General features: G+C 37.6%; 1 protein-coding gene across 1 annotated transcript; it reads left to right on the top strand.

Annotated features, from left to right (window-relative positions):
* Window positions 1–22,811: 22,811 nt before the first annotated feature.
* Window positions 22,812–114,213, top strand: LOC126375091 (uncharacterized). Its single transcript, XM_050021934.1, has 5 exons — window positions 22,812–23,596; window positions 23,696–24,038; window positions 26,392–26,585; window positions 26,724–26,842; window positions 114,181–114,213. Exons 1-5 carry the CDS (start codon window positions 22,906–22,908, stop codon window positions 114,211–114,213), a joined length of 1,380 nt encoding a protein of 459 aa, XP_049877891.1. The 5' UTR covers window positions 22,812–22,905.
* The last annotated feature ends 29,966 nt before the right edge of the window (window positions 114,214–144,179 follow it).

Here is a 144,179-nt window from a genome sequence, read left to right on the forward strand (position 1 = left end):
ATCTAAAAAGCAATAATGGAATTTGGCATAGGTAAGTAAGTACGCCATGTCAACAAATGCCAAATAGCAATATTACTTTTTTAGATGAATTGCTTTGATGCGGCTTTTTTAGACACCCGAGTCCCATTGCTTTCTTGGACAAATTGCTTCAGTGGCATTTTTTACCCTCCAGATTTATGAAGTACCTTAACAACTCGCACATCTAGTTCTTAAAAGTCATAAATGTCAAAAAATCTGAAATTTATTTAACTTAGTAATTAACGTAGATATGGCAAAACAAAAATCGTTAAAGCGCTCTACTGTAAAATTTAAAAAAATACATTTATGACCTTAAAGAACTAGATGTGCGAACTGTAGATTAGTTTCTTAAGTGTCCGCTAGAGGCGCTTGGGGCATACCTCTATGGTCTAGACACACACACACACACACTCCGTTGAAATCGCTTTGTGAGACTGTCCTTTCTTTAGCTAGGCTTTCAGACATTTAATCACTTGATTGTCCGAAAAAGCCCGAACCGAAACCCGAAATCCGTCGTAAAGAAAACTAATAATGTAGTATTTTCATTAATTATTTCTTTTTCTTAACATCAGTTAAAAAAATATTAAATGGATGACATATTAATAAAAAAACAATCAAACTCTGTAAAAAAACTGTCCGCGGCACATCTTGTCACAAGCGACGACGTGTAACGACACTGTACAACCGATATTGCACTTTATTTGAATAGTCATAACGTCTTAATTTGAGGGAACGAACTTATACTATTTACATAACTTAATGTACATACGTATTTACAACACGAAACAGGAGTTTTTTTTAGAAAAACTACTTAGCGAGTGTGAATCTATTTATTTATTTATTTATTCATATTTACATTACACAATAAATGTCAATAATTTGTCAGTGGATACAGCCCTAGAGTGTGGCGGTGCTCTATCGCGTGCCTTTCCCGCCATTCCGCCATGCCGCCAGGCGCCGTCCGCGCTATTCGCGTTTCAGCCACCTTACATCTCATCATCCACAGGCTTCCCCTTACACATCGACACCCTCACTCATCATTGCAACACTAATTTAATAATTGCTCTGAAAGACGAAGGCCTAGGCGTACATATCGCGATCAGGGAGATCAAAATGGCCACATCGGAACAATTCATCTAAGAAAGCACTATTGCAATTTGATATTTGCGCATATAAATGTAAGTGCGCAATGCAAACAAATGTCAAATAGCAATATTGCTTTCTTAGATGAATTGCTTCGACGTGGCCAGTTTAACCCCCCAGACCTAGGATGTTTCAGAGAAACACCCGGTCAAGAGTACACTAAACTGGCGAGCATGCGTGAAGTCTTTGATGAGAGTGGAAGAAGGGTAAGTGGTGTGTCGCGATCGTAGTAAGTGGACTTCCGTGGTCTCTGCCTACCCCGACGGGAAATAGGCGTGATCTTATGTATATAACTTCAGATTCTGACAAGTATTAGGAAATTCAAAGAGAAATGACGGGTATAACTTAAAATAAAATTAGGAGCTGTCTAATTTCAGGCAGGAATCGGAACCATTATGGGTAAATAATTTAATTTATCTATCAGTCAATAATGCAACGACTTAACTAGTTGTAAAAATAGTCGTTTAAAATCATAAATAAAAATAGGTATCAACTTTTTTTTCGATATTCCTGCGTTTCATCAATGAAGAAGGTAAGTACTTACATAATTTAAAAGGCGTTTGATTTAAAAAAAAACTCGAAGAATTGAATTATTTTGTTATTATGGTCATCTTCTTGAATATTAAACGCTTTACGTTGAAACTATTTGACAAAGTCAATTAAGCAAATAGCAAAACATGGTGAAACAAAAACTAATTCTTGTTAGTTCGAAGCTCTCTCCAGCGTAGTTACAATATATCTGACTTGCGGTATTCATTAGCTGACTAATACGTGTTGCCTCGTTCTAATCTTCTAACAAAGGATTCCATCGCCACACAGAAAACATCCCAAAAACCCGAAGATAAAGCTGAAATTCCAACAAGAAGATATTATTATAAGTCGATTGGACATTTTAGGACTAAATATTTCGGCGCATTGTTTCGCATTCAGCATTATAAAGGGGAATTCGTTAATTTTCAAAATGGCTGCCGAATAGTAGTCAAGTTTTCGAACGTGCTTTGGGAATTCTCTTTAGATCTCCTTTTGAAGACTTAAATTAAGGTTTTCGGGTAGAAGATTTAATTAATACATTGTTACGTATCTTATTGTGTAAGTAAGTAGATTATTATTATACTTACATATAATATTAGGTATATAATATTAGAATATTACATTGTATTACATAAACTCTCAATCAACCGGAGAGGGTATGGAGCATACTCCACCACGCTGCTCCACTGCGGGTTGGTGGAGGTGTTTTTACGGCTAATAGCCGGGACCAACGGCTTAACGTGCCCTCCGAAGCACGGAATCAACTTACTTTTTCGGACAATCAGATGATTCAAGCCTGAAAAGTCCTTACTAAACAAAGGACAGTCTCTCAAAGTGATTTCGACAATGTCCCCATCGGGAATCGAACCCGAACCTCCAGATCGTGAGCCTAACGCTCTTACCACTAGACCACGGAGGCTGTTACATTGTATTACAATGTTTGAAATTCAACATCTGACAAAACCTATATATAATGAAAATTATATCACCTGTACACGTAAGAATATCCTTATTTATGCAACAATCTTACAGTTAGCAACATATTTCTTTGTAATTGAATGTCAAAAACAATAACAATAAATGTGAACTAAAACTAATTTAAACAGGGCGCCATTTTCGGCCGCTTTTACATAGGTCCGGAACGAATAGTAAAATGTCCGTGCAAGCGTAAATTAGGGTCCCCTAGGGTCTCGCAAAACGTAATGTAAATCAATAGAACCACTACTCCCACACTGCGTCGCTTAAGATCCAAATTACGTAAATTAAACAAACAAACACACATACACACATACATAGAAGATAAACTTTGGCTTAAATTGTACATGGAAATAAAATATTCTGGATGTGTCTAATTGTTATTTCATGTTTTGGGAATTATTTTTTAACGTGTTGCGCATTATTTTCAGGTGGTCCTCAGTAACATCGCGATAAACGCGTCGAAACACGTCATCTTCAACGCGACAGGGTGTTACCGCAAAATCACTGATAACCCCGTTATTCTTAGGTTCGTACATGAATTATTATTTTCTGTATTAATATTTTTTTATATAACCTGTAGAATGTGCCTTAGACTATGTTGACATAGCGACTATTCAACCAACAATGTCTTGATCACGGTTCTTTCCGCATTGACCTGGTAATAACTTTTTATATTGCCACTGCTATATTCGATACAAAAACGTGTATACGTCATATGGAAATTATAATGCTGTGTAAACGTAGCCTAACTACGATACATATCCAAAAAAATCGTGTATGATTGGCTAGAAATAATAATAATAATAAAACACTTTCATCATCACCAGCCCATTAACGTCCCCACTGCTGGGGCACGGGCCTTCCTTATGGATGGATAGGGAGATCGGGCCTTAAACCACCACGCGGGCCCAGTGCGGATTGATGGTTATTAACGACTGCTAATGCAGTCGGGACCAACGGCTTAACGTACCTTCCGAAGCGCGAAGGAGCTCGAGATGATTTTTTTGGTCCTATGACCGGCCTTTGCAAAAGTTGCTTCACTTCAACAATCGCAGACCGAGCGCGTTTAGCGCTGCGCCACCGAGCTCCTCGAATAAAACACTTTATTGCACACAAATTCACAAAACATTTACAGGATAAACTTATTCTATGGTGGGCAAAGGCGGCGTTATCGCTAAGAGCGATCTCTTCCAGGCAACCTTCGGCAAAGGATATGGTACATTTGTACAGCTGCAGTGTAAAAATCCAATCAGTGTTGTGTGTAGAAATCCTACATAATGAGATCTTTATTTTTAGAATACCTTTCATCTACGGACAACTAGATGTCAGCGGGCTTTTCATCCTTATGTTGTGGATATACCACCAATCTGCACTAAACGTTTTGCCTCTTCCTTTTTGATGTGAACGGTAAAGGACTGGAACTGTCTGCCGTCGTCTGTTTTTCCAACTCGTTATAATCTGGGAGTCTTCACGGCTAGAGTGAATAGGCATTTGCTAGGTAAGGATGATCCACTCTCGATTGTGGTGAAACGCGAGCCTATTGTAATAAAAAAAATCTGAAACTTTTTCAAATACACAATATATATTTTTTTTATTTATAAGAAACAAAGTTGTACAAATTAATTGTTGAACTCTGATAAACCAAACTAAGCACACAGGCCTGTGACTTGGTAATCAGGGTTCGGCCACATAAGTTGAGCTATAAGAGTAAACTTATATAATGTAAATTAAGAACCAATACAGTAAAATTACAAAAGTAGTGGAAAACAAAAATGAGCGATTACATTAGAGACAGCATGCAGTAGTATCTTATGTGTGAAGTTAACAATAAAAAGATAAAAATAATTAAAATGAAACAAGTAATTAAGTAAGAATATAAAAATAGATTCGGAAACGGTTGCAGTGTGTGTGTGTGTGTGTGAGTGTAAGTGTGAGTGTGTGTGTGTTTGTATGTGTGAGTGAGTGTGTGCGTGTGTGTGTGCGTGCGTGAGTGAGTGTGATATTGTTATTCCTAAACCTCTACCAGCATACACTATCGCTTCCAGCAAAAGTTAAGGGCTCACGCACACACAGACGATCTAAAGATAAGCGGGCAACGGGTCGCAAAAGGATACAGCAATAATGAGCCAGGGAGTCACAATTAAAGAGGGGAAGTCCGACCGAATGATCTTGGAGTAATCTAGAGGTAGGGAGGGACAGAGGGCTCTATGTAGATTTAGGGTGCGGGTGGAAAGATATAGAAAGGGGGCAATTTGTGACAGGGCGATTATTCTTGGGAGTAATAAGTAAGGGTGAAGGGGTGACAGTTGGTATTAGATTAAAGACAACCGTTATGTGAATATATGGAAAGATAGACTGGTTAAGTTGGTGGTTGGTGATTTTAGTTCTGTGCAATAAAGTATATTTGATTTGATTTGATTTAAGTTTAGCTCGGAAGATGGCTCTCTTCTACCATCATCCCCCCAATATTATCCTGTTTTTCACAGGGTTCGCTTACCTAACTTGAAGATTTGACAGATTCGGTTTTTTACAGAAGCGACTGTTTAACTGACCTTCCAACCCGCGAAGGGAAAACCAGCCCAATACAGGTTAGGTCACATACCTCCGAAAATGCATTTCTCGGGAATATAGGTTTCCTCGCAATATTTTCCTTCACCACTGAGCATGTCATAATCATTTATGATCCAAACATGAGGACAATCATCGGTTTAGGCCTGTGCTGGATTCGATCCTGCCACCTCAATGTGAGAGCACTATTATTATATTATACTATGTGCTTAATTTACTCATTGTATTTCCATCGCATGAATCATACATCCTTCTAGTTAATAACCACCTCGGTGGCATGTTGAAGTATGGGGCTGTAATCCCTACGATATGTGAAGGATTCCTTCAATAGCCAGGGATTTTCTGGACCCCAAGCAGGAGGTCCTTTATTTCAAACGCTTTGACGCGGTTTTATTCCAATGTTCGTGACAGATTTTGGGCGGTTCAAAGATGTCTGATTGGTTTCGAGAGTGGACGAGTGGTTTTGGTAAATCTGGGAGGTTAAAAAGGCAATATTGTAACAATAAAATATGAAATATGTCGGATATGGTAGTTTATCATTTAATGATAATTATCCAATAGCTTTTTTATTATTAAGATCATTTTAAAATATTTTATCTTTACAAAATAAGAATGCGATTTGATTGAGCTTCGTGTGACGTCACATTTCACAAAATAAACAAAAAACTATCTGTCAGGTTTGAAGTTATACTGTTCGACAGTATCTTTGCTTGTTTAAATGTGACGTCACTGGACGAAATGTCACGTGACCAACCGGTTTCGCGCGAAATTTGAAATTAAGGAAGAAAAATAATATGTTTCTTTTTCTATTACAAAATATAAATTGTAAGATCATTGTTATGTTACACATGTTTCACAAATAACTGATTATGAATTATGAATTACACAAAGCTTTTTCGAGAAAATAAAAATATTTTAAGAGGTATAAAATAGGCGTCTGTATTTTTTAAAACACTTATCCAAAAACTGTCAAGTAGCCATTTCAGAAAAGCAATATTGCTATTGGACATTTGTTGATATCGCGCACTTACTTTCAATTAAATTATATTCTTGATTAATAATGGCTTTTTAGTCGGTGTTATATAAATATCAAATTGCAATATTTCTCTTTAGATGAACTGCTTCAATGCGACCTTTTTAGACCACTTAGGAAATAATTATGTTTACAGTGTTCAAAATAAAATTTACATTGACTAACCTTTCAGTTACGTACACGTGCATCCGAGACAGTTACTCTACAATTAGTCGCAGTACAAAAAAAAAACATCTACACTTGTTTCCCATAATGGTAGAGACCACAGGATTACAATTTATTTTAATATCATAATGCGAAAGTATTTCTGCCTGTCACCTCTTCAGTCCTAAACCGCTCGACCGAATTGGATGAAAGTTGGCGCACACATATGAATGGATGACTGAAACAATATCCCGGACAAATCAAATAGAATTCTCACCGGTATGCAACCCGTTCAACTTAATTCTGTCGGGTTAAACGCCAACGTAAAAATGTAAAAATTTTGAAAGAGTTCTTTCTGATCTCGTATGACGCAATTGACGCACGTGTCATAATTATTTAGTCTGTCGATTACTCGTCTCTTTCCTTTTTGGCGGACAAGAAAGTGACGGGTATAACTTTAAATATAAAGGTATCTGTTAAAACCATTGATGTATGTAATATGTTACTCGGATGACCTCATTGGTTAAAACCATCATCTGTCCAACCAAACAAACATACAGATGATTTATTAGTTATTACTTACGAATGTACTTGAATCATCGAAGTAGAAGTGAGATGTCTGTGCAGTCGGCTGGAAGAACCATTCAGCTGCATACTGTCCTGAGATCAAAAGATGTGGACATAGGATTTTGCCGCCTCTAGTGTTGCCGTGTGAAGTGGTGCCATACTCGTGTTCACAGCTCTGTTTGTAGATGTTTGTAGGTAGATAACGAAACGAAAACGTCATAACCACCTTTTTTTATTATTTTTTTTACGTTGGGAAATGCGTTACGTATACCACGCCGCCCGGGGGGACGACGTGGTTATGTGGGACTCCCATAACACCCGGTTTACCCACTAAAACCCAACGGTGGTCATCCTTGCCGCCGTGTAGCGGGGATACGGGAACGCAACCTAACCTTCTTCGTATCAATGCCAATAATAATAATCTCAATTACTGTATAATTAGTAGTATTGTCTAATGTTGATGTCAATATAACTTGTAATTAGTTCTGAAACATACCACCATAGCATTAATACGCACATTACTTCATTAAATTATTGCTACATACTTATCTCATAAAAACATAACCATCGAAGTAAAGTCCCTGCAAATTCAGCTGGCATTCAGTGAGAACCATCATAATCACAAGTGCATTCTCCAATTGTTGTGACAATGAAGATAAATATTCTTTTTCTATCGTGTGGAATACCAGAGTATAGAGATGGAATACCAACCTCATCAACCCTGGTGTCAGAGTTATTACTGAGCCGCCAAAGGCCCCTGATATGACTCATGTAACGACTAAATACTTACATCAGTAAGTAGTAACCGGGACCAACGGCTTAACGTGCCTTCTGAAGCACGTTTTACTTTTGGACAATCAGGTGATCAGCCTGTAATGTCCTAACCAAACTAGGGATCACAGTGTGATTTTTGTGATTTATCCCCACCGGGGTTCGAACCCGGTACCTCCAGATCACAGCGCTAAACCACTGGAGCTCGGAGGCCGTTATAAGTAATAAGTAGTTAGTATAAAGGAAAACGAAGACACACGGCTCTGCGCCAGTGAATCGTACAAATTGATACATCGCCGACGTTTTACATCATTTCCTCTCCGCTGAGATTCAATCAGTTCTATCTAAAATCTACAACCAGTCCTATTGCTGTATATGTTTGTCTTCAGACTGGTTTTGATTTGAACGAAATGAAGTGACTTGACGCTAGATATCGAATCTGTTTCGTAAGATATTGGTAAGGAGACAAATACTGAGAATTATTGAGGACAGAAGAGGCAAGATGATTGGACAACTAATAAGACACGACGAATTTATTAAAAACATTATAGAAGGAAAGCTAGAAGGAAAGAGAGGAAAGGGAAGACCATGAAAAGCTTACATGGAATTGATTAAAGAAAAAGTCAACGTCGTGTCTTATAAGGGAAGTCAAGGAATTGGCCTTTGATAGACTGGAATGGAAAATGCTACACCGACAAGAGCGTGGCTCTTAAATTGATGATGATGAAGATATTGGTGCTGAATCCAGTACACGCCATCCATTTTCATTTTAAGTTACACCTGTCAGTTTCTTATCCGCCGAAAAGGAAAGGGACGGGTAATCGACAGGCGTAAAAATTAAGGGAAACACGTTGCTCAGAACTCGAAAGAATCAAGTTGACAGCACACGTCAAACGGTTTGCGTATCAGCGAGATGCCTGTTTGATTTGCCCGGGTTATTCGTTCGTACACTTATTCATTTTAATTATTTTTTTTCGGTGGATAAGAAAATGACAGGTAGGTATAACATACATACATACATAAACTCACGCCTATTTCCCACCGGGGTAAGCAGAGACTATAGAATTCCATTTGCTTCGATCCTGACACACTTCTCTTGCTTCCTCCACATTCATCAATCACTTCATACATGCACGCCGGTTCAGAGTAGATCGTATTATACCGATCCGAACGATCGTGTTTTTTTATTGGAGATGTTAGAAAAGGTTTAATACAGATATAAAATGCTTAAAATGAAATAGGAATATGTCTGCATAATCAGGGCTATAATCATAATCAGGAATAATCAGGGCCATTATAGTAAGTAGGTACCTACTTATTGTTTATTTTATTCCTGTTCTGGACTTTTGGAGGTCTGGTGTGTCCCCCCCCCACCTAAAATTTAGTCAAAGAACCAGCGCTAGAAACTAAAGAATATAATAAATTTTTTAATCCCAAATCTATTCATACATTGGCTAAGCTACCGGATCAATACATACATGTCGCAAAACTTAAATTCACCCCCGAGAAGAAGGTTGGCGCGGACGGGTCCGAATTCGTATGTTAATACCCCCTGGCCACCCTCCTTCGCCCCCCAGCACCCTCGGGGGAGAGAGAACTATTATAAAGGGTAGCTCGAAAGTTAGATTAATGATGTTAGGAGCTGACCAGAGTACAGGCGAATGGAAGTTTGGATCTAAATTTGGGTTGGACTATTTTTTTTTTATATAGATATCGTAACGAATACTGAGGGGGATGATTCAGACCGTGATTCTGAAAAAAAAAGAATCAAGTGGAATTTTCCGCCGCAAAATTCATATTTAGTTTTTAGTTTTTTTACGTTATTTAATTTCCATACTCTTGCGATGGAAAATTCCATTTGATATTAACTCAGAATTATGACCTGAATCATCCCCCTTAGTTTTCGTTACGACGATGTCACTTACACGCTGTATTTTTGGACTTCGTTTTCATGTCATTATGAATCTTTGTAGATCTGTGTTTTATTCAGAACTTCCTCAGTAATTACCCGAGTACAAGATTTGATTGTTGTTTCTATGGTAAACAACAATCACATGGTATGGTGGTGGACTGGTGGTGGTTTGTTTTTCAAAGGTACTTAATTAAATTTTAGTTTGACAACTCTTAAAGTAGGGCCGTCCTTCACATACAATAAATGCAAGAAAAAGATAGAGCTTCGTTTGAGTCCTGTCAAAGTAAGTAAAAAATAAGTTGGTGTTTTTCCCTTTATAATTGGTCGGCTAACATAACAATGGTGTAACTAAATATATTAAGATTTTTAATCATGTCTAATTCCCGTTGGGTGGGAAGATACCAGGGTCACAGGAACTGTAACCTGGAACCTGACAGAGGGCATCATTAACTGTCAGTACTATTCAGAGGCGGAGGACAGGACTCCTAGTACGGCTTTGTAATAGACTACTCTGGGCGCCATCCCACTTGCGTCAGACAGAGTACTGCGGGGCGGAAGGCAAGAGGGAAACTACTGCCCTATTTTTCCCTAAAAAGTAGCATAGAAAATGCTGCACTAACAAGAGCGTGGCTCTTAAATTGATGATGATGAGGCAGAGACGACGGAATACCACTAAACACTAAATACTATTCGTGTGTAATGTAGCAATAAAATTTAAAAAAAAAACCAAATATCCTAAATCTCGAATCCAAAAACGCCTGTGTCGGTACATCTCCTATCGAGGCCCGCGGTAAAGTGTGGACGATCTAACTTCTCCTTACACACACACATACAACCTTGAGCCACACACTCACGCGCATATAATATATGTGCTGCGCCGTGCCGCGGGGCTCGGATTATACCAGTTTCTAATTCTAAGCCAAATTTGAGCTGCACAAAGGAGAAAACCACATTTTAGACGTACCATGTTGGATTAGATGTAACTTGAATGTCTATCCGGTTTCTAGACTTCTGAAAAAGGTTATTTCATTCGCTATGAGTACTTCATTAAGGTTTAATTTAGGAAGATTTTTAGATCGCTATTTATATTTTTTTACATACTTAATAGCAAAGTTCTCTTGTCTTCAAATTCTACCAACCTAAATAAGTATATTCAATTACAATCGTGGTTTTATATAGGTATTTGTTAGTAAGCATTATAGCTTTATTTATGAAGATTACCATTAATTTGATAACAGGTATTTATTTTTATTCCGGAAAATCGGAAAGCCAGTTAAGTGCGCATAAAACAAGTGAAATACCTTCTTAATATTATTATTTTATTTTTATGTATTATAGGGACTTCTCAATCTATTACAAATAGTTTTATATCACAAATCTTATGATCACCGTTGCGTTAGATTAGATATCCTAAAATAATCTCGAAACGAACATGAAAATATTTTCCAAATAGGTACATATTAAATATCAAAAGATTATTAGAAACTGTTAAAGCCAATGGAAATAATAAACAGTCATGTATGTGTGTGTGTGTGTGTGTGTGTGTGGGCGCAACACATTCACAGCACGTTCTCAAGTGATCCGCCTTCACCACCCGACGTGTGGATTCAAGCAGACCAACCGAGTATATGTTAATATATCAGATAAAATGTTATTTAAAGAACATCTAGACATATTTTTATTAAAAAAAAAATGTACTATAATTATTATCCTTAAAAATTGTTGTCAAACGATTTACAACTATAAATAATCTTTAAAACTTTATTTACTATTAGTTCAATTTACTTTTTTCGGTTAGGTTCAAACTATGAGAGCTCTCAGTCCCCATTTTCTTAGATAGACGTCTTACTTTCAAGGCCCATATCAAACGTGCGCGATCGCGCCGCGTTTGTAATGGGCCGTCTTCACTGTCTCCTTAACAAGCGAAGTAAATTGTCCCTTAGGAATAAGGTCAAAATCTACACGACTTGCATCCGTCCGATCATGACCTATGCAGGGGTAGTTTTCGCTCATGCGAGTCCCTCTCAAATCCACCGTCTACAGGTAATGCAAAATCGTTTCATGCGGAAAGCCACGGGAGCTCCGTGGTTCCTTCGCAATGAAAATCTGCACATTGACCTAGGTCTGCCAACCATTGCCCAATGGCTCAAATTAGCTTCCAAACGTTTTTTCGATTCTGCTCCGCACCACCCAAATCCCCTGGCAGTTGCGGCTTCCGATTACATCCCGCTTAGGGACGGTACTGAAAAGTATCGGCGTCCGAAGGACGTAATATACGATCCCGACGACCCGATTACTCTAGCCATAGAGGCAGCCAATCAGCTCGCGACACCAAACACTTCAGGACCCCGATACCGACCCCGCCGGCGTGGTCGACGATTTCCCTCATTCAGCGCTTATCGCTATCGACCCACTAGGGTCGATTAATTCTTTCAAATATTTTTCCTCTCAGACGACGCCCTGAGCCGAGGTTCGCGCCCAACTGGGCACCCTCAGGCCTGTTGTCTTAAACGTTGTACCGGGTGACAGCCTTCAGCGCTCCCCATTTGTCCGGCCAAGTAGTTAATGCCATCTGCGGCAAATCTACAATAACATAAACATAAACATAAACTGCCTATTACGTCCCACTGCTGGGCACAGGCCTCCCCTCAATCAACCGGAGGGGGTATGGAGCATACTCCACCACGCTGCTCCACTGCGGGAAATCTACAATAAGTCACGTCAAAAAAAAAAAAAAAAAATCAGTCCCCATTTGACCGGCTAGTAGTCATACGTGCTGGTAGTATCTAGTAGAAAAGATCCGAAGCAATCTACAAATAGTTCACGTTTTGCTAAAATAACCTCATATTCTCATAAAAATTAGAATCTTAAATTTTCTTTAAACTCGCGGATCACATCTAATAAAATTCAAATCACTCGCGTCTTCAAAACACCCTTTGGAAATGCAGTTTCTGAGAAATGTATTAAAAGATCAAAGGGTCAGTTCAACGGTCAAGCCATAGGCCAAACCGACGCGCAGATAACTATGGGACTATACCATACAAGGTCGAACACGTGGGAACCCTATTAGAATATCAATTGATCTCTGACCCTAGGAATAAAACTAGTTTCAACCAGTTATCACCGGAGTGACCGTAGTCCGTCTCCCTAAAAACGTCTAATTTATTAATTTATTCAATTCTTTTAGATATTTATAAAATGTAGATTTAACGGCACTCTTTGTTAAAGTTCGATTCACGGATTTTTCGGAGATTTCTTCTCACGGGAATGGACTTTTTGGAGGAAATTGATATTATTTGGTCATGGTAATACATTTTAATGGTCAAAAATGTCATACTTTAATGCAAGATTGTTTAAAATGCACATCTTTTTAGCTTTTGGTAGAGTGTTTAAGAAAAAGCTAATTTGAATCGCTGATTTATCTTTCTCGATTCAGTAACTATTGCAAAACAGAGGTGAATAAGAGTACTTTATTTTTTTATTTACACATACATACATAAACTCACGCCCGTAATCCCAAATGGGGTGGGCAGAGCCACAAGTAATCAAAGACAACTTGCAGCCACTGTTGATACGAAGTCCTAAGATGGATATGATGAACCTTATGGTGATAAGGGATCAGCCTATCGCCCATAACATTAGTCCATCATGTTAGAGGACGCAATCCCTCTGTCGGTTTTTACGACATGCCCGGGAAGACAAGCAGCTGAACGTGTTCTATTATTTGTGTTGTGTTTTTATTTATTTAATCATTTATTTTATTAATTGAACTACACATTCTATAAAGACAAGCAGTTGTAGTATCAAATTTAGAGTTGCTCTGTACAGATATTTCTGACCAATTAGCAAAACTAGAGTTTTATATTATTTTTTTGATAAAAGATTTTTATACAAACAGCAAACATTGGCATATTATTCCAATTAGTAATAATTTACACTTACGTTTTTAAGATAGATAGCAGTAAGTATAACTAAAATCTCTTGTGCGTGGCTCGCTGTTAAGCAGTTTAAATTGTAATTTGTCTGAATAATTATTATTTGTATTTCGTTTCCCAGTGGACTTTTGGGAGGCTCATTATGGGAAAAAAGGAAAATGGGTCATTGGGTAGGCGGTTAGTTGATCGGCGGATATTGCGGTTATGGGGGACTATGCCTGCTCGACCGATGTTAATAAACAAGTACTATTATTAAAATAATGGCCTTTTTATAGAGGTGTATATATAATATTAAAGTCCGGGACTCGATACGCACGAGATATGGAAATGACATACTAATAATATAAATAAGATTACGTTCCCAAAAAAAAAATAGATGGCGCCCTCCCTAGGTATATAGTTACATTGAGGATGCTAGGTACAAATTAATTGTATGTGAGGAACTGCTGTCTGTACTTTGGTACCCTGTGTTTCAGATTACCAGGCCCCCGCCTCTCGACAAGTGGTACAGACAACAGACGTATATTCTCTACAATTTTCACATATACTACACGAAAGTTCGCTCCCGCCCACATTCGCTCGCGAGTTGGGCCAAAACTACCTCCACATATTTACGCTTTATCTAGAACTTGTCACCCTGTACAACGACACACCTAGCTATGGGTATCTACCCATCTGAGTATTTGGGCATCATATTGTTTCACGATTTATTAGGTAGGTACATTAATACATGTACTTACTTTTTAAATCGGTCATGAGAATAGAAATTGAATTTTAAATCGGTAGGTATGATGGAAAGTTAATATTACACTGCTAAAGACGATAAGAAGATAATACTCTTTACCAGGGTAATTTTAGAGCCCCTTACCATTAACTGAGCACAAATCCTTGAAACTACGTGATATCAATTATAAATGATCCAAATATGAATTCAAACTCATAAATTCGAATTCAGTGGTACAAAGACAGTTGATAACAATTTAGGGTTGCTACTTAGCGATAATGTCGCCTATTGTACTTTCTATTTCTCTTTTGTTATGTATTTCCTGTTTATCTAATAAGGTATTTGTTATGTTATGTAAGTACATAACAATCGAACAGGAGAATGAAACGCCATCAGACCGACAACAATCCTCCAGTTGGAGACTTCTCCTGCAGAGTGTGTGGTAGAGTTTGCCGCTCTAGGACTGGCTTGCACAGCCATGAAAGAAAGTGCATTTCTTTCAGGCAATGACGTCATAAATCGTCTGAAACAGACGTATAAGGCCAATGATGACATAACAATATAGTTATTTTGCTGCACCGTTGATGTGGGTAGAAAATCAGTGGTCGCCGCACTAAACACAGCTTTCAGTATGTAAACAAGTGTCTTCCGTTCATTACTATCAATTCTCTGGTCCATTTTCAAGGACTTTCAGTAGGTCTTCTCGAAAGTATATATCAAAAAGTAATAATTGTCTCCTATAATTCACTTGTTTTGTAAATATTTTATGCTTCGTAAGTCTGTATTCGATTTTCAGCAGATAATTATTTTTCAAAATACTTACCTATTTTAAAAATAAATTAAAATGAAATCGATTAAAAACATGTAAAAAGGTAGTAAAAGGGTACTTACTTAGAAACTCATAACTTAAAACATCCCCTAAAACTTATGAATATGTATTAATATTAAAACGCGTTAGATCCAACCATCTTGTATGATACAAAATAACATCCACATTAAACAATACGCCTTAAAACCTTAACCTAAAGTCGACTTTTTCATTATTTCCTATTTGGCCCAAGATAATCGAATTGGAATAGGGTACGTTCCGGATTTTTCCGGATTTGATCGGTAATTAACGTCAATTACCGTAAGGGATGTGGTAATGTCGTTTTCGGTAAAACCGGTTTTCGGAAATCGTATTAGGATAACGGTCTTGTTAACGATTAACATTTCAGGTACATTTTATCTTTTTTTCGTTTGTTACGTTTTTATTTTTGGTTATTAGGGCTGGCAAAGGGGATATTTAGTTGACATTTTTAGTCTTACAACTTCTTCTTCTTTAGGTGCCTCTCCAACTAGTGGAGATTGGCCATCAGCTCTGAAAATTTCTCCTTATCTCCCGCGAGGCGGAACATTTCGACCGTACTCGTGATCCTGGTCCACTCCCTGATATTACTCAACCAGCACTCAACAATATACGCATCCAGGACTTCTTCCTCCGACCCACTTCTCTTTTTCCAGCGACTTTGCCCATCATTATGAGTTGCAGCAGCTCGTACCTTTCGTGTCTTAGCACTTGCCCTAAATATGCAACTTTTCTCTTTTTGACGGTCTGCAAAAGTCTTACAACTGACAGGGTTTTATGACAGATGAAATACTGGTGTAACAACCTAGTGTGACCACGAGTCCGGAGGGAACGTGTTATGTCTTCGAGCGAATGAGATTCTTTCTCGCACTCGTGTTCTAGAAGCATAGTCGCGTACCAGTATGGCTACGCCCTGAAATTGAAATATCGTTTACTAGCGGTCCCTTATCGGCTTCGCACTGCGGGCATTTATTTGTCAAGAATAAATTTTGATGGGGATCCTTATTTTTTTCCAGTATTAATAATTATAGCCTGTTATTTAGGGATAACTAGCATTCTAATGGTGAAAGATTTTTTGAAATCGGTACAGTAACATACATACATACATAAACTCACGCCTATTTCCCACCGGGGTAAGCAGAGACTATAGAATTCCATTTGCTTCGATACTGACACACTTCTCTTGCTTCCTCCACATCCATACACACATTCATTTCGGTCCAGTAAATATTGAGTTTATTTAATACAAACAAAAATACAAAAATGTGAAGTGTTTTCTACATATTTATCTTTATATATAAAGAAGACCTTTCAAAAGATATAAATGTATAACTCTGTGTCTGCTGGAGCTAGCTCCAAAATGAAGTCGTGGCCTAAAGGTCTTTGTATCCAGGCCAAAATTTCTAAAAAAAATAATACAAATCTTTACTTTTTATTTAGTAGATAGTACTTATAGAAGATTTCACACTATAACTCTTTACTTACAATGACCTTTATGTTACTACTTAGGATTTCTCTGTTCGTGGGTAATTAAAACTTGTTCATTCGAGCGTGCCCAGATTGGGGACGAAATGCCGTCGACCAAACGTCACAGGGCGAAAATCGCTTTAAGGGAAACATATTTTACACTTCATTGGGTTTTTGTCTCACTTCACATAACATAAAATAATAGATACTTTATTGCACAAAAAGGAAAATACAAAAAAAAAGAGAAATAGAAAGAATACATTAGGCGGCGGAAGTTATAAAATGTCCAGTGGTTGAGCGTTGGGCTCAAAATACGGAGATTCCGGGTTCGAATCCCGGTGGGGAAATATCACAAAAATCACTTTGTGATCCCTAGTTTGGTTAGGACATTACAATCTGATCACCTGGCTGTCCAAAAAGTAAGATGATCCATCCTTCAGAAGGCACGTTAAGCCGTTGGTCCCGGTGACTACTTACTGATGTAAGTAAGTAGTCGTTATATGAGCCGTATCAGGGGCCTTTTGCGGATCAATAATAACCCTGACACCAGGGTTGATGAGACAGAAGAAGACTGGGCCGCTGCACCTTTACTCCTTCTCCTTATCGATTCCTAATTTAAATTGTGACAACTTAAAGTAATGCTACATAAATGAATATGTCGTGTATCTAAATAAAAAACTACTTATCCGAAAATGCACTTTGGGCGATCATTAATTAGCATCAGAAACCACCATTCGTATGCATTTTCGTCATTTAGTTCAGTAATTTGACATTAGTTCGGTAGCACCGAATACACTGCGGGGCCATTTGCTATTTACAACGTACTGACAAAGTTATCTCCGGAGTTACTCTTAACTATAGTTATTGTTCATTATTGCGGTTAAAATATGATAATTACTCTCAAATTAACTGCAGTTTCAAGTTGGTAGTTTAACTTTTGGGCGAGGTTTGAGAGCTGTTATATGGAATATTTTATACACTTTATAATATTTATAATATATTTTATAACATTGGATACAATGTATAATTATGACGTTCATAGATACTTATATACTGCAATCCAACGATCCCTAACAGGATACACTCACATCGGTGGAGTAAGTTTAAAATAGAGTTTGTTTTTTGGAGTATGGTTCATATTTCTTTTTCCGATTGACTGATTGCAGAACAGATTGAAGCAAAACATCTAAAAAGCACAAATGCAATTTGACATTTGCGCATAGTAAATGCCCAGAAGAGGCAAGATGATTGGACACCTAATAAGACACGACGAAATTATTAAAAACAACATAGAAGGAAAGCTAGAAGGAAAGAGAGGAAGGGGAAGACCAAGAAGAGCTTACATGGAACAGATTAAAGAAAAGGTTAACGTCGTGTCTTATAGGGAAGTAAAGGAATTGGCCTTTGATAGACTGGAATGGAAAATGCTACACCGACAAGAGCGTGGCTCTTAAATTGATGATGATGAAATGCGCAATGATTGAATGACTGCTTTCTTCTTTACTCCCCCCCCCCTCACGTCCCTTCAAGTTCTATGTCTCAAGGGATACAATTTAAACGAATAATCATTTTAAGAGTGCATTTCTTACTTTTTCAGAAAAACTGCGGTGACCATCATCCATGCGGTGCGGTGGTTTACAGCTGCTGAATTGAAGTTAGAGAGCTTCTCATCATCGATCGAACTTGGTGCTGTGAGTATTTTTTTTTTTATCTATCCTACCGGGCCTGTGGGTAGCCGGGCCTCCTTAGTATTGGTCTGCAACCCTAGGATAAGGGGAAATCTCTAACCCAAATTTAGTTAGGACATTACAGGCTAATCACCTGATTGTCCGAAAGTAAGATGATCCGTGCTTCGGAAGGCACGTTAAGCCGTTGGTCCCGGTTATTACTTCGTTACTGAGTCATGTCATGGGCCTTTGGCGGCTAAATTAATCCTGACACCAGGATTGATGAGGTTGCTAATCCACCTCACAATCCACAAGATAGAAGAAGAGAACATAAAATGGAATGAGAAGTATTTTATTAATTTAATAATTGAGAAACAAAACACAAATTCATTATTTATTTATTTTATTATTAAAAATAAGTACAGTACTTAATACATTTTTTTACAATTGACGGTGCAAAGAAAACCAACTTTGGTTTGTCCGTACACCATCATAACAACTTCTTGAGACACAATTCACAAGTTATTCCTAAAAGAAATTTCTTCCCGTAGACCAGTAATAAGAGAGGGATAGATAGATTAACGAGGAGAGGACAGATAGCTTGTACAAACATACATAATTATTCATTTTATTTCTTTGTTTTCTTTTTTCAGGTGAAAATACAAGAAACGCTGGAGTAATATAGTGACTGTTAAGAAACCTCAAGCAGCTTCTTAATCAGTTTCAATTCCTTTAAAAGGTAACTCAATTCTTTTGACTTTACCAATTTACCCTGTAGGTATTATTAATAAATATATAGCTGAACACACTCTATATATTAAATTTAAAAGTAAGTCTAGTGGTTAGGGAGAGGATGAGGCTCACAATCTGGGTTCGATTCCCGACGAGGACACTGTCGAAATCACTTTGTGAGACTGTCCTTTGTTTGGTAAGGACTTTTCAGGCTTGAATCACCTGATTATCCGAAAAAATAAAATGATTCCGTGCTTCGGAGGGCACGAGCCGTTGGTCCCGGTTATTAGCCGTAAAAACAACTCCACCAACCCGCATGGGAGCAGCGTGGTGGAGTATGCTCCATACCGCCTCCGGTTGATTGAGGGGAGGCCTGTGCCCAGCAGTGGGACGTATATAGGCAGTTTATGTATTTATTAATGACGTAATTTGGATGTTTTTCCTTTGATTCCAGGCTGGTGGTCTACACGGTCGTGTCTTCGGCTGCACTACTTCCAGTGAGCATCAGTCCTTACGCTTAGCTTAACAGTTGAGCGCTACGCCTGCTACTGCTTACGCTTAGAAGCACATACATAGTTGTTGATTCCAGTACAGTCATGAGCCATTTAATGTACTCACTTTAGGACTATGTCGCACTTACATATTTGACATTTAGTGAGACTTACAGTTCAATTTGTCACAAAAGTTAATGTGACATGGTACCAAAGTGTATACTATACATATATTAATGCTCGTGACTGTACACACCATCTAATTTTATTTAAAGTTACAACTGTCATTTTCTTATCCACCGAATAGGAAAGGGACGGGTAATAGACAAGCATAAAAGTATAATGGGTACGTTTGGGCGGGACTCGCTTGAGGGCTTTTTGACGTCTGATATGTTTCTTTTTATATATTTGTGTATTTTGACGTATTTTAGTGTAGGTTTTTAATTTGACTATGTTATATATTTTATTAGCATAAAAGTTATCAGAAATCTTAAACAACCCTCTTAAAATTTTACATTGCCCAATAACCCGACAGAATTAATTTGACAGCAAACGTCAAACGGCTAAAATCAAATTAGGTGGTGTGTGATGGCGGTTAAAATGGCCACAGTAAAGCAATTCACCTAAAAAAGCAATATTGCAATTTGACATTAGAGCATAGATATAAAAGTAAGTGCGCAATATCAACAAATGTCAAATAGCAATATTGCTTTTTCAGATGATTTGATTCAATGTGGCCGTTTAGCCCTCCAGGAATCAGCAGCATTAATTTTAAAAAAATAATTAAACGATGAGGTATAACGATCATAATCATATAATTACATTACTTTTTAAATAAGGTAAATAAAGAAATTAATGTTTATAAAGTCGGAAAAGTAATTAATAAATCAATTTAATTTTTTATCTCATTAGAATAGCAAAGACACGGCTAACAATTTACTATGTTTAACGAGTGTGAACAAACCGTATTATAGCTAAATAAATACTTAAATATGTAGGTGCGTAGTAAAGTTATGCTTCAATATATAGCATCTTCATCATTAAAGAGCCACGCTCTTGTCGGTGTAGCATTTTCTATGTTACTTTTTTAGGGGAAAATAGAGCAGTGGTTTCCCTCTTGCCTTCCGCCCCGCAGTACTCTGTCTGGCGCGAAGGGCTTGAAAATAATATATTTTTTTAAATATTATTCTTTAGACAAACGAAACTTAAGATGACTCACAATATATTCGGAAGAAATAAATTAATTATAAAACTACTATTTGTTGTTTCATTTACCTAGTCAAGTGTGGCTGCCGCATACTGGCTTTGCTTAGCGCAGCTTATAATAATGCAAATATACATTTTTGAATAACAAAATAACACATAACATAACGTAAGTTCACAACTGTATCCAAATTGTGGGAGTTTGAAGTACATCCATCGCAATATGAACTAAGTACCCACATCTCACCGAGCTTTCTATTAGACCAACGTGATAGGTGGTGAACAGTATCGCCGTCTATAATGATCGAGCCAACTGTGTTAGGGAAAAATCGTTTTTTTTTATATCGATTCGTAATTTAAATTACGACCATAATGTGAAGTATATAATATTAAGCTTCAAATTATATACAATACCTTAGATAAAGCACAATGTGAAGCTAAATAAACAACAGTAGGTACTTAGTTAAGCGTCCAGACTGCCTGGAGAATGCGCCACGTTGCACATTCACCAAGATAAGCTCATGAAGCGTCTAGACTGCCTAGAGAATGCGCTACGTTGCATAAGATAAGCCGTGATGAGATCAGACGCTTGGTCCCTTCCCATTAGTTTTTAAAGTAGTCTTAAGCTGAACTTCTTTTAGACAATACGTGTGTCTTATTCTAAATAAATAGTTTTAAATTCAATTAAATTGTCTTTTTTAAAACAGTCCTCTCACCCCGGGTGATTTATCTGGCGCAGCCGGTAGGATATTTGCATTAAGGCTGCACCTGAGGACTAGAAAATCGGTCGTCGGGTCAAAAAGTCGCAGATATCCACGAACCAAATAAATAAGTTAAACACAAGTGAGTGAGCGGACAGAGTGAAAATCGTTTTCACATAATACGAGAGACACATAATTCTACGAAGTTCAGTGCAGCTTTATCGTGGAGGATATGGCAGTGAGCAGATTGTGAGTGACTAATTCGCATTCCACTTCTTATGCTTATCTATTCCTGTTAGTTGCGGGCTCAATTATTAATAAGTGAACTCTATAGCTCTATATAGTTTGTTTCGGTTAACTTCACTGAGATAAAGAATATCTGATTTTCACATATCGCACTAAAATAGGTGATAAGTGAACTTTTAAGTATTTTTATTACTTTTGTTTGTTACATTTATTTTATTTTGTGTGTGTTTCGTTATAAAACTAAATATGGCTCAAGTAACGTTAGTTCCCAAAGAAATGCTGTGTTTGATACCGAAGTTTAGTGGTCAACCTGAACAGCTTAATTTATTCTTATCTAAAGCTCAATATGTACTAGATAGTTACACGATACAGGGTAACCTTGCTCAGAGCACATACCTTTTCCATTGTATAAGTAGTAGGCTTGTAGATAGAGCAGCTACCCTTATCAGTGAGAGACAAGACATAACGTCCTGGGATGCATTGAAATCTGTGTTACTTCAGCATTTCGGTGACCCACGCTCAGAGGAGTGCATTAGTATTGAACTCGAGAGCATGAAAATAAAGTCGGGGGAGTCCTACAATGAGTTCTGTAACCGCATTCAACATGTTCGCAGCGCCTTATTTGCTAAAGTAAACCGGTTGACCGACGAAGGCGTAAAAGCAGCCAAAATGATCATTTACAATAACAGCGCGCTCAATGTTTTTCTATATAACCTTCCGGAAAACCTAATACGTATTGTTCGCCTAAAAGGTTGCTCCACTCTCGAAAATGCGTTAGGCATCGTAACTGAAGAGGTGAATTTCCAGCACCAATATAACTCTAAACACAAACAGTTAACTTCAACACATAATGTACAACCACAAAATTCTCAAAATGTTCAACCCCAGAATTTTAAATTTAATATTCCACAAAATACACCTGTCTTTCGACCAAGTGCTTTACAACAGTTCCGGATGCCATTACCTGGAAATCCTCAATTTAAATTTGGGATTCCACAGCAGATGGGCTATAAGCCAAACCTGACCCAAAACCAAAATAATTTTAAACCAAACCCTCAATTTAAATTCGGTATTCCCCAACCTCAAGGTTTGAGACCCAACTTCAATCAAAACACACAGGGTTTCAAATTCGGGATTCCCAATCAGTATCGGTTCGGGATTCCACCCCAGCCTCAGGGATACAGACCCCCTGTAAACAACTCCAAACCATTGGACACTGATGTCTCTATGCGAACAGCAACAAGACAGTACATGTTAAATGAACCTGAAGGTAATAATAACCTTTTCTATAACTATGAACTTGCGGAAACTTACTGTCATCCAAATGAAGGAGATTATGAAGCATATTACGATCTGTATGAAGAGCCGACCAGCTCGGAAACAACCAAAAACTACCCCGGATTTTCACGAGCCGGCCGCACCCAACAACCCGAGATAGTAAATCTTAATTGTGATAGCTTATTAAAATTACCACACATCAACTTACCTGAGATAAATGCTCGTTTTATGATAGACACGGGAAGCACTCGATCGTTTATCAGCCCAAGGAAAGTTGACGAGTTCTTCGCCAACTATAAGTTCTTCGAACCCTTCGAGGTTGTAAGCACTCACGCTCGTAGCAGACACGACGAAGTCATCGTCATACCCCTTCTGAAAACTTTTAAGAGCATGTTACAACATAAGTTTTATGTTTATGACGTCGATAATCGCTACGATGGCTTGATCGGTTCCGACCTTCTAAAACAACTAGGCGCCACAATCGATATGCAGAATCAAGTTCTCCGAACGAAAAATGTAGAAATACCAATAATATATAACCCACCATATGAAGTGCAGCTTCAACCACGTACTGAAACACGCGTGACGATTCCTGCGGACCTGAAAGATGGAGAAGCGATTATTAATTTCGTAGATTTCGGTAAAGACGTGCGTATGCCGAGCGCAATAGTGACATACAAGAATGGCAAGCAAAATATCAACGCGGACGCGTTATCCCATATAAGGCTAAATGCTTTAGGTAAAGACGATACTGAATCCATGCAGGTGAATGTAGACGAATCTGAAAGACGATTACATTCTTACTTGGATGATGTGGTCTCTGAAATTGAAAGGTTAAGTAACGCGCAACCAAATCGGAAAGACGAAGTAATATCAATAAGCAGTGGAGAGAAAGAAGAAACAACAAAGCATGAGTTAGAAACTGAGTACCCTATATTATCGCCTTCTGAAAGCACCATTACAATACCAGAAGGAACGATGAGTAACATGTCTCTATCACAAACTGTTCATTCGGCACCAGACATGGACACAAATGGCATACCTATTCTAAACGAAGCCATAGACTCTAAACCTAATCAGATGTTAATTTATACATGGAACAGAAACGAAACGGCTGTAAAGAATATCTCTAGTAACAATCAAAAGATATTAGAAGCACATTTACCAACAAATAGGCCAGATTTGGTCACTCAATTCCTAAAAGAATATGTAAAACCGAAAACTAAGCATTTCATATATTTTGAAAATGAAATTCACCGTAAACAGTTTACACAAGCGGCTATAAAACTTTTTAGAAAAGGGACAGTCAAACTATTTGAATGCACTAAAAGAGTTATACATGTAGAGGACGAAGAAGAGCAACGACAAATTGTTTTAAAATACCACGAGAGTAAGACATGTCATCGAGGAATCAACGAAACTCTCATGAAGCTGAAACGCGTATACTACTGGAACAATATGAACATAACAGTCAGTAGCGTGATAAACGCGTGTGAAATTTGTAAAGCAATGAAGTACGACCGCAAACCATACAAACCTGAATTGCAGTTGACACAGACGCAGACAAAACCTTTCCAAGAATTGTTTATGGATTTGTTCTCAATAGAAGGGAAATACTTCCTGACCATCATTGATGCGTTTAGTAAACTAGGACAGGCTTTCGAAATTCCTAATCGCTCTACACCGGAAGTAGTAAGAGCTCTGATAAAATACTTTTCATTCTACGGTGTCCCTGAGAAGATAAGCGCTGATCCCGGATCAGAGTTCAATAATACATTAATGAAAGAAACGTTAAAATTTTATAAAATAAACTTACACATAGGGACACCTCATAACCCGAATTCTATGGGCATGATCGAAAGATTTCACTCTACCATCCTAGAAATTTATCGCCTTGCGAAATATGAGCAGAAAATTACGGACGCAACTTCGATCATGACATACGCAATAATGGCGTACAATCACACCATACATTCGACAACAGGACTTACACCTTTTGAAGTCGTATTTGGACATACCGACTGTACTAATGCTTTTAACGTCGAGTTTGACAAATATTACACGCAAAAACTGGTAGCCGAACACGCGAGACGAACCAAATATCTGTATAAATATATGACGGAGGAAATGCTAAAAAAAAAGGAAAAGGTTAAAGAAAGACGGGGAGGAGAGACAGGGTTTAATCTAGCAGAAGGAGACACGATATTTATAAAAGGGGTAAACACAAGACGCGGTAAAGATAAGCCCCGGTTTCAAAAAGCAGAAGTGGTTGGAGAGATAAGTAGGAATGTAGTACCTGTCGATGTTAGGAACCGTAATACCAATGTACCTATTAAGGACATTCGTCGTCCTCCACAGGGTCGTGCTCCTGCTGGTGGTCCAGTTGAGCCAGAGCCAGGAGGAGGCCAAGCTACAACGGATTGAACACAATCCCGGGATACTTCCTGTAAAAGAGGGAACTGCTATTATAAGTTACGATAAGTGGATAATAATTAAGAATCTAGATTTAAGTTTAGTATACGATGATATAGAGTTTAATTTCAACCGCTATGCGAACCTCAACAAACACGTCCTAAACCATTTTGGCAAGAATGTTTTTAATTTCGAACTCGCGAATGTCAAAAGTCAAACTGATCACCTAAAACACATAACTTTCACTAAACTCAGACAATTAAATCCATCAAAAAGAATAAAACGTGGACTACTAAACCCTTTAGGGTCACTTATAAAAGTAATAACTGGCAACTTGGACAATGAGGATGCTGTGAAGTATGATAAAATGTTAAATGAACTCAAAACTCGACAAATTTCAGAATTAAAGAAAATGAGTCTGGTCACTGAAATGTTGGGGACATTTACGAATAACAGCAATGTAACAAAAAATAATTTCATCCAATTGGATAGGGAAATTTGGGACATTAGAAAAATACTGAATGAGTCAATGACAAATTTTACAAACAATAGATTAATTCATATTTACAATTTATTTTTACATAACTTCCAAATGTTGTATATCAGATTGGATGAAATAGAAACAGCAATAGCATTTAGCAAAATGGGAACTCTCCACCAGTCAATATTAGACACTGACGAATTTGTAACTGTTTTAGGAAAAATTGAACGTAAAGAGAGCCTTGCATATCCCGTAAATTATGTAAATTTAATTAAAATAGAGCAGTGTGTAGAGATTAAGGCATATATCAAAGAAAATCAGATAGTCTTTATCATCGAAGTTCCCTTGGTCAAAAAGGGAATATACGATTATTATCACGTCTTTCCTCTACCTATTACGAACAACCTAAATCAATCCGTCCTAATTATCCCAAAACAACCTTACCTTATTGCGAATGGTTCGAACACATTCTCACTCACCAAACGCTGCAAAGAGTTGGAGAGAGGCTTCTTTATTTGCTACGAAGAACACATTCCCCCAAGATCCATGGAGGATACCTGTGTGGCGGACTTAATGAAGTTTACTATGAATATTACCACCTGTTATCCTATCCTGGTGGAAGTGAAGACAATTAAAGTAGAGCCCATACAACCTAATCGATGGATTCTCTACTCTAAAGCCAACATCCTTTTGGAGACACGCTGTGGAAGTGAGATGAGCAGAATCTACATCAGAGGTACTTACCTGGCTGTGATCGATGATAACTGCGAACTAAAAATCGATGACGTCACACTGAGGCATCATAGTTCCGAAGCATCTCCAATACTATATCCCAAGTTACCTCTTATAAATTTTCCGGAAATCCCAACTTCAGCAGCAGCATCGCCCTGGAAGCCTATCAACTTGGATGAGGTCGACCTGCGACATCTCCAAGTGTTGTCGTACGCCTTAAAAAAAGCTGACAGTGTTGTGCTAAGTGAAAGTGATAAAAGTGTAAGTGCGGTAAATATAAATAGCATTAGTATAGGAACTCTATTTTTATATATAATCTTAGTTTTAACAATTTTTATCGGTATCTTCATAACTTTAAGAAGACGTCGAAATTCTCAGTCTCAAAAATCATCCCCTGAGAATTTCGAAGTTATGGAGGGAGGAGTTAAGCGTCCAGACTGCCTGGAGAATGCGCCACGTTGCACATTCACCAAGATAAGCTCATGAAGCGTCTAGACTGCCTAGAGAATGCGCTACGTTGCATAAGATAAGCCGTGATGAGATCAGACGCTTGGTCCCTTCCCATTAGTTTTTAAAGTAGTCTTAAGCTGAACTTCTTTTAGACAATACGTGTGTCTTATTCTAAATAAATAGTTTTAAATTCAATTAAATTGTCTTTTTTAAAACAGTCCTCTCACCCCGGGTGATTTATCTACTTACCTACTCATATACAGGGTGTTAGTGACAACGTAACGAAAACTTTGAGTGATGATTCAGACCATGATTCTGAGTTGATATCAAGTGGATTTTTTCCGTCGCAAAAGTATGGAACTGAAAAGAATTGAAAAAACATAAGTTTTCACGAATACTGAGAGTGATGATTCAGCTCATTATTCTCAGTCAATATCAAGTGGAATTTTCCAGCGCAAAAGTATAAAATTGAAAATAATTAAAAAAAAACGAATATAAAATCATGAATTTTGCGACGGAAATTCCACTTGATATTAACTCAGAATCATGGTCTGAATCAACCCCCTCAATATTCGTTACGATGTCACTAACACCCTGTATTATTGAGCTTTGATAAAATTGTATTGTTGGTAAGTGTTCAGGATATTATTTCTTGTCAAAGAGTTTCTAAGCAGGTACCAATAAGTATTTATTTAAACGAAATCAGCTTCGAAAACAGAATTAAGGGATTCGGTAAAAGAAAAACAATTAAGTATGTTTTCGAAGCTGATTTCGAACTTACAGTTTCGAGAGTGGCCCAAAGGCTTCAGTAATTTCGTTCTCAAAACGACGTAAGTACCTATAAAAATACAGAAAAATATTTTTTATCTAAACTCTTGCTAATTGGAGTATTTGGCGTACTTCTTTAAAGCCATTGTAGCCGAATCGTAAGAGCGCTCGACTCACTGTGAAGGCGCAGGTACGAATTCCAAAACGGACCTACGCCAATGATTTTAGAATTTGTTCCAAATTCACGTTTGGATCTTATATGATTATCACGTGCTCAACGGTGAAGGATAACATTATGAGGAAACCCACATCCAAAGAGATTAGTTTCGGAGGTATGTTATGTGACCTAACCAGTATTGCGCTAGTTTTCCCTTCGCCGGTTGGAAGGTCAGACCAGACGGTTGCTTCTGTTAAAACCTGACTTGTCAAATCTTCGGGATAGGTAAGCGGACCCTGTGACAAACGTGATAACTCTAGGGGTGAGTAATTCTTTAAACAATTACAATTCTAGGCCTACATAGGCCCGTGCCCTACAGTGGAACGTATTCCTTTTTAAAAAATACATAAGAATGTAATATGCATACGGGTAAAATTATTGTCGTGCCTAGAGATAATTAACGATAATTAATCATTTATACATCTTAAGCAATAAGATTATATAAAAATCATTCTTCTATCATGATAATAAAGGTACTTAGGTTTCTTTATGTAACACAGAGACAGGTTGTCTGTTGTAGAAACAGTATTAGAGACTTTGAGGAGCGAAAAATATCTGTCCAAATACCAAATACTTCATACATCTTCAACATTACATATGCAGGAATATAGGACATAAGTTGTAAGGCTCATACCAACTTTGGTCGCTAGAATAACTCCGCGACGAAAGCGCCACCGCGTAATTTTTTTCGCAACTAAAAACTCGAGAAAAATGCCGATAGCAACGGCATCTCTCCGTCGACGGCAGAACGCGGCCCCGGTCATAACACCCGACCACGTGCATTTGTTTTGGTTGGTTTTTTTCTCAAAAAAGACGGCATACATAACCTCGCCTCGCCGTACCTCGCCAAGCAAAATGGTCGTCATTTTTTTCTTCTCTTTTCAGCCATCTGTCTGTCCTTTTCGGTCAAAAATGCGATCGTTATTTCTGTTCCGGCGCGAGTGTGTGCGTTCGGCGCCCGACGCGGACGATAACCGCCGCAGTTCCGGACTGCGAAACTAGGCCTTAGTGGAGTTTAGTTGCGGGTGAATATCGCGTGGGATGAAAACCGTCTTAAGCCTAATGGTGGACGGAGAAAAAATAGAAATATAGGAGGCCCGGCGTATACGATAAAGAGAGCGGGTGTCGTTAACGATTCTGCGCCGTATAGTTGCGCAGATTGCGTTTTTGGTGCTTTTTTTGGGGGCAGCACCTCACACCAGCGGGTGTTTTTTATGCCTGTCTTGTTCTCGCACGCGTCTCGCTCCTTGGTCGTGCGTGTGTGCGTGTGTGTGGCTGTGTGCGTGGCGCGGGACATGCACCTAGTGCTAGATTTTTGCGTGCTAAAGTCCTAGATAGCGGGATTATGTACTAGCGGTACATAATGAGATGTCACCGCTATATGCTGAACAAATGGAGCTGTGGGACAAAGGGAGGTTGTACATAAAATTGACGTTGACTAATCATGGATGCAGTTTTGCGTGTGCTAGTAAACAGGCCGTTTGAGATATGAATTTGGGTGCAAAAATTTGAACTCCACCTTTTTTGTTAGATAATTTTTCGTGAATATTTTTTTCTGATTAATTCAGTTTGCGAAGCGTTTCGGTGATGATGAGTTGAGAATCCTAATGCTGTGTCACTTTTTGTATAAGTAACTAAGTATGGATGCGTTACGAGTACCTATATAGCATCGGTTACACACACTCATACGCTATGATGAATAAAACGCTCTCAGATTTTTTTCCTAGACATGTCGTAGAAACCGACTTAGGAGTTGTGTCCTGGTATGTTGGACCATTACATGGCTAATATTTAACTTTGTATCTAAGGGTTCCTGAGACTCTGCCCACCCCATTAGGGATTACGGGCGGGAGTTTATGTACGTACAGTTACAAGATACTAAACTTGTACAAATATTCCAACTTTGCAATGAAATTGTGGTCCCGACTGTATTTTTTTTTTATAATAGGTACTGAGAAACAGTATTTTTTTCAATCAATATTAAAACTATAATATGTATAATTGGCTTTCTAAGGACATACATTGAAAGTCAGATAATCATAGTTTTATTAGGACTGACTACGGATTAGTCTGCCCACACCGTATGAGATTAAAAGCGTGAAGTTAGCATCTACTAACATAATACATATCTACGTATTAACAAGGAGCGTGCCAGAATTGTTTGCATAAAAAAGGTATTATTTCCAATTTATTCAATCATTATTTATTTCTTCTGTAAAATATTAGTGGAGAGACATCTCCAATTAACAAGGACACGTTAATAAAATATTAATTGCTACAGCCCAGGAGAAAAAAAATGTGACAGTACGTATAGATTACATTTCTACCTTCATTTTGTTTCATTTTCAACTGAAATGTAAAAAATAATAATGCTCTAAGTAATAAATAAAATATCACATCACTAATTTAAGAGCTATGCTCTTGTCGGTGTAGCATTCTCCATTCGTGACTATCAAAGGCCAATTCCTTCACTTTCTTATAAGATACGACGAAAAAAATATATAATTATCAAAAAAATACATTATCCTTTACAAGCAATTATGGTGTCTATTCCTACAATAAATATAAAACATTTTCCGAAAAACACACGAAATTGCTACGAATCTCGTAGCAGGTCTACTGCTACGATACATGGCGCCATCTGTTCAAACTTTAGGGAACTAAAAAAATGTTGTCTATTTAAAACATTAACAGCATTACACGTAAGTATTAATTGCTTTCTCATTTTTGTAATTTTTTCTCATTTTTATAAAATGGATATAGCTTGAACTGTAAATCAAAGTTTTAGTTTCTAAATGGATACAGCGCCATCTAGTGTCGAGTAGCGTGATATTTCTAAGCAAGTTGTTTTCTAATCTCGATATAAATTTAATTTCATTGTGCAATGGTTTATAATAGTGTTTGTGTTGTTAAGTTCATATGCCTTACTGCGGTAGACTGGCAATATAGAGTCAAGAATGCAATCACGCGATAAATGTACTTACCTTTGTTAGGCGTTTCACGTGTCTGTTGTAAATCTGTAGAGACAATAATTTTACTGTTTTTGGATTTTGTGAAAAATAATACATTTGTATTTTATGCCACTTTTTTTTAAAACATCTTTAAGTGTACCGATGTATTTTTTTTACAGTTATTGACAAGTTATTTAAATTTATTATCGCCATCTATACTTATTCTATTGAAGTACCACGGTCACCTCTTGCTCATGCGCACCCCATGAATGTATAATTAATTAGTATTGGTCCGTGTGCTGCAGCTAGATTGAAGATTGAGTCACTTTCCAAACTGGCTAAATAGATGAAAAAATAATATATATAATAATTTGTACAAAAAGGGGATAACCCTAGGAGATGGCGTTACCATCAGTTAAATGATACTTTATAAACAATTTTATTTTAGTATAATATTTTAATAAATTTATAAATATTATAATATTTTAAATTTTTAAAATACGAATATATTTAAATTAAATTAAAATTAAAAAAGAATATACATATATATCTTTACCATTTATTTATTTCACATTCTTTGGCTTTTAATGTAATTACAAATTTAAATTAACTTAACAAATACTTCACAATTATGTCATTGTACACCTACAAATATTTTACCACACAGAAACAAATTATCAATAAATTAAAGCACTAAAAGTAAATAAAATAATATTTAGGTTAATTGTAGATGCACCAAAGTAGCTAAAATTATAATTAACAAAATATATACATTATTAAGTATACGAATACAAACCACTCCGATCACCCTTATCAACCATGTTTCCCATATCACCCATATCTTTATTTTCTACTTATTACAAACACATAAAATAGTACACCGCCATTTACATAGCTACCTATTTACATAACCACAACCAACCCCAGATCAGATATCGGAATAATAAACATTGAATTAATACATTATTTATATCTGATTCCCCTTTTTATCGTTAGGTAAATGGACAAAGGCAACCCTATTTTACTATTATTATAATATTTTATTATATCGTAGACAAATAGACGAGGGTGTCTCTATGTATGTATTTCGGTCTAGCCAGTTATGTGGGGTGTAGTGTCTATGCATTAAGGTTGATCTTTACATATCTAAAATACATAATAATATTTTACATTTATGTTTCAGTTTTATTTTTTGATATGAACTCCCAAGACGATAAGGAAAAGGTAACGGACGGGTGGTCCAGTGGTTGAGCGTTGGGCTTAGCATCCAGAGGTCCCGGGTTTGAATCTCACACAACCACAAAAATCAATTTGTGATCCCTAGTTTGGTTAGGACATTACAGGCTGATCCGAAAGTAAGATGATCCGTGTTTCGGAAGGTACATTAAACCGTTGGTCCCGGTTATTACTTACTGATGTAAGTACGTAGTCGTGACATGAGTCATGTCAGGGGCCTATGGCGGGTCAGTAATAACCCTGACACCAGGGTTGATGGGGTTGGTAATCTACCTCACAATCCACACGATAGAAGAAGAAGAGCATAGTCATGTATCAGTCGATATTAGGTGGAACCACTCTTTTCTATCTAACATACCCTATTCTTTTTTCGCCGTGTACTTATTACAAGGGAAGTAAAAATATGCTAGAGGACTATAAAACAAAACACGAAAGAGTGTCGTATCGAATGTCCAAGCTTTATCCCCGGTGAATACTTCACATTTACACGAGACAGAAAAAGGGGAATACCTTTTCTTATAAGTACAACCATTTTAACAAGGACGAGTATAGCATCAACACGATCGATTTTTCTTTAAAACACACAGTTTTAAAGCCCGTAGCTGTATGAGACAAGCCATGATAAGTGATCAAACAGCCTATCGCCCAATAAACTCACCCCCGATATCATTAATGGGGTGGACAGAGCCTCAAGTAAAAAAGAAGAAAGTAAAGTGAAGATACAAAGTCAATGGATGGATATGACGAATATGACGAACCGTTTGAGGATAGTTCGCCATGAGAATAAATATCTACTTACTAAAATGCGTCGAATATGACTTGTCTCAAATCTATTGGTCGAAAAAGTGATACAGGTAACCTAAAACATACTTAAAACATTCGAATTCCGGTCGCCATAAAACAAAAATATCAACTTGTTAAGACTCTCGGAATGATAATGTCTGAAACCTATTGGTGGAGGGGGACGCTTTGAATCCTTGTTATTTGAATTTGGAACATAAATATTAAAATTTAAAAACCTCATAATTACGATTATACCTCTACAATGATTTTTATTTTCGATTCCAAATACTCGTAAGTATTATGAATATTTTTCTGTCAATCCTTAAAAACACGTGAACTTGTGAGTTGTTTTGATTTTCGAATTTTTAATACTTACTAATAATTGTGGACTTAGTTTTCAACTCAATGTGAAAAATATCTTATAATGCAAATTACAACTAAGTACATTTAAATATACCCACGAATACAATTGGAATGTCGCAATACAGAACATAAAGTGATTCAGACAGCAAGCGGATAACTTGTCAATAAATTGGTTTAGTTCAGAGCACAATTTGCGTCAGTAATTTTTAGTTCGTAATATCACAGACTCCGTGGTGTAGTGGTTGGGCTGACTGGAGGTCCGGGTTCGATTTCCGATGGGGACATTATCGAAATTTCAGAAAGGAGACTGTCCTTTGTGTGGTAAAGATATTGCAGGTTTGAATCATCTGATTGTCGGAAAAAGTAAGAAGACACGTTACTCTGTTGGTCCTGGGCTACTAGGCCAAACACTTCCACCGAACCGCAGTGGAGCAGCATGATGCGGCATGCTCTATTCCCACTCCAGTTAATTAAGGTGAGGGCTGTGGTCGGCAGTGAGACGTATATAGGCTGTTTATGTTCGAAAAATGTGTTATAAATGGTAACAATAGGTACTACTATAGCGACTAGTGATGTGCCGGATCGTTAAAAATGTATATCCGCGGATGCGGATCTGAATACGGATATTTAGTGTAAAGATCCGCGGATACGGATACGGATCTTTATTATCTTAAAAAAAATGATTAAAGTTTTAGTTATTTCATTGTTATAAAAGTGATATTTTATCTTGCTTTCATTATAAAGATCTATCTATCTAAATGTTTGCAATATAAAGGTTTTAAGAAATAAAAACAATCTGAATGGAATTTTATAGTTTTTTATTTAATAATTCTACTTAATCACTTGAAAAAGATCCGCGTGAAAAGTAACGGACACGGATACGGATACGGATTTTTCTTTTATCTCGGATATCCGCGGATACAGATACGGATACGGATATTCGGAACATCACAGCGACTTCGCCGTTTGCCTTGATTTAGCCTAGATAGAGTTCACTAACGATCGTTTACATCCAAATGCAGTTGGTCTTATAGACTCGCATAGCTGGAATATGGTATGTTATTTAGTCAATCGCATTGGATAAGACAATTTTCTCTAAGTTTATGCAGCTAGAGGTTCGGTTCGGAGACGGAAAGCGGGAGTTTGAATAAAAACGCGCCTCGCGTAACGATTCCAGTTTTTATAACAAAATCATTACAACATTCATTCATCCATTTTCATTGAGTTGGAAGGTCAGACAGGCAGTCGCTTCTGTATTCCGTACCTGCCCAATCTTCAGGTTAGGTAAGCGAACACCGTGAAAACGGGATAATGGTGATGATGATAACAAAATCATTACAAAAATTGAATAGGCACCGTCTCTGTAAACATTGAAGTGATGGCAACAGCGTTAAAAAGTAATTTTGTTCACCTACCAAAGCCCTACGAGGAAATAAATACAACAACGAGGAAACAAATGTATAGCATAAACAAAGAGATAATATAAAACACCTACCTACCTAAGCCCGTGTAGATAAAGGGTCGCATTATAATCCAAGCCATTTGGCACACCGGGCTCACAATAACGCACGACCCTACAACAGGCCATTTTTCTCCACCCAGAGATATTAATAATATATCACCATGTAAGAAATCCCTGTATGTGGGAGGGTAACCCGAAAAAAACATCTCGTTTTAAAATCCACCCTCGTTTCCGCACCCTAAGGTAGAGTTTTGCAAGCGGACATTCTATGCTTAATCACTTTGGGTATAATAGATGTAGGTATAGTCTCGCACTTACGTCTTTTTTTCGCAAAAAGGTCGCTTGTGACGCCTAGCGGAGGCAAGATGGCGGATGTTTTTCCCGCGTATAATTTTAGACGTATTTATTTTCGAGTTTTCGTACCGTTCTTTAGGTGTTATTTGTTGTAATTATAAGTCGAGTTCGGCTGTTTTATGATGCATGTGGAAATAATGGTGGATAAAGTGGTATAAGTTTAATAATTATAATGGAGAAATGTAATGTGAGGCTTACAATTTGTTCAATTATATTAAGGTTCGTCTGAGGATATCTACGTAAATTAAAAAATATAGGACCCACGCTTTTTTATAATAATATTTAAAAAAGGAAGTAAAACAACCTAAGCATAACCTAAGTAACGCCTAAAGGACATTAGCGCATCACACCCGCGTTTTTGGGTCAAAGTTTTAAATCAATTGACATGTTAACTTATATAACTAAACATAGGATTATTCATATTCATATTCATTTATTGCATGTTACTTACATACATTTTTGTATATTTTGTTTTACAGTAATCGCTGAATGTTTTAATTGCATATTTTTATCTAACATGTGCATAATTAATATAACATAAAAATATGGACAATTATGATACAAATTACCAAGAAAATGAAAGTGCTGCTTGCACTAATTAAACATTTTAATCAATTATACTTTGTAATATCAGCTGCTTGTGGCAATACTATTTACTTACACATTAAACAACATCTGCCCAAAACCAAACAAGACATCAGTAGCGATTGATTTCCTATTGATTATTTTATGAAATCGATATACATATTTATCTAGAACCTTCTGAGCAAACAAGGGTCTACTACAGTTTAAATCAACAAAACGATAATTATGTCAACAGTATAATATCGCTTTATGTTTTGTCAGTTTAAAATACCTGTTATATTAATACAACTTAAGATGACTTTGTCTTTATGTTGTGTTTACGTTTATGTTTGTAATGTGGCGTACAACATAGAAATCATTTTTTTCTTTTTGTCTTTCTTTCTTACTTTAGACTTACCTTATACTCTAATGTGATAGGTAAGTCAACTTGCAGTCACTACTATGTGTTTCAAGGTAGATATTATTATTATGATAAACCAGCGCGTGTGGTGCTACAGTGATAGGTTATCAGCCCATTGCCCAAATTAATTCATCATTTTTTGAATGAATACAACCAACATAAACGTGTAACAATTAATCGTTCAAAAACCAAAACTCTGTTAACAAAACAGTCTCATTCGTTACCGAATTCGAAAATTAAAAACGGATAAAATCGATTCTCATGTCAAGCAGCCGACGAAAGAATGCCGTCGATACGTGTCGAATGGCGATCGTCAGTAAATATTGGCGTTCTCGTCTTTTTAGCGCGCCCGTGGCCGAGTTAGCTGTTATTGTTCCATTTTTGAAATTCGCGTCAGAATGGAGTTTTCGCGCCGCCATCACGAAGTGAACACTGGGAAAGAGGTCAATTAGAATTTAAAACTGTTGGTTAGGTGATTTGAAGAATACATGTTGTGCCGACCCCGTAATACTTATAGAGTGGGATAAGGGCAGATGGGATGATGATGGTTAAGTGATTTGAAGTGAAGTCGAGATTTGTAGAGAAATTAGACTAGAAATGGTCATAGTTTAGAATCTATTTGATCAATGTTGGACGATTTTCGAATACGTACTTACAGATGGTGTTCGTTCGTGTTCCTTTTTTGTTTTCAACGACTAATGTAATGACTGAAGACAGCGCCAATTATTAATAGGTAAGTATGTCACTTTGCCACAATCTTTAAGTAAATATAAGCAGCTTAAAATATTTTTTTATATTTATTTTAGAAATTGTCGACCTAAATCATAATTCTTAATTCAAATTATAGAGGTAAATATGATGAAAATAGAACTTATTTATTTAAGGTACTTTTTTATTTTATTATTTTGAGTACCTACTTAAGTATATTTTTATTTCAAGATTAGTACTGTATAATTTATATTGGACCCGGTGATCCACCCATTTATATAGGTACTTACCTACTTATCTTTCTTTGATTCAGACTTGTTCAACCAGAAATAAGTAGGTATTTAAAGCGTTCTGAGTTCTGACGACAAAGCTGATTCCGTCCGGCGTAGCCAATGCCCTTGAATAATTTAAAAGTAATCTAGCGCATACTGGCGCGAAACAGAGGCGCACGACTGAAAAAGAAAGTAAAAACAAAAGAATATAGCGTCTGCTTGAGTACACAACAACAATTGTCTATCGAATGTCGTCATTTTGCGTGGCGCACTGGCCAGATGCCGTGCGTCTGCCCTGTTAACAAATAAATAAAAAACAAATAAACAAATATTTTTACGCTGTGGTTTGCTTGTTTCCGGTCTCTGTATCTGCTTTGAGTTTCGCGCGCACTCGGAAAGCGTACAAGATTTTTCCCGCGTTTTTTATCGCGTAAAAAGTAAAAGACTGGGGTTACGCGTTGTTTCGATGTTACTTTTATTTTATAGAGTAGTTTAGGGAACACTAGAATATTTCAAATGTTTTGTGCCAATTTAAGTGTAATGTAAAGCAAGCATTCATAGTTTAGTCCACTTATATTATGTACTTAAATAGATATTTGTACTTGATTATACATAACACATTACAAAAACTTTTTATTACTTTTTATTTTTTTACTTACGCATAGAACTCAATAAAAAGACCAATTACCTACTAATGGACGTGCTCGAAGGTATAGAACACTCTCGAACTGGCTCTTTAAAAGACCCTAGATTTTACGCCTACACTCTTCCAACTCAACCACTTCAATTCATTCTCTCTACGTGTGGGAATCATCTAAGCATCCCTCTTTCTACTGTCGTAACTGTATTTTTTCTTTTTCTTAAATGCACAGTTTTTAATATTTACGCAGAACAACACTTTTATCAAAACACTGCTTGAAAAAAAAAACTACCTAATCAACATCTTAATCACTACCAAAATATCGACTAACTCGACCTCTTATCGACCACACTTATAAAATTATCCCCACTGCTATATTTTCATTGATGTTTTACATAACCCACAACAATTTTACAGCATTGAACTGTATACTAAAGTCAATAGAGTTAATAATACATCGTAAGTTGGCAAGGACCCTCATTACACAACAGAAACATAATAGGTGACGAAAAATAATGTTACTTGTGGACTGCAATACTATTATGTCAAAATGAAGCAAATTTTGTCACCATATTTTTAATTTAAACTTACTTGTCACTTTTTACAAAACATACACAAAAATGTTGTTATTATAACGTGAAGTCATGTTTGTAATGCCAAGGTGAACAAGGCAACACAATGAGACAACAAATAGCCACTCTTGATATTTTATTTCCATTTCCAAAATTATGATCATGAAGCCCATGTTGTTGTTTAAATTCACCTTATAAAAGGCAGGCAAAGATCTCAGGACCATACAGCCTTTACAATACAATACAATACAAAAACTCTTTATTGCACTTGAATCACATTAAAAATACATTAGTATTATAATTAAATTGGTAGTACAACAGGCGGCCTTATTGCTAAGGTAGCAATCTCTTCCAGGCAACCTTTAGTGACTTTAGTGATTTAATATTCGAAATTAACATGATCCTGAAGCGCATAGTGACAGGTTTATCAACTCATCAATAATTTATTCTTCATAAACACCGCCTTACCAATAAAAAGTAAACAAGTGGTAACTTACATATACAATCTTTTTTCGGGAATACTTTTTACTGGGAATTTCTGGGCACAGGCTTCTCCTCAACCAACCGGAAAGCGTATGGAGCATACTCCACCACATACAAACAGCAACATTCAACAACGACAGGCCACGACAAAAATACTAATTTGAAGAAATTCCGTACAAAGCTGGTACAGTTCTACAGTATGCTTTGTCCAAATTCGTCAATTATCTAGCTCCACATTTGCAACATGCATATCTTTGTGTGCACCAATGGAACCGGTTTCCCCAAAATGTGAAGCGGAAAGCTTCCATTATGTACAGATTACGTGTACCTAGGTGAAGTTTGCAATGGTCGCTTGCAGAAGTGAGCTCGCGGCAAAGGGTTCCACCCCTTGTAATACTTACTAACTGTTTTCGGAGGTAAAAAGTTTAAGGAATTTGCCTTTAACTTCACAATTTTACCTTATTTTTTATATGAAAAGTATGATGAACATCGAAGTTAGGTACTTTTGTATATGCAATTCAATTCAAATTCAAAAATATCTTTATTCAGCATGTCACATACACACGCATAACATACAACACTACACTATATTTACAATCTTCTTATCGTGTGGGTTATGAGGTGGATTACCAACCTCATCAACCCTAGTGCCAAGGTTATCAGTGAGCTGCCAAAGGCACCTGACATTACTCATGTAACGATTACGTACTTACATCAGTAAGTAGTAACCGGGACCAAAGTCTTAATGTGCCTTTCGAAGCACGAAACACACACTTCACTTTGAATCATATTTTTTTTAAATAAAGATAATGTGTATGATTGTGGAACTTTCCAGGCTAGATTCGCCAAAAACAATATGGCGTAGTACAGCTTTAACGTGTTAATCACCTATTTTCTCACTACTCGGGTACATAATTCGTCCCTGACGTCGCAAACAGACGTAACTGCAATTTTCTGCTAAAATAAATTGTGTCTTATTGACAATAACATAAGGTGCAAATCAGATCCGCCGAAAAATTGAGATACGTCACTTTGCGACGTCAGGGACGAATTATTCCAAAATACAATGTAACGGCAGAATCATATATAAAAATAATTGCTGCTTGATATTTGGATCATATTATGTATAGAATTATGTTGCTATCTATATTGTTTCTCTTTATTTTAATCAGAATAATAATGGGTAGACCGTGTAATTCTGCCTTGGTGTGATCAAAAGGGTCATCATTTATACCCAAAAACAAAGATAAAAGATGCATATCTCTGTTAGCCATGAAATTAGAAGGTCTTCTTCTTCTTATCGTGTGGGTTGTGAAGTTGGCCAGCCTCATCAACCCTGGTGTCAGGGTTATTATTGAGCCGCCAAAGACCCCTGACATGGCTCATGTAACGATTACTCACTTACAGTAAGTGGTAACCGGGACCAACGGCTTAACGTGCCTTCCGAAGCACGGATCATCTTACTTTCGGACAATCAGGTGATCAGCCTGTAATGTCCTAACCAAACTGGGGATCACAAAGTGGTTTTTGTGATATGTCCCCACCAGGATTCGAACCCGGGGTTTCCGGATCGTGAGCCCATCGCTCAACCACTGGACCACAGATGCCGTACGTATAAAGGTATATGTATAGGTTATTAGAAAGAATTACGTATTTCGATTATTACGTAGCGACTAGTGCATCTGTCTATAATAATACTAACATGTATTATAAATGGTTCTTTATGTAGATATTGCAAGTAGGTAATGTTTGCAATGGCGGTGTGCAGAATCGAGCTCGAAGCAAGGGGTTGGACCCTTTTTGCGTAAATTGGTAAAGAATTTAAACCTATGCGCAGCGATTTTGCGGCTATTCGGGTTTTTAGAGAGAAGTTGATTGTTTTTTTCGATAAAAAGCTTACAAATGTTAAGTGAATATAACTCCCTGTCTATCTCTCTCTCTCTCCTTGGCATTTATTATTGCCATATGATGGTGGGGTCTGCCTTCTTCGTATTTCTCTTCCACTTCGCACTATCGGACGTGTCGTTTTCGGAGACACTGCACAAGCACAGTCCTCTTTGATTACATCCGCCCAAATTGTATTTGGTCGTCCTCTTGGTCTAAGCCCTGGTGTATTTAGATTGAAGATAACTATATTCAACATATTTATCAAGTTTTCCTCGCTAATGGAACAGTTTTTTCAATCATTGTCTTTGTAAAAACATTACTTGGTACTTACGGTAAATTGAGAATAGAAGAATAAAATACGGTAAAGAAATATTAGAATGCTCTATGTTGTTCTTTTAAAATATTATTGCATGATTGTCGTCTACTTAGCATGGCGATATAATGGGTTGGGTTTCAGATTCAAATATTTATAATTATATATCTATGTAATTAAATTTAAGTCTAGTGGTTAAAGCGTTAGGCTCACGATCTCGAGGTCCGGGTTCGATTCCCGATGGGGACATTGTCGAAATCACTTTGTGAGACTGTCCTTTGTTTGGTAAGGACTTTTCAGGCTTGAATCACCTGATTGTCCGAAAAAGTAAGATGATTCCGTGTTTCGGAGGGCACGTTAAGCCGTTGGTCCCGGCTATTAGCCGTAAAAACACCTCCACCAACCCGCAGTGGAGCAGCGTGGTGGAGTATGCTCCATACCCCCTCCGGTTGATTGAGGGGCGGCCTGTGCCCAGCAGTGGGACGGGTATAGGCTGTTTATGTATGTTGTAATAGTTACTATGGTCCTGTGGTACACTGGCTCGCTTCTCAAACGGGGATCGCCGGTTCGAACCCCGGTACCGGACTACTTGCATCAGTGAGTTATCAATTTATCTTTAGTACAGTTTTCACTAACACACTTGACTCTTATTTCCCTCAATCAGCGCTTATCGCTATCGACTCACTTGGGTCCATTAATTCTTTCAAATATTTTTCCTCTCAGACGACGCCCTGAGCCGAGGTTCGCGCCCAACTAGGCACCCTCAGGCCTGTTGTCTTATACGTTGTACCGGGTGAGAGCCTTCAGCGCTCCCGTAGTTAATGCCATCTGCGGCAAATCTACAATAAGTCACGTAAAAAAAAAAAACTTGACTTTCCTATTATAGACGGCGATTCGGCTCACCACTTATCACGTTGATCTAACAGAAAGCTCGGTGACGTGTGGGTACTTATTTCATTTTGCGATGGATATACTTCTGACTACCTTCATTGGGATATAATCGTGAGCAGTTCTGGGGGGTTAAAATGGCCACATCGAAGCAATTCATCTAAGAAAGCAATATTGCTATTTGACATTTGTTTGCTTTGCGCACTTAATTTTGTAAGCGCAAATGTCAAACTGCAACATTGCCTTCTTAGATGAATTTCTTTGATGTGGCCATTTTAACCCCCCCCCCCCCCCCTATTGTATGTTTTGCGAAAAAAACGTAAGCATATATCAACCGTAGGAAGTGTAAAGGTATATACCACGTGCAGTTATCTCGTTGCAACGCCGCCGACGCGCGAGGGTGCAACCCTCAACCCTTTTTCTGTTGTCTATGTGGATATGGGGGTCGGGGAAAGAGGTAGACAGTGTCGTAAAGTGTACACTTATGTATGGAGGACTTAAGTATTTTATTCCCCTATATTATCATGGTAGAATTCACCATCGAAACTCAACTACGGAATGTAGTAATAGTGACGACCTACGTGGTCCAGTGGTTGCGAGTTGGGCTCACGATCCGGAGGTCCTAGGTTCGATTCCCGGTGGGTACACATCACAAAAATTACTTTGTGGCTTTGTGGTATAAAAATTAATTAGTTTAAATTAAAAAATAAAAAATCAAAAAAAGCTGTTGGTCCCAGTTACTATTTACTGATGTAAGTAAGTAGTCGTTACATGCCAGGGGCCATGTCAGGGGCCTTTGGCGGCTCAATAGTAACCCTGACACCAGGGGTGATGAGGTTGGTACTCCACCTCACAACCCACACGATAGAAGAAGAGTAGCAGTCGCCATTGCCGAACACGGTAAGGATGACATTATTATTATTTTTATAAACCTTAGGTTTCCTCGGCTAATGCCGATTTACTGATATGCAGCATCTGGCATATATGAGTAAGTAGTCGTTACATGAGCCATGTCAGGGGCCTTTGGCAGCTCAATAATAACCCTGACACCAGGGTTGATGAGGTTGGTAATTTAACTCACAACCCACACGATAGAAGAAGTGTAGAAATTATAGTTATATTTGCAGTTTAACAAGTATTACTTTAGGAATGTACTTTTTGGCGGTAGCCGTAGATTTGTAATATACAAACAAAACACAAGCGTCTAAAAACAAAAGAACACTTACGTTTACAAAATGAGGTACAAAGGTGCATAACACGAATTATTCATTATTTATGCCGTAGGTAGTCGACTTTTACGACCTTTTTTAGATGATTAGCATTCTTATGTTTTTCTTTACCCCCGGCCGCTTTAAGTCTAGCCGATAGCAGTCTGAACATAAATGAAATATCTAACCAAACCGTTGCATGTCAAACAGCCTATACACCATGAGAAAGCAAGCAGGGCAAAGCAATATCGCGGTTTGTCGCTTTATAGGAAAGGGAAACGTGAAATACTGCGACCTATCGATAGATCTCTGTCACTTTGTGTGCGTGTGTGTGCGTGAGTGCGTGCGTGCGTACTTGGGTGCGTGCGTACGTGCGTGCGTGCGTGCGTGCGTGCGTGCGTGCGTGCGTGCGTGCGTGCGTGCGTGCGTGCGTGTGTGTGCGCGTGCGTGTGTGTGTGTGTGTGTGTGTATTGCAAAATCAATCGATACTATCGACAAAATCGATATTTTTGAAGTATCGATAGTTACTCATCATCATGGTGTTTCATCTTGCGGTAGATGTACCACAATTGGGATATACTCGTGAGCTAATGGTATGTTATATTAACTAATTATCGATACTATGAACAGTATAAGTCATAATTTTAAATATTTTCATTGTATATTTTAGGTACAGTTTTAAATAAAAGTTGCAGTTATAGTTGCAAATTACGTCTCATAGTGGCGACACTATTAATGTACTTACATGCAAGTAATTTCGTTTATCAATAAAAAAAAAAAACACGTTGTTTTCACACAAAACAAGCAGTTCAGCTTGTTTCTAACAGAAATCTCTTCAAGCAAACCAAAGAGAGCAGGGGGGTTAAAAAGGCTACATCAAACCAATTCATCTAAAAAGCAATATTGCAATTTGACATTTACGCATATAAAAGTAAGTGCGCAATGCAATCATATGTCACAGTCAGCAATATAGCTTTTTTTTAATGAATTGCTTCCATGTGACTTTTTAACCCTCCTGCAATGGCAACGAATGTCAAATAGCAAAATTGCTTTCTTAGATACCCATATAGAATCATCTAGTCTTATCGATAGTCCAACCATCGATAGTTCGGCAACAGTAAAGTGAAAATAATACCAGAAGGAAAGCACAAAGTAAATTAGCATGCCAACTCCAGCGGAAGACATGACGGGCGTATTAACTGCTGTGGGTGGTCTAACTACCCCCTTTGGCAAATAAGTTATGTTTAGAAAAGCGAGTTATAATTATTTTATGCCGTCAAATACTTCATTTTTTACGTTTCCTAGGTTCTTAGTTAATCTGCGAAATGAAATAGATATTTTATATTAGTACTAGTTTATATTTCGCGTATTGAAGTTAAGAGATTATGGCCCGACTAACATCATATCTTGTCTGTTTTGGAAAGATAATAGAACTATTGTAAAGCACTTAGCTATGTACTCCAAAACACAGAAGATGCGAAAAGGAAAGAAAGAAAGAAGAAGAAAGAAAATAATGTATTTTAGAAATAAGTAAGTGGTACACAGAGTAGAATAGTGAACAAAATAATGAATTTAAACCTTATCTCTAAAAAGGGATGTCAACTCAGCAAGATGTGACACTCCGACTTTGAGGGAGTGCCACGACGCTGATTTTCAGACTTTTTGTTTTATAATGTTTCTTGTATGTGTGTGTAATACCAATAAGTTAAGAATAAGTATATGATTCATATCATATATTACATCGAACAATCCGTCACTAAGTAATTAAATGCATGAAACGGACTTTACTGCGGACTCATTATTCAAGCAAGACTACTGATATGTCGAAAAAGGAAGTTATCAAAGAGGTCAAAAGGCCACATCGAAGCAATTCATTTAAAAAAGCAATATTGCAATTTGACATTTGCGCATACAAAAATATTGTTGTATTAGTTTTTAAAATGAATCGCTTCCATAACCGTGGCCTTTTTAACCCCCCTGGCTATTCAAAGAAGCACTATGACCAATCAACAATCGGCCAGTCTTGCACGTTTAGAAAAAGAACGAACATAAAAAAAACGGCTAATAAAATTCCTTTTACAAAAAAGTAGCGTTAGTTGAAAACCGCAGCACGCAGCGTGGGTGGGTAGGCATTATAATGCGGGCACACATGCCTACCGAACCAACACATTCATACCTACATGCTTCATGCTACATAACTATACGCGTTGCATGCAAAAACTGAACACGCCATATCCACTAATCTAAATGCAAATGAGCTACCCACATTACTCTGGACTAAATTGCACCTTATTGATTATACATTTCTTAGGGTTTTATTGCTGTTAAATGACTTTAGTGCTTAAAGGTGAATTTTGCTCGGTGGAAATTAGATCCCGTAATTCACTTTTAGACAGCAATATGCGATGTTTTCCTTCGTTACAAGTTATTTTAGTATTTTCACTCTACTTTATTTTGAACGGTTTTCTCATATTTTCTTCAATCGTCATCCGGCCAAGAAGTTAATACCATTTGCGCCAAATCTACAATAAGTCACGAAAAAAATAAACTTAAATCAAATCTGGTTTATTTTCCATTAAATACACCTCCTTAGCTTCAATAGGTACACGTAAATTATTGTCCACTTTTGTAATATACAAATGAAAAAGGATTAAATAATATAATATGATACGAAATATTTTTTCACGGACATACAAAAAGTCCAGCCAGACAGTATAAAAATCAAACCTGTTCGAAAACTCTCTTCAAAACTCAACAAGTAACGCATATTTTTTATTTTATGAACTGACAACAAACAGTGTGCAGTATCAAACAAAATTTTTATTGTCACATTGACAATTGCGCTCACAATTGCCAATTTAAACCGGCTCCGTTCTAATCAAGTTGCGAGCTCTTTGCAAGACCGAGCCATCGCTGCATTCTGCAAAAACCGCTCTAAAACGTTATTAAAAATAACCGATGAAAGAAACCAGTTTCTTTTTTTCAAAGGGTTTGCAGGTACGCGGAATGCAAACATCGGGCTGCAATCGCGAAAACAGGTTTACGAACGCACGCCGTCTCATTATAAAACCTTTATTATCTGTACACAATCGATTGTGCAACGATTAAAAGCAGCTGGCAGGTTAATAGAACTGGTTGTAAAAGAGATGAAATAAAAATCGATTCTGTTTTTGAAATGACATTCGAATGAGAATTATGTAATCTCGATACTAAAATAAGCAAGTAATAAGAGTTAAATTAAACTTACACCACGTTTTTACAAAAAAAATACATTTCGAATATAGCCTGCTAAATTCAAATAGCCACTGTATCAAACGGCCATGCTTTATTTTTAAACTACCCAATTAATGCGAAAGCCAAGGAAAGCACGTAAGGAGAACAAAAAGCATCAGACAACATTTTTTAAAAGCATTTTTTCCCATTTTCTACTAAGATAACGCTCGGGCGAGCGAAATATGAAAGGAGTTATCAAAACGATCTCGCGTGCACTAAATCACGGTACATAAGGGGAAGAGGAGTCCTATTTACTCGGAAACGGACAAAATAAATGTTTTTATTACATAATGCCGGGTTTTCTCCAAGGCTCATTTAAAAAATTGCAACGGAAAGTCGACTTTTCTTCTCAAAGAACAGAGTTGAAAGTCTTTCGTAGCATTGCACTGAATTTGGCTTTGCAGGTTGTCGTTTGAGAATAAGTCTTGTTTTTTTCTGCTTAGAGTGTATTTTTGTGTGTGGGTGAGCTCTGCAGATGTGTTTGTATATAAAAAGGGACGCGAATTTTAAGTACAGGGATTTAGGAACGGCCGGGGTGTGCTTTCGTCGCTACAATTACACATACATACAATACGTACAAAGACATTTGTATGTAGAGTAGCATTGTTAGTTGCCTTTCATTTAACATTACGGAAGGAAAGATAATATTTTTTGAAAATATTTTTGCTGTTCTACAATTTAGCTATTCTTTTTATTACTTTGTGTTTTTAAGGAAATATTTTTCATTAGGGTAATGAAAGGATTGCATGTGAATTTGTACTTTGAGATAACGGTAGGTATTGGAAAAAAGTGATCTCAAATCGATTTCGAACAAACTATAAGCCCGTATACAGTTCTCAATATTTGTTAACATACATAAATAAACTCACGCCTATTTCCCACCGAGGTAACCAGAGACTATGGAAATCCATTTGCTTCGATCCTGACACACTTCTCTTGCTTCCTCCACATTCATCAATCGTTTCATACACGCACCCCGGTTCAGAGCAGATCGTACTGAACCTTTTCTAAGGACATCTCCAATTTGGTCAATGTACGTCCTTCTAGGTCTTCAGTTTTAGTGTTTGTTAACAGTTTTATAATATTTCTTGGCATTGGTAGGTTGAGATGTAGGTTACCGATTTGAGATAACATCTCTTAAAGCTACCTACCAAAAATAGCTGCATATCCCAATACGTTTTAGGCCTGAGTATTTAGTGTTCGATATCACGAATAATAGAATCGTGGTCTCTTTAGGCGATTGTCACACGACAGTGGTTTAGCGTTGGGCTCACGATCCGAAGGTCCCGGGTTCGAATCCCGTTGGGGACATATCACAAAAATCACTTTGTGATCCCTAGTTTGGTATGGTTAGGCTGATCACCTGATTGTCCGAAAGTAAGAAAGTGCTTCGGAAGGCACGTTAAGCCGGTGGTCCCGGTTACTACTTACTGATGTGAGTAACCATTACATGAGCCATGTCAGAGGGCTTTGACGGCTCAAACCCTGACACCTGGGTTGATGAGGTTGGCAATCCGCCTCATAACCTTCACGATAGAAGAAGACACGACACCGCGGATCGACCAGTTAATCCCTTGCATTCATATCTTCTAAATAATCACTAGCCTTATAATAACTTTTTTTACGACTCTTAAAACTGTTCAGAGGTGAATTCTGAATATCAGTGGGAATGCAGCGAGCGGTCAGCAAGGTCGCACAGACTTGTATGTAGGTAATTCGCTGATGCCTAACGTACGGTCACGAGCATTAATACGTATACACTTTGGTACCATGTCACATTAACTTTTTTGACAAATTCTCATTAAATGTCAAATATGATACTGCGACAGAGTTCTAAAGTGAGAAGTGAGTACATGATATTGCTCATGACTGTACGTATACCTCGCCGCGCGGTTCACCTCTTTAAAATCGACGTTATATATATGAGAATCACGTAAGTTGGCTTATGTATCCAGTTGTACTACTGGATATTTAAAAAAAAATACAACAACATACCTACATATCGGTTCAGAGGGTTCGCCAAGTTATTGAGCGTTTCGATTGTCATTCGCGAGGGTTGTAAAACTAGCACGAATCGAGACGCCTCGGATCACGATAGAACGATAGATATGCATTTGATTCGGGCGGGTTATCGCAACTCCTACATTATCGTCATGCGATCGAACCGTAATTTCAACTTCACTAGTTGACTAGCCCCTAGATCTGACCTTATCCACAATGTTCCCTTCGTTATAGCAATGTCGTTCAACCACCACCAAGCTGCTAGCCTGCCTATTCACCTCTATTTTTATCTTTCTTAGTACCCATGCTTTCAATGCTAAAAGAATAATTGTACTACATACATTAAAAGCTTTTACGCCCACTTCCTTTTACATGCTAAAAGAAAGGAGCAACGAAAAACACGTGGTGCAATTAATATGCAACTAAGCCTTCTAATTGCAGACATTACGTCTCTCCCTAATGCAGCCTTAAGCTCAATCGTTGTGCTGTAATTGGAGGCCTCATAAAGGGGCCACGGGGGCCGGAAGGGGGCCACAGGGGGGCTAAATGTTATGGAAATGACGCACCGCCATTTCCCCGTTTTTGTATTTGATTATCCTTTCAAGACAATATTTCGCGTTCCCGGAAATTAATGAAGGCAATTTATGCGACACGGCGTGGGTGCGGGTTTTATTTAAATAACTTTTTTTGTTTCTTTTTTTTCTAAAGCCGAGGGTTTTTGGGCTGCTTTTTATAATTGGAACGGTCCGTTTTTGCGTTTTGTTCCTGAGGGCTTACGGGCAAGGGTTATGTTTTGAGGTGGGATTGGCCCAGGGATTTATGCGTGCCCCTGCGAGCCCCCTTGTTAGAGAATATCTAGGTATTGAGCTTTTTACCTAATCCTTTATTACGTGTTTCTTATGTCGTTTTAGAGGTAGACGTTTAGGTACAACAATCGGGTATCTTGAAATCACAGCGTATATTATATTCAAATATACACAGAGAAAGTCGCAACAGTTACATTGTAAAAGTGAATATCCCTTGATGATGACGTCTGACAAAATTGAAAAGCTGGAAGAAATCTTAAATTCAAATGTATTTATTGCATTGCTACAGGTCAAGAAGGTCTTAAACAATATTACATACATCCACTGCAGCATACCAGTCTAGGTGTACAATTTTAATTCTAATATATTTAAATTACAATTTCAATTAGATATTAAAATAATGTGAGTTAATATAAATGTGAATATGATTAAAATTAATTTCATTAGGTACGCTTAACTAAATACAATGTCAAAATTATATGATAAGGTGAGTCAATATAAATGTCAATATGCTTAAAAAAAAATTGGAAGAGATCTCTCTTAGAGATAAGTCCACCCTTGTAAACGTCCATTTCTTGTTTGTGATGTAACTAGTTGTTAAGTGCAATAAAGTAAGTATATTTATAATTTAAAATTAATTTGATTTACACTTTATTAAATACAATGACAACATTATAAATTATCAATATTAAATCCATAACTCGTAAAAACTCCATTATTCTAAATTTTTAAAATCTTACAATAAGCCAATACAATAGCGCCGCCAGATTGTACTGATTCTTTCGTCCATGTGTGTAAAATTTGTTTTGTATGTTGTGTGCAATAAAGTATAGTTGTATCGTATTGTATTGTCATCATTGCTAATTTAAGAGCCACGCTCTTGTCAGTGTAGCATTATCCATTCTTGCCTATCAAAAGCCAATTCCTTCACTTCTTTATAAGACACGACCTTCGCATTACCTTTAATGTGTTCCATGTATCGTATTGTAAGTGGTATAATTTAAGTACTTACAAAGCTTTCTGGAGTCTTGACATCCAAAGGAGTTAAAAAAGGTAAATCAGCAACCACGGAAATTGAAAATACGAGTATGTGCATGAGATGTCTTCTGTCGCTCAATCTTCTTCTTATCGTGTGGGTTGTGAGGTGGAATACCAGCCTCATCAACCCTGATGTCAGGGTTATGATCGAGCAAAGGCCCCTAACATGGCTCATGTAACGATTACATAAACTGCCTATATACGTCCCACTGCTGGGCACAGGCCTCCCCTCAATCAACCGGAGGGGGTATGGAGCATACTCCACCACACTGCTCCACTGCGGGTTGGTGGAGGTCTTTTTACGGTCAATAGCCGGGACCAACGGCTTAACGTGCCCATGTAACGATTACACATCAGTAAATAGTAACCGGGACCAACGGCTTAACGTGCCTTCTGAAGCACGAATCATTTTACTTTCGCACGATCAGGTGATTAGCCTGTAATGTTCTAATCAAACTAGGGATGACAAAGTGATTTTTGTGATATGTCCCCACCGGGATTCGAACCCGGGGCATCCGGATCGTGAGTCCAACGCTCAACCACTGGACCACAGAGGCCGTTCAATCCCCTTTGTCGCTCAATAACTGCATGGATAAACTTTCATTTCCACAGAAATATAAGAATCCGTATGAAAACTGGCAACATCCGTATAAAAAGTAATATAAAGCCTAAAGCACACAACCTCCCCCTAGCTAATAGGAAATGAGAAAATTAATTAAGTGGGGACAAACATGCCAATAAGGAGAGTTTGTTTAGGCGCAACGCGAAAACAGCTTGTTTTTATAAGATCTGATTCCATGGATGCCGAGCGTGGTACTGTTTGGACAGTATGTAGGTACCTATATACAAAAATTAATCCCGCCCGTGATCCCTAATTATATATTTTAATGTATTTCCTCGGCCTCTGTGGTCCAGTGGTTGAGCGTTGGACTCACGATCCGGAGGCCCCGGGTTCGAATCCCGGTGGGGACATATCACAAAAATCACTTTGTGATCCCTAGTTTGGTTAGGACATTACAGGCTGATCACCTGATTGTCCGAAAGTAAGATGATCCATGCTTCGGAAGGCACGTTAAGCCGTTGGTCCCGGTTACTACTTACTGATGTAAGTAAGTAGTCGTTACATGAGTCATGTCAGGGGCCTTTGGCGGCTCAATAGTAACCCTGACACCAGGGTTGATGAGGTTGGTACGTCACCTCACAACCCACACGATAAGAAGAAGAAGAAGATGTATTTCCCGACATACTTTTCTTTAACAGTTGAGAATGTATTCGAGTAGTTAATGAATATGATCTTCTCTTCTTTCGTGTCGATGACAAGTCGAACAACGTAATTTATAAATTAATATGATTTGAAGTACCTTCTTCTTCTATCGTGTGGATTGTAAGGTGGACCGCCAACCCCATCAACCCCGGTGTCAGGGTTATTATTGAGCCGTCGCAGTCCCCTAACATGGCTCGTGTAACGACTACGTACTTATATCAGCAAGTAGTACTAGGACCAACGGTTTAACGTGCCTTCCGAAGCACGAATCATCTTACTTTCGGACAATCAGGTGATCCGCCTGTAAAGTCCTAACCAAACCAAGTTAAAAAGAAAACATTTCTCTCAAAATAATTCCCCTAAGCTTCTCCCCAAAATAAAGTTTTAAATCCCAGTCTGAAATATGAAATTCTAAGCATGGTATTTTAAATGGTACATCTGGAAATCACCGAAGTTGCGCAAAACCTGAATCTGCATAATGACTTTATATTATACCGTGGACGCACTCAGAATTTTAATGTTTCTCGCAAACTCGTATTCGCGTATATACGAGTTATTTAGTCTGTTTATACGCGTACATATGGAGGTTTTACGTAAATATACGAGAGAAATGGGTTTTGTCTTTCGGCGATTTGTATTAATAAAAGGAGGGTAGGGGTTGCGCTCGAGAGGGTCGGTTGTGGTTGGTACTTGTATGATTTTGTTTATTGTACCTACACTTGTTTGTTCTTACTTTGCTTTGGTATGAAGTGAGGCTTATGTTATAGACATTATAAGTGTCAACTTATGTATGTATCTCACAGGTTGACGGACTGTCTTCACGTATCCCACACCTTTACACACTTATATGTACAAACCCCCCCCCCCCCTCACTCACACACACTTTTTAGTAAATTATTTCCTTATTAATTTCTTTTCTTTTTTTCTGTGTCCGAACCGAAAATGCCAGTTCAAATATACTAGACATATGTAAGTACATAAAAAAATACTTACACTTTATGAACTAAATTAATTATTTTATTTCTTTTACTTATTTTTTTTATGTACTTAAATTATTTTGCCTACGAGGAGATATCACTTATTTTAATCATGTTTAAGTTTCTGTTTTAGGCAATAAATATTCTTTTTTCATAAATATAATTTCAACGAGAAAATACTACTGCAATAAATAATTTCACCACTTATCGTGACAGTAAATAAAAATATGTTAAGCAAACTATAAAACAGCGCAAAGAGAGTCTGTTTCAAAGAAGTTTTTATTAATATTCACTTAGTAGAGAGAGATTATTAAAATAATATCTCATTTATTATTAGATGGACACATCATTTTTATTTTTATTGTTTTTTACTTTACTGGAGTATTTATTTATTTTAAATATACATGTTACAAATATTATGTATAATTAAAATCAATAAATAATCCAGTAAAGTAAAAAAAATCAATAAAAATAAATAAACATTATGCGACAATATTTCCAAACAAAATAATATTAATATTAATTAACATATCTAAAATTATTATAATAACTTGCAGTAGAATTTTCCTGCCGTTTCTCCTAGAATACCGATGTCAAAAAGCGAAATTCAGTTAGAGCAATGATGACGTCACTATGCAGGACCTTCACCTAAATTGAAAGAAAGAAAGAAACGTTTATATAAAAGGACACCACGGAACAGATAAAAACAAAACACGGAATAACACATAACTTACAATCAAAACACGTAATTAAAACAACTTACACAAGAGAGTACAAATAAATAGACAGTAAACATTAAGGCAAATTGTAATTTTGACAGTTTACAGTTTTGACAGTTTAAGGCAAATTTTAATTTTGACAATTTACTTCTCTCGTGTTGCTAGTGAGAACAATAACCGACTTCATCAACCCTGGTGTCAGTGTTACTATTGAGCTGCCAAAGGCCCCTGACCTGGCTCATGTAACGACTACGCAGTTGTATCAGCAGGTAGTACTAGGACCAACGGCTTAACGTGTCTTCCGAAGCACGAATCATCTTACTTTCGAACAATCAGTTGATCCGCCTGTAAAGTCCTAACCAAACTATGACTTACTTACTTAAGTAAATAGTAGCCGGGAACAACTGCTTAACATGCTCTTCTAAGCACTGATCGTCTTACTTACTTACGTACATACATACATACATAAACTCACGCCCGTAATCCCTAATAGGGTGGGCAGAGCCACAAGTAATCAAAGACAACTTGCAGCCACTGTTGATACGTTGTCGTAAGCTGGATATGATAAACCTTATGGTGATAAGGGATCAGCCTATCGCCCATATCATTAGTCCATCATGTTAGAGGACACAATCCCTCAATGTCTTACTTACTTGCAGTTCACTAATAGCTTATGTCTCCCCCTATAGGAATTACACGCGTGGGAGTAAATATATACAAGTACCCTCTACATACCTTTACATACAACCCATCAAACAGAGATAAGGGTAAATCCCTGCGATTTACGTCACTTTGGTCATTACGCATTCTCGCGAAGGCTTTGAGGCAAAATTACCCGCCCTTGAGGGGAAGGGGGTATGGGAGGGTCGGAGGGGGTAGGGGATGATAATAAATGACGCCCGGACCGCGACCCGAGGGGCGCAGTTGTCGACTTTTTGTGACAAATTGCTCTGAAAGTGCGTGCGTCTAATTCGTTAGTAGGTACGGCATTGTGGGCATACCTAATTACTTTTACATACCTACTTGTATGCGTGGTTAGGAAAACAGGCAGTGAAGGATGAATAGAATAGAACAGAATGATGATGATGAGGCCTCAACATCATCAGCTTGCACTTGGCTTATTTGTATTGTATAAACATAAACAGCCTATAAACGTCCCACTGCTGGGCACAGGCCTCCCCTCAATCAACCGGAGGGGGTATGGAGCATACTCCACCACACTGCTCCACTGCGGGTTGGTGGAGGTGTTTTTACGGCTACGAGTTAACGTGCCCTCCGAAGCACGGAATCATCTTACTTTTTCGGACAATCAGGTGATTCAAACCTGAAAAGTCCTTACCAAACAAAGGACAGTCTCACAAAGTGATTTCGACAATGTCCCAATCGGGAATCGAACCCGGACCTCCAGATCGTGAGTCTAACGCTCTAACCACTAGACCACGGAGGATTTGTATTGTATATGTTCATTTTATGCAATAAAATATTGTGTATTGTATTTATTTTATTACCTAGCTTATATTATTTTATAGCAAAAACTCACACTGTTATTACTGGATTATATTTTGTAACACGATCCATGAAGAAACCCTACTCGATTTCAAAATGGACTGCGTAGTCATATTACGCAGAATATTAATTTACTTACAGCGAATTTAATTTATACGATTCTGAAAAATCAATGATTATGAAAATTCATTAAATAGTTTCCTAATGTTATGACAGCATTTTTATTTTATTTTTTTGACGTGACTTATTGTAGATTTGCCGCAGATGGCATAAACTACTTGGCCGGACAAATGGGGAGCGCTGAAGGCTCTCACCCGGTACAACGTTTAAGACAACAGGCCTGAGGGTGCCCAGTTGGGCGCGAACCTCGGCTCAGGGCGTCGTCTGAGAGGAAGAATATTTGAAAGAATTAATCAACCCTAGTAGGTCGATAGCGATAAGCGCTGAATGAGTGTACTAAATACCTAAAGTGTAATTATTTTATCTTATGTTTGAGAAGCTTGGTGGCGCAGCGGTAAACGCGCTCGGTCTGCGATTGTTGAAGTTAAGCAACTTTCGCAAAGGCCGGTCATAGGATGGGTGACCACAAAAAAGAAAGTTTTCATCTCAAGCTCCTCCGTGCTTCGGAAGGCACGTTAAGCCGTTGGTCCCGGCTGCATTAGCAGTCGTTAATAACCATCAATCCGCGCTGGGCCCGCGTGATGGTTTAAGGCCCGATCTCCCTATCCATCCATAGGGAAGGCCCGTGCCTCTATGGCTAGAGTAATCGGGTCGTCGGGATCGTATATTACGTCCTTCGGCAGCGGCAAGTAATTGACCCGGGTTATTATTATATCTGCGAATTTACTTTACTTACTTACTATCATACATTTTGTCGCTCTCATGTACAGCTACAGCAGTGTCCCCGACTCGCCACGGCGATCACACGCTGTGGGACACACAAGACACCAACATCTGCCAATGTCCCGCTGTTCCATCCCCGCGTGGTTAACTGTTAGACGTCTCTATATCGTGACTGGAAAAGCAAAATTGCTTAAGCGCCAATATATTTTAAATCAGCAGTCTATGTTATAATTATTATGTAGTAATAAATAAAAAAATAATGTACCTAATCTCACGTTGACGTCGTCTAAATTGGACGAATGGGTAAAGAGTTATATTAAAAAAACAAAGAAATACTCTAAATGGCTTTTTCTCGAAATTACCCTTTGGCGCTTAAGTAATTTTGCCTTTTTAGTGACGATATTATAGTTTCTTAATTTCATTTTTTCGAGAGCCGTGGTAGCCCATTTGTATTTAAGGTTGTTTCTCACTGTGAGTTCGTACGCTAGCCTAACCTAACCCAATCACTTTTTAATTCGTTTTAAAATGCATATTCGAATCAGTGGTGAAGAAAACCATCGTGAAACCCACATTCCCAAGAAATATAGTATAGTACCTAACTTGTAACTTGTATAGGGCTGGTTTTCCCTTCTCGCGTTGGAAAGTCGCTTCTGTAAAAAAATCTGACCTGTCAAATCTTGCGCGGTGAAAGCGCGGTGCCCCTTTATTTCGCCCGGGTTATTCATTCATGTTAATTTTAAATTGTCAATCATCCGTCCCTTTCCTTTTCGGAGTGTGTGAATAAGGAGGTGTCTTTTATTTTTACTTACTGCATACTTATCAGTGGGACGTATATAGGCAGTTTATGTTATGTTGTGCATACTTATCGTAAGATGTACCCCGCAGCAGAGAGCATGATCCACTGGGTGGCTGTCGTTGGTGACCCGTTTACACCGAGCCTTAAGATGGATAAGGATGTACGGTGACAGTACTGAGACTACAATTACCAGTCAGCATTGGTTTATAGCAAATATATTATATCTATATACTTATGCTCACCAGCCGGGTCTGCATGATAACCGCGCCGCGCGCGACGCGAATTTTATTCAGCGCTTCGACCAATAAACGATACGAATGCTATCTACGTAGATGGACGTCAAACGGCTATTGGTCGAAGGCCCCGATATACTTCGCGCCGCGCGCGTCGCGGTTGCCGTGCAGAGCCTACAGGCAACAACGGAATAAAGAGAGTTTACAAAGCGTAACCACAGGAATCTTCCTTGTATATCCATACAAAGGAAGTAGGTACCACCCCAAAATCAAAGGGTTTGTATGTACGCAAACCATTTCCCGGTATGTACCAGGAAATGCGTTAAATTTCCCCCTTCACAAACTTTGGAAGGTACCTACATAAGGTTTTATCCATGTACACCCTGGAGGTTCATCGTAAATGGAATATTCATAAAACAGCCCTTTTACGACCTTGTAAAGGGCCACATAAAAATTTAGAGGGAAAAAACCGACGCCCTTTGGCGGGCTCTTGGGATGGGCCCGAAGTTTGTAATTGAATTTTTGCCTCAGGCCACAAGGGCGTCCCTGCTTAATTTGCCAGACTCGGAAAAAGGGTTTTAGGCGGTCACCAAGTCATGAGCTGAGGCGAAGGTCGCTAAGATGGACACGTGCATTTGTAATGTAGAGATTTTTTGACCTACCTTAGTGGGGAAGGATCTAGAAACAAGAAACAAGAAACATTTATTGAGAAGCTAGCTTAGTTTGATAATTGAGAAAAATGAACAAAACACTCGAGAAAGGTCCTCTCACATCAGTTTCAGGTCCGCCTTTTGTGCCTTTCTGTATCTGTTGTTCTTATTTATGTATCTTGTGTCCATTCTGCTCCATAAAGTATTTTATCTTTACATCTATTATTAATTGTTTATCCCTAGCGATACAGAGTATGCGCTCCACTGCATAACTTGACGGCTGTATGATATCATATCAAATTTCCACTAAAACAATTAGAAAAAAGCAAGACGGATGTTTGTCGAAATGATCATAAGGTGGTGGTGGATGTGCTGAGATAAAAGGGCCTCACTCAGCACAAGTCGCGGCGTGAACCACGGCGCTGATATTATGTGATCTAGTAGGTCCAAGGAGATAGTCCAGTGGTTGGGTGTTGAGCTCACGATCCAGCGGTCCCGGGGTCGAAACCCGGTGAGGACCTTTCGCATAACCCTAACACAAGGGCGGATGAGGCTGGTAATTCACCTCACAACCCACGCGATAGACGAATGCATAAACTTTTCTCACCCTAAGGTTACCTGGCAGAAATTGCTGTTTAGCAATTAGGCCTCCTAAGGTGCTTATTTGTGCAATAAAGAATTATTGATTGATTGGTTGATTGAGTTTGAACCCAAATTGTATAACTACTGTTAAAATACCTCTATAATAATATGTCGTATCAAAATAGAATAATGTACCAATGACGTCGCTCCAAGGACCCAGTCGTTAACATAACAAATACCTACATACCGAAACAGTTGAAAGAGATTCCTTTGTTCCAAGTTTTCAATTTGGATTCGCTCTCGCCTTTGTACTGGGTCCGTTCCGAAGGCCAATATATTGTTGTAATCAAAAAGAAATATTCCATTTTGCCAGAAAGGGTTGTTTCGGCCTTTCCTGCTATAACGTGCTAAAATTTAATACGGCCTTTTCGGATTATGTGAAGGCACAAACGGCCCGACCCGCTTTATATCTCGGACAAAATTAAAATTATATGAGCCGTACGGGGTAATGGAAAAGTTAGGTGTGATTTATTGTTTTCATTTATTATTATACTATGTTGTACAGGTTGCTTGTATTAGAAGGATACTTACTTACCTTTCATATCTACTGTTATTAATATCATACGGGGTTTTAAACTTTGAGGGTAAAAGGAGGGTTATGTGTTTGACCGCTATGTATGTATGTACGTATGTATATACTGGAAGTTAGTGACATCAGGATGATTCAGACCATGATTCTAAGTTAATAACAAGTGGAATTTTCCGTCGCAAAAGTATGGAACTGAAACTAATAAAAACAAACACTAAAATTTACATAAATTTTCCGATAAGAATTTCCACATGATAACAACTCAGAATCATGGTCTGAATCATCCTGATGTCACTAACTTCCAGTATATACATACGTACATACATACATAACGGTCAAACACATAACCTTCCTTTTTGCTTCGAAGTCGACCATTTGTCCGCGTGGAATTCGGTTATCGCGTGCATTACGATTTTATTCATCCCCTTAGGGGGTGATCTCTGGGATAAAAACTATTCTATTCTTTTCTAAAATTTAAACTATTTTCATCTAAATTAGTTTAGCGGTTTACGCGGAAAAGTGACAGACTGAGTTACTTTCACATTTATAATTATGGGTGTGACAAAAAAAATCTGTAGTTCCCTTTGGAAAAAGGATATATTGTATATTTTTCTTTTTTAAACGACTTCAAAAAAGGAGGTAATTTTTCATGTAGAATAAAAAATATAGATTAGGTACGGTCACAAGCATTATTACGTATAAACTTTGGTACCATGTCACTTTAACTTTTTTGACAAATTGAACTGTAAGTCTCACTAAACGTCAAATATGTTAGTGCGACGGAGTCCTAAAGTGGGTACATTATTGCTCATGACTGTACTCGTATATGTCTAATGAAAGTGGTCAAACGATAAAACTTTCTCATCAATCCAGTTGCGTAGTGGTAAACCGATATCCTCATTCGTTATTGACTCAAGGCGGACCAGTTGATAAGTATAGTCCATTAGTATTATTTACTATTTGTCCAGCAGGCGTGCCTATAGTTTACTCAAGTCGCTACACTGTGGCTGATTAAATAGGAAGGTTCTGTGGGAAATACAGGCTTAACCTATAGGCCTTCTATGAACACACATTGCGTTCCGATTTAACCCCGATACCGACCTTGCCAGCGTGGTCGACGATTTCTCTCAAGCAGCACTTATTGCTATCGACCCGCTAGGGTCGATTAATTCTTTCAAATATTTTTTCTTTCAGACGACGCCCTGAGCCGAGGATCGCGCCCAACCGGGCACCCTCAGGCCTGTTGTCTTAAACGTTGTACTGGGTGAGAGCCTTCAGCGCTCCCCATTTGTCCGGCCAAATTAATGCCATCTGCGGCAAATCTACAATAAGTCACGTCAAAAAAAAGCGTTCATTTAAGGTGTAATAAACTATATAAGTAAGTACCTCAATGTAAGCATTTAAAGTAAAACCAGGTCGACCTAAAGAAAATATTGTATGTTGGTTGCCAAAATTCTAAGAATTTTTTCCTATTTTTCTAGTTGGCAAAGACAATGGAATAGTTTTTAAAAAAAGGTTGGCTACATTTCCCGTAACATTTTTACTTGTATTTTCAACTTTCACTAAACACATATAGAATTTACCTACTATAATCGTAAGTCATCTGTGAAATTGGCATTAGGATCACCCACATTGGACTTAACGTAACTGGAGAGGATGATTGGGGTTAAAAAAAATAAGCTACTTTTTCTATCGTGTGGGTTAACAGGTGGATTACCAACCCCATCAACTCTGGTATCAAGGTTACAATTATTTATATACAGGGTGTTAGTGACATCGTAACGAAAACTTTGACGGGTGGTTCAGACCATGATTCTGAGTTGATATCAAGTAGAAATTTCCGTCGCAAAAGTATGAATTGGAAAATAATTAAAAAGAAAAGAAAAATTTTCATGAATTTTTTGACACGAAATTCCACTTGATATCAACTCAGAATCATGGTCTGAACCATCCCCCTCAGTATTCGTTACGGTGTCACTAACACCCATACCTACTTATATGGCTACCGTATGTACTTGTACGGGGTGTAAGTGTCATCGTAACGAATACAGAGAGGGATGATTCATCTGATTATTCTGAGTTAATATCAAGTGGAATTTTCCATCGCAAAAGTATAGAATTGAAAATATTTAAAAAAAAACTAAATAAAAATCATGAATTTTGCGACGGAAAATTCCACTTGATTTTAACTCAGAATCATGGTCTGAATCACCCCCTCAGTATTCGTTACGATGTCACTAACACCCAGTATATGCTTCTGCCATTACATTGTATTTTTAAATAATTATGTACCCGAGTAATGAGAAAATGTGGTCATGTGGTCTAGTGGTTAGAGCATTAGGCTTACGATCTGGAGGTCCGGGTTCGATTCCCGATGGGAACATTGTCGAAATCACTTTGTGAGACTGTCCTTTGTTTGGTAAGGACTTTTCAGGCTTAAATCACCTGATTGTCCGAAAAGTTAAGATGATTCCGTGCTTCGGAGGGCACGTTAAGCCGTTGGTCCCGGCTATTAGCCGTAAAATCACCTCGGATGATTTTTGTGACATGTCCCCATTAGGATTCAAACCCGGGACCTCCGGATCGTGAGCATAACGCTCAACCACAGGACCGCGGCCTGACCATAATTACGTCTGTTTAAAATTATTCAACGTCATTCATTTTCTGATCTGTCAGTTGAACCGCCGCGCTCCGTGATTTGATGACGTCAAGCGTATTTCGGTTCATGAAATATAATGGATAGCATGAAATATAATGGATACAAATATACGTAACCAATCTTTGTAAAAAAAGTCTCTATCCGTGACTCATCTTATCACCAGCATCGGCGTGTAACGACACTGTACAACCCATATCGCACTTTATTTAAACAGCAATAACATCTTAATTTGAGGGAACGAACTTGTACTAAATACATAACTTAATCTATACGAATTTATAACACAGTTCGGACAGTTTTTAGAAAAACTCCTTAGCGACTTTGAGTCCATTTGTTTATAGTTTGTCAGTGGTAGCTTGTAATTCAATTATTATGTAGTACTTATTTGGAAAGCTTTTTTACACTATAAATTCGACTTTATGAGTTTGAATTCATGGTTTGATCATAGATAATTTGACGTAACGTGGTTTCTAGAATTTGTGCCCGATTTATGGCATTAGGCTGGCCCTTTATTACATAGGACTTAAACATATCCGGCGAGGAGTGCGTGTATATGCTACACACTTCTCTTTACCCCTTTGAAGATACAGACGTGATACTGTTATGGTTTTGTTGCGAACTCCTTTCTACACGTTTTTATATTTCCTTTTTTGAAAACGCTTTGATTTTTTACATTACATTCACATACATAAACTCAAGCCAATTTCCTACCGGGGTAAACAGAGACATACTTCTCTTGCTTCCTCCACATTCATCAATCGTTCCATACACGCACGCCGGTTTAGAGTAGATCGTACTAAACCTTTTCTAAAGACATCCCCAATTTGGTACGTCCTTACAGGTCTTCCTCTGCCAGCCCAACCAACCTTCGCATTAATACTGCTTACTTGCTTAGAATTTTTAGTTTTGTTTTTATATACGTCTTGTGATCTATATTGGTGAAAGTAAAATAAAACTCTCTCTCGGATGCTAAGTATTTATTTATCATTTATCGTAATACAGTTTATATTTCAGCTATCAGCATAGCTCATAGTTTTTTTTAGAAGCTAACTAGGAAGGTTTGGATTTCACGTTAGAATTGGAAAAACGGCTTTATCATATTTGGTATGGAATGTTAAGGGTAATATTGAGAGTTCAGATCACATAGAGAGGGCTTGTGACGGGTCCTGTGACTGGTTTTTGTTTTACAACAGATGACAACTGGATGGAATAAAGTTTCAAAGGCTCAATTAGAATCTTTGAAGATCTCCAAATTAGCTTTTTTTAAAAGTTCATAAGCCTTTTCAGATGATTTATCTTCATTTCCATTTGTTTTTTTAATACTATTTCTTTTACCTCAAAGTTGTTTGGAAGAAATAATTTTTTGGCAATAAGTCCTCATGTTGTACTTCTTTTGTCCTAATAACGAGTTATTGTACTGATTTTTTTTGACGTGTCTCATAGTAGGTTTGCCCCAAATGGCATGAACTACTTGGCCGATTCGGTTTTTTATATCTACTCAGCCTGTGTCCGCCCATTGCTGAGTATAGGCTTCCTCTCTTTCACGCCATCCTTTCCGGTCCTGTGCAAGTCTCATCCATTGCTTTTCGGCGTATCTCACTATGTCATCCGACCATCGGGCTGGTGGTCTGCCTCGACATCGCATACCTTGGCCACCATTCAGTAACAGCCTTAGTCCATCTGTTGTCTTCTCGCCTTGCCAAGTGTCCTGCCCATCACCACTTAAGCTTAGCGATTCGTATACCTACATCTTCGACTTTAGTGCCGACTGAAATGCTTAATACATAATGCAATAAATACCTTTACGTAATATAGGGTAGATGCGAAATAGAATTTAGGAAAATCATTCATTTTTCACGTACTCCCCAGGTGTTCGGCAAAAAGGGCGTATCAAATTTATCTCGTCAGTAGCTACCAAAAGTGTCATCCGCACAATCTTACTGCACGCACAAAAAGCGACCCTGCTCAAAATCTGTCGCTATCCTTTGCTTTTCCATTTCCTATCACCAGCAAAACGTGACCTCCTCCCTCCTGGACGTGCCTGTAACTTCAGTACAAAAGGGGGGTGGAAATGAAGGCTAACGGGTCAATGTAAAATGGCCAGTTTTCCCGTGCCGGCCTCCTATGACAGATGATTATCTACGGGACGTCAGAGTGAATAATTGGGCTTTAGAATACGCCCCTTTTTTGAAAGCTTTTTTTATAGTTAGGTATTATATTGTTGGATTTTTTTTAATACATAGAATAATACTTTTGTAGTTTTTCGATAATTTAAATGGAGTAGGCGTACATTCATTCATTTGATGAAGGATACTCCCCGCGGCTACACAGGAGGCTTTAACGCTTTTTATTTGAACTGTTTTGATGAATTTTCTCTTTTTTTAGGAGCAATTCGTGAACTTTTCTATAGCTCTATAGTTGTTAAACTGTTTAAGTAAGCAAGAATATTGACGCTTTTTACATACAACGTTTCAAGCAGATTACAAAGCAAAACCAACCGTGTGTTTCTTAATTAAAAACCTAAAAAATACAATTAAAATTCAACCATAAAAGATTAAGGCTGAATAAAAAATAAATATCACCCACCAGCGGTATGAAACTCATTAAAATTCGTTTTTCTAACAAAGCTGGCCCAAAACAAAAAGGAAATTGAAAATCCTATGTTTTTATAACGAACACCTAATTCCAAACACCATAAGCCAGGGTGAAAATTAAAACCGCCTCTAATTAATTCTACAAACTCAAAGCACCCTTCGCAAACACAACTAGAGGTACCCAAACACACATGCAATATTAAAACGCATCAAAATTTATATGGCGAAGGGAAACGGTCAAGAAATAGCCTAGTGCTGTGACAGTAACTTGCAACGTTTTTTAAAAATAATATAAGTACGGTCACGAGCATTAATATGTATACACTTTGGTACCATGTCACATTAACTGTTTTGACAAATTGAACTGTAAGTCTCACTAAATATCAAATATGTTAGTGCGACAGAGTCCTAAAGTGGGTACTTTATATTGCACATGACTGTATTTTATATTCTAGATAGATGGCGTTAAAACATAGATCGAAAGAATTTCGCATGGACAGGAGGAGGACCTGGTGGTGTAATGATTAATACGCTCGTCACGGCGTGACAAAAGCTGCGGGTTCAAGTCCCGTCCGAGTCAAAAATGTTTTCGATTTAAATTTTATCATTGTGAGTTTCACGGGTAAGTGCTATAAAACAAAAATCATAGGTACAACGTTTTGTTTATTAGTTCGTGTCCTATTTATGTATTTATTGACCATTCTGAAATGCTTCTTTTGATAGTAGACGCATCTGTACCACAAAGTCTGTAATCATCTGTAAGCACAAAGCTCATAAGCTTTTTCCGACGATTTAACGTTATTCCCAGTTATATGAGTAGGTATTAAAAGAACTATAGTTCTGTCTAACATAGTGCAGATGTCAACAGAAAGGTCAAGTTTATCGAGTGAGAGTCTTCGGAAACACGGTCGCGCTGTTAAAGCTATGTAAATACCTACGTGCGATCACGAGTAGTAATATGTGTACACTCTGAAACCATGTCACATTAACTATTTTGACGAATTAAACCGTAAGTCACATTAAATGTCAAATATGATAGTGCGACAGGGTTCTAAAGTGGGTACATGATATTGCTCATGACTGTACATGAGCACGTACGGGCTCTATTGTAATTAAAAACATGATAACACAAATGCCTTTTTTGTGCTCAAAACGTATTTACCTACTAAACTAAGCTAATTCATATTTCCTTTAAATTAGATAGTTTTCCTAATATGTAAATATAATACGAGTAATAGGTGCAAATTTTCCAATCCGCCATATTTCTTTTCGCTCGGCACTTACCATCCTAACCCGGCGTCGCATCCCTACGCCCGCCCCCACGACGCACATGCGTACCCCGCACCTGACTCATTCCGCACTCGCCACCATTTTGTTTTTTGTGCACGAATGAGAATTAGTTCTTCGTGTGCGTTCCGTTTCTGCAGCTTTTTTCTTTTTTTGAATGTTTTTTTTTCCTTTTATTTTATGTTGCGCATCTACGATTTGATTGCTTGTCGAAAGTTGATGAAGCCAGATGCTATTTAAGACTAATTTGTTTTTGCTTATTTGAAATTAAATAGGTATCGGAAGTCCAAATAAAATTAAAGCATGTTTTTTACTGAATTTTTATATCTTTTTTGTAAACCCTTTTTAAAACGACCGGGTTATGACAGTTTTTAGAAGAAAAAGTATCGCTGTAAATGCAGAGATGATATTTAGCTTTCTGTGAATCCTAACAATTCTGTATACGCCTTATATCCTAACAATAAGGCGTTGGAAAAAGATGTTTATTGTACCGTCATACACCACGTATTCAAACGATTATTATTTTTCTCATTCCAGGTGTCCATCGTATGAAGAATCAAAAATCCAAAATAGGTGTAGGTGTCTACTTTTGCCTCATTGTATGTAGGTAAGAAATTACTAGTTACAGGTTTACAGAACTTGCAGCTACTCTTAGTATCTAAGTCTAATAAACAGTCTAAATAAAAAAAAACTATTAGAGCTGAACTAAGTGCGGTAAGACACTTAAATGCGGCAATTTCCTAATAAGTAAGTAATCATAAATTTTGTTGTATGTACGAATATGTGAATGCTAGAGAAGGAATGAAATCCCTGGCTAACCCATCGAATTGAGGATGTCATAATAATATTTTTATATTTTTACTTGATAGTTATATTAGTTACTAAAGTCTCTAAATAAAAATGTAGTCTCTTAAAATAAATGTCATAAAAAGACGGATGATTCACGAAATGCATAAAATTTTCTATAATTATCTTGACCAATCCATTTTCATATTTGATGGAGTGAAAACGCAACAGTCACATTCCCCTTAAATATTGTGTCCCCTTGATTAACCATAGCAAACAGAGAGCCCTATAAAAGTACTCTTTGATACATAACTCTTATTTACTTTAGTACGCTGATAACGACGACACAGCCTTGCGACAACCAATACGTATTTACACTTGAAAAAAACGTTTTTAGAATATTTTCAGCTTTATGTGAAAGTAACAAAGGGGAGTTGTTAAGGGTTGTCGGCAAATTGAGCGGGGTTTCTGCCTGGGGCGGTGATCCATCATGGTGACGTTTCTATTTATCGTGATGAGGCCCTCACTTCCGATACTAATGGCCCTTTGTTTTTTTTCGTCAGTGTTTTTGTAAGATATATAGGTACTCACCTATTGAGTCTATGACGTAATTTGATTCATTAAAGTTTGGATACGATTATACTGGGACTTTTGGGGGGAAAAAGCCACATTACTTAACTTAATTACTTAGAGTTGTAAAACCGAATGTTCTTTTAAAATCCAGCTGTCCATTGTCTAATTATAATGTCTGGAAATCTCGGCGTTCGTATGTTAAAGAAAACCAATGATTGTCGAATTTGTTTTCGCATTCATGTTTGGATCATAAATGATTATCACGTGCTCAGTGGTGAAGGATAACATCGTGAGGAAACCCATATTCTCGAGTAATGCATTTAAGGAGGTATGTGACCTAACTGTTGGCTGGTTTTCACTTCGCGGGTTGGAAAGACAGGCAGCAGTCGCTTCCATAAAAAAACCGGACCTGTCAAATCTTCAGGTTAGGTAAGCGGACCCTGTGAAAATCGGGATAATGCTAGGGATACCAGTAGGCTAAAGAAAGACATGTAGAGTCGTTACAATATTGGAAGTTTTGACTAAGTCGAAGTATGTTAGGATCGAACAAACGGAATACCATAGTACGCTTATGTCCCACCGAGGCATGAGAAATATGCGTGAGTTTATATATGCATGTATGTTGATGTTTTTTTTCTTTTAAGGTTCTACACACATACATACATAGATAAACTCACGCCTATTTCCCACCAGGGTAAGCAGTCTATGGAATTCCATTTGCTTCGATCCTGACAATTATCTTGCTTCGTCCACATTCATCAATAATTTTAGCCACGCACGCCGATTCATAGTAGATCGTACTTAACCTTTTCTAAGGACGTCTCCAATTTGGTCAATGTACGTCCTCCTAAGTCTTCCTCTGCAAACCACCAATCTTCGCTTTATACTGCTTTCGTGATCCTATTATCCGCATTTAGGGTTCTACGTTAGGTATATCTTAATCATGCTACATGCTACTTCAATAAAATGATACCCACTCGTATGAGCTAGATGCGAACTCAGTCGACAGTGCTATTACACCACTAAATGCGTTTGATATGTATCCAATGACGAAGCTTGAAACGGAGTCCACTAAATTGTTACCTATGCTTTGAAACGCATCGACAGCGTTTTACCTGAGGCAGTGTCGTTATTTATCATATAATTCGACCTGGCTTCACCAGGGTAGCAGTCACTGTGGTCCTGTGTTACTCTGGCTTGCTTATCAAACGGGGAAAGCCGGTTCGAACCCAGGTCACACCCTGGACACTTTATACAAATAACTTCGTTAACGACACTACACATTTACATTATCGTACACGCGCATCTGTGTGTGTGACGTCTGACACCATACAATTCAGGTCTAAACAATGTTCTAGGGGGTGAGGTAAACCTAGCTCAGACGCTGGTGGGGAGCGGAGAGTTGCTGTTCTATACGTATTATTATTACTTTTTCTATGCCCCGGTACCGGACTTACACCAATGTGTTATTAATTTATCTTAAATGCAGTTTTCACTAACACATTTGCCTCGACCATTAGACGTGTGACTTGAATCATTTTGCGATGGATATACCCCTGACTACCCCAATTGGGATATAGTTGTGAGCTTATTTTTGATTGCATTTTCACCAAGGTACTATTTCTAGCTATTTTTGTTATTAACGTTAAGCCGTTGGTGCCGGCTATTAACCGTAAAAAACATTTCCACCAACCCGCAGTGGTGCAGCATGGAGTATACTCCATACCCTTTCCGGTTGAATGAAGGGAGGTCTGTGCCCAGCAGTGGGACGTATATAGGATGTTTATGATTATGATTATGACTATTTCTAGAGTCTTTTGACAATAAACGTAACAATGAAAACTGCATGCATTTCTCCTCATTGATTCTCGATAACATCCCTTTCTACGTACGTACACTTACTCATGTGTCTACATAGCGTAGCGACAGACTGCTTTTCAGACTCAGCTCACAAGTGGCGAGTCACGGACACCACTGTAGCGAGTGTACACCACCGGCTACTCGTACGGCGAGTTTCAAAAAAACACATGGAAAAGCGTGACAACTTGAATGACCAAGAATCACAGTCGAAACATTTATTTGCTGGTCCAGGGTTGATCTGTAAACCACAGAGTGAAACCATAATTATTATTATGTTTACTCAAATAAAACCACAGTCGTAAGTAATTACGACTTTCTTTGTGCGAGGCAGTAATCCCTCCAGGGAATAAATATGACGTCAAAGCAACCAGATACAATTTAATACCTTTGTTCTTTGTTTATAAATATCTTTCTTTGTGGCGGCGCAGGTCGCGACACATTTCACCACCACCAGCCAAGACAAATGAGAAATACACAATATCCACCCTATTTACTTCCAACCCAACCTTTTGTGTAGAAAAACCTAACAAAAATAACCTTTTTGCGGAAATAAAATAAGGTTAAATTTCGTCAAGCAAAATTGTCCGGTTCAAAACTCAAAACCGTTTTTTTTACATAGACTATATTTCTAAATTTTTGGCGATAAAATATACACTCTACTAACGTACAAATACGGTTGAAATTTCGATTTTGAATAGGGCCGTACTAAGGTCGTTGTGCAGTAGGGTTGGCGGTCAAAATTTATTGCGCATAAATGTACCTCGAGCTAACCCGGGTGTTAGGGGTGGCGGGTAGGCTTAAAAATGGGAGTGAGAGGCAAGGGGACTGTTTTTAGCGTTCAGACTCGGCCTATTTGGGGTGTTGATGGATTACAGGGCCGCATCCAGGGCGCGTTAGTAAACAAGGCGTTCAGTGAGAAAAAAAAATAAGTTATTTTAGTCCTACCTACCGTGTTATGATTAAAAAGAAAATTTACGACAGATTTCATAAAGTTATTTATAAGTAGATTAATTTATGAAATCTGTGTATTATTGTAATATCTATTTTGAATAATACATATTTAACAAAAAATACTTATTTAATAACGGGATTTCAGTTTTTTTACAAACAATATATATTTGGCCATCTAAGATGGTTAAGAAAAATTTTGATTATTATCCTGTTTTGTTTTTGCCTTGTTTGCGATAATAGCGTCATTTACTCATAATCGTCTGTTTTGCTAACAATAAAATAAATTACTTACTTTTTCTTTTCAGGTGTAACGACCACTTAGAAAAAATCTTTTTCATCGCGTCTATTCGACTGTAAGTTTGACAACATTATATTTTTTAATTTAATAAATTCTTTAAAAAAATATATAAACTTGTCACGTACAACTAACTTTTAGTGACCGTCCGAATCACCGGTCACTCGTATATTAATTTGTAATGGTGTTTAATAATTGCTGCCCAATTAGTGCCGCCTAGTACCTATCTTGTCACCAGACAATTGCTTCCAAAGCATTTAAATGGAAGAAATAAAATAACGCATAAAGGTGACCTGCGGTCCTGCCGTCACTCGGCGTGTTTATGGCTATAGCGGCCAAGACACGGTAATATTTATGAGCCAATAATTGCTGCCCACTTACTGCCCACAAACTTATAACATGAACAGCCTATAAGTGTTCAGGTAAAAAAATATCGACAAATATTAGTTTTCGTAATAACGATATAGATAGAAATATCGCATAGACAGGATGAGGGTGCGGTGGTGACATGTATACCTAATAACGAACACGTTCGTTTTGTGTTCGAACCCTGTCCGAGTCAGACTTGTTCGTTCGTTATTACTTTAACGTAGAAAGCATACTAAGTAGCAAATATTATTTATACCTATTTAACAAAAATAAATAACAAAAAAAATTAAAATACACTTTCCTTGTATTGACCGTGACCACAAAAAAAAAGTTTTCATCTCGAGCTCCTCCGTGCTTCGGAAGGCACGTTAAGCCGTTGGTCCCGGCTGCATTAGCAGTCGTTAATAACCACCAATCCGCACTGGGCCCGCGTGGTGGTTTAAGGCCCGTTCTCCCTATCCATCCATAGGGAAGGCCCGTGTACCAGCAGTGGGGACGTTAATGGGATGGTGGTGATGTATGCACTTTCCTTAATAAACATAGGAATTTTCGAAGACAATAGCCCGTAGTATTTACATACAGACTATAATGGAAAAAACAACGTGATCGTCTTTTTTGAGTATCAGGTTCTTATGTGATAATAACAAAACCTCACAACGGATACACTAGATTCAATGCAGATAAACAATTGTACTTTAGTTTCTGCCTGGAATGAAAGTAACGTGCCCGTTTCTAGGTTTTGTCGAAGATAAATCACATCAGAATTTTATTTTTAACAAGGCGTTGATTAGGTTTTTTCTAGCTTATTGGGTAACGATATGCAACTGTTTCGTTGTCTTTACCATTGTAGACTATATATATAGTACTCTACTATTTCTGTTGTTCAGTATACTTACTAGAAAATTCAACAGTGACGCCATCTATGTTCTCATCCGTAACAATGCACTGCAGCCGGCCCTGTCGCGCGTTTAACCCGCACCCTCACGACCTACGCACGTCTCACTCGCACAAACTACAAAAAGAACGCTCCGTCGCTTTCCACCCTTTGCTTAAATTATTGCACCTCCGCTTCTACACGATTAGAACGGACTTATATCCCGCGCCAGCCCGCAACCTAACCTCCACCATAACACAACATAATGCAGTCCAATTTAAACCGACACTAGACAATCGTAGAAATTTGTTCTCCAAAGAACGTATAGTTCTGCCGATCCGTTATCCCATTAGATACAGATCTAAGTTCTCTTTTTATACCCTAGTAATGTGGACCTTATGTTGTCGTAACAAAATACAGTTTTGTTTCATTTTTCGTTTGTAAAATTGGACTTTTAAGAGTTGGGTGGGGTTTTCAGACGTGGAGCAGCGGGCATTAAAAACGGAGCCGGGGGGGTGGGTGGAGGGGATAAGTGTAGTCGACAAGCTCGAGGGTAAAGACGCATTGCTTCAAGCAGACTCGATGGGAGAAGACGTCTCATATCTACAATTATAATATTTTACATAACGTCAAGACGTGTACAATTAAATATGTACCTATATAATAGACGTCATCAGTAAATATGGTTGATCGTGTTCAATGTTAATTCATGCATAAATCTCAAACACAAGTCAAGCGATTGTTTTTTTATCCTGTTAGACTGGCTTCAATTTCGACTTAAAATTTCAAAGGTAGCATTTTACAATTATCTTTAACCTAGTCACGTGTTTAGACACTTTAATCTTAGGTTCCATACGCCGATTTTGGCAAAGCTGTATGCGTTTAAAGAAATGTCTTTGTCAAAGCGTATTTAAAAAGTAAAATAAAACTATTCCTAGAGCGGACATTGAATTATGTATATTATAAAAATGCTTTAATTTATTCAGAAATAATAATAATAATAAAAAACAGAATGTAAATCCACCACAGGCTTTGCCAGTACCAACATTCATATAAAAAAAAAAAATAAGAGAAAGCATATTCAAATCATACATAATAAAATCTGCAGAAGCTTCGTCAAAAATAAACTTATTAGAATGGTAATAAGTTTATTATCAATAATAGAATATGCAAATGATACAGACTCGTACTCCATTACATTACATTCTTGTTTACAATATGCTTGAGTGATTCCCGGCGAGATATAGAAAACTACACTGCGAGAATATAAAGTCCATCATATTGCAAATTTGACGTGCTTTCAATAAATTTTGCTAGACTTTACCAATAAATAATTTCCATTTATTTTGACAAACATTATTTACTTATAATATTTTATTTTTTAATCACGCACGTAACCAGTGATGTACCGTTCCCGGGAATTTTCCCACAGTGGGAACATTCCTGCAGTAAAATGACGCAAAAGTTATGTAAAAAGGGCTTTAACACCTAGTCTTTAGGCAGATATCATGATAGCACAAGAAATATCAATTTGCAAAACAAACATTTTTTTTTTTACATTAGGAACATTCCCACTTTGGGAACATTCCCGGAGAAGGCACATTCCTGCGCGTAACATAGTTCATATCTATGAGCCGCGTACGAATGGCGACGCTTGCTACGCAGGCGTAGCTACGTAAAGACGCGCTACAACGCTACGGAAACACACAGTGCACGTAACAGCTGAAAGCAGATCAAAGTTTTTCCGCACCGTACGCGCCGTCAGATTTTTTTATATATAGAATTATTATTATAACTATTACAAAACAAATAAGGTCGATTTTAGTTTTGTTAATTTTAATAATTCTGATAACGTCACCTGAAGAATTTGGCGCGTAATAACATTAGATTACATCCGATTTTTTGTAAAACAACGAAACAAAATTGGACTTTGTGTATTCTGATATAGTGATCATAATTTCGTAATTCTAACAACGCGTGCGATGCGAATGTATGCTGACGCAATTTCAGCTTAATCCTTAATAGTAGATAGTCTGTGCGTAGCGACAGTCGTGACTTTGACCGCCCAAGTAGATAAAACAATAAGTTACGTTATAAATACAGTCGTTTTTACTTTTGACACTGTAACAACGTGGTGGTTGCAATATAGCTAGGTCACAGTGGCCGTTCGGGCTGCACCAGCTCGAGCCATGTTTCTCGACATCACACTGAAACTTATTTTAGTACTCTGTGGCAGGGAGCGAGCGACCTCAAGTTTTATTTTCAAATCAATTTTGTCTACCACAAAAAAAAATCAAAAAGTATTTTTTCACGGCTTTTCACAAGCGATTCTCTCTTCGAATTAAGGCTGTCATCGTCCAGTAGAATTAATGTAATATCCTTACAAAGGGGGAGGCTGGGTACTGGGTATCAGATGGCGTAATTTTTCATTACATTACCATAGGATAGCCAGGCGCGCGTGAAGATAAAGCCTTGCCGTCGACCGCGTACCACGGGCGCGCGATAGAAAAACGATGTCGTTAAAAAATAACTTTTTTTTCAACTTTTTTTTATGTTTTTTTTATCATAATTAAAACACATAATTCGCGTTAACATCACAGGTATGTGAGACTTCAGATATTTCAAAAATGTTCTTTTTTTAAAATGCCTATTTTTCAAAGAGGATAAATAATTGACTCATTGCGTTGCTACTGCAATTAGGGCTTCTCTATTTTTACCATCAGGCATAGTTGAGCCAACATACTTGGCCAATATAAAAAAAAAACTTTAATACCGAACAGATAGTATTAACAGGGCGATAATGACTTTTCGAATGTAGGTTTAAAGCCGAAATGTCGTAAGTGACCTATCTTATTTCACTCTTTGCGCTTAAAACGTTTTTTTTAACCGATTTGCATGTAATTAGACTTATATAGATAAGTTACATTCCAGAGACAGACATAGACTTGGTACTTACCACAAATTTTGACTAATTTTCCATACAAACTCGTAGAGACACAAATTCTATGTTTTTAAATTTTAAGACTTAAAACGTATATATTTACTTTATTAATCAAAGTTGATGACGAAACTTACCTCACCCGCCCCAGCAGCCTTTTAGTCTATGACGTCTGGCGTCTGGTATGGACGCCAGCCGTCATACACGCAGAATATATATACTTATATATACATGCGCGTGTACGATAACGTCAATGTGTAGTGTCTGTATAAAACGAGATTTTCACCAACCTTGGTAAATATCAGGACTAGTACTCGTATTGGGCCAAGGGGGATCTGTGGTGGTTGAACGTGCTTTTTATTTACTATTTAAAAAAAAATACCAGTCCTTTGCGTCTTATCTTTTATATATTTTATTCTTTACTGTACACATAAACAAGAGAAGTGTCTCAGGATCGAAGCAAATGGAATTCTGTAGTCTTTGCTTACCCCAAATGGAAATAAAAAGTGATAAAAAAAATATAAAAATTGGTAACAAAAACGGGGCTGCATTCGAGTCTAAACAAAAAGCTATAGCTAGGGTCTAAAAATGCCACCTTGAATCAATTCCTCATAAATAATATAGATGGCGCTTATTTTCTCATACATAAATACAATGTAATAGCAGAAGCATATATAAAAATAATTGTTGCTTTATATTTAATAAAACCATAACTGTATTTCTTTGTTAAGTGAAACTTGAAATGATGACATAAATAATTAACAAAAATAATGCTATTTTTATTTAATAAAAAGGTCTGTTATCCATGAAAATTTAAAATTAAGCGAAGGAAAATCTTAACAGCGCCATCTAGCTTGGAATGTCCCTCATTTATTTTAAAAGCAATATAGAAATTTGCTCATTTAAATGGAAGTGCGCAATGTCAACAATTATGAAACAGCATTAAAGCTGGTTTAGATAAGTTACTTCAATGTGGCCCTTTAACCCCTTTCTGCATTTTAAAGCCAGAAATGAAAGCTCCATACAAAAGAATTTACCGAATACTAAAACAACAAACGCTACAAATAAATTTAGTATTGGTGTCTAAGAATTTATATGTTGAATATAACAACACTGAAAGTTAAAATTTAATTTACGTATATCTGAAAAGCCAAGCACTGTACAATAAAAAAAGTTGCATAATATTTTACGCATCTGTCCAATATTATATTATACATCCTTAATATTTTGTATAATTTTAAATGGATTTACTACATTTTTATCATTCGTTTTAGTTTCAAGAATCAATTATTTACTTACTACAGGAATGATTATTCACTTTAAAAGTTTTTATTCGTTCAAAAACAGACGTAAGTACTGTAACTGTATTTAAATTCCATTATCTAAAATAAAAAAGTTTTTTTTATTGCGTTTAGCATCAATCACATTGGTACATTGGTACGGAGGTGGCGAGGTGTGGAGTTCCCTTAGGAAATTAATACAGGAGAGATCGCGGACCCTTCGCCAGTGTCGCATGTGGTTCGCGCGCCCTCCGCTAGATGGCGTTAAGAGCAGACATTTTTAATTGGCTGGATGACAACATTGACAAGTACTACTTTTTACGGTACCTACGTCATAAATTATATACAATATCCTTAGTTATAACAACATAAAAGATCAATACAATTTCACAATACACAAAAATACGTCAAAACACACAAATATATAAGTAAAGCCCTCAAGAAAGCGAGCGCTGCCCGAACGTACCCATTATGCTTGCAGCGTTGCCTCTCTGGATCGCAAGTGAAAAAATACCCTGCGCGAGGAAAAAGCCAGCTCGCGGATCTCTGCCTCCAACGCTTATACGGCGACCGACCATCAAAACAACAATTTTATAAATCGAATGTGTATGCAAGTATGACGTCATCCATAAACGTTGACAAAATTGATACTCATTGTTGCGTAAGTAATTCTTAATTAAAACTCCTATTTTCCCAAATATTATGTAAAATGAAATTGATTTTTGATCATATTAGACTGGTTTATAATTATAATTTAGCTTTGACCCGCTCTTTTTCCCAATTTGTGCTTGTACCTAAGTATAGAACCGGATTTCTGTGAAAAAAATAAAAAATATATATTTTTGATGCTTAAATAAGTACGCCATGAGGAGTTTTAGGAAATATCAATTTATACCAATAATTTAACCTTGTAATTCGAGCTGTAGAAATGAAAAATACTTGGATAGATATTATTATTCTCTTGCTCTACCTACATGGGAAATTTTAAGGTTTTATTTTTATAAAGAGCGTAGGTTTAATGAGGAATTCTCCAAGCTAAGTTCACCAAAAACAATATAGATGGCGTTGTACAGCTTTAATACGATAATTACCTATTTTCTCATTACTCGAGTACATAATTATTCCAAAATACAATGTAATGGCAGAAGCATATATAAAAACTATTGTTGCTTGATATTTGTATCACATTATGTATAGACTTATATTATTAACTATATTGATTTTCTTTATCTGATTTTCTGCTTCTATGCTGTTCTGGGAGCAAACAAAAAACATAGAAAACGTTCAGCTGCTTGTCTTCCCGGGCATGTCGTAAAAACCGACAGAGGGATTGTGTCCTCTAACATGATGGACTAATGTTATGGGCAATAGGCTGATCCCTTATCACCATATGGTTTATCATCGCTTACGACATCGTATCAACAGTGGCTGCAAGTTGTCTTTGATTATTTGTGGCTCTGCCCACCCCATTAGGGATTACGGGCATGAGTTTATGTATGTATGTATGTATGATTTTCTTTATTTTGATCAGAATAATAATGGGTGGAAGATGTAATTGTGCCTGGGTAAAATACAAAAGGTCATCATTTATACCCAAAAACAAAGATAAAAGATGCAGTAATTGTAGTCTGTTATTCATGAAATTACAAGGTTAAACGAAGAAAAATCTGTACAGCGCCATCTGTACTCTTTTTGGGAAACGTAGCCTGGAAAGTGCCTCATTGCTATCATTAGGTACACAAAACTACATTTTTGAAGTATATTAAGCCTTTAAAACTTCTACTTATCTGGCAACACTGACTACTACATTTTCACGTTCCTAATTACAAACTACTGTCATTAAAGCAGTTACACCTAATATTTCGTCGAAATTTTGAGACTAAACCGTAACGCAACTAAACGTGAACTGTGAGTTAATTTTAACCAGTACCTCTTTATTAGTCGTAGAAATTATTATGCAGTCGCTACGTTGTGGTTACAACTATTCCAATTTCAATATTCTGTATCTAGTGCAGTCACTTCATGATCATGATTCGAAATATTACATTAATAAGGTTCCAAAACGTTTTCGCATTTGCCGATGCGATTTCGTTGTCAAAATAAAGGGCGATATCTGACAACTTTTAACTTCGCCTTATAGATAATTGTCATATATACAGTTGGACCGTCGAAAGGATTGATATCTCCCTTTCTTTCATTTCTTAACCTCGATACTTTGGCTATAAATCAGAGAGTTTGAACTCACTTTGCAATAAATTGATTGTGCAGTGTACTCAGGTGAGATATCCGTAGGCATATCTAAATTTTGTCGGTAATGCAACCGCGGTGGCACCACCATGGTGTCCTAGTGAAATAAGGCCCTAGTATGCTGGAAAAATTAATTAGTAGGTACACCAAACCTTCATAGGTATTGGCGCACGACCGCTTCAAGCTCAACCAATAGTCGCTCGCGCAGCTATAAAATCTAGATGCAATTAGCTGAAACTACTCCCAGTGCTAGCAAACTTTGTAATTGTCTAGGTACTCTAGATACCTAGACGTAGACGCACTCTCAATTACGGAGTTAGGTCTGAAGTTAAAACCGCCGTACGTATCCATTATGTGTAAAATACGAGCGAAGTGCAAAGTTAGACAGTGCTATCCTTTGGCGGTCATAATTTATGTGTGCCTAACTTCTAGGGGGTACGGATCGCAAAGAAGTTCGCAGTCGTTTACAGTGCTTCTATTTTCTTAATGTACGATAAGGTGCAAAAGTCCAATCAGTTTCTTGCAAAGTAATAAATTAACTGGTTGTACTTAAGCCCTCCTGTAGGCTCTGCACAGTAACCGCGCCAAGCTCGGCGCGAATTATATCGAGGCCCTCGACCAATAGCCGTTTGACGTCCATCTACGTAGATAGCATTCGTATCGTTTATTGGTCGAAGCGCTCAATATAATTCGCGCCGCGCCCAGCGCGGTTGTCATGCTGACCCTGCTTTACATGTCGTTTCTGTATTGACCAAAAACACCTACAAAAATATACGTATAAATATTTTTTTTCAACATTATTTACAAATAATTCGCTGGGCTCAGTGACTGCACTTTTGCTTTTTAATTGTAACTTGACATCATCGTTTTTCCAGAAACCAACGAATGCTAATTTCCATGTTACTATTTGCCTTCATGTTTACTATCTATTTATTTCTACTCTCTCGTATAAGTTGTTAGTTACGTGTTATTCCATGTTTTGTTATTTTTTGTTACTGGGGTGTCCCTTTATAATACACGTTTCTTTCTTTCTGTTTATCAATTATTCGATTTATCGTGGTTCTAAATTTGAATTGCGAACTAAGTTTATGGTCGTATCGTTAACGCGAGAATACAATAAAGTGCCTATGTAACCTATTAACTAGTGCGTCACTATCTTAGTTGCACAACAGATAATGATTCCAGCCCCCTTCCGCACAAGGCCCCTCCATCATCCCTCCGTTTCCCGCGGTTTTTAGTTTACCCGCTGCCGTCTATACCTTATTTTTTATATATTTGTTGTGTCTTATTTGATTTGAGGGGTTCCTCTACGGCATATACTAAACTGAGTTTATTATTGACTGCATACATTTTAATATCGGGCGTGCGGTGACAGCACAAGATGGCGAACAACTGCCTTCTGATAAGTACCTACTGAAATTCAATGTTTGCATTTCTTGGAATTGTTCTCAATTTTTAAACTTTCGATAATAAGACCCGGTACGAGACGCTTCGATCGGGCAGGACATCGTGTATTGCGTCCGATAGTTTTTATAATAAATAGGTAAGTAAAAAAATATCCTCTAAATTAAAGTAGGTTACCTACGTACTACATTTGCGTTGTTTCTGCTGACGGTCCCCGCTGGAGGCGGCGCGGGCGCGGCCGCTGGTAATCGCACAAAAGTTCCGATCCTCAGCTATGGTGAATTCGTTCACGCTTCCTTGCCTCCGCTGCAGACGGGCGGTCGAACGCCGCGTTTAGGACGTCCATTGGTACTGTTATTAAACTTCATATGCTGCTAAGTAGGAAACCGAGATCTCCAAAAACAATCCTAATTCGTCAATCAACTTTTGGATCACCAATCTTACATGAAAAATTAATTTCATTTACTAATGCATTGAAGAAATAATGTCATAAATATCTATTAAAAATAAAAATAAAATGGAATTCCATAGACTCTGCTTATCCCGGTGGGAGTTTATATTAAACATTAAAAACATCCCGAAGTCAAGAGCCCTAATTTCGTCCACTCCAAAAACAGCGTTCCTGAAACTAGTTTTGACTATGTTTTAAATTTCAGGACACATACAAATCGTAGCAATTACATACAAGAAGCTCCACCTATAATATACATAAACCAACTCCACCAACCTTAAACCACAACCACAACCATCGTCCAGCAAAAAGGGTTGCGCACAACCGAAAAAGGGTTTAAAACTTCGACTCAGGCGATTTGCACGAAAAGTGTAATTTAAATTCTGATTAAATCCTGATTGGCGATGGCAATCTGGAGGTCCGGTAATTCCATTTTGGACTCCGCTTTGTGGGTCTACGAAGACAAGTTGGGGCGGACCCAGGTGGTAACTGGGCCTCAATTATTGAACTTCAAGCTGAATTGGAAAAGGGTTTGTAATAGGTATATGTATGCCTATAGCGATAATGAGGAGAGATGAAAGGCATATAACGAGGAAAGTTTTGGTTATGATTGTGGATGGATATGCGGGTAGGGGATGTCCCAAGGAAGTGTGGATCGATTGTGAAAAGAATCATATGTGTGTGAAAGGTGTGGGTGATGATGATGGAAAGTCTGCTCTCTGGTGTGCTGTGTGATGGCTCGTATAGCCAATTTACAGGAAAACGTACGCCCACATTTTGGGCACGTCAGCACACTGTAATTATAGGTTATTGCCGCAGGTGGTCGGGCTTTCAGATCATCACGTTTTCTGTCCAGGCGGGTTAAAATAGCCACATCGAAGCAATTCATCTAAGAAAGCAATATTGCTATTTGACATTTGTTTGCATAGCGCACTTACTTTTACATACGCAAATGTCAAATTGCAATATTGCTTTTTTAGATGAATTGCTTCGATGTGGCCTTATTAGCCCACAGATCAGACCTTTTTTCTTCTTCGAAGTCAAATACCTTTTGTTGGACAAGGCGTCTCCACTCCGGGCGCTGGCTTGGTTGCGCCCCCCAGCAAGAGGGCTCGATGTGGCACCGTTTCATGTGCGTTTTCAGAACGTCCTTGAAAGGTGTGAGTACTGAGGAGCTCGGTGGCGCAGCGGTAAACGCGCTCGGTCTGCGATTGTTGAAGTTAAGCAACTTTCGCAAAGGCCGGTCATAGGATGGGTGACCACAAAAAAGAATGTTTTCATCTCGAGCTCCTCCGTGCTTCGGAAGGCACGTTAAGCCATTGGTCCCGGCTGCATTAGCAGTCGTTAATAACCACCAATCCGCACTGGGCCCGCGTGGTGGTTTTAGGTCCGATCTCCCTATCCATCCATAGGGAAGGCCCGTGCCCCAGCAGTGGGGACGTTAATGGGCTGGTGATGATGACTGAGATGACAACTGACAGAAGGTAATGGAAGAGGAAGACATGTTGTGTCGACCCCACCTAGACTGGTATATGGGCAGGAGGAGAGTGATAAAGATTAGAATTGAGTACGCAGGTTTTTATGTCACGGCCGTTAATAGGTATGTTCTGGGGCCTAAAAGGCGGTAGGGCCGTTCTACAGCAATTCATCTTAAAAAGCAATATTGCTATTTGACATTTGTTGACATTCTGCACTTTTATATGCGCAAATGTCAAATTGTAATATTTCTTTTTCTGATGAATTGCTTAAATGTGCCTGTTGGGAATTTAACCGGGTTTGTCTTGCCTTCTAGCACACAGTTAAATACTTTTCTGTTTGATACGTCACCAATATTAACTGAGTACTTATTTTAAGAATCTTAATTTAGTGTAAAATGAAATGGCTACCTATTTAAAGAGATTATTAGTCTTCACTTCACATTGCTTAGTAAAATTAGTCACACTTATAATTTAACATCTTTTACGTGTTACACGGGACCTAAACATAGACTGTACATCTCTGTCTAACCTTTCGGGTGTACAGGCGTGATAGAGGAGTTTCATCATCATCATCACCAGCCCATGAACTTCCCTAGGGATGGATAGGGAGATCGGGCCTTAAACCATCACGCGGGCCCAGTGCGGATTGATGGTTATTAACGACTGCTAATGCAGCCGGTACCAACGGTTTAACGTGCCTTTCGAAGCACGGAGGAGCTGGAGATGAAAACTTTTTTTTTTGGGTCACCCATCCTGCGACCGGCCTTTACGAAAGTTGCTTAACTTCAACAATCGCAGACCGAGCGCGTTTACCGCTGCACCACCGAGCTCCTCTCAGTTACATTATTATGTTTAAAAGTAAGTTTTCACGTAGATTACGTCTTTAACACATTCACTGTGTATAAACCACATATGAGGCAATAAATTTGAAACTCATATGTGCATGGCCCATATGTGGGACACATTTTTTCTTGCCGTAATCTATCTATGTACATAAATTCCAATGTGTTTATTGAAAAATAACATTTCATGTGAGGGGTTGATATCTAATTTTCAGTTACACAGTGAACGTGTTAATAACATAATGAATTACTGTTACAGCTGTAGTGCTTTTCAACTATGCGTTAGTTTCCAGTGACTCCATGAGTAAGTCGGAGTTAAGTGGACACAACGTCTGTGGAGCAAGCTGCGAGCGTGTCATGTGGCGCCCAGTAATGACTGCCGAGGGAAACGAGCCTGGGCAGACGCGGGAATAGGTACAATCAAAGAGCAAAAGAAAAGTCACTGAGCCTAGCGAATTATTTGTTCATCATCAATTTAAGAGCCACGCTCTTGTCGGTGTAGCATTTTCCATTCCAGTCTATCAAAGGCCAATTCCTTGACTTGCCATAAGACACGACGTTAACCTTTTCTTTAATCTGTTCCATGTAAGCTCTTCTTGGTCTTCCCCTTCCTCTATTTCCTTCTAGCTTTCCTTCTAGGTTTTTAATAAATTCGTCGTGTCTTATTAGGTGTCCAATCATCTTGCCTCAATAATTCTCAGTATTTGTCTTTTTTCCCTTACTCTTACTAGCACTAATTAATTTATAGCAATTATTTGTTAACAATGGTGAATTTATTTTTCTTCTTATCATGTGGGTTATGAGGTATTACCAACCTCATTAACCCTGGTGTCAGGGTTATTATTAAGCCGCTAAAGGCCCCCTGACATGGCTCATGTAACGACTACATACTTTTACATCAGTAAATATTAACCGGGACCAACAGCTTAACGTGCCTTTCGAAGCACGGATCATCTTACTGTCGGACAATCAGGTGATCAGCCTCTAATGTTCTAACCAAAATAAGGATCACAAAGTGATTTTTGAGATATGTCCCTACCGGGATTCGAACCCGCGGTCTCCGGATCGTGAGCCCAACACTCAATCACTGGACCACAGAGGGCGTTAAAAAATGAAAATAAACCATTATTAAAAAAAACCGATGAAATTATGAAGTTGTTGTCCATTCTGCATTATAGTTACTCTATGGTCAAAGTAAAATTTCGGTCGCTCTCGAGACTAGAGATATTTATCTGGCCGCGGCCGGACTTTTTTAATATAAATGTTCTTTGTTTCTGACGGGAGAAACTTTTAATGAAAATTCAAATAAGGGCAACTTTCAACCTTTTGTTTTTTCGTGTTTTCCACACCCGAATTGTTTTTTGTTTCAAGGACCGGTGATAAGGACCACCTTTGTTTTTTGCTCTCGTAACTTTTTTAATTCTGAAAAAGTAACAAGAGATAAATGAGGTTTGTGTAAAATGCGTATTATTCATAATTGGGTACGATTTCAGGTAATTTCGGTGATTGCCTTCTTATATGGATAATAGTCATAAAATAGCCAAAACTCTAGTTTTAGAAACATAATGACACAAAATAAACATAATAAGAAAATACAGTATGGTTAGGTAACTAAGTACTTTTAGATTAACAAAGTTTAGGTACTTAATTAGGTAATGCCAGATAGGACAGAATCAATCGGCTTAATCTCGACTGGTATACCTACTATGCTAATGAACGTCACAACACTGGCGTCTGTACTTTGACAGATTGACGCATTGAAGCTATTGTAAAACATTATCTCATTCCCCTAGCAATATCCAGTTATTCAAAGGGTCCGCTTACGTAACCTGAAGATTTTACAGGTCCGGTTTTTTACAGAAGCGACTGCCTGTCTGATCTTCCAACCCGCGAAGCGAAAACCAGCCCAATACAGGTTAGGTCACATACCTCCGAAAATGCATTTCTCGAGAACATTCTCGAGAAATGCGGGTTTCGTCACGATGGTTTCCTTCACTGGTGATCACGTGATAAGCATTTATGATCCAAACATGAATTCGAAAACATATGATCGACAATTGGTTTGGGCCTGTGCTGGATTAGAACTTTGCGGCCTGAAAGTGAAGCAAGCGTTCTACCAATTGGGTTATCACGGCTTAATTGTAAAACATTATATTGAACACTATATTATATTGCACTATATTATATTACACTATTATTACGAGTATTACACTATATTACATTATATTGAACAATATTGAAAATGTTCAATATTGTTCAATATATATGCGTAGATTATTTTTGTATGTTGTGTGCAATAAAGTATATTTGATTTGATTTGATTATATTTCAATATAATATCATTATATTATTTATTGCACACAACATACAAAACAAATCTACGCAAATGGATGATAGATACAGTAATATCTGGCGGCCTTATTGCTAAGCAGCTATAATCAATTGTACCAAGCTAGACGTTCTAACATAACATGGCATCACGCCTGTATCCCCGAAGGGGTAGACAGAGATGTATAGTATTCACCCACTCTTTGCCACTCCATCCACTGCACCATGCACGATGCACTGTGAGACGCCGGAGTTGTGGAGTTAAATAAGAGACGTGTCACTTCTAAGACGGTCGTTTATTGTCTCACTATATATATGGCATATAACATAGATATGTATATAACATAGGTGTGGAGGTACACACTACACACTATTTGAGTCACATATAATAGGGAATGAGTCTATTGCCATTAAACTGGCATAAATCCTTAAAACCACGTTACGTCATTAAATGATGGAAAACAATTCTATTTTTGTACTAACTTGTTTATTTTTAAGTTTTATCTATTTTACGTCTTCAACTTAGAAACAACGATATTTTTGTTTTATTTCGCAGTCTTTTATTGTTTTCTTGCTCAGTTATCGCTCTCTGTTTCACACACCTTAAAGTTCGGTTTCATTCAGCCATTATCCAACCATTCCTTCATAATACGTTCTGTTGACTAGTAAATATATAAAATTTGGTGTTATAGTTTATAAAACGGCAAACATCAACAAAATATATTGCTTTTCTCTGAGCCCGTAGCGATATGGCGGTACGTTAACTATGCATGTATTTACTTATATATATTATGTTCTACACAAAATACCTACAAAACGGATATGTTTACCCAGGCCTCACCACTTTTAATTATCCTGAAGATGATAAATCGACGGGCCCATTTAATTTAGCCGCGTCACGGCCCCACCAGCAACTTCAAACGCTTGTCCACACAATCGACGCTATTTACCCAGTTTACCCGAGCCTCTCAAATTTCCCCTCTTTTTCACCCTCTCCCAGAAATTATCCCTTCGACCCTCCCCCACCCCCTGCCAGAAGAATTCCCCTAATGAGCACCGTCGAGCCTTATTTATTCGACATGTTATTTTCCACGGGCCTCAGGGACCCGGAGCAAATAAAACTTCAGTATTTGCGTCAGAATTTTAATTAAGTGACCCTCAAGGACCTAGGGTTAATTACTTATGTTGATTACTTGGGTACATAATGAGTATCATTAGTAATTAAATAGTATTGTATATGGTTACAATAAAGCAAATTTTATTTACAGCACTGATATATCTCTCTTAGTAACAAACACAACAACATCATGAGTCACGCCAGGGGCTTTTGGCGGCTCAATAATAACCCTGACACCAGGGTTGATGGGGTTGGTAATCCAACTCACAACCCACACGATAGAAGAGTAACAAATTATAGACAGGTCACAAAGAGAAAATTTAAATCGAAGACATTTCTCGCCCTTGTCAAGCCGGGACGATCGTGTCAACCATTACACCACCTGGTCCTCCTCCTGTCCATGCGATTTTTTTTCGATCTATGTATCGCCATTAAGGCGATGCTGAATTTTTTCGATTTAAATTTTCTCTTTCCGTGTTTCCCTAGCACAGATAAGTGCTATAATAACAAAAAATATAAACAGGTCAGTTCTTTTAAAAATAAGAATTTGTAAAAATGAGCTAAATAACTTTTCGAGTGTGTAAATATGGTACAGAGGTTAAATATAAGTAAAGCCGCTTTCGACTGCAATCTTTACCGGGTGAGAGCCTTTAGCGCTCACCATTTTTCCGAAAACCAATTCAATTGTATGCAAAAAATTTATAATAAGTCATATCAAAAAAACTTCAATCTAGGTCGATTCTACACACCATAACGATGAGATATTCTCAACTCTATCACGAATATAAATCATTCTATTTTTGAGTGAGGGCAGTAGGGGCAAGGTAGCACACAAAAAATATTGTTATACTTAACTAAATAACCCGGACTCCTCGTGTAGACTTATAAAAAAAATAAAAATATTTAAATTATACTAAAATACATTATTTCAACCGTACCATAAAACCTCTAGGCTTTTAATTTATTTGATAAAGCAGTACTCGTCAAACAACCCATACAAGTACCATGTAATAAATAAAACGAAATGAAACCACGGCCAGTGTTAACTTCGACCTTTCGCAAAATTAAAATTCTCAAACGATCTACACTTTGAAAAAGATATATGAGGGTTCTTTCATCTTCCCCACTCGGGTAACCTTAGTCGTTTGCGGGTGGGCTACGGGGCTGCTGGGGATGGGAACAACATTGTTTGTGACTCGTTTGAATCTTGATCAACTGAATCACAATCGTTGATTGAATCACCGATAGTTCTAAGGGCCCTATTTTACTAGGAAACCATAGTTGTATAAAAGCTACCTCACCCAGTGTCTTGTTGGTTGCGCAAGTTATCCAACCAACATCTTACTTGAGATAAAGAGAAAGATTTTTATTGCGTATAAATTTAGGTACGGTCACGAGTACTAACATATACACTTTGAAACCATGTCACATTAACTTTTTTGACAAATTAAACCGTAATTCTCATTAAATGACAAATATGTATGTAGTGTGTGCCACAGGGTTCGAAAGTGGGTACATGATATTGCCCATGACTGTACAGTTATAAATAATAGTTGCAGTTATAGTTTTAAATTACATCTCCCTAAATTTTTCGTTCCATATTATATTTTTTCTTGCAATTATATCGAGGGCTTTGACCAATATCCGTAAGACGTCTATCCACGTAGACATCACTCGCAGTGTCTATGGCACGAAACCGTTGCTGTGCCGCGAGGGCAGGTGTTAACTGCATACACAGTGTCCTAGTGAGATATAGCCCTAACAGTGACTAGCTAACTTAACACCAACATCCTATAAACTTCTCACAGCTGGACACAGCCTTACCCTTCCCTATTGGAAAGGACCATAATGCTTGCAATATCCAAAACCACGTTAATAAGTCATCACTAATTTAAGAGCCACGCTTTTATCGGTGTAACATTCCTCTCCGCATGGAAAAAGTAGCATTACTTTTTAGGCAAAAATAGGGCAGTGGTGACGCTAGTGAGATGGCGCCAGGCGATGAGTAGTCTATCGCAAAGCCGTACTAGGACTCCTGTCCGCCTCTGAATAGTTCAGACAGTTACTGCTGCCCTCTGTTAGGTACCAGGTTGTAGTCCCTGTGACTTGCCCCTTCCGTCCAAGTAAGTAACTAAGTAAATAAAATCAATTTTCTAACTTACCCAATCGAAGTATGAACCTAATTCGGGCCCTTTAGTATCATGTTTTTTCACTCGACTTAATTGTAGATTTGTCTCAGATGTTCACTACTCGACCGGATGAGATATATCTAATATTCTTATTCATTTACATCCGTTTCGCATCACAGTGAGTCAAGTCACAGAACAAGTCGTTAGTTTCCCATCCCTAGTTAGAAGCCCGGGGGGCCGGGAGGGATCAAGGGTAGAAAAGTCGGGGGCCCAGACCTCGAGGTTATTTATGGTCCTCTCGGGCCCAACGAAGTGCCCGCTGAATATAAATCCTGCCCGACTTATGTAGAGGGTAGTATACCGTATACCAAGTTGCATTAGGTACTTACGAGTACAAAATGAAAATTAGATCCGGAGAAAAGAGCCCAATTGCTTTACCGTTTAGATAACTTGTTGGATGAAGGCTTTATTTGGGTATGAAAACATCGCGAGAATACCCTCATTCCGTCAATTGTATTTTCGGAGGTATGTCACCTAACCTGTATTGGGTTGGTTTTCCCTTCGCGGGTTCGAAGGACAGACAGGCAGTCGCTTTTGTAAAAAACCGAACCTGTCAAATCTTCAGGTTAGGTAAGCGAACCCTGTGAAAAACGGGGAGATGACGAGTATAAGTCAAAATAAAACTAAAAGACATAGGTATATTCATACGTTTTCTTCCTTGTCACAACTACAAAGTCCAACAGATTACATAATCCTTAGTATAAGTAATGATACCTACCTACATCATCATCATTAATTTAAGAACCACTTTTGTCGGTGTAACATTTTCCATTCAAGTCTATCTATTCTTTGACATGTTTATAAGACACGACGTTTGCCTTCTCTTTAATTTGTTCCGTGTAAGCTCTTCTTGGTCTCCCCCTTCCTCTCTTTCCTTCTATCTTCCCTTCCACGATGTTCCCTATGTAAAAAAGAAATACTTTTTTCTTCTGCATTAGAAAACATACGACGAGTAGCTTCAAAATGCTTTCCCACATCGATCAAAGGGGTTAATTACATTACATTATATAATTTCCTCTTTCGGAACTCGACTGTGGGTTAGGAAAATAAATATTTATTTAGGAAAATATATGCTCATTCTGGTAGCCTTCAAAGTATGTAAATAAAGAACAGTAAAAAAGATACGCTGTGTGTAAAACCCTTTCTGGTATAAAAAAAATTCGTCGTAAGCTCATCACTAAGGCAGCTTCAGTGAAATATTGTGTTTGAATCAAGCCACAAGCAAGAAGCGGTGTTGTTTGGTTCTTCTCGTTTTTTGAGTAGGATAAAACCAAAGTTAATAATGTACATCGTAAAGCGGGCCCTTAGAGCCTTAGGCGACGTGCTTAACGGTGATGAAAAACATCGTGAGGAAACCCACATTCCCGGAATATGCGTTTCGGAGGTCCTGACCTATATTGGGTTTTTCCTTCGCGGGTTAGAAGGTCAGAGAGGTAGCCGTTGTATATAAACGGACCTGTCAAATCTTCAGTTTACGTAAACGGACTCGGTGATGAAAAGGGGATAACGCTAATGAGCTGGTGGATTACCACCATGATAATAAATTCGGTATTAGCCTACATGTGGAGGAAGTAAGAGAAGTGTGTCAGGATCGAAGCAAATGGAATTCCATAGTCTCTGCTTACCCCGGTGGGAAATAGGCGTTAGTTTCTTTGTGTATGCATTAGACTTAGAGCCCTATCTCACAAGGACACAATGATGTCAGACAACTAAATGTACAGTCATGAGTAATATCATGTACCCACTTTAGAACCCTGTGGCACTACCATATTTGACATTTAATGAGACTTACGGTTTAATTTGTCAAAAAAGTTAATGTGACATGGTTTCAAAGTGTTTACATATTAGTACTCGTGACTGTATGCAGTAGTGTAAACGCTGGTGTTCTGTTGGTTGCGCAGCCAACAAATGTACACGAATTTATTGCCCAAGGGCTGATGAAGATGATCACCGATCTCACAGCCAGAAGAAGACTACCTACTGTCTGTGACTTATCCCACACGTCACCACGTGCCGTCGCACACAATTCCTCATTAAAATGACACGAGCACGCACCTCGATTATGCGACAATTTGTATGAACTCCGCGCGGTATGATAACTTGAACGAACCTTGCTGACAGAGTAACGGCATTTATTTGTTTTATGCTGATGAGTTTTGCGCGGTCGGCAGTTTATAAGCGAATGGTGTTGGTAGGTGTGACGAAAGCATGATTAAGGCGGTGAATGTGAACATCAACAATGTTACTATAAAACAAATAAGTACTAAAAGATAGCAGAATTTGAATTCAGAAATAAATACTTTATTGTTGTTGTCGGAAAATAGAAGTACTTACTGTAATTAATAACCCAATAATCAGCTATTAATAACTAGAGTTTAGAGTAAGTAGAGTTAGAGTATAACTAGAGTTAGAGTTTAACTATAATTAGAGTTGTTCTCATACACGACATGCCTGAAGAAAGATCTTTTTCAATATTTTACACCAGGTAAAAACCTTTATTTTCGTATAATAATAATAATCCTTTATTTCAGATTACATCCCTACAATCATTAAACAAAATTTGTTCCCAGTTTGTCTACCGCTTTTTTTACTCCAAGTCCATAGGTTAGTTAATGCAGCACTCCCTATTTATAGACATTTATGCGTAGGCTAAAATAATCTAAAACCCCCGATATAACTACGTAGATAGTAGATACTCCCAAGCCGATCCCATGCTACCCAACACGCGTACAAAGAGCTATAGAATTACCCATTTTCTCTACCACAAAGGTTCCTTCCAAATTACCATATTACTGTTAAATCCGTCAGCCCGCCTCTCTGATGACAGGCAGGGTGTTGTTTGCCATTCCTTTTGTCTCACAAAGCCTTCATGGAATTTATATCAATTATCCCATCCTCCTACTCATTATGTATTCTTTCATAAGATATATCCCGTGATAAAATGTTTTGACGCTATCCTTACACGGATTTTGACAACGGTTTTTGGGTGGAGCTTACTGATATTATTATAAAGATTTTTGTATACATATTTTTGGAATTTACGAGTGTAATATTAGATGGATTTTTGCTGGAAGCTAACACCTAATATATGTAAATTTACTATTCGGACATGCCAGACTTTTCAATATACTAGAATACTGAAGGGGTGATTCAGACCATGATTACAAATACAAAAGTATATTTGTACATTTTTGCACCAAAATAAAGGTAAATTATTGCAAAAGACTCTTAACTAGGTACATGGCAAATGGCTACCTTATCGCTTAAAGCGATTTCTTCTAGACAACCATAAGGCGAGGGAAAAATGTAAAAATTGATATTGAAAGATTGCATGATTCTGAGTCGACATCAAGTGAAATTTTATGTTGGAAAATTCATAAAAAAGGTTTTAGTTTTTTTAAATTATTTCTATGTTTTTGGGACGGAAAATTCCCCTTGATATCAACTCAAAATCATGGTTTGAATTATCCTTTAAAAATTTCGTTACGATGTCACTAACACGCTATAGAGTGTGTGAAAGAAATAAATCCATCTAGTCAGCCATGCGATGGAGTGTGACACTTCGATCTGGGGCGGAACAACGCGAGGTCCCAGCTGCTGGTAAATTGAAACCTTCGCATTAGGTGTTCCGTAGGTCCGTTCTAATAGGAACCACACAACATAAACTAGCTGAGAAATATTCTTATAAGTACTCTTCTTCTTTTGTGCGGGTTGTAAGGTGGATTACCAAGCTCATCAACCCTGGTGTCAGGGTTATTACTGAACCGACAACGGCCCCTGACATTAACATGTAAGGACTATATACTTACTTAAGTAAAGCCGGGACCGACGGCTTTACGTGTCCTCCGAAGCACCGATCTTACTTGAAAACAGTTATAAAAAAAAACACATGTATGGAAAATTGTACGTGATAACTGCTGCCGAATCGAAGAATGCGCCATGCCAGGGGCCTTTGGCGGCTCAATAATAACCCTGACGCCCTGTTGATGAGGTTGGTAATTCACCTCACAACCCACACGATAAAAGAAGAGAAGACTGCTCAGAGTCATGGTCTGAATCATCCCTAAAAGTTTTCTTTACCATGTCACTAAGAACCTGTATGTTTTGATTTGATATATAAACTCAATTTATAAAGGAACAGACAGACATTTTAAATTCAAATTCAAATTTAATATAGTTTATAGTTTTTCTTATAAGAATCAGAGTCCAAGTGGAATAAACCTCGTAGAAGTGCCAACTTCGCGTTTTTACCGCACACCGCCGAAGGAAATTGGACATTCGGTGAATAATGTCTCGGCTTTAATTTAATTAAACTATTCTCTACAAGGATTTATCTGCACGTCTTTTGTGGACGATAAATTTTGCCGGAGACATTAGACGTGGTTTCATTCGCTTTAGGTAATTTATTAAGTATTTTTACAGAAATAGCTACTTACTTAAATAAAAACACATATCGTGTGCAGAAGTATGGTGATATTGTAATTTAACATTTGCGCATTGCCAACAAATGTCCCCCCCCCCTCTATTATATACATAAATGTTAGAACGGCTATATAGGACATAATCTAATCTAGCCTACAAGATCCCACTGCTGGGCAAAGGCCTCCCCTTCCTCTTTCCATTTTTCGCGGTCCTGAGCGTATTCCGGCCAGTCCCAGTCAGGACATAATACCTCTGTCAAATTTTTCTTCACGCTATTACAACTACTCCAGCAGCAGCTAACCCCAACCCAGCAAATAAATTATTTAAATGTCTGTCCACCCCATTACGGATTACGACCGTGAGTTTATGTATGTATTTCATTGAATACCAAATACCCAGTGGTCATGTTCCGGGAATGGTAAACATGATTAGCCAACTGTGCGGGGCAAAATAAATCTGTACTAGTTAACTGCTAATAAAACGTAAGCCGAACAGGCAGGCTGAATTTAAATGGTGCCTAAACCGCAAAATGTTTGAGCTATGTGCACCCCTACCATGTAAACCTGGTAAATGAGTTCGAGTAAAAGTCACTTTACATTTCATTCAAACTCGAACTCAAAGCCATCTTTGTTCTTTGGTGACATACTTACAATATGAATCACCAATTTTGATATCAATTAAAAATTTAAGATTTTATTTATAACTTTTGACATTAATTTTTAACATTTTTTTTATTTTTTATCAAGAAATAAATATACTTCTAATAGAATTATACGAGTAAGTAGTCTAATAATGTCATCAGATTGCAACGTATAAAATTAATTAATAAGTGTTACAAAAAACACATGTCATTGCTTAAAACTAGATATCAATTAAATGTATTTCTTGTCGAGTGTCTCGTCCGCCTAAATCCGGTTAAAAGTACTACTTACGTTAATTATTCTTATGAAATTTTACGAGGTAAGTATGTAGGTATTAAGACATGTATCTTTTTATTTAGTTTATACACGCCACAATCACCTTATGAAGAACATAAACATAAACACATAATGATGTACTTTCCAGGCTATGTTTCCCAAAAAAATATAAATGGCGTGTACAGCAACTCTACAGAGTTACCTTTGTTTAACCTTCTAATTTCATGGATAGCAGACATAATAATAATAAAAAAAGTTTAGTCAGGTAAAACCTTCGACACACACACATTACAACATTAAAATATACACACATTAATTTTTAGTAATAATACGCGTCTTTTATCTTTGTTTTCTAAGTAAAATAAACTTATTCTAAGGTGGGCAAAGGTGGCTTTATCGCTAAGAGCGATCTCTTCCAGACAACCTTCGGCAGAGGATATAGTACACGACGTGTACAGCTGCAGTGTAGCGCGCAAAAAAGTAAAATAAAATAAGAGAAAAAAAAATATAAAGTAATAGGCACATCATATAACATAAATAATATACTACTATAAATATATATACATAAATATATATTATATTGTTGTTGTCGAAAGTCTCTAATTACACACGCTCGTAAAACCGACTCGGCGCCATACCGTACTCTTTGTTTGTCATTGTTATAAAAATAATTCGCCAATCTATACGCATAGAATAAACAATTATAAAAAGCTTTGGGTGAGCCTGGCTATCTCACTTTATTTTTTAAATAGATCATAGTAGTGGTTTCATTTTAGTGTGCGCCGTATTCTCTGGATTAATAACGGCTTTCTGAGGGCTACTTAAACGTTGTGTCTACTTACTAAATATATGGCTCCTGAGAACAATACATAGGTATGTCTAGTTTTGAGAATAAGTAGGTACATTCCATTCAACCACAATTGTAACAACACACATATTATTAAAAACAAAACATAAAAAAGAATAAAAAGCTATAAATAAAAAATGTCCTCCAGCTCACCACATCGAGGCAAAATCCCCAGAATACTGGCCACGTTGCCTCTTTGCACCGCCAAACTGACCCTTTGGGCAAAATAACTGCCTGCTCTAGGGTCGGAAGTTGCGAGCTGAAATCGTCTTTAATAAAATTTTTAACAAAAAAAAAACCGACTTCAAACGCAAAACTAAAAAGCAATAAATAAATTTACTTCGCACAAAGTAATTAGTACGTATTTTCAATTAGTTAATTAATTTATAATTCTGAAGCCGGTGCCAAGGAAATGCTACAACGAAGTACCGATTCATATATTTTTCAATACTGATTGTTTTGTAATTTTTTGTTTGACATTGTTTTGTAATTGCTTTGATATAGGTATTAAACAATATTGTGTGTACATAGTAATTTGATATTGTAGTAGGGTTGTTGTAGCATTTACTTGGCACCGACTTCAGAATTATAAATTAATTAACTAATTGAAAATACGTACTAATTACTTTGTGCGAAGTAAATTTATTTATTGCTTTTTAGTTTTGCGTTTGAAGTCGGTTTTTTTTTGTTAAAAATTTTATTTTATTTTACGATTTTAAGTGATGGTTAGACCGAGCAAGGATGCAGACAGACAGATTTTCTGATTTATATTCATATATAATAATATAATATATTATTAGTAGTGATCACAATTATTATTGATGAACATGTTTACACACACACACTCACACACGCGCTAACGCACACGAGCACACGCGCACGTACACACGCACACACACAGATACACGCACACACAGACACACGCACACACACACACACACACACATGTGTATGTGTACATACACACATGTGGTTGTCAGTGGAAGCTGCTATCATACACACTCACGCATACATATAGATACAGTAGATTTCGCGTGGTTCGCTCGCTGCTAAAGCAGCTCGCGTGTCCTGTTTATTCGAAACTGTCCCTCTTCGTATGGCGGCCATCTTGTTTTTCCGCCATTTTGTTTTTTTTTCACCGGCGACAGAATTTGACCAAGATTTAAATGGGTGTCGTGGAAACAAACAAAATCCAGGTGCAATAGGTTTGCCAGACCGTAGGATGTCTCCCTGATTGGGAGCAGTTTTCAAAGATGACGTTCCGATCACACCCCTATACATCATTTTTACCCCCAAGACATTTTATGGAAAAACAAAATTTTGTATGGCGGCCATCTTGTTTTTTCGCCATTTTGTATTTTTTTCACCGGCCATTAAATTCTACCAAGATTTAAATAGGTTTCGTGAAAGAAAAATTGGTTCAGGTGTGATAGTTTCGCCAGGCCGTAGGGTGTCACCCTGATGCGGAGCAGTTTTCGAAAATCGGGAAGTATTTCCATACTTAACATGACGATCCGATCACAACCCCGATATATATTTTATATCCCGAGACATTTTCTGAAAAAACAAAATTGTGTATGGCGGCCATCTTGTTTTTCCGCCATTTTGTTTTTTTTTTTACGCGCTATGGAATTTGACCAAGATTTAAATAAGTGCTCTGAAAGAAATATTGGTTCACGTGTGATAGTTTTGCCAGGCCGTAGAGTATCTCTCTGATGCGGAGCAGTTTTTGGTGACCAGAAAGTATTTCCGTACTCTACATGACGTTTTGAGTAAGCGCCCCATACATTATTTTTACCCAAACGGGCTTCTTCCAAAATCGACAAAATTTTGTATGGCGGCCATCTTTTTTTTTCCGCCATTTTGTTTTTTTGCACCGGCGATTGGATTTGATCAAGATTTAAATACGTTTCGTGAAAGAAAAATTGCTCCAGGTTGTATAGTTTTGCCAGGCCATAGGGTATCTCCCTGATGCTGACCAGTTTTCGAAGGTCGGGAAGTTTTCCCGAAGCCTAAAGATCGATCCGATCAATATGACTTTACAAACGCACTAGTCGCTCCTACGATTTTTGAAAATTCCCCTCGATTTCTCTGGTCTTCCATCATCAGATCCTGACTTCCTTGACATGGGACCCCCTTGGGTATATCTCCTTTCAAACAAAAAAAGAATTATCAAAATCGGTTCATATACGACGAAGATATGCCCGAACAAACATAAAAAAAAAAAAAAAAAAAAAAAAATACGGTCGAATTGAGAACCTCCTCCTTTTTTGAAGTCGGTAAAAAACTGACGTGCTTCTGGACCCCATGGGCCCAACGTTTCTACAGCAAAAGGCAAGAAAAAATAACCTCCACCCAGACCCTGATACTTGCGCCGCTTTTTTTTTCTTTTTAATTGTCTAGAGAATTAAGTAATGTCAATATGCTTTATTTACTAACTTCTTTCTTGCCGCAGTCTACTGTTCTGCCCCCTCCGGTTCTTTGAGGGGAGGCTTGTGCCCAGCAGTGGGAAATAATCACACAACACTAAATTGCACTGTAATCTTGCTCCATTTAGTGTTAAATAATAATTGTCTCTTAAGTTGTATGAATTATAAAAATGTTTGTACCATTTTGTAAAACAACCGAGCCGCCGAGGAGCCGTGGAGCCGTGGTAGCCCAGTTGGTAGACCGCTTGCCTCTCACTTTGAGGTCGCAGGTTCGAATCCAGCACAGGCTTAAACCAATGGTTGTAGAATTTGTTTTCGAATTCATGTTTGGATTATAAATGATTACCACGTGCTCAGCGGTGAAGGAAAACATCGTGAGGGAACCCACATTCCCGTTTTCCCTTCGCGGGTTGGAAGGTCAGACAGGTAGTCGCTTCTGTAAAAAACCGGACCTGTCAAATCTTCGGGTTAGGTAAGCGGACCATGTAAAAACGGGGTACTGCTAGGGGAATGATGATTTGTAAAAAACAAATTGTAGGTAAGACATCTCGTAGGCAATCCTTCCAACCGCAATTTTATTCTTTTTTTTTTTCACCTCCCCACCGGTTTACCGTATACGGACACAGATGAATAGATACCATTTTTCAAGCCGCACCCGCAATCCTACAAGCAAGCTTAAAAGCTGAGCCAAATCTTGTTTCACAGGTAAAAAGAAAAAGTTCGAGTCACATTCCACACCGAAGGTTCCGTAACACCATATACGATTTTTTATTTCATATGTAAGTAGGTGTAAAAACAAGATAAGATTTATATTTAGTTCTAAATCTTTAATACGAGTCTAACTCACACTTGGCGTATGTATATTGCTTTTAACTTTGCATTATTCATCACGGCAAATTGGACTCACGTATTACCGTTAGAAATAAAAAAAAACTTTGAAAAATAGCTTTTTTGTGAAGTGAACCCAAATATTTTTCTTTTTAGCGTATCCGCCACCATATTGCTTTTTCAGGGGTCTGGCTGAAAATCGGCGTCGTATTGTCCCTTATGTGGGTCGATACGACACTAGCCGAGCTAGAACACTTTTTGGTTGTAAGTCTTACATTTCATATATATTATGTTCCAATTTTTAATATTGAGAAGTTTATTTTTATTTTATTTTTTATTTTTATGTAACGTCTTAAACCTAAATAAAGATTCTATCTATCTATCTATCTATATTAGCATCTTTCAGCCACCTTTGTATTGTCGTTCAAAAGACACAGCTCTTTAAAAGTCGGACAGACAGACAGGTGGACGGATGAACAGCATAGGCTTGGCAATGGGATTATATTATGATACGGAACCCTAAAAACGAACAAATGTCCGTGTTCAGTAAGCCAGGACGCTGGTCCGTTGGTTTTGCCTTTTCTTCTACAAGCTTTTATTTAGCGGATTACTTAAATGCTAAGTTATGACGTTGCACTTACAAATATAGCAAGGATTGTGTAAATGTGTGTACCTATAGTATGAGAAGCTGTTCTACTTATATCACACTTGAAATCCAAAAGAATCATCATCATTAATTTAAGAGCCACACTCTTGTCAGTGTAGCGTTCAGAATTCTTGTCTATCAAAGGCCAATTCTGTCACTTCCTTATAAGATAAGACGTTTGCCTTTCCTTTAATCTGTTCCATGTAAGCTCTTCTTGGTCTTCCCCTTCCTCTCTTTCCTTGTTCTCCCCTTCTATGATGTTTTTAATAAATTCGTCGTGTCTTATTAAGTGTCGTCTTGCCTCTTCTGTCCTCAATTACTCTCTTTTTCCTTACTCTTACTAGCACTTCATCATTGTAACTCTTTCTGTCATTAGTAATTTATTCTTTCCATCCTAATCCAACACCACATTTCACAGACCTTGAGTCTCTCTCTGTCTTTCTGTGTCAGTGTCCAAGTTTCACGTCCATAGACGACTGTACCAAGAGTACTTAAGTATTAATTTAAAAAGTATTATAAATCTTACTTATTTTCTAGAATAAGTGTAGTCCATAGTCTGGTAACAAATCTAAAGTCTTCTATGCGCGTCATAATTCCTAAGATCTTTTTTTTTTTAAAAAGGCGGTAGTATTGATAAAGCCACATTGAAGCAAGGAAGCAATTCATCTAACGAAGCAATATTGCTATTTGATCTGAATCCAAATTTTAAAACTCGATACAAAATTGCTAACAGCTTAACATCTTCAGGCTGTTGTGGAGGGCATGAAATAAATATGTATTTTCAGTTCTAGACAGTCTTTGGACTGGCATAACAAACTTTGTTAAAAGCCCCTAAATAAAAGAAAAATATTCCTCAAAATAAATAACAAACAAACCAGAATATTCGCATAAACATATTAACAAGAATCACCTACGATCGTGGTACCTCAGAGAGGCGTCTATTTAAGTAGGTCCCATTTTAGCGGAGTGTGCTGTACAGTGACAGGCAGCTGCTAATGTCGTGCCGACTGTACCGGCGTAGACCTCGGAACCTGTAGACAAGGAAATTCAATTAATATTTTAACTTATCTTTCTCATATTTTTTACTTTATCTTTGATATTTAAATAAAGTCGCATTCTGTACACTCAAATCAAATACACTTTATTGCACAGAACTTAATTTTAACAAATAAACATACCACATGAATACACTACAACTTGGGCCGCTTTATTGCTCTATTTCTTTATATTTTTTTATAGCTCTAAAGCAATACATTATGTGTATCATATTCAGTGTGTTCGTATTATGTTCAGGATGAATATGCACTTTGTAGGTATTTATTTAAGTAGGTCCCATATTAGCGGAGTGTGCTGTACAGTGACAGGCGGCTGTTAATTTCGTGTAAGATATTCCAACGGTATGTAGAGGGATACAGCTTAAGTAAGTAATTAATAATTCCAATTAGAACTGTAACTCTTATAAGAGCAGTGTATAGATCCACTATAGGCTAGATGACAACGTCAAAGTTAAATTATTAAACACGTTTATACTCATTGAAAATGATTTTCAGAACATACTTTTGACGAACTCATATAAATATAACTTTCGGTCCTGTCTACTCGTTCCTGAGGCGCTGCGCCTAAGCTTTTAGACTTGCACAGCGAGCTTCTAAACTTTAAGCTCTCTCATATATAATTCTAAGCCAAGCTTTTGTTCCGCGGGGAAATGGCCGAGAGTTCTCGCTAAATTATTTATCTACCCGGTTCTAGTTAACTTCAGCTGGTTAGCCCGGCTGCTAAGCCAGCCAAGATATTTTTTAATTAGAAAACGTGTACTTTAGTTAGTTTTGCATGTAATATTTTTCAAGCCGCGAACCATACTATTTTTAAGTCAAGCTACATTTTTAATATAAAACTCTGTACATTTCATTATGAAGAAGAATCGCTTTTTTATCTTATTGGTAACGGGAGGGAAAACAGCAGAGAAAATAAAGTGATCGATGGGCGAGGAACAAGACTACCTTGCTAGCCATTTTCGCCGCCACCTAATCCTATAAAAGCCAACCGAAGTTAAAACTCCATCTAACTAATTAGATTTTTGGTACAAGACCGATCCAATCAATTCGGCTATTCCTACACCTAATCCGAACAAGCGTCCTAATTAATTCCTTCCTAAACATTCGTTCGAACTCGGCGAAAAACGAAAACGTTTCGAAATCTCTCGAGCGAAACATCAGACCCGATTGAATCAATTTAAACTCCGAAAATCTCATCTCGGAGGGTTCCTCCCTAATTATGCCTACGGAAGGACTGGCACAAAAGAGGCGAATGTTTAAATTCGTTCGAAAACGGACTGGCCGGTTTGTTTCGACCCTATTATCTCGGGTTAAGAACAAAACGATCCTTGTTTGAAATTTTTGACAGCAGCGCGAGGTTTGCGGGAAAGTAATCGTCTGTTCGCGGTGCGGGGGAGGGGCAAGGGTTTCCAACATGGCCGCCGTAAGATTTTGTTCGGTTATATTAATTAAATCTTCGTAATTTATGGGCGGCTCGTGTACCATGTGCTGCTTTTGATTTATCGTTTTTGCAACATTAATTTGGGATTTGGTTGCTTTGTTAGGGGTGACCGACAACTATCTTGTAGATAAGTATTTACTTACACCTATATCTTATGCAGATACCTACTAAGTTGGTAGATAGACATAAGTACTTAACATATACACATTTTGTTGAAGCTTTATTACGAAGTTATGAATAAGTAGGTATGAGCTTTATATATTGGGGTTTTTAGCCTTTTAATACTTTTTTACGATGTATATTATTACAGCATGAATTATTTCTAACCTACCTAAGTAAGTACAAGCCAACTGTAAAATTCCCAACCTAAGCCTGCACAAACGACTCAAACCCCACATATAACATAAATTATACTTAGGCACGCAAAGGCCTCATTTTCAAGTAACCTCGTATACGATCCACGTAAAAAATTAGGGCACCCCCTCGACCGTACCCCCCACCCCTCCCACCACGTGCGGCCCTTGAGAAAAATAGCTCGAAAAACAGACAAGATTTAACATGCCCCAGTTTTTGTTACAATTCCGAGTGTCGAGATTGTCACGATATAATAGAATTCATGACGGGAGGAAACTAGGGGAGTCGTTATCTCAAGAGATAGAGTTACACTTTATCTTTATATGCGAATGTTATGATTCAGCGCAAAAAATATTAATACCTAGATAGATATAGGTAGAAACAAGCATATTGCACTATAATCTCGTGAGAGAAATCCTTATACACTGTACACCATTACACTACGGTAACTATTACATAATACTTACACAATCTTTTTATGCACTGTTAGAGTTTATATTTTCGAAAATACGTCAATTGTATTTTTAGGTTGCCAAAAAGATGTAAGTAACTAGCTCTATTCAATTGTACCTAATCGTCGTAAATTAAACTTACTGTTTGAAACTTCATGTAAAATTGCTTTGTTATTTCGTTTTTCAGAATAAGATCCCCGTCAGGCCCTTAAAATGTGGCGATTCGGGCGTCCCAATTCCATTTGATGTTTAAATTTACAGGATAGTCCCAAACTTTGTTTATTTAACCCGACCCACCTTTTATTTCTCCTCCTAAAACATGTTTGTTGAGTTATAAAAATATATAGAAAGTGTAGGTAGGAAAACGGGATGTAAGGGCAGATAGAAATCACTTTTGTACAACTCGGTCAATTACTTCAAAAATAAACAGATTTAAAAGCTCTATACATATCTCTTTGTCTTATAATATATATATATATTTAAATTGTGAAATTATTGAAGCAGTTTCTTCAATCTATTAAGTAGGTGAGGTTGATATCGTCAACCTCTTTGGTTGCCGCGCTGACAACACACGTTAAAAATTCCCTTTCGTGTTCCCCGTCACAAAAAAAGTGTTTTTATTATTATTAACCACCAAGCACTTCGCTTCATTCTTCATAATGCACAAAGCCAATGAATGGAATGGGCTGCCGGCGTCGGTGTTTCCTGAATCTTATAACCTGGGGTCCTTTAAATCACGGGTGAATAGGCATTTTCTGGGTAAGCTCGTTCCAACGTCGATCTCTTCTTCTCCTCGTGGAAGAACGAAGTCAAGAGCAAACCCATTTTAATAAAAAAAAAAAATAGATTTTTTTATGTTACAATATACCTTCCTCAAATAAATGCATTTTATTTTTATTATTTTTTATTTATAACAGGAAAGGAGATGATGTAGATTCATAATAACACAACTAATTTCATGTCAACTTGAACCAAACCTAAGCTCCCTCCACACCACTTACTGAGTAAGATGGATTAATTAACGTCCGCCATTACGCTCACTTGAGAAGGGTTCTGTAGACGACATCTTCGACAACACTCACCTCACCTGCGGAACCCTAATTTCATGTAAAGTACCCTGCGAATGAAGGGTCCGTAAGTAGGAAATATACCTATTAAAATTTTTGGGTAGTAAGAATTCGATTCTTGTACAAAGTTGGTTTTCACTCCAGTACAACGGGCGTACAGTCATGAGCAATATAATGTACCCACTTTAGGACTCTATCGCACTAACATATTTGACATTTAGTGAGACTTACAGTCCAATTTGTCAAAAAAGTTAATGTGACATGGTACCAAAGTGTATACATATTAATGCTCGTGACCGTACAAATTAGACGCTCAAATGTAGACGGCAGCGCTGTTGAGTGTTCCTAAATTTTGACAGTTCTCCATACTGTCCAGCTAAAATTCGTGATAAATTACAGGCTCCGCCTAGTTTGGGGACCTTTGTTCATTTTGTAAAACTTATATTGTAACCTACCTCAAACATTATGCCTTGTTTCTTTTTTTACATTATTTCTAATAATTAAAACATTTTGATTTTCTTTTTTATTAAATACATCTCACTGCTAGGCAAAGGCGCGTTATTCATCCCTACTGAGACGAACAGCGAAATGACAGATCGTACGGTCACGAGCATTAATATGTATACACTTTGGTACCATGTCATATTAACTTTTTTGACAAATTGAACCGTAAGTCTCACTAAATGTCAAATATGTTAGTGCGACAGAGTCCTAAACTGGGTACATTATGTTGCTCATGACTGTACGAACTTTCACTTAAAAACAAAAACAGAGTTCCTGTTCGACTTCATCGTCTATGTAATCCTGAGCTACAGTCGACCATTCCAATATTGCATAGTGTTGCCATGATTAGGAAACAAGCGGGACTTTGCACCCTTTTCGAAACTTGAATAGACGTGCGGTCACCCTGTTTCTCTTTCAATCGAAAATGACTACAATATTTTTTTATAGTGAGTGTGCTTTTTTTTTACGTGACTTAAATGAGTACTTGTCCTTTATTTTTTTGCCTCGGTATCCTTTAACTACTTGGCCGGACAAATGCAGAGCGCTTGATGCACCCGATAGAAATTTCCGCCTGAGTATGGCCAAGCCAAGGCGGTGTACTTTTCACACCTCTTCTCGGAGTCCATAACCGAGGGAGTTCAAATTCAAATTCAAAAATATCTTTATTCAGTAGGTAAAATAGTTACACTTTGAATCGTCATTTTTTACGTAACGAATGTCTCACCGGCCTAAAATTACTGCAGCTTCTCGCTACTTGTATAGCTGGGGAAGAGAAGCTACAAGAAAAACCTCGGCACAGGGCCCTAGACATTCTTTAAAATATATATATAATACATATTTAATCAATTTATTAAATTGTCTGCCTAATATTATTTAAGGCATTGCTATTAAAAACTACAGTACACATTGCAAAAAGAGAAACGTTTTTGATACATCGGACAGACTTTTATCGCGTAGATAGAAAAGGAATGAGGATAAGGAATAATTCCTATAAATCTGTCAATCTGCCTCACCTGTTCATAGGGCATCGTGCTGATAGCCTGACGAGGCTTTGACGGCCGATGGATGCCGGGATAACATCGTAAAAAATAACAGGCCAAATATCACTCGCGGTAACTGGCACACACACACACACACACACACACACACACACTGGTGGTAGTGCGTATACCCACTGGCAGTAAGATAGAGGCGCCTGGTAGATTTTTTTTTGACGTGATTTATTGTAGATTTGCCGCAGATGACATTAACTACTTGGCCGGACAAATGGGAAGCGCTGAAGGCTCTCAACCGGTACAACGTCAATTAATCGACCCCAGTGAGTCGATAGCGATAAGCGCCGATTGAGGGAAATCGTCGACCACGCCTGCGGGGTCGGTATTGGGGTCCTGAAGAGTTTGGTGTCGCGAGCTGATTGGCCGCTTCTATGGCTAGAGCGCCTGGTAGAAGATTTAGTAGAACCTACTGAGTTGTAAGTTTATTCTTCACCTACGGCTTAAATGCCTCGCATTTTTATGACAAATCTTTGTGTATATACGTGTTATGTTTATTTGTTTAATAAAAATAGATATTTCAATAAATCGATAAAATAAGAAAATCTTTCATAAAATAGGAGGAGGATGGTCCTCTTACTACTATACAGGGTGTTGGTGACAGTAACGAATACTGAGGGGAATGACTCAGACCATGATTCTGACTAGATATCAAGTGGAATTTTCCGTTGCAGAATTAAATTCTATACTTGACTCCACTTGATGTTAACTCAGAATAATAAGCTGGAACATCCTCCCCAGAAATCGTTACGATATCTCTTACACCCCTTACAAGTACATACAGGTAGCCATACAAGTACGTATGGGTGTTAGTGACACCGTAACGAATACTGAGGGGGATGATTCAGACCACGATTCTGAGTTGAAATAAAGTGGAATTTTCTGTCAGAAAATTCATGTAAATTTTAGTGTTCTTTTAAATTATTTTCAGTTCCATACTTTTGTGCTGGAAAATTCCACTTGATAACAACTCAGAATTTTGATCTGAATCATCTCTCAAAGTCTTAGTTACGATGTTACTAACATTATATCAATTAGTATTAAATAACATGCATGAATATTTAATACCATCCTCCAGACCTTACCCTACTTTAAGTTGGGTCGGCTCAACGTGCATTCCTCTGCCACTCATCTCTGTCAATGGTCATCTCAGTGCCCACACCTTTCACACACACGTCCATCTTATGATCCACCCACACTTTCTTGGGTCGTCCCTTACCTCTAAATCCATCTAATTTCTCGTAATATGCCTTTCATCCCTCATAACATCCAAATTCAATTCAAATTCAAAAATATCTTCATTCAGTAGGTAACATAGTTACACATGTCAATTTTTACATAACGAACGTCTCATCCGCCTAAAACTACTGCAGTTTCTCACAACTTGTATAGGCGGGGAAATGAAGCTGCAAGAAAAACCTCGCCACAGGACCCTAGACGTTGTTTGAAAAAAATAAACATAAAATATTGTTATACAATTGAGTAATTTAGCTGCCTAATATCAATTCTCAGACAGTTAATCCCATGCATTCGTATCTTCTAAATAATCACTAACTTCCCTAACGTTTGATGTCCCGTAAAAACCGAAACGTACTTAATAGCAACTCTAGTCAACTGGTAGTATCGTGAATATCGCACGATATTGTGAATATCGGGGAAGGAACAAAAAGGTGCACTAACCGATTGCACTTGAACCGAATGTTAGCCCCGCGTCGAGCGCAAATGAAAAAAAGTTCTAACCCACCCTGCATGCTCCCTTTTAGTTCTGTATTGAAAATTTCACAACACTATGAATGAAATAAGTTGAAGCACACAGAGCTCGTGCCGGAAGCGTTATGAGGGATACTTCTCTCTCTGTCCTTCTTCCCTCGTGTGCTTTGTGAGATCAATGACCAACGTCATCAACCCTGATGTCAGAGATATCCCCCCCCCTAGACGAATCGGGAGGGAGGGGTGTTAGGGGTTATTCAACCGCCAGACCTTACTTAAGTAAATAGTACCTGCGGCCGACTGCTTAACGTGCCCTCCGGAGCTCGTATCATCTTACTTTCGGACAATCGGGTGATCAGCCTGCAATGTCCCAATCAAACTAGAGATTACAATATGATTTTTGATAGATATATCGTGGTTTATGTCTCAGCCGGGATTCGAACACGGAGTCTCCGGATCGTGAGTCCAACGCTTAACCACCGATCCACAGAGGCCGCATTAATATAGACGTGCCCTCCAAAGCACGGATCTTCTTACTTTCGTGTGATCAGCCTGCAATGTCCCAATCAAACTAAATATTACAATATGATTTTTGAGATTGTCTTAACCGGGATTCGAATACGGGATCTCCGGATCGTGAGTCCAACGCTCAACCACCGGTCCACAGAGGCCGCATTAATATTGAAATGTTTACAACATGACGAACATGTACTTACTATGAAGCAAAATGTATTGTATAATGAATGTTACATAACTAAAAGTGAAATGACAAATTCATATTTGGAACTGAATGCTAAATTAGAATATCACTTTTCAATGTTTATTCATGAAAATGTTCCAATGTTTAATACATGGAAAGGAAACATAACAATCCATGTTTTACCATGATTCCCTGGTACATGATGAAGTCGATTTCACACATAAAGGCGGTACAATGCGGCGCTATGGAATTAATAATTTACTGTTGAGCTCCTCAATAGGATATTCACAACTTGTAAATAGGCCTCCGTGGTCCAATGGTTGAATTCTGGTGGGGACATATCACAAAAATTACTTTGTAGTCCCTAATTTGGTTAGGACATTACAGGCTGATCACCTGATTGTTCGAAAGTAAGATGGTCCGTGCTTCGGAAGGCACGTTAAGCCGTTGGTCCTGGGTACTACTTACTGATGTAAGTATGTAGTCGTTACATGAGCCATGTAACGTGACTCATGTTAAATGAGCCTTTGGCAGCTCAATAATAACCCTGACACCAGGGTTGATAAGCCTGGTGTTCCACCTCACACGATAAGAAGAAGACTTGTAAATATTACAATGATATACTTACTTATTTTCTAGTAACCAAGCACTTAATTTGTTGATTATTTCCTCTCAGTCAGAAAATAAGTTTAAACTTCTCGGAATATTTTAAAATTTCATTTTAAATGTTGCTTTATTTTTATCACTTTATTTGTTAATCCGGTGTTATTAACTGAAACGGCTTCGCTTGTCTATAAAAACCTGAAATAGTACGAATGGCATTTTGCCTTCAATTAAAACCTGTTATTTTTTTTACTTGGTTTGTAAACATTTGTCTGTACACCTGGCCTGTAGACATTTAAAATGTTTTATGTTCACTTTTGGTAGCTTTTTAATTGGCATATGTTTGTATTTATAAAATATCCTTTTTTACGTGACTTATTGTAGATTTGCCGCAAATGGCTTTAACTACCTGGTCGGAATAACATGTATAAGCTTTCCAAACAAAAAATAAAATAAAAAATATATTTCTCAATATTTTCAGATTTTCAATCACATGTATATGGTCGTAAGGCCCAGATGCCTTTTAAAATCCAAATCCCATTGTTTAACTATTGTGTCTGGAAATCCGAAATGGAATCTTTAGTACTTTTTAAATAGCACATGCTATTTTAAAGAATAACATAACATAACTCGGGTTAGCCAGACAAAACTACTGCTCGCTCCTGTAAAACACCGAACCTGTAAATCTTTAAGTTAGGTAAGCAAACTCTGTGAAAAAAAAGGAAAACCCTAGTCGATATTAGATAACATAGTAGATAATGACGATCAATAGGTAAAACCCGTTAACATGAATCCACAACACAGTCTACTCAACACTCATGCATTGGATTACATCAGGGTCTCATTTTTAATACATACTTACATAAATTCACACCTATTTCCCACAGGGGTAAGCAGAGACTATGGAGTTCCATTTGCTTCGATCCTGACACACTTCTCTTGCTTCCTCTACATTCATATCAATCCTTTCGTACACGCACGCCGCTTCAAAGTAGACCATACTAAACCTTTTCTAAGGACATCTCCAATTTAGTCAATGTTTTTGTTTTGGTGTATTGTTCAAATTATTTATAAGTTGTTTATTCAAATATATATTCGTCAATATTTGTTCAATGTACGTCTAAGTCTAGGTATTTTTAAAACTAAAGCAATAAACAAATGCAGTGAATGCACGGGAGAGCTAGGTCCACGGAAGTACACACTCCACAGCCATTTGCCTGTAACACTTGGACGATGCAGCCCATCGGTGGAGTTCTTTTTTTCCATCATTCCATATCCGTCGATATATATACCTATGGTATTATATTCTGAAATGAGATATCGCGACTGGCAAAACTTACTACGGGCACTTTATATTTTATTATATTTTAATCGAGGACCGGTCTCGATCTAAAAGATGCGTTCATAATTATATCCCAATTGGAGTAGTCAAAAGTACATTCGTCGAAAGATGAACTAAATACGTACATTGATCAAATTGGAGATGTCCTTAGAAAGGGTTTAATATGATCTACTCTGTGTATGAAAAGACTGATGTATGTAGCGGAAGCAAGAGAAGTGTGTCAGGTACAATAAATATAACTCCAGAAATATGCGTGAGTTTATATATGAATAAATGTATGAACTTAATACCCACACCTCACCGAGCTTTCTGTTAGACCAAAGTGATAGACAGTAAGTCATATCGCCGTTTATTAATAAAAGATTATAGAATAGCTTATGGTGGTGGTGGTATATGGTGACGGTGGTAGATTATTGTAGTCCCCCGTTATCATAAGGTAGAAATTTGCGTTGTTTTCAACTGCATTCTATGGAAACTATCTAAAAGTAAATTAAAACGTTAAATATATGTCAGTTTTAGATATCAATTTACGTGATAGCGTTTAAAGATAAAGTAGGAAAATTATCGCGAAAATCAGCATAATAAAATGCAAACTTCTACACGCTTACTGACCACCCTACGTAACATTTAAATACGAAATTTTCCCCTAAAAAACAAGTCAAAAGTTATTTCCACCGAATTTATTATACCTTTGTTTATTCTATTCAACAAATTGCAAACGAAAGCGGAGACTCAGCCTTTCATAAAAATAAAAATTTTGATTATCTCTCGCAATTCCCAAACGGAAACCCTTTTGTTGTTGTCAAATTAGCCAATCCTCAAGATAACAAAAACATGCCTTTATTCCAAGGGACAAAGCCCCTTTTATTGACGGGGGAATTTATTCAGGCTGGGGTTTAACTATCTTCCGCGTATAATCCGGGGGGAGGCGGGTGGAGGGCCTTTATGGGGCCCATATCCCCCTTAAATTTGCAAAGAAGTTATCTTTACATCGTTTTTATGTTTTGGGTAGAGTCGCTGCTGTATATATATATATATATATAATGCGACTGCTTATCTTCGATGTATTTAATATAAAATAAGGTAGGTAGTTTCACAGGAATAGCTTCCGTAATTTAGAGGTTAGAGCATTGGACTCTCAATCTTACAGGATCGATTCACGACCCCATCGAAAAAACTTTGTGAGTCCGTCCTTACTTTGATTAGGACATTGCAGGCTTGAATCGCCTCATAACCTCATTGTCTAGAAAAGTAAGAATGATTCCGTGCTGTTCCCAACAGTGGGACCTATACCTATAAGCTGTTTAAGTTATTTTACTTAAGTAATTATAACTAAATGTCAAGTCCTTACGTATATTAATAACACCCTGTTATATGTTGTGTCGTTAATTTGTTACGCCTGTTGTGTCTTTCTGTATCTGTTGTCCTTATTTCTATATCTTGTGCTTATTGTGCTCAATAAAGTAATATTTACTTTATATTCGATAAAGTTTAAAATTACAAGCAAAATCAAAAAGTTACGCTAGTAAATAAATAGGTACACTAGATACATGCATAAATAAATCCATATTAAACATCTTTAAAGAAATATTCTAATATGGAACGAGAAAAAACTTCACGCGGAAAAAACATAGAGCAAAAATTAAAAATGGAATTTCCCTCCAAGCACGTCACTGGCAGGGTGTCAGGATAAGGCTGTGGAAGGGTTGAGGGCCACCCTTCAGGGGACTTATCAGGTTTGGGATTCCGACGAAAATTCTCTAATTAAAATTTTCTCGGTCCTCCAGTTACACGAGTTACCGAGATTGTTGTTTCGCGCAAATATGTTAATATTCCCGCTTTAAACATTTTTGAGTAAGTGTTGGCGGTGTTAAAAATAATTGCAGTAAATTGTCTGCTGTAGTTTTCTTTTTTACGTTTTGAGAAAAGCTTACAGAGCGGTTCTTAAATATTTTAATATGTACAAACATTAGCTTTCTGAGTCCTTTTTTGACGTGACTTATTGTAGGTTCGCCCTTGATTACTTGTTCGGACAAATGTGGAGCGCAGAGGGCAACCACAGGCTTGAGGGTACCCAGTTAAGCGCGAACTTCGGGTCAGGCCGTCGTCTATCAGGATTATAATTAGGAAGAATCAACCGACCCTAGTAAATCGATAGCGATAAGCGCTGATTGAAGGAAATCGTCGACCACGCTAATTATCTATTCACTATGAACAACTATTACGATACATACATACATAAGATCACGCCTACTTCCCGTTAGGGTAGGCAGAGACCACGGAATACCACTTACTACGATCCTGACCCTCCACTTACCCTTCTTCTACTCTCATCAAAGACTTCATGCATGCTCGGTGGTGTAGACTACTCTTGACTTGACCTTCCTTTAAAACATCCTGGATCCGTTCGCGTAATTTACGCGTAGGCCTTCCTCTTCCAACCACTTACACCCCTACCATATACATATTTGAATATAATAATGTTAAATATACAAAAAAAGAGGAGGAGCTCGGTGGCGCAGCGGTAAACGCGCTCGGTCTGCGATTGTTGAAGTTAAGCAACTTTCGCAAAGGCCGGTCATAGGATGGGTGACCACAAAAAAAAAGTTTTCATCTCGAGCTCCTCCGTGCTTCGGAAGGCACGTTAAGCCGTTGGTCCCGGCTGCATTAGCAGTCGTTAATACCCATCAATCCGCACTGGGCCCGCGTGATGGTTTAAGGCCCGATCTCCCTATCCATCCATAGGGAAGGCCCGTGCTCCAGCAGTGGGGACGTTAATGGGCTGATGATGATGATGATACAAAAAAAACACTTACTTTTTTGGGTACTTTGCCACTGTGTGATGCCTTGAAGGAGTTTTTCTATTTGTAAGGAATCGTATATTATTCTGTGTTTGTGGATTTTAGATACAAAAAAATATCTATAGAATACTTAAAACATGTTTTGTGCTCCAATACCTACCTATAATTGGAGAACATATACAAAAACTAAATTAAGACTTGCATTTTATAACTTTACAATATGTGTACTGTTGGTATACCTATCTAAATAAATAAATAAATGTTATAAGTTTCATGCACACTTTGATCAGATCCAGAATAAAATTGTCTTTTTCAATGACTTTCATAAAAACGTCCCTAATTTGCATTTTTACGTGTCTCCCATATGCATCCACGCGATATTCTTATAAGCATAGAGTTCATGTATAATTTCGTATTTAATTTAATCTAACAAACGGCCCATACAGTTGAGTTTCACGATCAGACCCAACCCGTGCCCCCCATCGCGTTTTATTGAAGACATAAAACCTTGGGTGTGGCCATGATAAATTTTGTATCGTATGAGATAGCATAAATACAATTCTAAGATACGATAAGGCGCAAAAGTCCAATCAGTTTCTTGCAAAGTAATAAATTAACTGGTTGCACTTAAAACCGCAACGTGATAAAAATATCGATCGATTCAATAAATGTGGAAATCGAGAAGTTTGTTTTTTTCCGTAACATAACGTGACACGTGATTTTGTTCGTATTTTGACAGAACAACATTACTTATTTGGATTCACATATTAGCACCTATCGAAAAAACGACGTACTTAATTATATCGTCAGAATCGATAAAATGACCGTGACAAAATTATATTACGTTGCGCATGTTAGCCCTACTGGTTACATGTTATTTCTATAATAGACCAAAAACACCTACAAAAACATAAATTTTATAATTATGACAACTAATGGTTCATAATTTCACCACTGTTTACAAATAATTCGATGGGCTCAGTGACTGCACTTTTGCTCTTTCATTGTACTTACTTTAATTTGGTGAATATTTTTTATATGTGGAGGAAGCAAGAGAAGTATGTCAGGATCGAAGCAAATGGAATTCCATAGTCTCTGCTTACCCCGGTGGGAAATAGTCGTGAGTTTATGTACGTATGTAGAGATTTTTTTTTAAACATTTATTTTTAAAAGTAATCTGAAATGGCATTTATATTTTATCTAAAGTCGACTACACAATTTCTTAGTCAATCTATAGTGGTTTCTATTCATTGTCGCAGAATTTTTAACATCTACGGCTCATCTCAATCAGCCTCACCTATTATTAATCACGTAACATTTCTAGAAACTTAAAAAAAATCAGACCTACTATCTGTAACGATCTGAAAATATTTTACTTGTAAGAGTAGGTATATTATATATATCCTTTCAGCCGTATTCGGCCATGGCGACAAGTCTCCAATCTAAGAGAAGAGAGTAAGAGTAGGTATCACATGATCTTCAACACTCAGTTCAGTATAGCATTCATGTAGGTAAAAAAAAACACTATTTGAACAAAATTCGATCGTGGCCAAAGCTTTCGAGTTATAATTTACACAAAATTACACGGTGCCAATTCGACGTGGGGTAGAAAGGGGGTAATTTTACTATCCGTGTATGTAATGAGGGTGCGTGGGCGAGGGGAGGTTGGGCTTAGAAGGGTGCGTCTTGCAAACGGGGATGCGTGCCTGGCCGCGGGCGGAGGCGATTTGCCCCTGCGTCCCGCGCCGTTGCGGCCAGCAGCGGTGGGTATTCAAAGTGTTCCTAATTCGAATTTACAACTCTTCTGCATGTGTGCGATAAAAGCGTAGTGGTTTAAATTACGCCTTATACAATTTTGTGCTACCTCATTTTATGTTGGATTTTGTAACGGTGAATAGAATTTTATTCTGAATATTTACTTATTTACTTATAATATAATTTTGAAAAGAGTTTATTAGGCACCCAATTTTTTTAGAGACATCCTTCTTTAGACTTTACTATTCCTATGAAACGTGAAACAACTAAGCTAATATACGTGACTAAAAAGACTTAAAAAGAGAATTTTTAAATCAAGGACATTTTACAGGCTCGGTTTGTCTAACCTGAAGATTTGACAGGTCTGGTTTTTTACAGAAACGACTGCCTATCTGACCTCCAACCCGCGAAGGGAAAACCCAAATACAGGTTACGTCACATACCTCCCAAACGCATTTCTCGGAAATGTGTGTTTCCTCACGATGTTTTCCTTCACCGCTACGATCGTGATAATCATTTTATAATCCAAACATAAATTCGAAAACAAATTCGAAAATCATTGTGTCGGTGATGGGATTTGAACCTGCGACTTCATAATGAGAGTCAAGCGTTCTTGCAACTGGGCTACCACGGCTCATCCGACGTACCTATAGTACGAACTGTTTTTGTTTATTGTTTTTGTTTGTTCGGCTGCAGCTGAAAATCAGCGCTATAATCTAGCTAGGCTATGGCATTTGCTGAGCTGCAGCCGTTTCGGCGTTATTTATAATTCTATTGTTCTTAAATACTAAGTACCATTTGACTATATGTAATTATGTATTTTTTGCCGAATAAATATTTTCTTTGCCGAATAAATAAGCTGTTTTAGTATAATCCCAGTGCTTAAATCTTCTTTATGTGAGCTTCAATATAAGTAAGGTGGTAAATTTTGCGCCGCCGTCTCTCGCAGAGTCCTCTGTATTGTCTATTTACGACGACCAAGAGAACAACTGCGGTAAGAGCGCTACGGTACAATGACTGGAAGGTTCCGTACGTAATCAGAAACCATAATCATTTATTCAAATCAAATCAAATATACAATAGAATACAAAAACGCTTTGTTGAACATATAAACACAAGACTAAAAACAATTACAAATGTGACAGGAGAAGTACAATCGGCGGCCTTATTGCTAAATAGCAATTTCTCAATTTACTTATCAATTATTATTACTATTAATTTATTTATTCACGATAGGCAAGCGGACCCTGTGAAAAACGGGATAACGTTGGAGAGATGATGATGATGAATGAATTTCATTATTCAATAAAATACAGCACATGCACAGAAATAGTACCTACACAAGAACTGAATGTTTCAAGCGAAGATTTGATCAGCCCTGGAATGTCGTAGAAGACGACTCCCACACGCAGAATCGTCTCTCCTCAGGTTTAAACCCCCCCCCCCCCCCCCCCCCCGCCCCCTCATATGTATGTCAGCGTTTATCGCTATCGACCCACTAGGGTCTATCAATTCTTTCAATTACTTTCCCTCTCAGACGACGTCCTGAGCCGAGGTTCGCGCCCAACTGGACACCCTCAGGCCTTTTAGGCCGTTGTCTTAAACGTTGTACCGGATAAGAGTCTTCAGCGCTCCCCATTTGTCCGGCCAAGTAGTTAATGCCATCTGCGGCAAATCTACAATGAGCCACGTCAAAAAACCCGGTAGCTACGAAGCTTAACTTTGGAAATAATTTAAAATATGTAAAATAAAATAGGGTTTCATTATAAAAGTTTCTTCCCACGGAACCCTGGGGAGGTAGAAACTCCGTCGTTTTTACATTCAGACTGAATGCCCCTTCACTTGCCCTGGAGAGTCGTTGTGAGAAATGCACAGGAGAAGTTAAACAAAAAACACATATTTTTACAACGAAGCGCATTATACTCTAGAATACTCTAAGTAAAATTATTCTAGCCCGCTTCGTTTTAACACTTTAGAAATAATATTGTAACTGGAAGTTAGATTGAAATAAAAATGTTCTAAATAGCGTAGCACCATGGCTGTAGGGGTAGGCAAAGGTGTACATAAGGTATACAGTCATACCCACTTCAGCTAAGTTTAAGTCATATGTAATAGGGGCGTTCCTAATGCCATTAACGGGGCACAAAATAAAATAAACACTGACCAATTTTTGTGGTTCTAAATATTGGTTACTTACTGATATTTTAGATAAGCTTACTTTGTGTCACTTTGTACCGAAGTAGATAAGTATAAGTAAGTAAGTAAATAAACTTTATTACCTCCACAAAACTTACATTGGTGCTTAATAATATAACAATGTTGTTACACAATACAGGTATTGAAGAGGCTGGAGCCTAAACTAGGATAACCTGTATTTTAGGACTCCAGCTCTCCACCTTCCGAAAACAATAATAGCAAGTAACCATTATTAACGATTCCCAGGTATTCAACCTTGTATAGGCAACTATCTAATCCCTTTTCATACCGAATGAAGGCACAACAAACGACCATCAGCATTATGTCTGTGTAAAGTTTACCGCATGTAACTAACCGTTAGCAATGTTTAGATCCAATACAAACTCCGGCCGGCCCGTTCGCGCGTGCCCGAATTAACCGAACCGGCCCCAATAGTTCCAAACACAATACCCAGCAAAGGTCAACCGATTTTTGACCCCAGCCCCGTGCCGGTTGACCCAAACCTAGTCGACCCAAAAGAAACGGGTTCCAAGCATTAGGGGCTCAAGAGGTCAAACGTAAACGTATCCCTACTAACGGCATCAACTATCAAACATGTAAGCGCCAAACGTGTCGAGAAAAAAGTTTAAAAATAAATCATTCACTTGTCATTGTGTCACTACCCTGTTCAGTTTAAATCACGTGACCTCATTGTGAAAGTGATAATGACATTGAAAATTAAATTCCAATGCACTCGTCCCATTGACCGGCCAACGCTCGCGACCGAAAAAAAACCAACAACACGCGGCCCAATAAAAACGTAAAATTGCCGACACTGACATTATCCTATTACGTCATCATTCCATTCATGAAAACGATGCGCGAAAAAACAATCTCATCGGAACACGTGTTAAACTCAGCCATTAAACGCCGGCCGAAAATATTAATAATTAATTAACACGCTTGTGCCGAATTAAAATATTTTTATTGGCGCCAAAAGGCAAAAAAGTTGAGAGTTAATTCGGTGGCCGCGATGGCATTGTTTGCGGGCCGCGTGCATAAAAAACAGAAACGAGAAAAAAATACTGACAAAACTGGGCGGGAAATAAAAACGGAGCTGCGTGGAGCGCGGCGTGATTTAAAAATAAAAAACGTCGGACGTCCGTAATGAAATCGAAAGGCGGTTCGTCGATAGCCATTGGAAAAAGGTAAAAGAACGTGGCACTTTCACGCGTGAGAATTTTGGCTTTTTTGGCGCGCGGCGGCGGCGGGCCGGGCGCGCTCGCTTCTAACGGGTTAATAAGACAATCGGGAAAACAGCGAAAGCTTTCACGCACGAGGTTTGCTCCAGTTACACTCTGACATGATTCACTTTGCGACAACGTGCTAACACTTTGATGGATAGAAAATTTTTAATATATCCCAAATTTTGTGTTAGGTGCCTCACATTCTATCTCATTTATAAGAGGTGCAGAATTGACGCAAGTTTGCTCATTGTGATGATCGGGCGAAACAAACGTCACCTCAAATAAAATCTCTGATACTCATAGGTATAATAACCACAGCAAAACATACCCGAAGAGGTGTATCGCCTTGAATTCGAAATCAATTTCGACAAAGGCACAAGCCTGTGACAATTAATTACAATTCTAACATAGGTACAGTCATGAACAATATCATGTACCCACTTTAGAACCCTGTCGCACTATCATATTTGACATTTAATGAGACTTACGGTTGAATTTCTCAAAAAAGTTAATTTGACATGGTTTCAAAGTGTATACATATTAGTACGCGTGACCGTACCTACTTAACTTAATGCCTTAACGAAAATACTAATTAGGTACCAAAACCTTTAAAAATAATCCTCCTTTATTATGCCTAAACAAATTACATACTTGCCTATTTCACCTAAACAGCTTACGCACACAAAATCCGAAGGCCCAGAGCGACCCCTACTAAAATTTTACTCTCCTTGGAAATTTTCCCAAACATAATAACCTATTAATTTTAATTAAAAGTCTAATTAACGGGCGACGCGTCGGGCGAAATTGTCCGCTTTAGCGCGTTTAAAAGCTTAGGCCAGACGAAGAGGCTTAGGCCCTCGCCCAATTACTGGCTAGAAACCCTTTCGTAAATGTATATAACTCGATTTTTAATAAGTATTACAGTATTATATGATCTGTGGTATTACGCAACCGAAGGAATGTTACAATTATTTTGGATATAAATAGGGTTATGATTCTCGGAATTTTAACCCAAAACTTGAAAGAAACCTTATACTGGTCCTCATACAACGTTATTTGTGTCTTTTTAATGTGTTCGATAACTTTATAATACGACAGAGGGACACGACACACGACCGTAACCTCTATTTTTTTTCATGGGATGGGAAAAGCGGACCTGTCAAATTTTCAGGTTAGATTTGACAGGTCCGGTTTTCCCATCCCATGAAAATATCTCATGATAATGCGAAGGAGATGATGATTAGTCTGTAAGTTCTCCAAATAATATAAAATAATAATAAATGATTTATTTTCATGGGATAACAAACAATTATACATGATACGTTACTAAAGGGGTGAGCACAGCTGAAAGTCGAAGATGTTTCAGCTTCAGGACATTCAGCCCATTTCCAACGACTATGTACTCATCATCAGCCCATTAACGTCCCCACTGCTGGGGCACGGGCCTTCCCTATGGATGGATAGAAGATCGGGCCTTAAACCATCACGCGGGCCCATTGCGGATTGATGGTTATTAACGACTGCTAATGCAGCCGGGACCAACGGCTTAACATGCCTTCCGAAGCACGGAGGAGCTCGAGATGAATTTTTATTTTTGTGGTCAACCATCCTATGACCGGCCTTTGCGAAAGTTGCTTAACTTCAACTCGCAGATCGAGCGCGTTTACCGCTGCGCCACCGAGCTCCTCCACGACTCCACCACCTCTAAAATCATACTTATTGAGTTACACCAACTTCGAAATTTACAAAAATCTTGTTCCCGACTCCATTAATAATAATTTCCACACTCGAGCTCATGTTTTGTGTATTTTATACACCATTTGATTATGTAAAGATAATCCAGTAAAACGGCTCGTATAACATTTGCTCCAGAAACCGGTTTTCATAAATTCTGATGAATTTGGACTAATAAAGCTTTAAAGTCTTATGATTTATCTATTATGATTAAGCAACTCATCTAAAAAAACAATAATGCTATTTGATATTTATTTGCATTGCGCATTTATCATTTATTGTCCCTTTCAGTTGACACCGTAACGAAAACTTTGGGAAATGATTTAGACCATGACTCCCAGTCAAAGTCAAATTTGCTGTCAGAACATCCATGAAAATTTTAGTTTTTATTTACTTAATTATTTTCAGCTCCATACTTTTGCGACGGAAAAATCTACTTGATGTCACTCGGAACCATGGTCTTAATCATCCCTCAAAGTTTTTTTACAACATCACTAACACGCTATATAGACGTGGAACTAAGTGCCACCCATCTTTAAGGGTGATGGGTGATGTTACGCCAGGGGTAGGGTGCAAGGTACCCCCCCTTTCGCTGAAAAAAGAGATCCTCTTTCAACCGCCCCTAATATAATTTCCCGATGCGTAATCAATCACACCGAAGGGCGAGCTAAGTCGACACATGTAAATTTCGGCACAAATTATACGGAAGAGGGTAGCCAGTGGAAAACGGAATTTGGTAAACAAATTTGTTTTTTCAATCGCCGAAAAAAAGCCGGTATTTTTTGTATTTTGAAGGTTTGTGTCGGCAAGAATGATGGTCAACTAACTGATTTAGACAGATACCTACAGACAGGGCTGTATCGGATACTGATCGACCTATATTATTATACATCACTGTAAGAAGCTTTATTCGGAGAAGATATAATTAGTATTCCTTTTTTCTCAGTGAATAGGCATTTCTTAGACTAACGTGTATAATGCTAAATTACATTGTCAATTTCCAACATAAAAAAATCATAAATAAGTTACTTAATAAATAGAAAAAAGGAAAAGTTTTTCGTTAGTTTTACATTTGTCTTTATTTAATAATCAGAATTTCATAATTTATCTTGAATCTAGTACACGACCCAATTCTTATACAAACAAAAAGTAACCAAAGTCAACCTGACAAGAATCTATTTGATGTGTTGTATGTATTGTGTTATGTGTTATGTGTAACGATAAATCTACCCTTTGAACACAAGTTAAATTATTCGGGAAACAAGGTTGGGTGAATAGGCTGATCTGTGCCACGCTTTATAAGGGATGTATCTGCTAATGACTATACAAACAAACCATACACATACCCTTATATACCGCGTATAATCTACCGCTCCTACCCTTTACCCAAAAAAGGGTTTAGGAACAAAAACCGAAAAGATATTTCACTCGAAAGAGCCCATTACAGCGGTCTTGAAAAAACGTTGACCGTAGAGATGGGATCGGGTTTCGGTTAATGATCTGACTCGGCGGATACGATTTGGATGAATGTGTTCGTTAATTCGTTGAACAATGTGGTTGAGACAAATGAGTTATAGCTCTTTGGTTTTCTTGCTGTGTATGTATTTACTCTTCCTCAAAATTAGAGTCAAGAGGCATTTACTAGGTTCCACCGCCCACCATCCTGAGACATAGTTAAGGGAGAAACACTGAAAAATACGGACCATGCACTGGATTACGAATATGCACTTGTATAGTAACTTGAACTGAACTGGGATACCGATATTTTTGGCATGTCCACAAATTATACAAAACAACGGAAGTGACGGGGAACGCAAATGTCGAAGTGTATGGGAATTTTGGTCGTGAGTTGTCAGCAAGCAACCAGAACGTGAAGTTAGTGGCAGGAGTGATGCCAATCAGAGAAGTTGACATCGTTACAAACGTGTACGGTACTAATATTATATAATATTATACACTTTGATACCATGTCACATTTACTTTTTTGACAAATTAAACCGTATGTGTCATTAAATGTCAAATATGTTACTGCGACAGGGTTCTAAAGTGGGTACATGATATTGTTCATGACTGTACCACCTTAGGCCACAACGTCACGTACAAAAAGGAGAGTGATTCAACCATCAAGCATATAAACAACTGACTCACTCTTCTACAAAATTTCTTAACAGCACATCCCACAAACCCTGAACAAATGCTCACATCAATTAGTGGAGGAGGCCGGGGTAAACAGCCGGTTTAGGCGCAAATAATCGGCGGCTCATTTACGAGGCCGATGTGCCCCACCCCACCCTCTGTTTACTAGTCATTAGGCCCGAAGATCGCCAGCAATATACACTTCTCATCAAAAAAATCGAAACACCTTGCAAGTTTACGTTTTGTCAGGATTATCAGAAAAATGTGTACATTTAGGAATAAATGTTAAATGTCGTTTAATAGTGAGTAATATGAGCTTATCAAATCTTAATGTTAATGTTCTAAATTTAAATGAATTTTTCATAGGTTTCGTATTTTGTTAAATGAGTCATTTTTATTCCGTATGGAGTATAAAGGAAATGGATAAAACAACACACGTAAATGAAAAAAAAAGCTAAAAAACGTTTATTTAATAACTTGTATTCCCTCCCCGAGCTCTAATTACTGCTTCCATACGGTTCTTCATCGATCGGATGAGAGTCACGATCACATGCTGTGGTATATTGTCCCATTCCTCTTGGATTGCATCTTGCAGCTGGCTAAGTGTTTCTGGGGCAGGATCTCTTGCTCGAATTCGTCTCTTTAATTCATCCCACAGATGTTCAATGGGATTCATGTCCGGGCTTCTTGCTGGCCATTCCATAATAGAGATATCGACTTCGTTAAGATAATCTCGTACGACGCCCGCGGTGTGAGCCCGGGCATTGTCGTGCATGAATATGAAGCCGTTGCCAATAAAATGTGCATAGGGCATCACATGAGGCTCGAGACACTCTTCGACGTACCGATGACAGCTTAGTGCAGGCAGACGTGGCCCAGACACGAAAGCAAGCTCCGTCTTACCGTCGGCGCTGATTCCTCCCCAAACCGTCCACGAACCGCCACCATAGCTGACCTTTTCTTCAATGCAGCATTGTGCATAGCGTTCTCCGTCTCTTCTGTAGACCTTGTTCCTTCCGTCGTTACCATACAGCATAATTTTACACTCATCAGAAAAGAGAACTTTGCTCCACTGTAGGTATGACCAATTTAGGTGCTCACGTGCAAAGTTAAGGCGCGCTCTTCGATGGTCTGCAGTTAATTTCGGCCCATTTGCTGGCTTATGCGGTACCAGTCCACGATCCTTCAACCTTCTTCTAATTGTAGAGTCACTTACAGCCACCCTTCGTACAACACGAAGCCGCTGCTGCAGTTGAAAAGCGTTAAGGCGTCGATTTCTTAAAGAAGTTGTTACAATAAATCGATCATCTCGCTCAGAAGTGACCCGATTCCTGCCAGATCCTGAACGGCGCGTGAACAAACCAGTCTCCCGATAACGTTTATAGACTCTATGAACAGATGACAGGCTTAGATGCAGTCTTGCAGCCACAACACGCTGACTAAGGCCAGAATCCAGCAATGCCACAACTTGGGCGGCTTCTGTGGGCGAAGTATCCATACGTTTTAGAAAAAAAACCTTTTTTCAGACGTCCCAAAGTCACAGTATTGAAATAAAAAACAAAAAGTTTAAGGATAGGCGCCAATTTTTAGTTTTTAAACGCTAAATGTACTCCAACCCTAAACACACATTTGTCTCAAAACAGTGATTCATTTCGTTTATAAGATAAACAAATGAAATTCTAATTTTGAATTTAGAATTTTCGCTTATTACTGTAATGGCCAAACTGCCAGCTATACATTTATGTATTTTTTTTCATCGTATGAATTCTTTTTTGTGTTAAATTCGGACAGAAACAATGAAAACGGAAGTGTTTCGATTTTTTTGATGAGAAGTGTATTTCGACGTTAATAAGAGTAAAAGTGTACACTGGAAAGAGTTATAAACCATGATATATATAGTAAAGAGTGAGGCAAACGTATATCCAGGTAAATGTAACTCGAACGGTAAATTGTTTATTAAATTATTGAGAAGTCCACTGCCTTGCATTACTTGTTTTATAATGTTATGGATTTAAATTGAAAATCATACGAAAAATGAGTTACGTAACATCCTTTTTTAAGAAAGCGATTTTTCTATATCTTAGAACTAATGGACCAATCCCCAAGGAATAGTAATGATGTTCTTTTTGCTGCAGATGGCATTGACTACTTGGTCGGACAAATGGGGAGCGCTGAGGGTTCTTACCCGGTACAAAATTTAAGACAACAGGCCAGAGGATACCCAGCTCGGATCAGGGCATCGCCTGAGTGGATTATGTTTGGAATAATTAATCGACCCTGAATGGCTAAATGGTTATCACGTGATCAGCGATTAAGGGAAACATCGTGAGGAAACCTACATTCCCGAGAAATGCATTTTCGGCGGTATTTGATCTAACTTGTATTGGGCTGGTTTTCCCTTCGCGGTTTGGAAGGTCAGACGCCTGTCGCTTCTGTAAAAAACCGGACCTGTGAAATCTTCAGGTTAGGTAAGCGGATAACCCTGACACCAGGGTTGCTGAGGTTGGTAAACCACCTCACAACCCACACAATAGAAGAAGAAGAATCCATTGTTTTCTTTTTTAACGCGTCTTATTGTAGATTTTCCGCATATGGCAAGAGTAACTGTGTTACCAACTGAATAAAGATAATTTTGAGTTTAAGTTGGACTAAGTATTAATTAAAATGTGATATTACCGTATCATATATTTTTTTTGTGTTATATATTAAAATGCATAAATAAAATAAACGTCGTAAATAAAATCTTTTTACACAAAAACAACCCCACCGACAAAAAAAAACACATTTAAAAAATTCAAAAGAAACTCATTATACTTTAGCACCGTCAGATACAGTCCCTCATAACCCCCCTCTAATATAATAACCCCCCTACGCCTACCGGGTCATAACGAGCCGTCCCTCAGTAGCCCTCCGAGACCCTCCGAAATATTCTTTCAACATACACCTCGCCCTTCGCAAAAAAGAAAGTGCTATATCATGGTCGGTTTAGGGTTCCGTATACAAAAATATTATAACCGAAAACGTTATATGATAAGTTTTAACTAAAAGAGCTTATATGAGTCATAACGTTGAATAAAATATATTCAGGGTGTTAGTGACATCGTAACGAAAACTTTGAGGGATGATTCAGACTATGATTCTGAGTTGATATCAAGTGGAATTTTCTGTCGCATATGACGTATGGAAGTGAAAATATTTAAAAAAATACAAACATTTTTATGGATGGTATGGCTACCTGTATGTACTTGCAAGGGGTGTCAGTGACATCGTAACGAATACTGAGAGGGATGATTCATCTCATTTACTTATTCTGAGTTAATATCAAGTGGAATTTTCCACCAAAAAAGTATAGAATTAAAAATAATTTAAAGAAACTAAAAAAAACATGAATTTTGCGTTGTAAAATTGCATTTGATATTAATTCAGAATCATGGTCTGAATCATCCCCCGTAGTATTCGTTACAGTGCGACATTATGCCGCTGCTTTTTTCTGCCGCGCGGCGAAAAACTCGTAGTGCGCGCCCGGCTTTAGACCGGTAGTGATAGGTAGTGATGGCAAGAAATTAACTTTAGTGAATTGCTAGTTTGATATTTTTATAGATACCAAAAATAGAAACAAAACATTACGCAGTATTTTACCTACGGAACTCTCAGCCCTCATTCTAGTCAATTTTGGCGGGTTTTAATTTTAACCCTAACGACGCCATTGAAGGCATTTACCGTCGGCCATTAGGCGATCTATCTGACATCGTATCTCCCGCGGTAAATGGTCGAGAAACTCAACGCTATCGATTTTTCAGTTAAATGGGACTAGAGAGCTTGGAAAAAAGTATAGTAGATTAGAATGTAAGTATATTACATTTGTGATGGTTTTTGTTTTCATTATATTTAAACTTTAAATAATTAAATATCTGAAGACAGATGTATCTGTTTTTTTTTTTAGTTATTGTAGATGTACCGCAGATGGCATTAACTACTTGGCTGGACAAATGGGAGCGTTGAAGGCTCTCACCCAAGATGTAATCAGAATCTGTGTGCAATACTAGTGCGTAAGAATAAAGAGTGAAACTACTTAAAATTTCACATGAAAAACTTTAACGGAATACTTTTTGTTTTTTTAAGTACATACCACTTATATACAGAAATGAAAACCGTTCTGTACAGAATTTAAAAAAAATCATATAAATAAGCATTCGACCCTGTGAAAAAACGGGATAATGCTAGGGAGATGATATAAATAAGCATTCGAGACACACCGCGATGTATCTATAGGTACCCATAATAAGTAAATATCCGCAGGCATATTAACATCGCTCATGATTTGCATTTTGGCTCCTCATTTCCCCCACCGAGTTTCACTCGGTAAAGTCCGTGAAATCTCCAAAATGATGGACAGTGGGTAAATGGTGCGCGAAAAATTACGCGTCGCGAACACGGACCGCGCGGAAATGGAACGACGGACATATTTTTAACCGCCACACAAAGGGTTAACATTAGTGGCATTCTTTTCTAGAGTGTTCTAGAAAAATAGTGGGTTGGGTTGGTTGATATCATATTATATTTGGAATTAAAACAACTTTCAGATCGCTTGAAATTAGGACTGCATTCTATACTACTAAACATTGACCCTTTTTATATTTGACTGTAAGTTTGCCTCAGATTACGTTTAGCACTTAGCTAGAACGTTACCTCGATTTCCTAACCATATTTTGGTTGTAGAAATGTTTTAACGACACCTCGTGTCGCCTTTTTTATCCGACTTCAGCGAATCAAAAAGGACGGTTATATGTTGTCGTGCAAGGGCAGGGCGTAACATGTACAATCAAAGAGCAAAAGTACAGTCACTGAGTACAGCGAATTATTTGTAAACAGTGGTGAAATTATGAACCATTAGTTGACATAATTATAAAATGTATGTTTTTGTATGTGTTTTTGGTCTATTACAAAAACGACATGTGACCAGTAGGCTCTGCAGTAGACTCTGCTATTTTTCTTAATTCTAAAAAAGAAAATCTCCCAATATATCGGTCGACATCTAAACCAACAGGCGTACCTATTTATAATGCGGTCACGGTCATCAGCTGTTTAGTGTTAATATCATCTAATTAATACATATAGCGGTATTGGATATTGCAGCAGAATATGTTAGTGTTCAATGGAGCCAGGTGAAGTGATTCCCGGTACGTACTAGCATTACAATAGCTACAGGTAACGTCAGTATGTCAGAATACAATTTATTGTAAATACACGTTTTTGACATTCTTGCTGTGGTCTTGACAGCAGTTTATGTTATGTTATGTTAGTGGGCTCTGTTTTCCGCATTTAGACTCTAAGATGGCCCATTATGCGTGTAATTGTTGACTACGTAAGCCAACCTATCTCCTTCCAGAAGCTCAGAAGCCTCCTGGGGTTTTCACAGGCTTCGCGGAGCGACCCCATTCCTTTGAGGATTTTTACCCGTTGTGCTGACACTCCCGTGCATTCCAGAATTACATGGGGGGCAGTTTCTTCTGCGTCCAGACAGCCTCTGCAAAGTGGGCTGTCCGTTATTCCTAAGTTAAATAGGTGCTTGTTGAGTGGGCAGTGACCCGTAATACTGCCCACTACTATTCGAAGGTCACTTGACAGCAGTTTATAAATGATTATGTTTTACCGTAGAAAGAACTCATCATCATCTCCTTAGCTTTATCCCGTTTTTTTAGAGGGTCGAATACTTATTTATACAAACACATACATACATACATTAACTCACGCCTATTTCCCACCGGGGTAAGCAGAGACTATAAAATTCCATTTGCTTCGATCCTGACACACTTCTCTTGCTTCTTTTACTTATTAATACGTTTTTGTTTTTAATTTGAAGTCGAATTTGGTTTCGACTTCATGTTTGGATCATAAATAATTAGCACGTGCTCAGCGGTGAAGAAAAACATCGTGATGAAACCCACATTCCCGAAAAATGCTTTTACGGAGGTATGTCTATCCTGTATTGGGCTGGTTTTCCCTTCGCGGATTTTAAGGTCAGATAGGCAGTCGGTTCTGTAAAAAACCGGATCTGTTAAATCTTCAGGTTAAGTAATCGGACCCTGTGAAAAACAGGATAATGCTACGGAGATGGTGATTTATTAATTAAGTAACAATGAGTACAACTTTAGGCCGCTTTTATCGATGATGTCACAGGACAGTATTTCCATACAAACTCCAAAGAAAACGTTTGTTTTGACGTTTCGTAAAAAGTATTTCATTTGACTAGGTTGTCAAGCCTATTCTATGTAGACTCTGAGATATTTGCGCTACTACGCTATCCAAAGCTATTTTAAGATAAGAAGTTGTTGGAAATTATTTTTATGTAGGGCCACTCTGGCGTTAAATTTTTTCTCTTCTCTCAGCGACACTGTGTGTAACATGTGCTCTTGCGCAAATAAAATTATTTCAAGCGGATTCGTCGTACTTTATTGTGAAGGGATGAAACAAACCTCTTCAGAAGTGTGCGTACGAAATTACATGAGCGGGACAAACGTAATTTATATACGTAAAAATTTATCTCTCCTTCCGAGAAACTGTGAAAGGCATATTTACAATACAAGAAATAAAAATAAAATTGCTATTCAATATTCTAGATAGGTAAATTAAATTCATCTTTTTTTAGAGTTATGTATACTTTTTTACAATAAAATACCAGATAATATTTTAAAATTGTCAGAAAATAAATTTAAAGCTCATATGAAGCTTACTTTATGTAAAAAAGCTTATTATAAGATGAATGACTATCTAAATGATAAAAATGTCTGGTATTGAATGTGTTCCTATAGTTATTAAATAACTTGAAATGTATACCGTGTTGCTGTTGCAGTTTCTTGTCATTTCTTCTCCTCAGCCATAACACCTTGCGAAATGACGTAAATTCAAAAACTTTAAAGTTACATTGACCTTCAACAAGTTTATCCATGATAATTACGTTGAATAAATGATTCTGATTTCTGATTTTGAACGTGGAAACGTTTAGTAAGACTGAAATAGCAAAAATTAAAATACACGTATGATTTCATCCCTTGTCTGTGCTGACGGTATATCTCACAACAACGCCCGGCTAATGCTATCGGCCAACATGTGGTGACGTCACACATAAATGGTCACTTTCACCTGACCGCAACATAAATACCGGTAGTGGTCAATTGCCGTATCGGTACTGAAGTGACTTGTGGCCTGTAATTTAGAATAGTGGTTAATTAATAAGTGATGTTACAGTGCTTCTATTTTCAAACGAATTGAATGCTAATTCCCATGTTCGTAAATTATTAGATTTATCGTGTATCAGAATTTGAATTTAGAACTAAACAAAACAAAACAACGGCCTATTCGGGTGGACACAATCTAAACTTTAGTTTGACAGCTCTTAAACTAGTGCCATCCTTCACTTACAGTAAACGGAAGAAAGAGATAGAACTACTTTTAGTCCTGTCAAATTAAGTTAGTGATTGACCGAATCGGCAATCACGAACTTTATTGTAAGTCTTTGAAAGAACATTTTCCTTTGTTTAACCATATATTTACATTTGTTTCAGATTGACAACAAGCGCAGCGAACGAAGAAACTCGATACGAAAACTGGGGGGGGGGGGGGGTTAAAAAGGCCACTTGACATTTGTTTGCATTGCGCACTCACTTTTATATGCGCAAATGTCTAATTACAATATTGCTTTTTTAGATGAATTGCTTCGATGTAGCCTTTTTAGCCACCCAGATAACATTAATTTCAAATTAATTCTACCACAGCAGCTAGGTACACATAATGGCATGTATTACTGTTATTATATTGGTATGTTCATTATCGGTTAGTGTAAAGGATGCTGCACACTTTCGTTATATCCGGAATTTCCGGCCTGAACCGGCCGTAACTGAACGCGTAAAAATATACGCGTAAATATTCGTGAAAACAAATACGCTAACGAACTCTGCTGTACTAAGACCGAGTCGCTTTATATCTGTCATGGAATAATGGTGTACGGTCGCGAGTACTAATATGTATACACTTTGAAACCATGTCACATTAACTTTTTTGACAAATTAAACCGTAAGTCTCATTATATTGCAAATATGATATTGCGACAGGGTTTTAAAGTGGGTACATGATATTGCTCATGACTGTACAGTGTCAGTGAATAATGAAACGAAGATGCCGATAGATGAATTCGGTCATATCAAGGAAAAAAAAAACAAATATAATTTTATAAAACTTACACACAACGCAACCCAATCAGATATTGAAAAGTTTCCTCGTTTTAACGACTGCACAGTAACAATATGAAATGCCATAATGATATCACGATAATTATTATTGAAGACTAAGATCACTCAAGATTTGTCATTGGCACATCGCTAGCCGCGGAAGCCAGAAGAAAAAAAAACCCAATCAAAAGAGATTAGAAGTAAAAGAGTCAACTGTCTGTCTTATTTATTTATTTATGGATCACTTACTTACAGATATGCACATAGATAGAAATTGTTATCATTAAATATATCATAAGCAGTTGAAATATAACTCTGTTATATCAACTTTTAATCATACACGATGTTTTTCCATCGTAAAATATAGAATTGAAAATAATTATAAAAAACACAAAAATTCATGAATTTTGCGACGAAAAATTCCACTCGATATTAACTCAGAATCATGGCATGAATCATGCTCCTTAGTATTCGGTACGTTCTCACTAACACCCTGTATACTATTTGAATTCAGTAATATCTGGGGCGGTTAAAATAGCCACATCGAAGCAATTCATCTAAGAAAGCAATATTGCTATTTGACATTTGTTTGCATTACGCACTTACTTTTATATGCGCAAATGTCAAATTACAACATTGCTTTCTTAGAGTAATTGCTTCGATGTGGCCATTTTAACCCCCCTGTTTCGAATCCGCTTCACTTGTCTCACATAATAATTATGTCTAGTGGAGCATATTGTGTGCATCAGGCTTAACAGTCACTTTCACTATCGAACAGGAATGTTATAGGGTCCACCAATGCGGGAACTACTATATCCGAAACTAAGGGCGCCTTCAAATAAGCCGCTTTGCTGCGGCGCTGTATCCGCACGACAACCGCGTTGCAAAATAAATCCATACAAATTGTGTCGCGCCTCTGCAGCGCGGTACTAATTGAGGGCCCTTAGTGCCCCTCATTTGTCCGGCCAAGTAGGCAAACCTTACAATAAGTCATGTATAAAAAATATTAAAAAGGCTATAGCGCGAATGAGCGGCACAATGCTACTAATTTGAAAGTGCCACAAGCTAAATAATACTTTTGATTAATAAATGATGTACTGTGCTCATAAAACATTATGAACATTACGAAATTTTAAAAAAACTTGATATTATTAAACCCGTGTCAGTAAATCTTCTGAAGTGAGCATAATAAGTTACCTGAAAACAAAACTCTACCTAGCAAAGGAAGGTAGTAGTAATAGGTTATAATAGGTAGTCAAAAAGCATTTTATTTTTATCGCGATCCGGGACCAAGCGCCGAATACTACGTTGAGTTTATTCATTAAATGAATATGATCCATGTATAAAAATATAAATAAGAAAAGTGATTCAAAGGCACAATCATAAAGCAATCATTTTCTCCGCTCCTATATATATAGGAACGGAGCGGAGGTAAAACGAATCATTGATTGAATATATCGTGGTTGCCTTTGAAAACTGACATAGGTATCTACAATTTCTTGGTAACTTGGTAACGTCGAGGTTCTAAAGAAATTAAACATTAAAATAGAATTTTGATCAGTTAAATTAAAATAATCGGTGAATAGTCCAATGGTGTAGATTGAACGGCACGATTTGTTAGTATTAGACAAGGGATAGACGTAAGACCAGGCGCAAATACAAAAATATATATATATGTATTTAAGTATATAAATATATGTTAATTTCTTGGTAAAATAATTTGTATCTTATTGACAGTGTCAGTTAGCGACGTCAGCGACAATTTATCCGAAATATCCGAAAAATAAAACCGCAATTCGAATCCTTATCCACTCTATTGCGGAAGTGGCTGGCAGTAGGTATTTGTAGTAGGCATTACCTAACCCAGCCTAGGTCAAGGAGAAAGTGACGCTATCACGGACTAGACGTACTGTATGACGTCAGAGGCGGGATCAGACGGGATTCAAGGTCATGTTAGTGATTAGCCTGTTAGTTCTATACTATATTTAGTACTGTGAGTCTGTGAGACGATCTTTAGTCGGTTAAGATATTTTATAGCCTTCGTTCCAAGTCGAATTTACCGTAAATTATAAAAAAAAAAGTAAAAGTGAATTATTGTAGATTTGCCGCATATGGCTTTAAATACTTGGCCGGACACACGGGGAGCGCTGAGGGACGTTACTCGGTACAAAGCTGAGCGCGAAACTCAGGTCAAGGCGTCGTGTGAGTGGATTTATTTGAAAGAATTAATAGACATTAGTGGCCCGATAGCGATAGGAGTTAAATAAGGGAGTCTACCACGCCGGCGGGGTCGGTGTCAGGAATTATTGCTACCTATGTCTAAAACAATAGAAACCATAGATATTGCAGTCTCAACCCAAGTGATACTCTTTTGTTTATGTGCTACATAGTCGAATAACTGAAGACAGAAAAAGCGTGGCCAATTTCAAACTATTCAAATCAGTTACTTTTTATTAAACATCGAAACATGAAATATCTATGGAATTTGTATGGAAAAGCAAATTATGACGTCATAGAAAAACGTGATAAAATGTCGGTCATTTTTATTTTTCTTGATTAAAATTCATAAATAAGTAAGTTAAAGAGAAAAAACAAAATGTTAAACGATAGTTTTAGATTTGTTTTTATTTAGCACTTAATTGGAATTTCATATTTTATCTTTGACTTAGGACACTACCCAATTGCGCTGATCAATACTGAATTTCACAAAAAGTTTAGTTTGTTCTCTATAGGTATTTTTTTTTATTAGGATCAACAAACAGTGTTCACAATAAAAGTAAAAGAGTTGATTAACAGGAGATAATAATTGTGTCACCAGCACCATTAACCACAAATTAGTAAATGATACACTATTGTATATGGTGGTGTACAGCTAAAGTGAGGGATTTGACATGCCTAAATATAATAACTAAACATTTATTAATATGACATGCTTAATTATGAATAAGTAGATAAAACAGAAAAGAAAAGAGTACAAAAAAGGTAGAAAAGTATCAGAGCTTTTGTTTCTTTTCCATAATATGATATTTTATGTATGAGTTGTGATCCCTCCAATCCCCTCACAAACCCTCCCCGAGGCGATTAAAGAAAGGTTCCAGCTGTATCGACCCACAAGAAGCGTATCCTAGCAACCGGGCCCATAACCCTTCAGATGCCGCGAGCCGGTTACTTTGCGGTCATACAGAGACGTAGCTAGAAAAAAAATTATTGTCATATTAGGTATAATGATATTTATAAATACACAGCCGCCGTAAACAACCGTGGTAGCCCAGATGGTAAAACGCCTGCCTCTCACTTTGAGGTCTCAGGTTTTAATCCAGCACAGGCGTAAACCAATGATAATTTGTTTTCGAATTGTGTGGATAATAAATGATTACCACGTGCTCAGCGGTGAAGGAAAACATGGTGATGAAACCCACATTCCCGAGAAGTGCATTTTCGGAGGTATGTGACCTAACCTGTAGTCGCTTCTGTAAAAAACCGTCAAATCTTCAGAATAGGTAAGCCGATCCTTTGAAAAACGGAATAATGCTCGGGAGATGATAAGATGATGAAATATATTTATATATTACTTTTTTGCGCGCTACACTGCAGTTGTACAAGTCATACTATATCCTCTGCCAAAGGTTGTCAGAAGAAATCTCTCTTAGCGATATGGTCCCCTATACAGTATACACCACCTTAGAATAAATTTATCTTGTAAAGTATGCAATAAAGTGTTTTGTTATTATTATTGTTATCAAAATGTTGAAAAAAAATCATTCAAATTCAAAAATATCTTTATTTAGTGGGTAACATAGTTACACTTTGAATCAAGTCATTTTTTTTTACATAGCGAACGTCTCATCCGCTAAAACTACTGCAGCTCATAACCTGTATAACCTGGTGGCCAAGTACTTAGATAATGCCATTGGCGCTGTCAAATAAAATGTATAGCCGGGGAAAAAGCTGGAACCTCGGCACAGGACCCTAGACGTTCTTAAAAAAATATATAAAATATTGTCATACAATTTAGTAATTTGGCTGCTTGATATCAGTTCCTATACAGTTAATCCCATGCATTCATATCTTCTAAATATTCACTATCTTTGTATGTTTTGTTGTGTCATGTAATCCCTAGATAAGTTCAAAATCATCCACTCTAATAAAGTAGTACACACATATCACTCATGCTTTTTCCCACCGGGGAAGCAGAGACTATAGAATTCCATTTTCTTCGGTCTTGACACACTTCTTACGAAGTAAATTAAAAAGAAAACCCTTTAAACACAATAATTACTAAATTACTAATGATTACGTATACATAAATCATCATCATCATCATCATCAGCCGTATGACGCCCACTGGGCATAGGCCTCCCCCAAATAAATCAAGATAATTTCGCATGGACAGGAGACAGGTGGTGTAATGGTGAACACGCTCGTCCCGGCTTTACAAGAGCTGCAGGTTCAAGTCTAGTCCGAGTCAGAAAAAAACTTTCAATTATTATTTTTTTCTTTGTGAGTTTCCCTAAACACGGGTAAGTGCTATAAAACAAAAATTATTAAGTACTGATAAGTTACTGATTAGAATGCACAGGCATAGAAATACTGTAAAGTTTAGACTATGAGTTTTTCGCTTGTAAATAATAATAATAAAGTTTATTGAAATAAGTTTAAAAATCGACTCTCACTTTAGTAATTACGACACACATGAACTCAACATTTTTGCAACCGTTGTGGAAATCCCGATCTGGAATGCACGACGCGTCAACCCTCAAGCTTATTTTTTATTCATCCGTCGAATCATATAATAAATACATCCCTCTTTTAAACACCCCACGCTAAAAGAGCGCCATGAGCAAGGGGCGGCAAACACCTTAGACATCTAAATCCAGCCCTGTGGGAGCGGTTTAAACCGACCTCAGTTTTTCGGCATTGATCGCCGAAACAAACGGCGCAAGCGCGGACTCCAAAAACGAGCTGAGGAACCACAAGGTCACGTCAGGGTTCTTTTTTCAAAATCCAATATTGGAGAATCATAGCGATTGGAAAGTGTTTGGCTTCCGAGTTCACTAGGACAGTCCGAGCCGAATTCTCGATGGGAACGCTCGTCAATGTCTGCTGGATTCTTTTCGATGCTTACTTGTTTGAAAATGAGTGCGTCATTTTCATTTAGTTAGGTTTAGAAGGTTTCGGTAGCTTGAAAACTGAACGGCGGAAAGGTACTTTGAAGGCGATGTTTCTCCTTTGCAGTTTTCACTAACACAGTTGATTCGACCATTATTTTATAGACGATGGCTTGGTCTAACAGAAATCTCGGTGAGGTCTGTGTACTAAGCTCGTCTCGCAATGAATGTACCTCAGACTACCCCAATTGGGATATAGTCATGAGCTTATAGCTGTTCTGTCGTTATGTTTTTTCTTTGTTTTACAACGTAATTCATCGTAATTGTTCTGGAGGTCCGGGTTCGATTCCCGATGGGGACATGGTCGAAATCACTTTGTGAAACTGTCCTTTGTTTGGCAAGGACTTTTCAGGCTTGAATCACCTGATTGTCTGAAAAAGTAAGATGACTCCGTGCTTCGGAGGGCACGTTAAGCTGTTGGTAACGGCTATTAGCCGTAAAAACACCTTCACCAACCTGCAGTGGAGCAGCGTGGTGGAGTATGCTCCATACCCCCTCCGGTTGATTGAGGGGAGGCCTGTGCCCAGCAGTTGGACGTATATAGGCTGTTTATGTATGTATGTTACATCGTAATTAGTCACGCGTGACTTTAATCCAGTAGGTATGAATAATACCTAATTTTAATATGTATTTGCATGAACATCAATATGACTTAATAGTCCAGGTTCATGGAAATGTCTTCGTCTTTTGTTACGCTCTATATTTTTTTTATATCAACCTTCAGTATAACATAAAACATACAAATGAATAGCTTATTTGAGCCTTCAAATGTAGGTCCTCAAAGGATACACGATTTTAACGCTTTTGACTCTGTTATATTTTATTAGTAGCCGAATTTATACAAAAAACATTTTAGTCAACGTTTGGTTTACGCACTGCAGAGAATTTCCATAAAACCAAATGATTCATCATTTAAATAGTACATTTCGGAAAAGTCATAAGTACAATTTATTTACGGTTATGAGGTTTTAATAAAATCATAACAAAATAATGTAAAAGCCAACTAAACAAACAACTATTATTACTACAACCCTAAACCACGCCACTACAAATTCGGTTATTAGCGAAAACAAAACGCAAACAAACCGACAGTATGGTTTCAATTACCGGTAAATTAACAAATCTATACCGGTACCGGTGCCGTACCGGTAAACGAATGAATCCATACCGTTGCGTTGACTAAATACTTAATCGCCCTTCGTCTAAGCCTATTGATTTTGGCAGAAATAAACTAGTTGGCCACTTAGTTGTTGCAGCCGTGATAGCCCAGTTGGTAGAACGCTTGACTCTCAATTTGAGGTCGCAGGTTCGAATCCCGGCATCGCCCTACACCAATGATTTTCGAATTTATTTTCAAATTCATGTTTAGGTCATAAATGATTATCACGTGCTCAGCGGTGAAGGAAAACATCGTGAGGAAACCACATTCCCGAGAAATGTATTTCGGAGGTATATGATCTAACTTGTATTGGGCTGGTTTTCCCTTCGCGGGATGGAAGATCAGATAGGCAGTTACTTCTGTAAAAAACCGGACCTGTCAAATCTTCAGGTTGGGTAAGCGGACTCTAAAAACGAGATAACGCCGGGGAGATGATAATGAGAGTAGTTGGCAACTTTGTACGCAAATCACTTAGTAAAGTTGTATCACTTAGTAATATAGGTAAACTACGAAGTTTACCTATAGAAAAAAAGAACTAGTGTCCTTACTGTTAAAGAGTTTTTACAAGGGGAACTTTCCCACACGGCACATTACTGACTAGTACTGTCTACATGGTAAATACTCAGTATTAGAATATAATAGTTCAAAAATAATAACCTTGGTAACACTCGTATGTTCGTATTCGTACGACTAAAAGTACAATCAAAACTTTATAAAACCATTCCAAAAAGTAAAGTAATTAACTTATAAAACGAAGATTTGGCTAAAAGTACTTGTTTCCAGGCCATAAACAATATAAAAAAGCTGTCCCAAAAACGTCGTGATGCGTAATTTCCTTTACATTTTCGTACAAAAAGGGTTTTTAGCTATCTCTTCACGAGCGTGCATCTAATTATTACAAAGCCTACAGGACCATTGTTTGTAACAAAGGGTGTCAGCGGGTGTGTGAGGGTGTTTAAGGGTGTGTGGGGGGTGAGGTGACTGTCAGAGAAAGATAATCAAGATAATATGGGATACTGGACGCCTTGTGAACGTGAGATACGCTTGCTTAATTTACTGACGGATTTTTTTATATTTTAAAATTGGAATGTCTTCATGGTATTACCGTTTAAAGCTGAAAGAACATCAGGATTCTTGTGAATCGTACTTACTGTCAGAATTTCTAGCTTTGTATGGAGTTATAATTGCTATTACATAACTGATAAAGTCGACTGAAAGTACATTTGTCACTTAGCACTACTTAGCTACTTACACACACTTCATAGGTACAACACACACAAACAACACACATGCACACTGTATACCACATTACCATACACTGCGAATCTCTATCTTCTCTAAGCATCCACAAAACGAGCAAAACTGAATCTCTCAACCCCTTTTTAATACGTTAAAACCGTTTTCTTTTTAACCGACTGCGCTAAAAAATATATTCTACGTATTAGGGAATCGTCGTTAATTGTAGGGCGAAATTTTAATAAGCTGCAAATATGTGAGAAAACAACCAACATTGGACAAGTTATGGTAATTTTAACACTATAACTTAACAGGTGAGGGTCAGATGCAACGGCGAAATCTGAAGAAGGGGTCATCTTAGACGAACGTATTTGCATTCGAATTAATATGCAAGAGAGCGAACGAATTTATACAAACAGTAATAAGAGATGGGTTGACAGGAAAAGGACTATTTTAGATGGTCAAAAATATATTGAGTTAGCAAAAGCTGATGACCCTACTTGGAAGGGTAAACAAGAGGCGAATTGCGTAAAACACGCTAAAGCGGAAAGCATTATAATTATACATATAAAAGATACATTCAGCATCGTGCAATTAAATAATTCTCTGAATTTGAATTTTTACACGCTATCTGAACTTTCCAGTTATATATGGAATTAAAATCACTATTACAAAACCGATAAGGTCAGGTTTTTGTTTTGTTAAATCCGTATAAAACTAGAATACTTACTGACACTGGATACTGTTTTTTTTAATTTGTTAGCACCTGTCAAATTGGATGCGCAAATGTCAAATTGCAATATTGTTTTCTTAGATGAATTGCTTCGATGTGGCCTTTTTAACCCCCCCAGGTTCTCGTTTCGTTGGAATTTAAAATTATCGATTTTCTGACTACAAGCGTTTATAATTCAAGTAAATATTTAAGTATAATGTCGTTCATCCGCCTCCGAGATGATAAGTATCACGGTCAATTCTTGACCGAGCGAAAATAACGAACCTTGCAATTATGTAAGGTACAGATGGGGTGAGGTATAATTACTCACCTCACCCTATCTGCAGAGAATGCTAATAAACTGCAAGACATCGTGAGAAACATCTTTAAAAATAAAAAAAAACTGGTTATGTAAAATATTTTAATTGTGACACAGGTGGGGTCACTTAATTTCTGGGGTCATTTTTGGTCCATCTCTGCAAGGGATGCTAATCTTGTTTTATAATTGCAGATGCCAAGTTGTTCCCACGGCGACTCTTAATGCATATGCTAAAATATTTTGAAAGACACTTCTTTGGTGACTTAATTAGAGTCGCTAAAAGCTTTTGGCTAAATATATTCATTGGGAATGTCGATGAGGAAATCGTTCATAAATTCACGCTCGCACTACCTAATGGGGTACGCAGAACTAAAACCAATTAGTAGACAAAAGATGTACCTATTCGTAGCTAGGTGGAAATAAAATACTTAATGAACTTTTTTTAACCCCAGTACAGGTTGGGTCATATACTTTCAAAACGCATTTCTCGGAATTTGTTCATGTTGTTTTCATTCACCACTAAGCACCTGATAATCATTTATATACCAAAAATAAATTCGAAGGACTCTCAAAAAAGAATAATGTACTTAATACTTAAGTAATTTAACCTAAACACTATAAATTTACATGACACCTAGCAAGGAAAAACAACTCGACGTCGTGTTAACCGCTCGGTCACTCTGAGTTTTTCTGATAATTTTTAAACTTGTTTAGCGGGTGAAGTTAAAAAATCGCATAAACCCGTCGACCGATAATTACCTTAAGAACGTTGAACTTTACTACGGATATCAGTTTTTAACTTTCAGGAAGGTAAATTGAAATCCCATTACGTTGCTAATAATCTCCTGCCGGCAAATAAAAAAAAATAGTTTATTATTTTCAGTTCCATACTTTTGCGACGGAAAATTCCACTTGATATCAACTCAGAATCATGGTCTGAATCTTCCCTTGAAGTTTTCGTTACGTTGTCACACTAGCACCCTGAATAAACAGAGTACCTATATCTATCTGGCCCTATCTTGCCAATATATCTACTCTAGAACACCTCTAAGACGCCTCCAGGGTGTCATGGAGGTGACACCACAATCACGTCACCTAATTGAGGGAATTTCTTTTTATTTCATTCTTTAATTTTATCTTAGCTGCTGAATAGATGGCGCTGAATTTTGTAGGTTACTACAGGGAACGGAACGTTATATTATTTGTGATTTTGTTTTTGAAATCATAAAAAGAAACGTTATATAAAATTTTTCACAAAATTTATTATGTTTTGAAAATAAAATTAATTAACAAATAACGAAAAAGAAAACGGAATCTTATCAGAATGTTTCGAGAGAATGAGAACAAGAAAATAAATCTTTGTCTCATTTATTTATTTATTTATTCAATTAAATGAAAGTTTTTTTTTTCTGTCCTTGGCATTCTGGCAATGGCCCAGTAACGTAGTTGGTTGAGCGCCATCTAACGAGTTCTTGAGAATTATTTTTTAATTTAAAAAAGAAAATCTCCCATTGATACCTAGTGTGTTGGTTGCGCAAACAACAAGACAACAGCAAGTCTACCACACTTAGGTAAAGCGCGACGCGACGCGAGATAAAATAAGGTTAACGTGCCTTCCGAAGCAGGGATCATCTTACTACCGGACAAACAGGTGGTCAGACTGAAATGACCTAACTAAACTAGCGATCCATAAGTAATGATTCGACCCACCGGGATTCGTACCCGGGATCCCCGGATCGTGAACCAAAGGCTCACCAGCTGGACTACAGAAGCCGTTTAAGAAGTGTATAGCAAATATTCAGTCTCTTTATCTAATGCCCTAGTTGAAGTTGGCTTCATGCAAATTACTATACGTTCTCAAGCTTGAGTCTCGTTTATAATCTGTGGCATAATTATTTAAATTTCTGTTCCTGGCACACGTAGGGTCAAACGTGGTGACCTTAGCTTTATGCATATTCTTTTAACAGGTATTTTTGACCCCTGACCTTATCTTCTCACGGTCTTGTATGGGACGAAGAGAGAGAGCTGCTGAGTGGGAGCGAATAAGAAACATAGAACACGTTCAGCTGCTTGTCTTCCCGGGCATGTCCTAAAATCCGAAAGAGGGATTGTCTCTTTTCTAAAATGATGGACATTTTTATGAGAGTCGTAAGGTTGACGTCATAGCCGAATAAAGAGCCGTAGTAGCCCAGTTGGTAGAACGCTTGCCTCTCACTTTGAGGTCGCAGGTACGAATCCAGCATAGGCCTAAACCGATGATTTAGACCTTATTGATTGTCGATTTTGTTTTCGAATTCATGTTTGGATCATAAATGATTATCACGTGCTCAGCGGTGAAGGAAAACATCGTGAGGAAACCCACATGCCCATCGTGAGGAAATGCATTTTCGGAGGTATTGTAACCTAACCTGTATTGGGCTGATTTTTTCTTCGCGGGTTGTAAAGTCAGACAAGCAGTGGCTTCTGTAAAAAACCGGACGTGTCAAATCTTCAGGTTAGGTAAGGCGACCCTGTGAAAAACGGGATAATGCTAGGGAGATGTGAGGTTATCGACATAAGATTCTTCACATCCATCGCAGAACTTTCGTATCAACTGTGACTACAAGTTGTCTTTGATTTGTTGTTCTGTTTGCTCCATTAGGGATTAGGTGAGCGTATGTTGTGTAGAGGTGTATATATACATTGTACAAGATGATGCTGATGATATATAAACTACTTACATATATATACTTATAGACATACTTATATAAAAAATATAAAAAACATTTAATAATATTTTTTAAATTTTTTACATATTAAATGTAAGCTGATGTTTTAAAGTACTGTGTTTTTTTTTAAATAATAATTTATTGTAAGTACACAGGATACCACAGAAACACAAAAAGATAACATCAACAGAGAAAAAAGGCACAATTTAAATAAAGCCTTACACAAATCATCATCACTAATTTAAGAGCTACGCTCTTGTCGGTGTAGCATTCTCCATTATTGTCTATCAAAGGCCAATTTTCACTTCCTTATAAGACACGACGTTCACCTTCTCTTTGATTTGTTCCACGTAAGGTCTTCTTGATCTTCCCCTTTCTCTCTTTCCTTGTAAGCTTTCCTTCTATGATGTTTTTAATAAATTCGTCGTGTCTTATTAAGTGTATAATCATCTTGCCTCTTCTGTCCTCAATAACTCTCAATATTTGCCTCTTTTCTCTTACTCTTACTGGCACTTCCTCATTAAGTAACTCTTTCAGTCCAACTTATTCTAGAAACTTAGTCCAGTATTGTACAAATATGTACTTAAATATTATGCTTCGTAATGTTACAATCTAGCCTACCTATAATTTTTTCTCGATTTAAATTCACAAATAAGTTGAATAGAAAAAGGAAAATGTTTTTCGTTAGATTTATATCTGTATTTATTTAGTAATCAGAATTTCATAATTTATCTTCACCCTAGTACATGACCCAATTCATCCAAGGAAGCAATATTGCTATTTCATATTTTGCGCACCTATTTTTGTATGCGCAAATTTAATGTTAAATGACAAAATTGCTTTTTAGATTAATTGCTTCGATGTGACCTTTTTAACCTTTCAGTTCAAAAAACAGTTTTTATTTTTGCCTTTTTTGAAAATTTTTGTATATGAGGTACCTACTTAATATGATAATATTGTTAAAAGAGATTTCATGTTGTGATAAAAGTGGGAACAGTTTATTTACTTCTTAATCTCGATTTAAAGTTCATTATTAATAGTGATTGCATGCTGTTTACCGATTACTAAAGCTACAGCTCTGCTCACTCTATTAGGGCATTGACGTGAGTTTATCTATCTTTACTATCTGCAATTGGCGTCTCTATAATAATATAACATTATGAGTATAATGAGGTTATGAAACTTCATTATACATATGCCACTGATTTAAATGTCAGAACTATTCATCGGAAAATTCAAATAGAACTCCCAGTAATTATAAAAACCCATCACAAAACGTCACAGCAATACCGTTTAGATAATTAAACAGGAAAGCCTCTTTCACCGAAATTATCAATTCGCTATTTTCATCGGCAAAATCGAAAATCATTTTGGCGTAATTATCTCATATTTCTACAGCCCGCTAAGTACTTCCAAAAACCGTGATTAAACATTCTACACTATTCATTATCTATACTATATGTGTAGGTGTGAACCCCCCTAACATTACACGCAACTAGCGGTCGTTCCCCCCACCCCACCACCCTACGCACCATTTTTCTCCCCGCAAGATAAAGACCAAATAAAAAAAGAAAACGAGAAAAATGCCTCTGTCTCGTTTTTGCGCGCGCATTCCGTCGGTGTGCGAGCAGAGCGACGGCTAAACTGCGAACGACTCACGAAAACTTGTGCCCCGCCCGAGACGCCGCCTCTATCCGTCTCTCTCACTTTTTCACACTTTTCATCTGACGTGTTGAGTGCTGGAACGTCGCAACTAGGCCTTTACATCCAATCTAAACTCAACTCTATGAGGATAAACATAAAATTGAAATTAAGGTTAGCAAGTTGAGTCTCAGAAAATATTTTAGAACGAAAGCAATTGAGAGTGGAAGGTCTCTCTCGCTCGCAAAAAAGCAAAGCGGGTGAGGGGGTGTTAGAAGCGGGGTGGGGTGCGGGGCGCGGGGCGCTGTGGCCGCCATGCTTGCCCGACGGCGGACGAAGACTCGTATTAATTTCGGCTTAATTCGTCCGTTGATTTCAAGTATCCCGCCGTTTTGTAATGTAATTCATGTCGCCCTGGTACTTGTAGACTTGTTTCCACTATATTAGGAGCGTTTTAGTCCCGGAATATGTTACTAGTTAATTACGCCAGGTAATATAGATACGAATGGCTGGAAATTGTTTTGGACTGAATAATTTACTGTTTAGTTGCCAAATAAGAGGCGATTTCATGGACTATTTACCTTTATCATTTTGCGGAATAATATAATGATCGTATATTATAAATAAGTCAAAGAATTGCAGCTAAGAATAGCGATAGATTGTAAATGCAAACAGAGCGTAAATGTCAAGTTCAAGAAGATAAAAAACTAAACGTAAAAATAAAAAAGGCATCTAAAATAAAATAGTGTCACGCCTGAAATTTAAATGAATTGAATTTGAATTTCTTTGATATTGAATTATGATGATGTTGAATTTGAATAGTAGGTATCGCTGTGACCCCAAAGGGTAGGTAGAGGTGTACAATATACTCCCAGATCTCGCCAGCTATGCATAAGTACAATTTAATAGGAAATCAATCCTGGAAACACGTTATATCAATTATCTATGCTTAAAAAGCCAGCGCTTTAATAATTTGATTCTAATATCCTCCCCCTCTTCCTAGTTTCCTTCCCTTGTTTGTAGTTTCGATGCCATTTGCAGCAAATCTAGAATAAGTCACGCCAAAAATAATTTGGTGTTGCCAACGACAACTTAGCAACATACAAACTCCATAGCCTGTTATGGCGCTATAAAGTAATTTACATCCGAACTAACTACTTACGCTGCCACCACGACAGACTAGACAGACAATAAAATTATTTTCAGAAATTAGTCGAAAATTAATTTGACGTTTTGTTTAAATCAGGGGATAGTCAGAGGTACACCCATCACAAGATGGACTAAGTACCCACACCTCATCGAACTTTCTGTTAGACCAACGTGGTAGGTGATGAACCGTATCGCTGCCTATAACGGCCGAGCTAACTGCGTTAGTGAAAACTACACTTAAAATAAATTAATAAATCGTTGGTGCAAGTCCGATACCAGGTCCGACCCGGCACTCCCGTTTTAGAAGCAAGCTGATGACCGAACCACAACTAACTCCAAACAAACAAACAGTATTAAAAAAATATGACACCTACCAAAAATAATGCATAAGTAAATAAAGACCAGTAAAAAATTTCGTTTTAACGAAATAAGTTCGCGCCCAACAAATCGAAACACACAGAGAAATAAATTGCGTTAGTTTGATGAAATATGCAAAAATAATTTTCCGGAACATTTTCATACTACATAGGTACATAAGATTACGCCTATATCCCGTAGGGTAATTCAAATTCAAATTCAAAAATAAACTTAATCAGTAGGTAACATGCTTAGTTACACTTTGAATCGTCATTTTTTACATAACAAACGCCTCATCCGCCTAAAACTACTGCAACTTCTTACAACCTGTATAGCCGGCGAAAAAAAGCTGCAAGAAAACCTCGGCACAGGGCCCTAGACGTTCTTTTAAAAATAAACATAAAATATTGTTATACAATTTAGTCATTTGGATGCCTAATATCAGTCCCCAGACCGTTAATCCCACGCATAGAATAACTCACTAATCTTATAATAACCTTTTTTACTGAATTTCTTTTTAATTACTGTTTTAAAACTGTTCAAAGGTAAATTCTGAAAGTCAACAGGAATCTTTTATTGTAATTGTGTTATGCGGTATTATTGAAGATGTGACACACATTACGGTGGAGTGTGATCGTAATGAATCGTTACGGGGAAGGTGTATGTCTAGGAATTACAATGTCGGTATTGTGAATAGTATTTTGGCGTCTCCAGAATCGGCAGATGCTAAAGTTCTATTTAATTTAGTGCATTTTGGCATTAAGAGCCGAAAAGTGTAAAACTAGTTTAAGATTTTCTTACTTAATTTTATTGGTGCCTCATTATGAGGGTGTCATGCCTTTAGGTAAAACCCTCCTTAAAAAATAAAGAGAAAAAAAAATTGTAATTGTGTTAGGCAGAGAGCACTTACTACAAACCTAACACACCACTTTTTCTTCGTAATACTAATCGATCAGATAGTCCATTAGCGGATAAAGACGAAACGAAGAAGAAACAAAAAGAAGACTAAAAGTAATATCAGGTTTAAAATATATAGTCATGAGTGCTAAATAAAATAAATTATAATTATTTATTTATTTACTTTCAGCAAATTTTACACCTGACTAGTACATAATTAAACACATAATAACGGGTTCTTACCGCGTTTAAATCAGGGATATGAGACTTCCGATATTTCGACACTGTTGCAAGTGCCATGATCACGGGATGACCATACCATTCCCGTGATCATGGCACTTGCAATGTCGAAATATCGGTAATTATCACGTTACATCTGTACAACGCCATCTATATTGTTTTTGGGGAACGTTGCCTAGCAAGTCCCTCATTTACTAGGAGATGGCGTTAAAATAGCCCTATCAACAGTCTTTTGCAAGTAGGTAAGTGTAAGTTAAGTTTCTCTGGTACTATCACAATTATATACTGTTCTCTCTTTATTTAAGAGTTGCGCTCTTGTCGGTGGAGTAATCGCCTTCATTACTCCATAGATAGGGCGTGTAGAACGGTGGTTGCCCCAATCGCCTTCCGTTCCGCAGTACACCGACCAATTTCTCAATCGGTGATGTTCTAGCTAGAGCCCTACCAGAATCCATTTCCTCGGCCTCCAACCAGTACTGATACCGCTGCTGCCCGGCATCAGGGGTGCGCTTTTGAAGTAGCGGCGCCTACTCGCTACGTCACAAGATCGTCATAGAACCTAAGTAGCATTTATATACTGTTATCTGAAATAAAAAATATTTTCTTATTATTATCATAAACGCTCACAGCTATATTCCCAAATGGTGTTGTCAAATGTACATTCATCGCATGATGAACTAAAGTACCCACGCGTCTGTTAGACCAACGTGATATGACCCGCATGGGCGTCTATAATGGACAAGCCAACTCTGTTAGTGAAAAATTTTAAAAAGAAAGCAAGAAGGTAACTAAAATAAAACATTCACTCTATCGTATAAATAACCCATCGAATAAATATAAATCTTATTTCTAACTATCTAAATCGACACATCGAATGACCGTAGATTTTAAATTCAGTGTTCAACACGCTGTCGACATATCGTTTTGTTAGTAACATAGGTACGTACGGTCACGAGTACTAATATGTATACACGTTGAAACCATGTCACATTAACTTTTTAGACAAATTAAACCGTAAGTCTCATTAAATGTCAAATATGATAGTGCGACAGGGTTCTAAAGTGGGGACATGATATGACTCATAACTGTACCTATGGCGTAGGTACATTATGGCAAACGCTACAAACGAACATCATTACTTGACCGGATACTATATAATGTAGATACCGATAGTGTAGACTATATTGTACTAGAATAGACAATAAAATAAATTAAAAAATAAATAATC

This window comes from Pectinophora gossypiella, chromosome 18 (assembly GCF_024362695.1).
Source record: "Pectinophora gossypiella chromosome 18, ilPecGoss1.1, whole genome shotgun sequence".
NCBI lineage: Eukaryota > Metazoa > Arthropoda > Insecta > Lepidoptera > Gelechiidae > Pectinophora > Pectinophora gossypiella.

Excerpts from the sequence above, each read along its gene's own strand:
- LOC126375091 (XM_050021934.1), top strand. The coding sequence starts at position 22,906 with ATGCGAACAGCAACAAGACAGTACATGTTAAATGAACCTGAAGGTAAT. Across the intron at positions 26,586-26,723 it reads GAGCAGAATCTACATCAGAG|CAGCAGCATCGCCCTGGAAG; the intron begins GTACTTACCTGG and ends TCCCAACTTCAG. Across the intron at positions 26,843-114,180 it reads TAAGTGAAAGTGATAAAAGT|GTATTGAAGAGGCTGGAGCC; the intron begins GTAAGTGCGGTA and ends TACACAATACAG.